At 44.2% G+C, this 144,179-nt stretch overlaps 3 protein-coding genes and 3 long non-coding RNA genes across 10 annotated transcripts in view; 3 read left to right on the forward strand and 3 right to left on the reverse strand.

Moving 5' to 3' along the window:
* Positions 1-900: 900 nt before the first annotated feature.
* CPM (carboxypeptidase M) lies at positions 901-70,585 on the forward strand. 5 transcript variants are annotated; one of them, XM_065570171.1, is made up of 11 exons: positions 1,286-1,338; positions 1,598-1,754; positions 19,697-19,769; positions 39,234-39,331; positions 48,092-48,264; positions 50,875-51,059; positions 51,321-51,491; positions 55,209-55,361; positions 58,942-58,980; positions 66,922-67,070; positions 70,150-70,585. In XM_065570171.1, the coding sequence occupies exons 4-11, from the start codon at positions 39,317-39,319 to the stop codon at positions 70,381-70,383; spliced, it is 1,119 nt and encodes a 372-aa protein (XP_065426243.1). In that variant the 5' UTR covers positions 1,286-1,338; positions 1,598-1,754; positions 19,697-19,769; positions 39,234-39,316; the 3' UTR covers positions 70,384-70,585. The 5 variants fall into 5 exon arrangements, 3 of the variants coding, with proteins under 3 accessions (XP_042716089.1, XP_005280082.1, XP_065426243.1); XM_042860155.2 differs by lacking the exon at positions 19,697-19,769 and having other exon boundaries at positions 901-1,338; XR_010593242.1 differs by lacking the exon at positions 19,697-19,769 and having other exon boundaries at positions 1,203-1,338; positions 55,209-55,365; positions 70,150-70,399.
* Positions 62,859-66,084, reverse strand: LOC135976019 (uncharacterized). The gene is made up of 2 exons (XR_010593271.1): positions 65,798-66,084; positions 62,859-64,199 (listed from the first exon to the last, which is right to left on the reverse strand). It is a non-coding gene; the product is annotated as an uncharacterized LOC135976019 (long non-coding RNA).
* A 26,171-nt stretch (positions 70,586-96,756) lies between the features above and the next one.
* MDM2 (MDM2 proto-oncogene) lies at positions 96,757-116,681 on the reverse strand. The gene is given in 13 exon segments (XM_005280028.5): positions 96,757-98,226; positions 101,278-101,355; positions 102,771-102,929; positions 103,746-103,903; positions 106,568-106,661; positions 106,819-106,886; positions 108,304-108,353; positions 109,330-109,463; positions 109,914-109,988; positions 116,295-116,379; positions 116,515-116,533; positions 116,536-116,581; positions 116,583-116,681. Coding segments are annotated over 13 exon segments (1,620 nt in total). The 5' UTR covers positions 116,667-116,681; the 3' UTR covers positions 96,757-97,656.
* Positions 110,668-111,404, reverse strand: EIF3K (eukaryotic translation initiation factor 3 subunit K). Its single transcript, XM_065570312.1, has one exon. The coding sequence runs from the start codon at positions 111,387-111,389 to the stop codon at positions 110,784-110,786; it is 606 nt and encodes a 201-aa protein (XP_065426384.1). The 5' UTR covers positions 111,390-111,404; the 3' UTR covers positions 110,668-110,783.
* The window catches only part of LOC135976039 (uncharacterized), a 35,554-nt gene continuing 7,853 nt past the window's right edge, over positions 116,479-144,179 (forward strand). Inside the window, exons 1-2 of the long non-coding RNA XR_010593274.1 lie at positions 116,479-116,619; positions 121,191-121,239. This is a non-coding gene — a long non-coding RNA (uncharacterized LOC135976039). The remainder of the gene's footprint in view (positions 116,620-121,190; positions 121,240-144,179) is intronic.
* The window catches only part of LOC122174678 (uncharacterized), a 10,780-nt gene continuing 724 nt past the window's right edge, over positions 134,124-144,179 (forward strand). Inside the window, exons 1-3 of the long non-coding RNA XR_010593282.1 lie at positions 134,124-134,207; positions 137,022-137,207; positions 142,654-144,179. The exon at positions 142,654-144,179 is cut by the window's right edge and continues 724 nt beyond it. This is a non-coding gene — a long non-coding RNA (uncharacterized LOC122174678). The remainder of the gene's footprint in view (positions 134,208-137,021; positions 137,208-142,653) is intronic.

Below are 144,179 nucleotides of genomic sequence, written 5' to 3' on the forward strand. Positions count from 1 at the left end.
AGGTTTTAAACATCAGTTATTTTTACTGTAGCTCTGTTTGTGGATGTATGCTCTGTTTTTGTTTTTTTTAACAATGAGAATGGTGTTTGCTTTTCATACTTACATAACTCAAATCGCTGAAAAGAATTTGCTCAAATTTAAACAAACACCAAAGCACATTTAGGCAGACCTCAAGCATGGACATGGACAAGTTCAACCCCAAAAGGTAAATGTTATGAGCATGCAAGAACAGAGGCTTACATGAAAAATAGCCTGCCATTTTATCTTTAGCAGGCACAAATACACGTTTAATGGGACTACTCGTAGTGTATAAAGTTAAAGGTTTAAGTCTTTGCAGGACTGGGGGCTAATATTGTATTTCAGATACCTGTATGGTGATCATCTGTAAACTATTAAAACTTAAACAAGTAACTTTTTAAAAGGGCTTCTTATGGGGGAGGGAAGCAAAAGGGGAAGAGGAGAACCTGACATCACACAAATGTTGACTCAAAGACATTTTAAAATGCATGCAGTAATATATAAGACATGTCTATCTACAGCAGCTAGCAGGTGTTCGCTTTTATTTTCTCCTCAGAGATATAGCTTGTAATAAAACTTTGTGTACACACACCACACCCCCATACATATTCTATTTTAAAGTTTCATGTTTTCTATTCACCCCCTCAACATTTACATTTTTCCATTAAAAATCCTCTTTATTCTTTTTTGTTGTTTAACTAAATCCTTGCCTATTTTAAAGTATATCAAACACCTGTGTCATAGAGGAAGGTGTATCATCCACCTTCTGCAGCTGGAGAAACTGAGGCAGCAGCCACCCCGGACTGCCCCTCTACCTCATGCGTCTCTCACCAGCCCCCTTCCCGCCCCACCCCATGTGACTGGCGAGTAGCTTTTCCTTTTGAGAAGAGGGATTTGGTGGGGATCACTGGCGTGAAAAGGCTCAGCCATGGGCTTGTCAGAACGTTGCACTCAGCGGGATGTCTCCAGCCCCTGAGCCTCCCATTACCCTGCTCAGCATTTCAGGCTGGTGGCCACGGCAGGGACCCTTTCTGCTGAAGGCTCAGCTGCCCCCTCCAACTAACCTTTCCTAGAGCAGATGAGACCGTCCATACCGCCCGGCTGCCTCCCGCAGAGCCTCAGGAGACAGGGAGACAGACCCGAACCCTTCTCACCCCCGCCCTCCCATGGGCGGGCCTCGGGGACCTGACTGGACGGCTCCTGCGTCAGTCAGCGGGCAGGGCACGGCCCCTGGGGGGGATTACACCGCCTGCGCCCGGACTGCAGCGCTTGTCCCGGGAGGTGCGGGCGCTGCCGTTGCTCCGAGCCGGAGCCATGCGGGTAGGAGCGCGCTCGGGGATGCTGCTGCCGGGAACTGGGGGTGGGGACGCCTCTCTCAGCCCGGGCGGGGCAACACCGGCACTGCACCCCTTCCCCGGCTTTGCCTGGCCCCGGCGGGCTAACGGACACCGGCCGGCTTCAGCCCGGCGTCTAGAGCGAGGGGCGGTGGGACAAGGAGGTGCTGAGCCCCTGGAGCCCGCGGGCCGCGGCGAGCGGGGCTCCGTCCCCCGTGTCACACGGCGTCTCTGTTTGCTTCCAGGAGGCGGGCAGCCTGTGCCTGGCGCTCCTGCTCCCGGTGGTGGCCGGGTTGGAGTTCAGCTATCACCACAGCGAGCAGCTGGAGACCTTCCTGAAGGAGGTGCACCAGCAGCACCCCTCCATCACCGCCCTGCGCAGCATCGGGCGGTCCGTGGCAGGTAGGCTGCTGCCGGGCCAGCTCCAGGGCAGTTTGAGAGCTGGGGGGGAAGGGGGGTCTGTCTGTTATAAAGCATTTGAAGAGCAGCCAAAATAAAAAGTCAGACAGTGTAAAGATGTTTATCCGTATGTTAATTCATTAACCTATGACGAATGGCTAGTGAAACCCACGTCTGATCTAACTGCACCTCCTTGACTTATGACTTCTAGCCAAACACTAAATAATTCTCAACTCAGTATTTTGTGCCCTGGAGCAGATGCTTTGATATTTGACATACTCAGGTAGTTGATTGCAGTACAAGTAAAGAGCTTGGCGACTACTCTATTTTTGTAGTGCCTAGCATCTGTCTACTTAAATCTGCCCCTTCAGCGAATTGTGTGTGTTTAAATTTAAATTGTTACTACAGCTTGAGAGACGCAAAATTCCTCAATGCAGCATTTAGTACAGTGTATATTAAACCACGATGTAACTTCTCCTTTGAAATATTGCTCTGAAGTTAGACAGTTCCTGGGCTACAACTTCAGAAATAGAGCTGATTCCAGTACACCTCTACCCGGATATAACGCTGTTCTCGGGAGCCAAAAAATCTTACCGTGTTATAGGTGAAATATGTCACACTTGCTTTGATCCGCCGGAGTGCGCAGCCCCGCGCCCCCCCCCCCCAGCACTGCTTTACCTGAATTCGTGTTATATTGGGTAGAGGTGTATTTTTAAAATGGGTGTAAGATGTCCAACTTACTAAAAGTCCAAGCCAGTCAGAGCTACAACAATGATATTGTAATGTGTATTTTCTAATTTATGGATAACTTTAAAAGATATATATTCTTCCTGGATTCACTCACTAGTCCAACAAATACAAGACTGACTGTAAAAAATACTTAGGTGCTGAAATCAAGACTATTGTGTCCCTCATTTAACACCGACTCTCAAACTCTTTGGGAAAATATAGCCAGTTACAGCTTGAGGCTTCTGCCTTTATGTAGATAGATTAGCTTGATTTATCTTTTAGATTTCAGCACTGTCTAAGATACACATAGCTGTGCCTGGGTTTTTTTATTTAAAGAAATTTAAAATCTCAGTTTAATAAGGACATTAGTGCGCACCTACATTTATGCATGTCTTGTCAAGTGTTCTGAAAAGAAATTTATGTACAGTACTTATCATTTGATCAAGGAACAATGAAATTATTCTAAGAAATACGGTATAAAGTTAGAGATGAGGAATTACATTCTTGAGAAACATCTGTTCACATAATCCTGATTAATCTGTTTTTGCTTAAGCAAGAGCAATTGTAGCAATGATCAAATCTATGATTGTGTTCTAGATAAAGCTGCATCATTATAGGCAGATTAGCATGAAGAATTATAGTAGCTAGAGTTGCTCTTTCATGTATGGTTAAAAATAAAGGTAAATGTGTGACTTCATATTTTCTGACTGCGACAGTACTTGTCTGGAAGAGAATTTGATTTTTAAAGTCCAGTCTCTTCTGTTTTGGCTAGATATCAATCATCATTGGTATTAACTGTGAAAGCAGCTGCCAGACCACTCACTCACTCTTGATTTAAGGAAATAACTGATCAGCAAGTAATGTTAATGCACTTTTAATATTTGTATCTTGAGGGATCTTAACTGTTAAATATAGAGCCAAATCCTGCCTTCATTGCCATCCCGGGACCGCACAGGCTTCTGTGTGGCAAAACTAAAGTTGAACTTGGACCCTCTCACAAGACTAAACTTTTCTAACTTAAGTGCTTAAAATATGGCCCCTAAATAAATATTTAGGCACCTGAAAAATCAGATCCCTTCATTTAGAAGAACTGAGCACCCACAACTCCCATTGACTTAAAACCCTAAACTGGAAATGCACTTATCCTTTGTCAGTGAGCAAAGATTACCAAGGATTTTGGCATCCCTTTTCCCTGCTCTGCTTAAGCACATGGGAGAGGTGGGAGCCAAAAGTGTTGTCTCAGGAGCGCCCCCCTGCTCTGCCTGCTAAACTTCCATCATGCAAAATGAAAAGAGAAGCACTTTGCTCCCTGCCCTTCCTAAGCACTTTAAGCAGAGCAGTGAAAGGAGTATATAGGCACTGAACAATGTATCAATACCACATAGAGCAGGGTGGGGCAGACAAATGAAGATGATAGGGAACCCGGCAGGAGAAGACAGCAGTATTGCATTTTTCATCCACCACAAGTATTTGGAGGAGTGGGGGGAAGTGGTATCTCAGGCCTTGGCTACACTTGCAAGTTGCAGCGCTGTAAAGCCGCCCCCAGTGCTGTAACTCACTCCCCGTCCACACTGGCAAGGTATTTGCAGCGCTGTATCTCCTTGGTTGCAGCGCTGCGTGTACTCCACCTCTCCGAGAGGAATAGCGAGTGCAGTGCTGCCGCTGCAGCGCCAGTGTGGCCATCCAATGCACTGTGAATGGCCTCCAGAATTATTCAATAGTATCCCACAATGCCTGTTCTAGCCACTCGGGTCATCAGTTCAAACTCTACTGCCCTGGCCTCAGGAAACCAACCATGTGACCGACCCTTTACATTCCCCGGGAATTTTAAAAATCCCCTTCCTGTTTGCTCAGCCCAGCATGGCGTGGAGTGCTATCAGCGAATCTTTCCAGGTGCCCATGCCTCCACGCGCCAAGTGAGCCCCAGCATGGAGCAATGGCGAGTTGCTGGACCTCATCAGTGTTTGGGGGGAGGAAGCTGTCCAGTCCCAGCTGCGCTCCGGCCGTAGGAATTACGATACCTTCGGGAAGGTATCAAAGGACATGATGGAAAGGGGCCAGGACCGGGACGCCCTGCAGTGCAGGATTAAAGTCAAGGAGCTGCGGAGTGCCTACCGCAAAGCCCGCGACGCAAACGGCCGCTCGGGTGCTCCCCCGCGACCCGCAGATTCTACAAGGAGCTAGATGCGATACTTGGGGTTAACCCCACCTCCACTCCGAGCACCACCATGGACATGTCAGAGCCGGTGTGGTGGGGGGGAGGAGGAAGAGGAGGAGGAGGAGGAAAACGGGAGTGATGGTGGTGGGCCGGATGGAGACACCCCAGAATCCCTGGAGCCATGCAGCCAGGAGCTCTTCTCGAGCCAGGAGGATGGTAACCAGTCGCAGCAGCCGGTACTTGGTGGAGGACAAACAGAAGAGCAGGTTCCCGGTAAGCATTTTTTTTTTCCCGGGAAGGAATTTTTTCGGTGCGGGCTCTTTGGGAGAGGAGGGTTAAGCATGCATGCCTAGATGCGGAATAGTGCATTGATGTGGTTTATCACATCGCGGTAATCAGCCTTGGTAATCTCTTCGAATGTCTCATCCAGAACATGTGCAATGCGCTTGCGCAGGTTTATAGGGAGAGCCACCGTGCTCCACCAGCCAGGCTAACGTGTCCACGCCACTGTGCCGCGAGGGGCGGGGGGACCATTGCTGCACACAGGCAAGCTGCATATGGGCCAGGGCGGAAGCTGCATTGCAGTAGAAGACCCTCCCTTGCTTCCCAGGTCACCCTCAGCAGCGAGATATCGTCCAGGACAATCTCCTGTGGAAAATGTTGGGACAGTGTTCAGTGTAGGTGCCCCCTGAAGCTGTTGGCTCTCCCCAAGGCACAGAAACCCAGAGGACAGTGCAGCTCTGAAACAATCAGTCCCCATTACTCACCATTTTGAGGCTCCCGTGGGATATGTGTGCTCTGTTTCGGACGGGAAAATTATGCTATTGTGTAGACCCTGTGTGTTTTCTACTCCTTAAGTGCGGGGGGAATCATTACTCTGTCAGGTATAAACAATGCTGCCTCTGTTAAATGTTACGTTTTGCCTATACAGCTGCATCAACCTTGAGACCTCAGCCGTCCCTCTTATCGCCTGCTCAGAGACTGCAAAGACTCAGGAAGAGACCGTGAAAAAGCAAAGAAGACCTGCTGCAAGAAGTGATGCGGCAATCTATTAAAGAGAACGAGAAGGCACAGGACTGGAGGGAGAGAGAAAGCAGGATCCGCCAGGAAAACGCAGCGCACCGGCAGCAAAGCACCGCGCACCGGCAGCAAAGCACTGATAGGCTCATCAGCATCCTGGAGCGCCAAGCAGATGCTATCCAGGAGCTGGTAGCCATGCAGAAAGAGAAGCAGTACCGAAAACGCAAACGCCACCCCCGCTACAGCCCTTGTCCCAAAAATTTCCGTTGTGCCCCACTGTCACCTCCAACCCACTTTCCCCAACTTCCGTGTTCTTCATGCCACCCGCTGCCTCCAACACCAGTATCTTCAGCACCCAACCCTGAAGACCACGACCCTTACCCTCTGCACTCAACCCCCCTCACCATGCAGTATAGCTGCCCTGAAGTGCAGCACTCACTGCACAGCACACCAGACAGGACATACATGAATCTGTGATTGTACTGTTCCCCACTCCACCCCCTTTTTTCTTTTCAATAAATGGATTCTTTGGCTTTGAAAACATTCTTTATTATTGCATAAAGTAAAAGACTCCTTAGCCTGGGAAATAAACAGGCATTGCAAGTCTGCTTGTCTGCTAAGCAGACACTGATTCCTAAAGATTGGAACTACTGCACTTCACTCCCGTGCAGGGCACCAGATACCACTGCTGGTTTTCAGCCTCAAATTGCTCCGTCAAGGCATCCCTAATCCTTGCAGCCCCGCGCTGGGCCCCTGTAATAGCCCTGCTCTCTGGCTGTGCAAATTCAGCCTCCAGGTGTTGAACCTCAGAGGTCCATGCCTGAGTGAAGCTTTCACCCTTCCCTTCACAAATGGAGGGCACAGCACGCGGATATAACTGCGGGGATGCTGCTTTCGGCCAAGTCCAGCTTCCCGTACAGAGATCGCCAGCGGGCCTTTAAACGGCCAAAGGCACACTCCACAGTCATTCGGCACCGGCTCAGCCTGTAGTTGAACTGTTCCTTGCTGCTGTCAAGGCTCCCTGTGTAGGGTTTCATGAGCCACGGCATTAATGGGTTAGCGGGATCTCCAAGGATCACAATGGGCATTTCAACTTCCCCTACCGTGATCTTCCGCTCGGGGAAAAAAGTCCCAGCCTGCATCTTCCTGAACAGCCAAGTGTTCCAGAAGATGCGTGCGTCATGCACCTTTCCAGGCCAGCCTGTGTTAATGTCAATGAAACACCCACGGTGATCCACAAGCGCCTGGAGAACCATAGAGAAATACCCCTTCTGATTAACGTACTCGGATCCTTGGTGGGGTGGTGCCAGAATAGGAATGTGCGTCCCATCTATCGCTCCTTCACAGTTAGGGAACCCCATTTGTGCAAAGCCATCCACTGTTTCCTGCACGTTACCCAGAGTCACGGTTCTTCTGAGTAGGATGCGATTAACGGCCTTGCAAACTTGCATCAACACGATTCCAACGGTCGACTTTCCCACTCCAAACTGATTTGCGACCGACCAGTAGCTGTCTGGAGTTGCCAGCTTCCAGATTGCAATAGCCACCCGCTTCTCCACTGGCAGGGCAGCTCTCAATCTCGTGTCCTTGCGCCGCAGGGTGGGGGCAAGCTCCTCACACAGTCTCATGAAAGTGGCTTTTCTCATCCAAAAGTTCTGCAGCCACTGCTCGTCATCCCAGACTTCCATGATGATGTGATCCCACCACTCGGTGCTTGTTTCCCGAACCCAAAAGCGGAGTTCCACGGTGCTAAGCATGTCCGTGAATGCCACAAGCAATTTCGTGTCGTACGCGTTATGCGTCTCGATAGCATCGTCTGAATCCTCACTCTCACTGTCACTTTGGATCTTAAGGAATAGTTCGACACCAAACGTGACGTGCTGGCGAGACTCGCCAGCATACGCCTCAGCAGTTCGGACTCCATTTCCCGCAGACAGATCGCGCTGCACAGAAACCGTTGAAAGATGGCGCCAAAGGTGGACGGAAACAAAGGGATTTCTGGGATGCGAAGCGATGCATCATGGGGCATTGGGACAGGACCCAGAATCCTCCGCACCCACGCCCCCTTCCCACGGCGCCAGAATGGGAAAAGGTGCTCTGTGGGATAGCTGCCCATAATGCACCGCTCCCAATAGCGCTGCAATTGCCGCAAATGTGGCCACGATAGCGCGCTGGGCAGCTGTCAGTGTGGACAGACTGCAGCGCTTTCCCTACTCAGCTGCACGAAGTCAGGTTTAACTCACAGCGCTGTACATCTGCAAGTGTAGCCAAGGCCTGAGGTTTGGGTGGAGCAACAAGGTCCTTTAATTCTCAGCAGCCAGCAGAGGATCTCATCCCACTTCCAGTAACAACAGTTAGAGACCTTCCCACATGACCACTAGCAGAGATAACTGGCTTCCAGAATGCGACAGCAGCAGCAGTGTGTTGCATCACAGCAGGGCTGAGGGATGGGGTGCTGGGATTCCTGCTGACCAGGAGTGCGCGGACCGGGAGTGAAGCCAGTGCTACCTGACCAGGCCATGGTGGGGACGCTGGTGTAGCCCGAGGGGCCCGAGCTGCTGGACAGGAAGCGGTGTGGTGAGTGAGTGCTGGACAGCCCCAATTCTGGCCTGCCGCCCAGGCCCAGCCACTGGCTGCCATCCCTGAGCACACTGCGCCCCTCAGGCTGCCTGAGCCGGACACCGTGGGCCAGGTGCTGCTGGTGAGCAGAGCCCTGCGCGATTGTAGCCACATCCAATACACTATCTGCAAAAATGGTCTGCGGATATGAAGTGGATATCCATGGATTTGCAGGACTCTACTAATAGTTCTATCTAATCTTGTAGTTACAATGGCGTATAATAAGACCTTATACCAATCTAGTAAAAAATAGGAAAACAAGTTGAGGTAATGGGAGGAGGAGGAAAAGGGAATATTTTTCATGCTGTTTTTCAGATCCTGGGCTAGATAAATTTAACATCTTTTGAAGGTGCACAGACCGCATCAGTCACTGTTAATTCTACCCTCTTCTGTGCAAAATCTACCCTGGTTTACACTTCCTTCAGTGCAGTTTAAGTAGGTTTGCATGAGGTTTAAGTTAGGGGAGAATTTGGTCTTTATGATATGATTTTTAGATCCACATGTGGCATTTTGCATTATTTTAGACATGATGTTTGAACATGTAACTTTATTTTTATTATTATTATTATTATTATTATTACCCTATTTTATGCTCAACGCTGAGCTTCTGAAAATCAGGCCTTAAGATTTACACAGACATCTTTCTGACTGTAAAGTGACAGCTTCCTAATTTTAATTGCTCTGTGGGCCAAATTCTTTCTGCATTTACAGTACCATTAATAATGGGAACTGGTATAACTCAGGGGAGAATTTAACCCATTATCTTTGGTGTCTGTTTACTTTGAATAAAACAAATTCTTCTGCCACACTTAGCTCACTTTTCCAAAGTTATGTAGTGCTAGGTTCTATTCTGCCTCCTGGATCAACAAATTTTATCAGCTAAATCCTGATTGCAGAATTTTTTTACTGGCGATGAGAAAGAACAGAGTTTGTTATTTTAAATCCCAGGCTGATTTTGCAGTGCTTGCAGTTGGAAAAATTCTGTCTGACAAATTATATGGCACTCATCAATAATAAATGCATAACTTCATCATTTCATTTTTAGGATAATATTTTCTACTAACTGCAACTTATTTATTGAATAGTTAATTTATTTCTAGAAACCCAGCACTTACTGTTGCACTGAATTAATGTTCTTATATGATCCTTAGATAAGAACATAGAACATAAGAAAGGCCATACTGGGTCAGACCAAAGGTCCGTCTAGCCCAGTATCCTGTCTTCTGACAGTGGCCAATGCCAGGTGCCCCAGAGGAAATGAACAGAACAGGTAATCATCAAGTGATCCATCCCCTGTTGCCCATTCCCAGCTTCTGGCAAACAGAGGCTAGGGACACCATCCCTGCCCATCCTGGCTAATAGCCATTGATGGACCTATCCTCCCTGAATTTATCTAGTTCTTTTTTGAACCCTGTTATAGTCTTGGCCTTCACAACATCCTCTGGCAAGGAGTTCCACAGGTTGACTGTGTGTTGTGTGAAAAAATACTTCCTTTTGTTTGTTTTAAACCTGCTGCCTATTAATTTCATTTGGTGGCCCGTAGTTCTTGTGTTATGATAAGGAGTAAATAACACTTCCTTATTTACTGTCTCCACACTAGTCATGATTTTATAGACCTCTATCATATCCCCCCTTAGTTGTCTCTTTTCCAAGCTGAAAAGTCCCAGTCTTATTAATCTCTTCTCATATGGCAGCCATTCCATGCCCCTAATTATTTTTGTTGCCCTTTTCTGAACCTTTTCCAATTCCAATATATCTTTTTTGATATGGGGCGACCACATCTGCACAGAGTATTCAAGTTGTGGGCATACCATCTATCCCTCTTAATAATGCCCAACATTCTGTTTGCTTTTTTGACTGCCGCTGCACATTGAGTGGATGTTTTCAGAGAACTATCCACAATGACTCCAAGATCTCTTTCTTGAGTGGTAACAAAGAATTTAGTGTATAGGTGGGATGACTGAAGAGAGAGAAGCCAAAGTTATAGCTATTATCCTAAGATTATGTACTGCAGCTTTGATTGGGATTATGAAGGATATTTAACTGTAATTGAGGCACCATTCTTAAACAGAATATTGATCAGCCCAAGAAGGCCTCACTGTGTAATGAGTTCCACATGATGGAAGGGTCCATCCTCACTGAGCTCATCGCATGATTGGGGTCATAATGACTAAACAAGCAATGTATCTTTGTAGGGACTGATTAGTAAGGTTACACATTGCAGTTCTTTAAAACAGAGATATGTGTAAAGCAGTAATACTGCATTTCACATGCATAATGTGGCCAAAGTAGATATTGTATCTTAAACTTGCAAAATGTACTTCTAAGCATATGTACAAAAAACCCTCCACACTAAAGAGATAATCAAAAAGTTGTCCCAATATCAAGGACTCTACCAAATTAAAGAAATCAGTGAAATTCCTATTCCCTCCCTGTGCAAGCAGAGCAGACTCATTGCATGTCCTGAAAGTCAACACCAGCTCGTTTGCAGTGTTGTTGTAGCTGTGTGGGTCCCGGGTATGAGAGAGACAAGGTTGGCGAAGTAATATCTTTTATTGGACCAACTTCTGTTGGTTGAAGGTAAAAGCTTTTGAGCTAACAGAACTCTTCTTCAGCTTGTACCTCCCACCAACAGAAGTTGGTCCAATAAAAGATACTTCCTCATTTACCCCATCTCTAACAGCAGCTCTGACAGACCAATGGGAAGAATGAATTCTGGGCTGAGAATGCCCTGTTCCCAGTCCCTAGACATTTAAATCTGAGGGTTGGGCATCTCAGCAGATATGCTGTCAACATGAAACAAGGAGAGGTGGGATCTAAAGAAGATGTACATAGTGGAAACACCAACATTAATTGCATCTGGACATGAACTGGAAGCCAGCAGAGACTATAGTACACAAGTGTCATGCAAGAAACACTTATAAAGGAGCAGGCAGTCATATTCTGTACAGGCTGCAACTTCAGAGTGGTCCTCAGGTGTAGCTCTCCAAGCAGAGTGCATTGCATTAATCCATTCTGAAAGTGACACAGGCATGGATAACTGTGGCAAGACATCAGAGAAGAAAGGTCATAATCTCTTAATCAAGAGCATGTATGTTTGTGGCTGGCCACAGTTTCTTCTTATGAGCCAACAAAGTTACCAGTGATCTAGTAGGAACCCTAGATAGCTCACCTTACTAACAATGCAGACAAACACCCTATGTTGCATAAGCAGATACCCAGAACAGGTGACAAAATGCATGTTTTCCCTGAGTTGGCCATATAGCCCCAATCCCCAGTTAAGCACTTGGAAAGCTAAAATACTTCACCATCTGGATCTAATGTAAAGGAAACAAAGCTGAGTGCTTTTTGCATATTGATGGTCTAAGACCCAAGTAGTCCCATTTTCTCCCCCCAGTGGCTTTACATACATCCAGTAGAGATTTGACAGGACAGAACTTATCATCCCATATGCAGGCTGTGCAGCCAGAAGAGTGGTGGCCCAACACTAGTCTCTGTGTTGTCAAACAGAAAAGTACCACCCCATCTAACCTTGTCAGTATCAGCAAACATGTCAACAAAACACGTCAACCTCTTGATCAATGGTATCAAAGGTAGCCAATAGATTCAAAGAAATTGGCATGGGTACTTGATGCCTATCCATCACCAAAAGGAGAAAATCAACCAATGAGACTTAGGTTGTCTTTATGCCATAGCCAGGTCTAATTCTAGATTTAAAGTGTTGTAGAAGATCTCAGGAATGCAGGTGTTTGTGGAACTGATTTACCTCAGCCTTATCAATGACCTTCTAGAAAAAAACAGGTTAGAATAGGATGGTGACTGGAGAGATGACCCATGTCAAGATTTCACTTCTTATGCAATTGCTTGTTTGAGATACTGGTACCATTCCTTCCCTGAGAGAGTGTTGACTGTCTCCACCAATAATAGACCTACAGTTTCTTTGCTTAATTTTTAAGCCAGCCATGAAGGGGATAAAGTTGACAGACATTGCATGATGGGAAGCTTATTTTCTCCTGAAGTTCATATAAGACAGGAATATTGAGAAACATCTAGTATTTATTGTTTGGCATATGTAGTTTGGCAGGGACTGTGTTTTCCTATTTGTTTGAAAAACACCTAAATACATTGTAGGTTGCAATATAAAGTGGTCAGAAACAAAACACTGTTTCATTGTGGTGCTCCTAATGTGTATTGTATCCACCTGTTGTTTCTTGATTTACATTTAGGCTTTGTCTACACTGGCAAGTGAAAGACAAACTTTTGTTATTCAGAGGTATTTTAAAAACAAAAACACACACACACTCCCGAAAGACAAAAGTTTTGCTGACGACAAGCACCAGTGTGAACAGCGCTTTGTCCTGCCGACAAAGCTAATGCCACTCATTGGGGGTGGAAGTTTTTTGTTGGCATCAGAGCTTTCTCCTGCCAACAAATAACGGCTGCACTGTGTGCCACTGTGTAGTGGCACAGCTGTGTCGCTAAAAGCTGCGTAGTATAGACATAGCCTAAGTCCCTCACCCTAAGAGTTTAGTCTTTTTGTTATGCATTTGTCCACTGTCTAGCACAATGGGCTCCTGTTCCATGACTGGGCTCCTAGGCACAACTGCATTATACATCGCAGTATTATTGGGTAGTGGCGAATCAGAGTCATTGCCGCTTTATTCACCTCCATAAATAAATATAACAAAAAAGATAATTTTTTAATTAAAACCAAATCTGTAGTTGGATCCCATGTTACTTTCTACCTCCTGCAAAGCGGAGTGTGCCTATAGCTCTCCAGTGCCAGGCAGCTCTAATTGCCTCATTGAGTAGAGAGTTTGTAAAGAGAGAAATCACCCACACTTCAAAAACAGAGTGGCCCAGACACTGCCCTTAGTTTATAGACTTGTATAACCACCACTCAGTAGAGCAAAGGCCATGTCAATCTGTTTCAGCTGTGTAACATTTTGACTTTAATAGAGGTACTCTGAATTTATGCCAGAGTAACAAGATTTGGAAGACTTTCAAAGTGTAACTGAGGCCCAATGTTGAGGGGAAAATATTCCAGTTTGTTCAGTAGTTTCTAATAAGTAACACAAACGTATTTCTTTCCTGGTAACATACCATAATGGCATAACCCTATATCTTTCCTTAGTATTGTTACTTTGCCATCACTCTAAAAATGTTGCAGACTTGTGGATCTTACAAGGTCTTGATAATAGGTAAATAATCTTTGTATGAATATAGTTAAGATGAGCAAAATTGCAGTACCCCTGAGAGAAGAAGTTAAGTCAACCGAAGCCCCAGTATAGACACTAATAGGTCAGTGGAAGAATTCTTCCATCAACTTAGCTACTGCTTTTCGGGGGGAGAGATGGAGGGTATCTATGACAACAGAAAAAATCCCTTTGGTCTCTGTAGCAAGTGTCTACACTACAATGCAGTGGCATAGCTGCAGCATTGGATCTGTATCTGTACTGCTGTAGCGGTTGTAGTGTAGTCATACCCCCCTCCCCTTAGTTTTAATAGCTTTTATCTTCTCTTTAACTTTGGTGATCAAACCATATCCATTCATAGTACTTTACATCCATTGATGTTCTCCAAATCTTCATCCAGCTGAATATTTTGAGACAATTTATTCAATTAACAAGACGTTCAGAATGTACTTCTGAACATCCCGTTAATTGAATCCAGTTCAGAAACAATCCAATACAGAAACCTATCGTGAGTCTCTGAACATTTTCTTCAGTAGAGAAAATGGTGGTGTTATCAGAATACCCCACTATTCCTCCTCAGTTGCACTAAGGAAGTATAATTATCTTTTAATAGTGCTTTGCCTTTCTATAGCACCATCCATCTATGAATTTCAAATGCTTTACAAACATTAATTAAACCTTATAACACCACTGAGAGACAGGTTTTATTATCCCTGCACTACAGATGAGGAAGCCAACAAATAGTAAATTTGTTTTCTGTGTGAATTGTTCCAGTTCACACAGAAAAATCTATGGCAGACCTTGTAATAGAACCCAGGGACCGAGTTCAGCCATGGCGTAAGCAAGCGCAAACCCTGCTGGAGTCAATGGGAGTTGTGCCAGAATATGCCAAGAATGAATTTAGCTCTAGATCTCCTGATTCCTTCCAATTCCTCTGCTTTAGCCGCAGTGCTAAATGGCTTTGTTTTAGGCATTTTGGAATCCGCATCTAGGTGGGACAAGCCATTTAGCAAATGAGTTCAAACTTCGAATTTATTTGAATCTAATGAATAACTGTTCAAAAAGGGGGAAAAAAAACAGGACACAAAGTCTAGTTATTTGTATTACAGTACCACCTAGGAGTCCTAATCTGAAAGTACATCTGCACAGCAGCTGGGAGATGTAATTCTCAGCTTGAATGGATGAACGGGCGCTACTTCTGCTCAAGCTAGCACATAAAAATAACTGAATGGCCGCGGTGGCTTAGGCTAGTGGTTTGAGTACAATCCTGCCCAACCTCCTGATTATATATTTGGGTGGCTAGCCCAAGCCACTGCCCATGCCACAGTGGCCACACTGCTATTTTTAGGCACAGGCTAGCATGTGTATGTCTACCCAAGATGTGTATGTCTACCTCGCAGCTGCTGTGTAGATGTACCCATAGAACGAGACCTTAGTGTGCTAGGCACTGTACAAACACAGAACCAAAAAACCATGTTTCTCTATAGCATCCATTATTAAAAGTAGCTAAATGCTGTGTCTGGTGAAAGCTCCTCATCACACAGCCATCTCAACTATCACCCATATGTGTGTGCCCCATAAAAGCAGTTCTTTAACTTTAAGACTGATCAGTTTGTTAGTGAATTTATGGCTGACTGTTAAGGGTTTTTTTGTTTTGTTTTGTTTTTAAGAAAAAAATCCACAGGGAACAATGCCTACTGAGAAAATGATGCGAATATTTTCCCCTTGATACGTGGTGTGAGTCACATTCCTGTATATTAGAAGCTTACCTTCTGTTGTTTCATTTGACTGCTTAATACAGACATGGCTTTTCTCTCCTGTCACTGGTCCTTGATAGCACATTTCCCCAAAAATTTATCTTGAGCTGGTATTTCACAGAACTAGTTAGACATGACACAAGATGCATGGATTACATAGTTATTCAGGTTTTCAGTGTTCGTTCTAAATGGAACATTTTACACATCAATGGGCTCTGAATCAGGCCCTCATAAAAGTGGGGCATTCTAAAAATTGTTATGATGTTTTAGTTGAACTTTTGCCCACTCTCCCCAAGGATAGATGTACTCTCCCCTTTTTCCTGCCTCTTTCCCTCTAGCTTTATCTCCCCTCCCAGCTAGCATTGCTCTGGTCTTTGTCAGTGCCCCTGGCATACAAGTGCATGTTAACAAGATTCCAGATAATGCATAAATGTTAATTTTAAAACCAAATGGGTAGGTGAGTTTGACATATTAACAGCCTTATGAAATCTTGTCATGATGTATTCAGTGTGTGGCGGGAGGGGAAAGGAGTTAAAAACAGAGGAAAAAGACCTTTAAGACTTGCCTAGACTAGACTAAAAGGTGGGTTGTTTTTTGTTTTATTTTAATATATTTATTAGCTCTTTAAAACCATTGGCTCTAGGCTGGAATTCACCTCTACAAGCCATGTTAAAACAAAACTTATCCTGTCTACAGCAGACTTTTAAGACATGTTAGTTAAAACATTTTAGTGAATACATTTTAAAATACACCTTTTAGACCAATATTGAAATGTACTGAGGGATTTCATTAGACTGATTCTTACATTTGAAACCGGTAGTTTTGTAGGGCCTATACATATCTCCTATACCTATTTGTAGGAAGAAAAAATACAGCAATTTACCTCTGGTAATCATTTAAGTGACTGTAATAACTTGACTCAGACACTTGAGGACTGCTAAGGATAACAGATTGTGAGAAATACAGGGTGTTACCTGGCTCTAATTGTTTCATGATGTATTATAGACTGTTTTATTGGCCTTTGTAGCCTATCAGTATGACTGCAATTTTTATGTGCATGATTTATAAAGGTTACATTTTGTTGTTTTGTGTCCCCTGTGATCATGGTGAGTAAAGCTCGTTAGGAAAGTCCTCTCTTCACCCCAAACGTAAAACAGTTTTGTTTTCATTTTGTAATTGGGGGGAGGGGGGAATGTAGAAAGCTTTAACAAAATTGATTTGGGGGGTTTTTGACAAATGGACTTTTTTCCACAAAATGTGGTGGTGTTTTTTTCCCCAAAAAATCCATTTTCAATTTAAAATGTTGATGGAAGATTTTCATACAGTTCCAGTTGTGAATCTAAACTGGATAATGACTTTATCAAGAATATTACAATGGGAAGCATGTCCTCTTAAAATGGTACTTACAAGAGGAGACTGTAATTGTTCCCTTCTAAATATGGAAGTGCAGCTTGCATATCTTTATCTAAACAAAATCAGCCTCTGTGGGCCACCCTTTTGTATTGAAGATGAGGGTGACTACAGGCCATATAGTACTCCCTAATCTGCATTTGTCCCACAGACTGCACTTTGGCCATCTGTTATAGTAACATAGAAAAGCAATATTGTTCACTCAAGCATAAGGGAGAGAAAAAACCTAACATGGCAAAAACAAACCATGCCCTTCTATTTGTGTAGAACAAACATCTATTTTAGAAATATTTAGGTTATCAGTTTTTAAATGACCAAGACTGAACCAGTTCAAGCTCTTTAAAAAAAAAAATCATCCAGATCATGAAAATGGAGTAATTCAAAACTAGCATATGGAAAAATCCCATTATCCCTTTTTGAGATAGAAACAAGCCTGGAGTGGATCTTCTAACTACATCCATGTACAGGCATGTCAGGCTGCCCCTCCTGTCTGCTGGGCTTGGGAGCAGCCAGGGATTTTAAACTTACAAAAGCCTTTTTTCCCCCATAAGCAAGGTCCTTACAGCTTTTTATGTCTTCTTTGCTGATCAGAACAGAATGAGCAGGCAAAGCAAGTGGATAGTACAATTCTCACCTGTGAACCAAAACACAGCTGGTGAAATTAACAACCCCAAAAGTCTTGTGAAACTCAAAAACAATACATTTTATTTTAGCATGCATTTTTATTTGTGCCAATATCCTTAACTGATGCTAGAAAGTAAATATGTAATGTCTGTAAAAGAACTGGGGTTTAACAACATGGAACAAACAAGGCAGGGCAATTTTTTTTCTCTTATAAAGTGCCACTTCCTGGAGTGCTATAGTGGAGTTCCTAGTGACTCAAATAAAAGTCTGTCATGGAACAATATTTCTTCTTCTTACAGCTAGCAAGTACACTGATAATTCAGTGGGGGTAGAATGAGAGAGTCCATTTGTGGGTCACTCCTCACTGGGGGCACATTAGGTCTGTGCTCCATGATCTGCTCTGCCTTTAAACTCATTTCCATGGGAAATTTATGGTGTTGATTTTTCTTATAAAACCCTGCAAAAGTTATGTTCTGGTTATCTCAGACTGGCTCTCTCCCTGTGCAACACCACAGCATGTGAGATCAGCTGAGACACCAAAGATAAAACAAACTCATACACTCTGGTTTAATCATGAAGTAATTTTCAGTGAAGGGTCCTCCACTGTGAAATTAGCTTCAGCCATCACACTGCCAGAGCCTAGATTGGTTGACCTTCAGGTCACACTACAAGGTCCATCTGTTTTTTGTTGTTGTTTTTTCATACCTGGTTGGAGATGGGATGAAAGCAATATGTGGTGACTTTTTTTTAAAGCTGTTTGTATGACAGCGATCTTATTTGTGTATTATGTTTTTATAAAGCATGTACATGCACCCATTTAGACACATAAAGTATGTGAGCAGAAACTAAATTGGAACCTGTACCTACACATTGTTTTGTTTCAGATCCTCCTGTTTGTCTTCATTTCTCTTGCCTTTAAGAGGAGAGCAGTGTTTTTATAGTTACTGATCAGGGCGATGAGGTGCCTGCTCCAAATGGCTAGAACAGCTGCTTTCTCTCACCTGGTCAAGCAATGGGGGGAAGAAAACAACTGCATTTTCTAGACCACTGCCAGAAGCCTCTGTCCATCTCTGGACTGCTCACAACGCCACAAGGGTTTTCTCTCTGTGGAACGCTAAAAGTGAAGCCGTTGCTCCAGGTGGATTCCCTTGTTAATCCCCAGCTCTGTGTTTAGGCCACTGAGGTCTATATTCATGTGTGTCTCTCTTTCAGTGAGATGAATTGAATCTATTTTATTATATTACATCACATACAGTTACAATTTTTACTATTCTCCTGGGAGCTCCAGGGCCAGATCCAGCTTTTTTGCCGCCCCAAGCGGCAAAAAAAAAAAAGATGAGCGGCGGCACTTCGGCGGCAGCTCAATCGCGCCGCTTCTTCGGTGGCAGTTCGACAGCAGGTCCTCCTTCTCTTCCTTTTCGGCTGCAATTTGGCTGCAGCTCAAGGAGGAAGAGAGGAAGTGAGGGACCCACCGCCGAATTCCCGCCAAAGACCCGGACGTGCCACCCTGATACCAGACGGAATGCCACCCCTTTGAATTGGTCGCCCCAAGCACCAGCTTCCTACGCTGGTGCCTGGAGCCGGCCCTGGGGAGCTCACATATTGCCTGTCTCAATACAAATGGTCCTGAGATGGCTATTCTTGGTAACACAAGTCAGAAGTTGACAAGTCACTGGAGAGTAGAGGCCTAGATTTTTTTTGAAAGGCTAGTTTCCTTTTTGTGGATGGAAATAGAGTGATTAGCTGTACAAATGCTGACTGTGATGGATTAGTATGTCTGCATGTACCTATATCTATCTTCAAACTCCATGTTGTTTTGTGAGGGATAATTTGATTGTAAACCTGTTCTGTGCCTTCACCTGGGCTTTGTAGCCACCTGAAACACACAGGTAGTGTCAGGAGAAATATTGGACCTAGCAGAGGGCTAACAGTGGAGAGTGGATGACCCTTGAACAAAAGCCATGATCCACAAAAGTACTTAGGGGCCTAAATGCCAGTTTTAGGCTTCACTGCAATGCTCAAAACTCCCCCCAGCTTACTTGTTGCCTAAGTTTTCAGGGTAAAATTTCTCTCAGCACCTAAGTTTCTGATTCTGGGCTTGCACATTGTTGCTACCTCTAGGCATCTGGATGCCTGTCTCCTACCTAAGCCCCAGAGTGAGCTACCAATTAACAGGAGATAGCCGGTGTTCATCTGCCTATCTCACCTGTGACACCTGATCATTAGGTGTGCTCGGAGGCTGCCTAGTGGATTATAGTCCATTCAAAATCTGGCCAGAGGAAGAGGAGGTGGCTGTGCTGCCAACCTTATAACTTTTTAGTTCAGTGGCTGGAGCACTCACCTGGGATGTGGGAGACCAAGTTAAATTTCCCCCCGGCCAGAAGGGGAGAAGGGATTTGAACATGGATCTCTCATCTCTTTTCTTCTCTTCAGGTAGGGGGGAAATTGAACCTGGGTCTTCCACCTCCCAGTTGAGTGCTCTCGCCACTGGGCTACAAGTTATAAGGTGGGTACCACTTCCTTCTCCCTCAGCTGTTTTGTGTTGAATGAGACAGGGGCCTAACTCATTCCTGCAAGAAACTGCTTAGGTGAGTCAACTGACTCAGGCTTTCACTCGGGGGCTAAAAATAGCAGGGTAGACAAGTGGGACTGGGCTCTGAAATCCAGAGAGTCTGAGCCCAAATATCTGCACTGCTATTTTTAGCCCCATAGTGCAAGCCTGAGTCAGTTGACCTGGGCTCTGAGACTCTCTGCAGCAGGTCTTTGTTTGCAGTGGAGACATACCCTTAGGCACCTCTCTTTGTGAGAGTGCCTATCTCTCCCCATTCGTTGTGTAAGGCGCCTAGGCACCTAACCTCAGGTATTGTGGATCACAGTGATGTTCCTGTTACTTTCTAAGAGTCTAAAAGTTAGGCGTAGTGATGCTCAGTGTTGCAAGACCTAAGTCCCTTTGTGGATCCGGGCAGGGATGCTATTTCAAATTTGGGGGAGGCAACTTTAACCGTGATTCCAGGGGCTACTTAGGCACCTGAAAACTAGTTTTTTTGAAGATGGGGGGTGGGGCACAAACAAAAATTATAATGCAAAGGGGGAGTTCAGCTCAAAAAGTTTGAAAACCACTCAGGGTGCAGGCAGGGGGGTAGCTCAGGCTGCAGGGAGGGACTGTGTCCGGGGAGGGGTGTAGCTCAATGTCCAGGCAGGGGGTAGCTAGGGGCTGTGTGCTGGGACTCAGGAGGGGCGTAGGTCAGGATGCAGGGAGGGGCTGTGTCTGAGGGGGTGCTGCTGCTGAGGGACCAACCATGCGCTCAGTCTCTCGGTGACACAGTGGGGGCAGCTCTGAGGTAGGGTTGCCAACTTTCTGATTGCAGAAAACTGAACACCCTTGCCCCACCCCTGGTCACTCTATCCCCCCTCCCTCACTCACTTGCTCATCTTCACTGGGCTGGGGCAGGGAGTTGGGGTGAGGGCGCTGGGGTGGGGCTGAGGATAAGGGGTTTGGGGTGTAGGAGGGAGTTCAGGATTGAGGGTGTGGGGGGTGAGGACTCCAGTTGGGGATGCAGACTCTGGGATGGGGCCAGGGATGAGGGGGCTCAGGGCTGGGGCTTGAGGGGTTTGGAGTGTGAGAGGGGGTGCAGGTTCTGGGAAGGAGTTTGGGTGCAGAAGGGGGCTCAGTGCTGAGGCAGAGGGTGGGGGTGCAGGCTCTGGCCGGTCAGTGCTTACGAGCTCCCGGAAGTGGCCATCATGTACAGCTCCTAGGCTGAGGGGCCAGAGGGATCTGTGCATTGCCCATGCTTACAGGCACTGCCCCCGGAGCTCCCATTGGCCCAGCTCCCATTGGCACTCAGACCTGCATCTAGGAGCTGGACATGCCAGCTGCTTCCGGGGAGCTGCGCGGAGCCAGGGCAGGCAGGGACCCTGCCTTAGCCCTGCTGCGCCACTGACCAGACTTTTAGCGACCCAGTCACACTGCTGACGGGAGCTGCCAGGGTCCCTTTTTGACTGGGTGTTCCAGCTGAAAACCAGATGCGTGGCAACCCTCTGGGGGCTGGGGCAAGGGGCATGCTCTGCCCACCCAGGGACACAATGGGCGGTGGGAGGGGGACACCCTGACATCAGCCCCTGCCCAACTCTGCACAGGGCTCTCAGTCCCAAGTGGCACTCCATGGTGGGGGTGGGGCAGGGGTTGGGGTTGGGCAGCAGATGCAGATGGGAGCAGAGCATGGCTGCATCTTCCCTCTTGCTGCAAACTTCACCCTATACAGTAGAAAATTTTGGGAGGGGGAGTTCCCCACTTTCCCTGCCACCCCCCAAACCTCCCTAAATGGCACCCTTGATCTGGGCAGAAGATCTGGCCATTGCCAAAGGAAACCAGCTCTTCCAAGTGGGCTGGTAACAAAGCAACAGATCACCTGATGGAGGAACTGAGACTGACCAGGCATATCACTTGGCAGAGGGGATTAGAAACTATAAAAGGACAAGGTCTCTCAATGACTAGAACAAGAAGACAGGATTGAACAGTAGGAATGGGTATGGTAGGGCAGAACCTTGCAGTCTCTGAACAGACACTGACCAAATCCCAAAGGACTGTTGGAGTGGTGAGGAAACTGAGGCAGGGATTTGTGTGCAGGTTTTGTTGTCTTTCCATGTATAGTTCCTTGGCTTTTCTATGAGTAAAGTGTGATTGGTTTAGAATTCTTTTTGCAAAATCTCTGGGTTCTTGCTTCAACTACTCATCCCTGAAGAAGTGTTAAACTATAAAGCAGAATACCCATGGGGGTCAAGCTCTGGAAAGGGTGTTCTTGTTCTTGAGTGACTGGGGTGTCTTTGGAGGCTTAGGGCAGTTGAACTGTGGGGTGCCATCAGGGCCGGCTTTAGCAGGTGCGGGGCCCCACGCTGGGACGCAAATTGTCTTGCGCCCCATCCCGCCCCAACTCCGCCCCGGCCCTGCCCCGACTCCGCCTCCTCCCTGCCCCATTGGATCCCTCCCCAAATCCCTGCCCCCAGCCCCGCCCCCTCATGCCCCATTGGATCCCGCCCCAAATCCCCGCCCTGGCCCCGCGTCTTCCCCAAGCACACCGCATTCCTCCTCCTCACCCCTCCCTCCCAGGCTTGTGCCGATCAGGGGAGAAGCAGGACGCGGCTTAGTCCTGGACGTTGCGGGGCCCTATTCCAGGGAATCGGCCGAATCGGCTTAAAGCCGGCCCTGGATGCCATTCCCTGGAAATAGTATCAGACAGAGCACGTGCTTGAGAGGCCACAGGCTGTGGCTGAAGCCTTCTGAGGTCTAGGGGGATTGTGGAAGCACATAGATCCAGTGTTTGGATACAGCCAGAGCAGCCTGGTGAATATCCATCAGGGAGAGCTCAACCAGGTCTGTGATGGACACTAACATTTGTACCAGAAGTTATTTTTAAGAGAAAATTGCCTTCCTGAAAAGGGAGATCAGGTTGCAGTCCCTCTAGAACAGTGGCTCTCAACCTTTCCAGCCTTTCAGGAGTCTGGTTTGTCTTGCATACCCCAAGTTTCACCTCACTTAAAAACTTTGCGTGCAAATCAGACACAAAAGTACTAGTGTGTCACAACACACTACTACCAAAAAATTGCTTACTTTCTCATTTATACCATATCATTATAAAACAATTGGAATATAAATATTGTACTTACATTTCAGTGTATAGTATATAAAGCCATATAAACAAGTCATTGTCTGTATGAAATTTTAGTTTGTACTGATTTCGCTAGTACTTTTTATGTAGCCTGGAAGACCACTATGTATCCCCAGGGGTATGCATACCCCGGTTGAGAACGACTGCTCTAGAAATCTAGACTATACTGTCATTCACTAATCCTTTCATCAATCCTCCACACTAGCTCACTGGGCCTTGAAGTATTCATTCATGACTGTTAGTTTGTCTATGGGTGTCTAGAGAGATGGATCTACTTGAATAAAGGTAATCCTAGGGTAAGACACCTAGGAACTTCAAGCATGGCTAATGGATTCTTTCACATGTGCTTTCATCTAGTCACAGGGATACTCCTGGTACAAGCTCAGACCACAATGGATTGTATATTCATAAAGAATTGACTGGGTGTGGTAGTATTTTGCCAGTTGTGTTTTCCAATCCTGGCAGCACAAAACTAGGTTAAAGTACAAAGCTCACTTTGATACACACTAACTTCAGACTGATATCTCAAAGCCAAAGGGAAACAAAGGACACTAGAATGTGTCTCTGAGTGTGACAAAGAGCTGTGTTATACCATTTGTTATAGGCAGCCATAGTGCTTAGAATTTAGTTACTGTAGAAATTGTTAAAGACAAGTTGTCTTTGCTAAAAGACTGTCATGAATACTCCTTAAAGGATATGAGATCTTGTTTCCCATTTCAATGACAGAATCTAAGAGCAGCTGTTCAAATTAAAATGTTGTTGTTTCTGGTTCATTTAGTTATTTAGGACTATGTTCGTATGGATCAGACTTTTTAAATTCCAATTTAAAAACATCTCTTGTCATTTTCACAAAATTCTGCTAAATAAGGCTAAACAGTGACTGAATTCCGAACACCAACATACTTGCGATGATATCTTGAACGTAGTGCTTCCTGTTTTAACAAAACAGGTTGTTCTAGATATTGTTGACTGCCAACAGCATGGTTGTGTACAGGAAATAAAGAGTCTTTTTCCCAGAGAGCTTTAACTATTCATTAGGGCACTGAAATTGTCTGACATGGATCTGTGATGGTTGAGGCATCTGTAGTTTCAGTTCATTTAACTCCAAGGATTCCAGGACATGCAGTGCGGTGCAGATGCATGCCTGTGTTACCCATGAAGTAACATTAAACTTCATGTTAATCTATTTGTTAATTTTCATTATGAAGTGCTATGCTCAAACTCATTCTAATCCTGTTGCCCTGGCCAGTGTAGATCACACCAAAAACTCATTTGTTCTTAATGTAATGAGTCTTCGCTTGGCAGCATTTGATCAGTAAATTTCAAACCTGTGTAAATTAAAAAAGTTAATATGGTGGTAACTCTTGCCCTTAGCAATTTTTCTGTACTAATCACAGAGCAATTTCACACTTCTCACAAAAAAGGGCAATAGATTATAACTCCTACTATGTATTGCTAGAAAAATCACATGTACGTTTAAGAGCTCTTCACTTGATTAAAGTAGAGATACAAGGCTTTTTGTTGTACATAACAAGATCCTGTTTAGCCTTAACTTGCCTTTTCTATGTAACTATGGTGTTCTGTTCCCATCACCAACCAGTGCTTAGTGATGGAATTGATTATTACATGATAGTTGTGTTTTAAAACACACCTGAATCAAAAAAATCATATTGCAGAGATTGTACTACATGCAAGCAATTTTTACTGCTGTTATGCATTGAAGGACATACTTGGTACAGGTATAGTAACTGGCATTTGTGCCAGCATTCAAGTTGGCTATGTGGATATTTGAGGGAATACAGTGCTATTCCTTACTCTAAAGGAGCAGGATTACTCTGGGCCTGGGCACTTCATAATTAAACAGAGGATACAATATATAAAACTATTTAGAACTTTGACGTGCACCGTAGCCCTGAAGCACATGACTGCCTCTACTTGGAGTCCTAATGGACAGCCCTAAGATGTTACTCTGGTGGATGTGGAGCTGCTGTGTAATAATTTCATGAATGCTGTATGACTTAAACCCAATATAGGTATACAGTAACTAGTGGAGTTTCCCCGGTGAGTGTATTTGGTTTAATAGGGGGCTGTTGGAAAAACAAGCAGGAAGGCAACACAAGCTAGATAAGCAGGTCTCAACGCATACTTGGTGGAGATTACAAGACAATGGCTGAGCTATGGGGTAAAGATGCTACTTGCAGGTCCAGCCAAAGTTACACACACTGTCTTGCCAAGAGTGGGACTGAGAGAATAAAGGGTTGCTAAATGGTTACAAAGAGACTCTGGAGAGAGTGCGGGGTGAGCTGTTCTTTCAGTGAACCGACTGACAAGAACAGAGATCCCCTGCAGGAGTGTCTGAAGCAGTTGTGGCTGCCAGGGGATGGTAAGCCTTAAGGAAGACATAAGTTTTAATATTTTAAGATCTTTTTCTCTGGAATGCTTTGGTTCTAAATAAATAGTACTGTGTTTTAAAAAGGCTGTCTGGTCAGCAGGGCCATCCTTAGCTATTCTGGGGCCCTACGCAGCCCCCCTGCGGGGGTGGGGGGGTGGGAGCAGGCCTCTGCAGGCGGGGGCTGGCTGACTTGGGGGACAGGAGAGAACCGCCCCCCCCCCAGCACTCACCAGCGGCACCACTGGGGCTGGGTTGCTGCACTTCACACCACTGGTGAGTGCAGGCCTGGCCCCGCTTCAGTCCTCGGGAGTGGGGGTGGGGCTGGGGTGGAGCAGAGGTGGGGGCCGTGGGACAGGGGTGGGAGCTGGAGCAGCACGCAGCTGCGCAGCGCACCAGGTAATTTGATGCCCCACATTTCCTGGTGCCCTACACAGTTGCATACTTTGTGTATGGGTAGGGACGGCCCTGCTGGTCAGTGAAGGTCGCTGATCGTTGTTCTCAAGGAGTAGAACTCCAGGTACCAACCATGACTCAGGCTTGTGACATAATCCTAATTAGCACCAGAGGACTGCAGCCTGAGACCCCATCTGAGAGTGAAGAATCAAATGAGTCCACCTGGAGCGAGATGACTGCTGGAGGCCTGATACCTGAGAAGGGCTGCACTCAAGATCAGGAGGGGTCAGAGGTGCAGTTATCCTGTTAACTGTGGCAGTTATTACAAGCATTTGCAGCATCAGTCACTGAGATGTTTGAGCCCTTTACATCATAAGATCTAAAACAAGTTGTCTGCACCTGGCAACCATAGATAGTGTCTATCTCAAAGCTATAGCACATATCCGTGAACTTCTATGTTTTGTACAAAGCATTTTATGGACTGCAAAGGTGATAGGACTTCCAACTAGTCTCGTTGTCTTTACCTTTCAACAACCTTTTTCTGCTCAGAGCAAGCAATTTTCACTCAAAAGTGTGTTGGTCTATTTTGAAATAACATAACCCTACTGAGATCTGGTTGTATCACCAATTCTGATGCATTAAATTGTTTGAAATTTCCTGTCAGATGAGTTGTTGCCGCACTCTGAATGTTGGCCTTGCTCCTGTGGTGCTACTTGTTTCATATTTAATTAGTACAGCAAAAACAGGAATAGCTTTAATATCTCCTTGCTGAAATGGAAGCCAGTAAGTACACTTCTAAAAACAATTGTGCAAAAGAATAACATACCAGTCAGAGCAAAATGGAGGATTGTTGCATGCCACTACTACAGGGGTCGGCAACCTGCGGCACGCGTGCCAAAGGCGGCACGTGAGCTGATTTTTAGTGGCACTAGGCTGCCAGTCGGGATCCCGGCCGCCGGCCCTGCTCAGCCCGCTGGCTACCTGGATGGACAGAACCCCAGGCCGGAAGTGGGCTGAGTGGGGCCGGCGGCCAGGACCTCGGCTGGCAAGGGCCGGCAGACGGAACCCCAGACTGGCAGTGGGCTGAGCGGCTCAGCCCGCTGCCGGTCTGGGGTTCCATCCGCTGGCCCCTGTAAATGTAAAATGTATTATTGACATGCAAAACCTTACATTACAGTAAATAAATGAAGACTTGGCACACCACTTCTCAAAGGTTGCCGACCCCTGCTCTACTATCTTATAAATCATGGCTTTAACTGTCATTTATCCTCTATTGCCATGCCCTTTCACTGTTGATATCTAGCCCTTGAATGTGACAAATATATTCCCAGATGCTTTGCAAAGTCCAATATGACTGGCAACAGAACATGGTCCTTACGTTCCAATGGTCTGTCAGAAAATGCTGTTTTTAGTCTGTCTTCTCATTTTCTCTGAATACTATAGGCTGTTTAGAACAACAGTGAACAAATACTAAGAGATTTTTCCCTTGAAACGAAACAAAAAATAAAACCCATGTATTTTTTTTCTGATGGCCGATCTAAAAGTCTTATGTTTCTTCATGGGATCTTTCTGGTCACTGTATTCAAGCACATCTCCATTGCATTCTGAATGTCATGTGACATACCTGGTCAATACATGACGGCTCTAGCTGAAGAAGAGTTCACGGAAGTTCATTTTCACAGAAGTTGGTCCAATAAAAGGTATTACCTCACTCATCTTGTATTGGTCTCTCTCTCTCTAATCCTTCTGAAATCTTGGATGACTAATGCAGGCATTTTAGCAATTCTTTCCTAACTCCTCCTCGATAACAACTTTGCTATAATCCCCAAATAATCCTTCATGGCCTACTAAAACTGAAGCATCTGGTGGAGTGACCGCCTCAGACAAATATTGGTGGAAGTGACTGTCGCACCTCAGCTTCTTTTGTGGGAGTTCCTCTGATGTCAGTGTCAAGTGTCTGCATTGTTTCTATACTACACTCCCTTTCCCTCCCTCCACCCACTGTTCTCTGTGCAGGAATGTCTGTTACTGCTATGATTAACTTTACAAGTGGTGAACATCTTTCCATGGGGATATGCATTACTTTTAAAAATCAAACCTTTATAACTGTAACAAGGTTCTTTATAATCTGGAAGGTGCTTTACCCAACTATTTGGTTAGATTAGAGTCAGGTGTCTGTCTGTCTGCAAAGCCATTTCTTTATCAAACATACTGAAGAAACCCTCTGGCTGCATAACAACTAGAGAGTTATTGATAGTGGTTTCTTAGTTCTCTCCAGAACTTAAATCTAGCTGAATGTGCTATTGGGCAATCATTTTGCAGAAAACATTCCCCTAAACCATTTCTGATTCACCAGCTTGAATCGTTGCTGGGGACTCTGGATCAAGATACGGCAGCACAAGTGCATTGCTAAGTGCTTGCTTCAAAAAAGCAAGAATAGTATACCTTCCAAGTACCAAAATTATCAATATTACTGGTACAACAACCCCACTTAAGTATTTTGCTAGAAGACAGTTAGGTTCCTCCAGTATAACAATGGAGAATCTAAACCATTATCTTTACACTGATATACTGATTTTCTTAATTATCAGACATTTTAAGTGTTCAGCTACAGCAATGACCATATCAGAGCTGGTTGGCCTCTAGTGCTACCACAATATGTGCATTTAATAATCTTAAGAAGGGCAATTTAGCTTCTACGTTGGCTACATTTATATCTAGCTTCACTCTCATCTCTTGTTGTTTATATTAGAGTAGCACCCACAGGCCTCAGTCAAGTTTGGGTCACGCTTTGCTAGGCACTGTATAAACCAACAAGACAAGATGATCCCATTCTAATGCAAGACAAAAATATGACAAGTGAGTGTGAACATTGGGAGGATGGATGAGCGTAACAGTAGTTTAGTTTATTAATATAGTGTCTTAGCCATAGGCCATTGCATATAATACAATAACTACAAAATATAAAATACATGGTTCAAAGCTTAAGTTTCTTCCATTCTGACACTTAACCAAGCCAGTCTTGCATTTGTGGCTATCTGAAGAGTAATTAAGGATATGTTTACACTGCAATAAAAGACCCGTGGCACAGTCATGGCTAGCCCAGATCAGCCGACTTTGGCTAGCAGGGTTCAGTCTGTGGGGCTACAAAATTGAAGTGTAGACATCTGGGGATGGGTATCAGAACCCCGGTTCCAGCCTCAGTCTGAATGTCTACATGGCAATTTTATAGCCCCACACCATGAGCCAGCTGACCTAGGTCAGCTGAGTGTCTTTTATTGCAGTGTAGCCAGACCCTAAAGGAGTAGTTGATGTCTGTTTTTGTTTGGCAGCAAGGAAGGTATTCTCTGCATTTGTTCAATGGATTTAAAAGTTAGGAGAAGGTTATGTGGCTTGTTTGTTTTTAAATTTCAGGTGTAAAAACAATAATTTAGATTTTACTGATATAAGAACACTTTGCTTTTTCTGCTGGATTCCTAAATATATCCATAATCCACTGAATATAGAAATAAAAGCCCTATCTGTTTTTCAAGAGTTCATCAAATACAGCAGGCTGAGCAGACCCAGAAAATTAGTCTGAATCTTTAATGGTAAGTTCAGTACGTCTCAGAGCTGTAAATGACAGAAAAAAGTAATGGCTCAGCTGATGAGTGTTTTTCACGTTAGATGGTTCCCCACACAAACTAAACTCTATTTTAGGAGTCTAAACACTGATGCTGAAAAGATGAGTCAAAGAAGATATCGCCATCTATAAGGTACAGGCAGAGTCAGGAGATGGTCCCCTCCGAATTCTTTATGGGGATATGCTAACACCGTGTGGATATATTTCTGCTCATAAATCAATGGAGGATAATCAGTTAGGGTACGTCTTCACTTACCGGAGGGTCCGGCGGTAAGCAATCGATGTTCTGGGATCGATTTATCGCGTCTGGTTAAGACGCGATAAATCGATCCCGGATCGATCCCGGAAATGCTCGCCGTCGACGCCGGTACTCCAGCTCGCCGAGAGGAGTACACGGCATCGACGGGGGAGCCTTCCTGCCGCGTCTGGACCCACGGTAAGTTCGGACTAAGGTACTTTGAATTCAGCTACGTTATTAACGTAGCTGAATTTGCGTACCTTAGTCCGAAGTGGGGGCTCTGTGGGGACCAGGCCTTAGACTCCTGTAAGTGGTAGAACTAGACAGAAAACCACTAAAGTGGTCATTCAGATGGAGGATGAAGATGAATCTGTACTTGATTCGACTCTGGAGTTTGATTTTAACCTTCTGGCAAGAGAGTTTGATCCAAGCCAAAGTTCATTTTGAGGAAACTGAATTGGAAGCGAGACAGATGGGGAAAATTCACAAAATGGGCTCTCCACAGAAGATGGTGTGAATTCTTCTGTTTCTCCGACCACTACGAAGTGCCGGTGGAACCTCGCAGGACTGGTAGAATTAGAATTCGTCCAGTTAAATATAATGATTATGTTCTTGACTTGTCCACTATTCTAAAAACTAGAGATTCACAGTTGAGAGAGGCCTATTGTACATACCTCTCCTTGTTACTTGACTCTGTAGAACAACAAAGGCAAGATATTGTGGATTGTGTCTCAGGTGAACTGCTGGGACTGCAGTGATTTAAGCAGGGGAGAATGTAACCTGTGTGTCTAATAGGGAGATATGTCTTTAAGAGACCCATTTGGGGGAGATAGGAGTGAGTAGTGTCTGGATCATTGTTGCTGGGCAGATTTAGCACTCCACATCGAGAAGCTTCTGGAATTGGGTGTAGTAGTTTTGGGTATGCTCCAATACAGTAACTCCTCACTTAACGTTGTAGTTATGTTCCTGAAAAATGCAACTTTAAGCAAAATGATGTTAAGCGAATCCAATTTCCCCATAAGAATTAATGTAAATAGGGGGGGTTAAGTTCCAGGGAAATTTTTTTCACCAGACAAAAAACTATATATTATATAGATATACATACAGTATACGTTTTAAACAATTTAATACTGTTAACAGCTATGATGATTGTGAAGCTTGGTTGAGGTGATGAAGTTAGATGGTGGAAGAGGGGGAGATATTTCCCAGGGAATGCCTTGCTGTTAAATGATGAACTAGCACTCGGCTGAGCCCTCAAGGGTTAACACATTGTTGTTAATGTAGCCTCTCATCAAGGCAGCACGAACAGGAGGGAGGGGAGACAGCATAGCAGATAGAGACAGACACACACTCTGTGTGTGGGAGAGAGAGAGAGAGATGCACACTGCCCCTTTAAGTAAGCTGACCCACTCTTAAGTGCATTGTCTTTTTAAGTGGATCAGGAAGTTGAGACAGCAGCTGCTGCCTCAAGCTCTCTCTGTCTCTCTCTCTATCCGTGTCCCCTCCCTGCTCTATATGGAGAAGGGGTAAGCGGGGTGCAGGAGCAGCGGGGGAGGGGGACACCCTGACATTAGCTCCCTTCACCTTCCCCCCCATCCCCGCACAGCAAGCAGGAGTCTCTGGGAGCAGCTCCAAGGCAAAGGGCAGGAGCAGCACATGGCAGTGGGGGGAGGGACAGCTGAACTGCTGATTGATAGCCTGCCAGGTGGCTGCGGCACAGGGAACTTAGGGGAGCGGGGAGCTGATAGGGGAAGCTAATGGGGGGTTGCCGGTCCACCCTGGTTGCAAGCCCCCTACCTCTTCCTGCAAGCAGTGGACAAAGCAGGCGGCTGCCAAACGATGTTAGAAGGGAGCATTGCACAACTTTAAATGAGCACGTTCCCTAATTGATCAGCAATGTAACAACAAAACAATGTTAATCGGGACGACTTTAAGTGAGGACTTACTGTATGTACATTGTTGCTGGGGTCAGACTCCATGAGGGCATGCAGTCAGAGCAGCTGCTTTACTAAGGGCCATGTCTCCTGTGAGTTGGGAGAAGCATCTCCCAGGAGCACAAAACAAGCTGTTGTCCCTAACTCTGAAGCATTTTGCAGCAGGGTTTTCTTTACATCTTCACTGAGTGGTTGGTTAATCAGTTAGCTGACTGGCTAGCAGTGATTTCAGCAGAGGAAGAGTCTGCATGGATTCCAACTGAAGATTCCTACAAGCAAGTGGAGGGAAGATGTTGTTTTAGACTCAGCAAACTGTATAGATTTGGTGATCAAAGACTGAGACTTAGGTGAACTAAACATAAGCTTTTGGGAATTCTTAGGGTACGTCTATACTACCTGCCGATCTGGCGGATAGTGTTTGATGTATCAGGGATCGATTTATCGCGTCTCGTCTAGACGTGATAAATCGATCCCCGAATCGACGCCTGTACTCCACCTCGGTGGAGTCGACGGGGGAGCCACAGCGGTTGACTTGCCCCTGCGAGGACGGCTAGGTAAGTCGAACTAAGATACTTCGACTTCAGCTATGCCAATAGCGTAGCTGAAGTTGCTTTTCTTAGTTCAACCCCCCCACACACACACACAGTGTAGCCCAGGCCTTAGTTTGTGTTTCTGTGGGGACTGACCTGTTCAGATTTTAAGTTGTTTTCTTTATTTAATGTCTGTGGGTTATAAAATAGCCATATTATTCTGTAAAAATTAGATTTTTATCATAAAATTTTATAAAGTTATTTAATTAAATTCATTTCTTTTGTTCCTTTTGGGACTTGAATGTGAGGAGGTTGACCCTGTGCAATTCTTGATGAAAATCCTTAGAGACGGAACTCTGGGTCTCCAGCTACTTTTCTATGGGAGTTGGGGGTTTTTTAGGCACTGGAGAAGGGCAATGAAGTGAACTCTAGCCCACCCAAAGGTTACACTTCCACTCAAAAAACCCTATTCCTAAAATCTTCTAGTTATTGGTAAAGATGGATCCTTGGGTTAGACCCACAGAGGGATTTAGGCATTAAAATACATTTTAGAGACCCTGCTGCCTAGTGGGAATCCACAGCCCAGAATTAGATGTCCAGGCTCCCTATGCAATGCATAGGGAGTGTTAGGTGCCGAACAGGGATTTCCCTACACCCACTCCACCCTCCCACCCCAGTTTTGTGAACTACTTACATGCAGTGTTGCCAGTTTAGTGATTGTTTGGAAATTTGAATTGAAATTGAAACATTAATACACACTTTAAAAGCATATACAGTGTATGATAAAACACATCTATCTATAAAAGTATAATAGATTTGAAAAGTATAACCATAGACTAGCTTCCTTATACAGCTGTTTTTTATGACAATGTCAGTGCATTCATTTCGGTGATGCTGGCCAACCTAATAATTTCAAATTATGATTTGTAAGCAAAGTCTAAATGAGCTCTCCCTGGCAGCTAGTGATGAGCGAGGGGGAAAAGGCTTCAGGACCAGACTGTATTTACATTCACACCTAATTTACCTAGGTATCCAGCAAACAGAGCTGCGTTGCCCAAGTAATAGATTTTGCCTGGAGTTGGGTTACAAATCACTTGAATGCAGGGCGGGGGGTAATGTAATGTTGTTCTTATTGTATGAGTAAAGGGCAGTAGATCTGTTCTTAGCCTGTGCTGATTGAGGGCATCAAGAGAGGGTGAGGACAGGTGTTTTGCTTGATGGTCTGCCTGAGTCACAAGTACTATTTGACCAGCCCCTCTCCACTGTTTAAAGACAGAGCTGATTAGGCTCCATAGATAGTCTTTTGTTTTGTTAAATGACCACTACAGCTGAAATCAGGTCTAAGTGCTTAGTTGTGCTGTGGGACAGTGTTTCTGTGGAAGAGACAGCCCAGTCTGCACTAGCAGCGAGGTTCCCCCACTGAGAGCTCAGCTGAAATCACTGAGAGCTGAGTGGAACCTCAAGAGACCACGTAGCAGAGGTCACAGTGGCAGGTGGCAGCAGAAGGTGACTGCGCAGGGCCACTGGCAACATAGCGATGGAGTGAACTGTGGCACAATGAACAACAGTGGCCAGAGTGAATAGTGAGCAGCTGGAGGAATGAGCAAGGTGCCTTCTTGCCCCCCACCTGGGAGGTGAACTCATGTGAAAGCACCTCTGAACTCTGAGTCTTCACTGACCCAGGACAACACTAGTAAGCATTAATGAGGCTGTTAAGAATGCTGGAGAGACACAGTTCATGCGAACAAACATGGCTGTGGCATCATACTTTCTATTTAAACAAGAGAGAGATCACACACACTACAAACTGCAGGCCAATGTTAAGTGCATTGTCACTTGTTCATCCGGAAGTTGAACACTGGTTCCGAACAAGACCAGCAAATGTTCATTATATTTCTGCAAGAAACTCAACTTACTGGTTAGAAGCATGCAGTGCAACAGTGAAAGACTCAACAGTTGAAAAAGTGAAGAACTCTCTCACCACAAAAAATTTGCATACATGGCTGATGAATGCACTGATGCAAATGGGCATCAAGTATTAAGTCACTGTGTACATTATCTTGATATCCATGGTAGGCCAGTAGATGCATTTCTAGATGTTCAAGTTATAGAAGACACATTGGCTGCATCTGTGACAACCCACATCTTAGAAGAGTTAAATGCTTGTCAATTGGACTCCAAATAAATGGCAGCTTGTGAATTTGATGGAGCTGCAAACTTCACTAGAAGACATGGTGGAGTACAAGCTTTGCTCAGAGAAAAGTGTAACTCTAATCTCTCCTATACACACTGCAGAGGCCATCTACTGCAACTAGCGCTAGTACGAGCTGCAGACTCTTCAAAAGACATTTAAAAAAAAAAGCTAAAAATTTAATGTCTTCATTATATTCTTTTTTCAGCAAGAGTCCAAAAAGACTGAATATCTTGGAAAACATAGAAGATACACTGGGACTGAAGTTCAAATTAGTCCAACCTGGGAAAACCCACTGGCTTTCTCATGAGCGATCCTTGGCTGTTGCCTTAAAATTACTCCAGCCATTATTACTGGCTTTGGAAAGTATCTACCAAGATGGGATGTATCTAAGTAGTGAGGCTGGTGGATTACTTTTGCTACTACGTTCAAAGAAGACTATTGCCATTCTCTCTCTTGTAAGTCTACTGTTGAAACCACTTGGGTCATTAAACAATGCCATCCAGGCATCTGCTACAACAGTAGTAGATCTTTTGTCCAGCAATAGAAGCTCCATTTGGATCAGAGAGCTATCCATTGAAAAAGTACTGGAAGAAGCAAAGACTTCAGTCCAGAAGTTGACTAATGAAGGCATTTATATTGAATCCTTAAGTAAAGAGGACAAGAAGTGTTCGTTAAGACAACTGAAAAAGTACACCGACTTGATTCTTAAAAATCTACAACAGTGACTTATACATTCTACTCAACCTCTATGTAGCTTTTATAGGTCCCTGTCCTATAAAACACAGTCAGTTGAGTGGAGTGAGGCACTACCAGCAATGGGGCTGCCATGTGCTCAGGACAGAATAGAGAATTTGAACACAGAGTGGAATATCATATGATGAATGAATGAAGATTTGACTTCAACTTCTTTTTTATCATCACTAGTGGCTTGACCCGATCTTTATGCTATGTTTCCTGGGATGAAAGAAGTAGGAATTCATCTCTTGCTACTCCCAGTCACAACAGCTACAATTGAGTGTTCTTTTACCTCATTGAATTTTGTGTTCTGAAAGAAGTTAACTTCTGCCTGATCATGTGAATGATCTAATGGGCATATCAATTGACGGAATGGAAGTATTGGACACACGAGAAGCCACCAAAGATGAACGCACTGCATTCAAGAAGTTAATTAACAGAGTTGTGCAAAATTATAACAAGAAACCAAGAAGGCTGTAGATGTTGTGCTTCATAGAAGGCTTGAGTAGCCAACTTTAATTTGTGTGATGATTTTAAAACGAGTTAAATCTAATAAAATGATCATTAAACATTTTTTCATTTTTTACTATGGTGCCATAGAGCCCACCTTCACCCTCACAGTCTCACCCCTCATCGGCCCTGACCGCCCCTACTCCCTGTAAATTCAAACACTCCCCCTAATTTCAATTCCACCCACCTCAGGGAGTTAGGCCTCATCTACACCTAAACATTAGATGACCTAGCTACATCCCTTAGAGGTGTGAAAAATTTCATGCCCAGTGTGACAGTTAAGTTGACCTAACCCCCACTGTAGATGCAGCTAGGTTGATAAAAGAATTCTTCCATTAACCTAACTACCACCTCTTGAGGAGATGGATTAACTACAGCAATGGAAAAACCCCTTCTGTTGATGTAGGAAGCATCTAAACTACAACTACAGCAGTGCAGCAGTAGTGCAGACATACCTTTTAGTTTCCTAACTCTTGGCTGTGTGGAGTAAGTGCCTCCCTCTATTTGGGATTCACAACTGAACTTTCTCTCAGAGAAGGTAGACTCATGGATACCCATAAGAGGTCATCTTCTTAGTTTTTATTTAAACTTGATCGCACAACTCTAAGCACTGGGATTTTTTTTTTTAAAAAATCCCAAGAGTTTACCAATGTTTGGATTACAGTAGTTCCTATAGGCCTCTACCAGGTACTAGATGCTGTACAATAATTGTTAGAGAATAGTTCCTCCCTCGATGAGCTTGTTAGTTTAAGCTGTTCCCAGTCAAGAACTCCATAATACCTTGACATTGTGCACTCAAAGTATTATTTGGTCCCATGTGCACATAGCTGAATGCTTAGTCCTGTTATCTGGACTGCGCGCTCCGCACCAGGATTTCACCTTGGAATAAAAGTAGCATCTTTGCAGGAGATGATGTCTCCAGACTTGAGACTTTCTACTACAGCAAGTTTGTCTTCGTGTTTTGAAAGAAGGGATGTGCTTTAAAAGTTTAGTTATTTCATACACCTCTACCCCGATATAACGCTGTCCTCAGGAGTCAAAAAATCTTATCGCGTTATAGGTGAAACCGCGTTGTATCGAACTGGAGTGCACAGCCCTGCCCCCCCAGAGCGCTGCTTTACCGCGTTATATCCAAATTCATGTTATGTTGGGTCGTGTTGTATTGGGGTAGAGGTGTATTTTGGGTTTCTCCCTTCTGTAACCTGCCTGTGAACTTTTAAAACAAACAGTTCAGTTAATAACTTGTGTATGGAACAGAAGTGGATGTGTCAAAGCTGAGTAAAGTGTATTTTAAAAATCCTGTTTTAAAGTTTTGCATCCTATAGCAAATACTGCTTTTCTAGATTTTAGGCTGAGTAGTAACAGGTCAAGCCCCAGCTACATCAAAGACTAAATTTTGATCTATGAACCACCATGAGGGCTATGCTTCCCTGGGACAATGCAGATCACAAAGATGTGAGAGGTGAGGAGAAGGCATTCTCTGGCAAGGGGATCCAGCTGTGAAACAATCTTCCAGAGGTGATCCAGTGAGTTCAGAGTCAGCCCATCTTTAAGAAATGTTGCAAAACCTTCCACTTTGCAAAAGCCTTCCATCGTAAATGGTTTGACAATTTAAACATCACTTTTATTTCCAAACTCCTACTAACTCCCCTTCTTTCTTTTCCCCCAACAAACATCCTATCCCAAGCAGAGTTTGACAAAAAGGGATATGTGCTGGAAACTCCATTAAGTCCACTAGGGACTTCACTATTGCTATAGATTTTACACAGAAGGCACTGAGATACTATGATTTATTGGTGGGCATGTGGCAGACGGCTTCTGAGAACTCGGCCAGAGTGAGAGGCAACTCTAGCCGGTCTCGGTCGCCCACGCTGACCGTCGGGAGTCTGTCCCAGAGCACTCTGCAGGTACTATGATGGTGGGCAGCAGTATAAAACCCTCAGATAGTACAGCTATTATCTATTATCTATCTCTTGTCTTCCTTATCAAGAATCATCAGATTCTGCTACTCTTCCTCACATTTAATTACTTATTCTGAAGGTAGTTCCACTGACATCAGTGGGACTACTTGTATGGTAAGGTATTATTGCTAACTGCGAGTAAGGGTGGCACATACTGGGCTTAAATAGATCTGGCTGAACGATACTAACCAAATGCAAATTTTGGTGAATTCTAGTTTGTTTTTTATTGGGTTGGGGAGGGTTTTTTCGGGGGGGAGGAGGAGGAGAGGCGAGGGAGGGAGATTGTATACTGAAATATTCCCAAAGAAGCCTTGTTGTTTGCAAAGCAGTTTGGTATTGAGTGAATGTCACCCATGGTTGGCTCAGAGTATTTGATATTAGAACTCAAGGACTGATCAGCCAAGTATTTAAAGTATGGAATAAACTTATTTGATTTCTTCAAATGAATCATGCAGACCAGTTTTGAAGATTCACAAATGTAAAGTGGCTCTAATATGGTAAAACAGAAGCTCTACTAGTCACAAAAAGAAGTCAGATTTAGGGCTAAATGTGTATGTGCATCAGAGTGGTCCATTACATGTGGTCTGCTTTTGGTTTAAAAAAATGGATACGTTTAAAAAAAGATTGGAAAAAGCAGGCCCACAGATCCACTAGGTAAGGCAGATGGGTGACCAGATAGCAGGTGTAAAAAATTGGGACAGGGGGTGGGGGGTAATAGGTGCCTATATAAGAAAAAGCCCCCAAAATCGGAACATCTGGTCACCCTATAAGGCAGTGTTTTCTGTTAGTATGTACCTTTATTTTTGCTATAGTGCAATCCTTTGTATAGAATAGCTACAGATTAGTAATGTTTCAATATATTATCCTTTTAAAAAGGATAATATAGGCTTCCTGTTTTTCTTTAACATTTACAATTTTGACATGCTGCTAATTAGAACAGACACCTACCAGGTCCGTTTATTTACATGTACAAGACGAGTCTTGTCTCCATCCATTAGCTTATTTTATACAGAGTAATGGGTGCTTTGGTTGTGGGTAGTTCCAGGGTCCGCTAGGAAGAATATTAATTTCAGCAAATCTATTTTTCCCTTTAACTCTCCCCTTTCAATGAAAGATAAGATGGTAGCTTTGAATAGTGGCAGAGTATCCTACTTCACTTCCTAAATCTGATCACATTGTAGCAGCCAATTTAAATTTGATAATCTAGGGCCTAATCCTGCAGTGAGACTACTCCCATGTGGAAAGGTGGCAAGACGGGTCCCCAACAACAACAAAAGCTATTGCTATGGATAATACATTATAGTTAACTTTATTTTTATGACTCATTTCTTATCCCTGTTTACCTCAGAGAAATTTTGTTATAGTTATTCCAGTGTCTCCAGATGTCTTACCAACAATTCATTACTGTATTTTATTTTGCAAGTTGATGCTCCTACTTTTCTTGGTGTTGGAATATTTTGCCTGTTCTTGAGGAAACTGTTTTCTTTTGTTTCCCTGTCGCTTGGGGTGTGTGTGTGTGTGTGTGTTTGTTTGTTTGTTTTTCCCCAGATGCTCTCTCTCTCTTATTCAATAAACTTGAATTTAAAATAATATCTTAGAAAACTGTCTAGCTTGAAGACTGGAATATTATACAAAAATACTTCACTACATTTTTAACTTGGGCTTTGAAGACAAAATACAGTTCTGAAGTTTATTTTAAAAAAATCTACTATATTATGCTATACGGAGGGTAGGCTGGTCAAAAAGTTTGTATTATTTGACACTTAAAATTTCTTTTCCCCTTCCCCTCTTAAAGGTAGAGACCTGTGGGTTCTTGTTGTGGGAAGGTTTCCAACCCAACATACCATTGGCATACCAGAGTTCAAGTATATTGCTAATATGCATGGGGATGAGGTACGTCTACAATTTCAATTTTTGCAATGTCATTTATAGCAAAACATTTACCAGGGATCTTAAAAGGAATTTTGTTTATGCTCATATTACTAATTATTGGGGTTTACTGTACCCCTCCAGTTTCTCCCAAATTCTAAAAGGTGACCTACAAAGGACTTGAAATGGGCTTATGCCCTTTGTGCCTGTTTGAAAAGGCCTGAAATGTTTAAATTTATTTGTTTTTCTTCAATCTAAGAAATCTCAAGTCTGATCTTTCCTGGGTTTGGTGGAGGATCTCTGGAAGGTCTCAGGTGTTTGTGTGAGCTCTTAAGTTAATTGAAGGAATGTGTATTAATTTTTAAAAAGAAGACTTCCTTTCTCCAAAATTTGTCAACAAAACATTCAAAAAAGCTTTTGAACAGTCAGACTAAAAATCTTTCCCTTTTAATAGCACAACTTTTCCCTTGGGTCTGTGATACTGCCATTTTCATTAGTTCACCAGTCTTTTTCCACCCCAGAAAAGACCTGAATTTCTAATGTAAATAAGCATTTATTTTTTGAGGAAAAACAAATCATTTAGGCTTCCTTCATATATCAAAACGAGAACAAGCTTTCTCTTTTCTCCATTACAGATCACTTGTAAGGTCCACTAGAGAGAAAGCACATTAAACATTCAATGTATGGTATATGGACCTTGTGCAGAATGTCCACAATAGCTAAATGTAAGGTTGCAGAGTTCAGCACTTTACACAGAGCACATTAGACTTGCATCAGTTGATACCTGTTTGAGATGGCAGACATGGAGTAAACTTTACTTGTCCCCTTTCTGGATAATGCCCTGAGACCCTACCATAACTTGGAATGAGTCTCAAATGTAACAACCTTTCTAGGAAAGTACTACAGCTTTATCAGTGATATTAGGTACAACCCAGTGAGTCCAAAAATGAGTGATAATTGCCCTATCTAGTGCCAGCTGGCTTACTTTTGAAGACAGACTCTGCGTTAGTACCCATCACTAAAATGCATCACCTAATGTGGCTGAGATCAGTTTATTAATACAAAACAGAAACTTACAGACATCAGCGCATTGTGGAAATAATGTCTTTATTGAAGATACATTGGCTACTACTGTAATCCCATTGTGCAATATCCACTGTACTGTAAGCACAGATTTCATTTTTTCACTTTTCTGATTTCTCCTTTCTTCAAATATTTTATCTATTTCTTACTCAAGTCCCTTTTAAAACAAAAGCTATAGCTACTTCTAATAGGCATGTACAAGATGCCTTAAATTTTACCTCAAAACCGACTATATCTGACTGATGTAGACTCCCAATATGAGAGGGAGTTCTTGGCAATAATTCTGTAGAATAGCAGCAAAATTCCATACTATACATTCTTGAAATCTAGAAAGAAATATAGATTATATAGCACGAGCTTCCTACTCCTAAAGAATAGCACAAGCTATGCTAGAACAATATTGTGGATGAATTTATTGTGGCACCAGGTGACCTCATCATGGACCAGGCCCCCATTGTGCTAGGTGCCATACAAACAGAACAAAAACAGTCCATACCCCCAAAAGCTTACAGAGGTAATTATGACACTAACTAGGGGAAAATTTGTCATAGGTCAAACTAGTTTCTTGCATTGTTTGTTAGAATACACAGACTTTGTTCTTTGGGCACTGGTTAGCTAAGCTCAATGCATTGCTCAGAATCTCACTATGTGCATTTGACTGAGTGGACAGAGATAAAGGGTGACACTATGACAGGCTTGTTTGTGGGGGAGTAGTCCTTGACCTGCACAGTGCATTAGCTCAGTTGCCCATCAGCTCCTTCTAACAACAAGTTTCAATCAAATCCTCAAGACGCTGGACCAGCACTCTGGTGCATGTGTAAAAAACAATTGGGAAGCTGGGAGAGATCCTGGAAACAGGGCTGTTCCTGCTTTCCAGGGACACATGGTCACCTTTAGGTCCATGTTCTGGGTATGGAATTAACATGTGTAAAGTTGACATTTGGTTTTCCTCTCTGGCCATAAACAGATTTTTATAGTACAGGAAGCTAAGTCCTATACAGCAAAACATCAGGGAGTTTGAATGTTCATTTACATAATCTAAAATTAGCTGATTTACATAATCTAAAATTAGCTGAGCTAGTCCCCTGGTGGGGTATTAAACCTCCCCTTTAATATATTCAACTTCCCCTTTAACATATTAAGCCAATAAGTGTTGTGTTACGTGTACAGCATGCATTGACTTGATTTATTTAGGCTAGCAACTATTACAATGAAGCTGTATATTCAGCATTTGCCTGCTGTATTGCATACCTGGTATGTATTGTATATCCCCCTGAGGAGCCAGCTGTAAACAACAAAGAGTTTTAGAAGGACAGTGTTCAGACAGGTAAAGCTAAAATTGGACCTACTTATTTTGTTTGGAATGTTGTGTATTACAGTGGAGACCCTGCTCATAAGAATGGAGATGATCTGTGATGTGTTTGAGTTGCATGCAGTCCATGCATATCTGCAGCTGGAAGAAAAACACAACATGCTGTGGTTTTGGAAGGTTGCCAACAGAGGAGTTGACATCTTAATGTTGTAGCCCCTGTTTTGGAGAGCAGATAGATTTGTTTGTTTTTCAGAATCAGGACAGTAAAGTCATTTTTAGAATAGGTTAAATTCTTTTAATAGAGACATAACCAAGTCATGTTAATAGTTTGTTTTATACTCTCCACTGTGGTGTGTTTAGAGACCAGGACAAATTTTCATTCTGTTTGGCATAGCCCCATGTCCCTGGGCCTGAATGGAGCTCAAATCAACAATGTTAAAGTTATTGTTTTTTATCACTATCAGCTCAGGTCAGATTAGAACTGATCAGAACATTTTTGATTAAATGAAGTTTTGACAAAATATGCTGTTTCAAAGCCAAAAGGTTGGGTGGAGACTGATCTGTTTCTATGAAGTTTTCATCAGGAAAGTTAAGTAAGAGACTCATTCTCTGGTTGGTGATAGGGTATTGGCCTGGGATTTAGGAGGCCCAGGTTCAAGGCCCTGCTTTGCCTGATCCAGAGTGATCTGGAATGAAAAACTGCATTGAAAAGCAGGGACTAGAACACGAGTCTCTCCCATCCTTGGTCACACCATCATGTGTCTCACACACTCACACCCCCCAAATACACACCCTTCTGAATTAAAAGTTTTCAGGTTTTGATCCAAAGCTAGCCATTTCAATAATTCCATTTTCACAAAAACATTTGAAAAGATTTGTTTTTGTTGCAATGCAGAATGAAAACAAAATTTGAAACCTCAGCCGTTGCTGTGCAGTGAAATTTCTGTTCTCCAGCCAGCTCTAATGACTTAAGCCCCATTTGCACAACTAAACTAGAGATCCCAGTTACACCATGGTATGCAGCTTCCCCCATAGTTTCATTAAAACTTCTAAGTGTTACCTATTTGGACATTTCTATCCCATTCACCAGTTAATCTGAACAGTTGGCTCTCCTAACTTTGTTATAGTTATCAAGTTGCCTGGGCCTCAGGATAAAGCTCCCCCTTCCCCATTATCTTATTACAACTCACAATAGTTTTCCTTTAATTACAGCTATCTTATCTTTTTTCTGTTGCAAGAAACTGGGCCCATGATTAGTGTTGAACTAGCCTAAGTGAAAGAACGTATCTATCATGTTGACTTCTTGTGACATCACAGAACTTTAACCTCCATGCAGGGCCGGTGCAAGTAGGTTTTGCGCCCTAGGCAAAACTTCCACCTTGCGCCCCCTCCCCAGCTCTACGGCAGCTCCCCGCTCCCCCTCCGCCCTGAGGCCCCCCCCCCACGGCAGCTCCCCCCCGGGGAGCCGTGCGGCAGCTCCCCACCCCAGCTCACCTCTGCTCCGCCTCCTCCCCGAGCATGCCGTCGCTGCTCCACTTCTCCCGCCTCCCAGGCTTGCAGCGCCAATCAACTGTCTGGCGCCGCAAGCCTGGGAGGAGAATTAGAGTGGGGGTGGCGTGCTCGGGGAGGAGGCGGAGCAGAGGTGAGCTGGGGTGGGGAGCCCTGAGGCAGCTCCCCCCCCTGCCCTGAGGCACACCCGCGGCAGCTCCCCACCCCCCCGGCCTGGGGAGCCGTGCGGCACCTCTGCACCTAAGCTCCTTTTGCAGCCGAAAGCACTGCTGTTCCCGTCTCCTGCTCCACTGTGAGGCAGGTCAGCTCTTACTCCTGTTTTACTGCTTGCCCTACGATCCTGTCCCATGAAGAGCAGATATCTTCCAGCTCCTGCCGGTATTGCGTGACCTGTGTCTGTAGTTCCAGGATTTCAGCCTGGTTCCGATCAGCAGTAGCAGCTTTCTCTTCTAGTTCACCCCAGTCCCTTATTGTAGAGGTTTGCTCTGTAGATGAGGGGGCTACTGCCATTATTGCAGTCTCTGTTGTGCATGGAATCTTAGTGTTCATGCCACAGGACACCCGGCTTCTTTATTAGACTGCTACCTGCTCCTTTTGGGAGGTCTTTCTGCATGTCTAGCTCATCAGCCAACACTGGTATCCATACAAGCCTCCTGGTACTCTCTTTCTGTGCTCACCATCTTATTATGGGTTTCCAGACATGCCTCTGTGAGTCAGACCTGCACATCTACAGAAGCGGGGATCATTTCTCTGGTCTTAGTCTCTAGCTCAGGGGTGGGCAATAGTTTTCACAGGGGGCCACTCCACTAATTTTGGTAAGTTGTCACAGGCCACACATTTCTTATTAATGAAATTACTTCACCATCTATGATAAAAAGACCCCCATTATGTTCTTTACACAAAGTAATTACACTTAATAACAATTAACTGAATACATGATTATCCAAAACTTATCTTGGAAGGCAATTTATATTGCAAACCGTTTTGTGAACACTTGTAAAATTTGTAATAATAACACTAATGCTAAGCTTTTACTTACAACTTATGTTCATTATTAAAATTAAGTGTAAAAGAAGAAATGAAACTCAGTGTGAAGAAGAAAGTCTCTGATGGGCATTAACAAGGGAGGTGAAGTCAGGTGTCATTTCTGTTGTTGCAACGCGGAGCACTGCTGCAAGGTGGTCATCATTGATCCAAGATCTGTTCTTTGATTTATTGAATTTCATCACAGAAAATGTCTGCTCGCAGACGCAAATTGATCTGAACAGTACAAGCATCTTTTGGGCACGAGCCTTGATCTTTGGAAAGTTCTGTTCATTGAGAGATGCGTAAAACTTCAGAAGTGGCGCTGATTTGAATTGCTCCGCAAGCAATGCATCACACTAAGTCAATAAACTCAAGTTGGAGGTCACTTGGAGCGTTGTCCACAGACCACGTCACATGTGAAAGGGGAGGAGATCAAAGCCATGTCATTTTCTATCATTCTAAAATCCTCAAAGCGGCAAGAAAATTCAGCATGCACAGCGAGCAGTAACGACATATTTCCAGGTGATGGTCAGATATTGTAATCTGTTGCAAAGTGGGGAAGTGTGTGAACTGCTTGTTTCCAATCTGACGGGAAAAGGAGCAACTTTGTCATGAAAGACTTGACAAGGGAATACATGTCATGAACAAAAAGCCCCCTACCTTAAAGTTCAAATTCAGTTCGTTCATGTAACCCATAACAGCAATGGCAAATGCGAAATCAGAGAGCCAGTACACGTCGTTCAATTGAGGGAAATCCACATCTTTTCCTTTCATTTTCAAAAACAAATCAATCTCTGCTCTCAGGTCCCACATGCTTTTCAGAACTTCCCCCAACTTAAGCCATCTAACATTTGTATGGTACTGAACATCCCTGAGCTCTGACTCACTCTTCCAGCAGAGAGACAAATTGCCTGTGGTTTAATGCTCGTGCTCCAATAAAGTTGACCAATTTTGTAACTGTATCTACGACATTGTTTAATGTCAGAACACTTTTGCAGAGGACCTCTTGGTGAATAATACAATGTAGAAAAATTATTTTCTGCTCTGGGTTTGTTTCTGTTGCTTGGTCTTGTATTTTTTTCAACAATCCAACATTTTTGCCTGTCAGATTAGGGCTTCCATCAGTGGTCACACTCACCAATTTCTTCCACTCCAATCCCAATTTTGAGACACTGTTATTTACTGCCTCCAGTAGATCTTTTCCAGTAGTCAGATTTTTCATTGACTGAATGCATTAATGCCAGTTCTTCTGTGAGTTCAAAATTTGTGGTAATACCTTGAATGAAAATCAACAACTGGGCTGTGTCTTTAATGTCACAACTTTTGTTAAGTGCCAGCGCAAAGTATGAAAAATCATTTACCTTGTTTTTCAACTGTTGGTCCAGGTTCTCCGAGATTTCTTCTATACGTATCACCACTGTTCACCTTGACAATGAAATATTTTCGAACTGTTTTTTCTTGTCTGGGCACAATATCGCAGCAGAGTCAACCAAACATTCCTTGATAAATTCTCCCTTGGAGAATGGTTTGCTGTTTTTGGCGATTTTGTGTGCAATCATGGAGCTAGTTCTTATAATTCCGTCTTGTGCTGCGGATAGTTTTGTGAAAAAACTTTGCTCTTTGGCATTTGAGTAACCATCCAATGCGCTTTTCTAACTTTCTCTTCGGCAGACATGTTCTTATATGTGGATGCATGTTTGCTCTCGAAATGCCGGTTTAAGTTGTAGTCTTTGAATAGTGCCACACTTTCCTTGCAACGTAAGCACACAACTTTCCCAGCCATATCAGTAAAAAAGACTTTTGAAGTCCACTCTTTGTTAAATACTCGGCATTCAGCATCTTCTTTCCTCTTCTTTGATAAACTCATTTTTAAATTCTACCCCTCCACTGAAGTGCCATGTAATAAACTAATTTGCGCAAAAACTGAGGGCTACTAAGTATTGTTGATTTTGTGGAATGGGGGGCAGGGGAATGTGACAAAGTGCATTTACCTTCTTCTCTTTTTTTGGCTTTGATCCTGCAATGAGCTCTGTGAGCAGAGGTAAAAGTAAGCCAGTCCGGTCTAGTACAGCATACAAGTAAGAAAGTGGGCACCGATACACAGTCGACTGTACTGGCAGGGCCTCTGATGGTGGGGGAGGGGAGGTCAAAAGGGGCATCTACCCTGGGCCTAGCGATTTAAAAGGGCCTGGGGCTCCCGTCACCGTCCGGAGCCCCTGGCCCTTTAAATTGCTGCCGGAGACCTGGGGCCGCTGCTACCCCAGGGCTTTGGCGGCGATTTAAAGGGCCCGGGGCTCCCAGACGCTGCTACCGTGCCACTGGCCAGAGCCCTGGGCCCTTTAAATCACCACCTGATCCCCGGGCTGGGGAGCACTGAAGGGCTGGCTGGGGGAGTCTGGCCCCAGCCCTGCCCCTTCCGCCTGAGGCCCTGCCCCTTCCAGGGACCCAGAGCCACCCCTCCACCTTGCCCAGGACCCCGGCTGCCCATTAAGTTACTTTCACCCCTGTCTGTGAGAATGGAGGTCTGCACCAAAACAAAGCCCTATTGACTTTTATTTTGGGCGTTCCCCCTAAGGAGTTTGTTGCAGGGTCAGGGTCTTAGTTATTACTAATTTCTGGCTTCATAAAACATCAGAGTTTTTTGTTCATATACCAGACAAGGAAGATAATTACCAACAACTTAAGACAAATCGGCAAACTCATCAGTGACTATTACTGTGGTCCTCTGTATTTTTAAAGAGATTAAGTTTAAAAAAAATAAATTAAAAAAACAACATTTAACATTCATGTTATGTTTTAGAAGAAATCCTCTCGTGGGACTAGTTAAGTTATGTGTTTTGATGCCTAGCAATATGTGAACTGCTGCTTAGATCACATCATATTTCAAGAATCCTGTAATGAGTAGTTCTAAATCCCACGTAAAATGCTGGTTAGGTACTAGCCCAAACCAGAATCCTTTATTCCATAGAAGTTTGTGACTAAGTAAGAACTGTAGCAGTTATTGTAAATTATTATGTTGACAATTTTACAAATGCTAATGTATGACATAAGTCTGTACACCACTACTGGAAGCCACAGTTGTGGTGGTGATTTTACTGTGCCCATAATGATGCGAGTGGCAGTGCTGAAAGCCGACAAGTGATGCGTGGAAGCTGTGTATCCATATGGGTGAGCAGTGTTCTGTGGTAGAATAAACAGGGCCCAGTGAAAAGATCCGTAGGCAGCGCTGCCAACAGAATTGCCAGGCTCCTGGTCAAGGGTATTATGCACCCACCCCAGAAAGGTCCAAAGCATTGTGGGATCAGTGCAGAAATCCACAGGCCCACCAGTGGTTGAACAGTGTGTTGTGTGTAGATATGGTGCACGGTGTGCACCCAGACAAGATGGCTAGTAAGAAGATATTGCCCCATGCAACAGTGCAATTCCCTAACACAGACAACCCAACATCATTGATAGGATGGTTTTAATATTCTAACATGCTAACAATGCATAGTTCTAAGATGGGTCTCAAACAAACAATCCCTATCTGTATACTACTTAAACATCATTGTAGCTAGCACAGTTCAGTTCCCACTACAGAAGAAACCCTAATCAATCTGAATTTAAAATCACTTGTTAGAAGTGGACCTTCCACATTCATTTCTTTCTCTTCTCTTAAATTACATTTAATTTTCTAGAGGCCAAGAACTGTAACAAAATAATGTTGACCACAGTGCATTTGTTTTATGATTATAGTTTTGTGTCATGTCTATATCATGCAATATTATCTTTGTCAGATCAAATAAGCACCATGTTGAGCGTCTTCCTTTCTTCACAGTGGACTTGAAAAATAAAAACTGTGCTTCTCAATACAGACAGTTGGGAGGGAGCTGCTGCTCCATTTGATAGACTTCCTGGTGACCAATGATAAGAGCGATCCAGTCGTTACAAGGCTAATCAATAGCACGCGGATTCACATCATGCCATCAATGAACCCGGATGGATTTGAAGCTACAACCGTGCATGATTGTTATTACTCAGAAGGAAGGTAAGGATGTGTGTTTTTTCAGGGTAGGGTAGGGGGCAGAGGAGACAGTAAATAGGGAGGTGGTTGTTTGTTTTGTTAACATTTAGAGATAACCAAGTGGCTGGGTTATACTTGGTGGATAGAATAGCCTAGGAGCTACACTCGGGACATGTTTTGGTCTTTAGAAGGCATACTAAATGGGGCACAGGGCTTTGCTTTGAAGAAAGCTGTCAAACACTGGGTGTGCGAGAGAGAAAGCGTGCGCTTGCATGTGCCCTTGGAGATCTAGGGATATGGGGAGGAGAGAGAGAACACCAGCTCTGAACTAGAGAGGAAGGATCATCATTTTTAAGTGGTTTAAACTTGGGTTATTCTGGATTCTGACTCAAAGTACATCTTCTCGGGATCCCCAAGATGCCAAAAAATAAAAACAGTCACAAAGACTTAACTTCAACTAAGAATCTCAAATTTTCAGAATCAGGGGCAGGCAGAATGCCCTCTACCCTCAACCCTTCTTTGAGATGAGGTGGAAGATTGAAAACTTAAAATGAATCTGTTTGCTGTTGGGGGGCGGGGAAAGGCATAAACGAATACAATGTTTAACAATACACATGCCAAACTGGGAGAAGCCTCCACTCCTCACCTGCCCCACCAAGAAAGAAAATTTAAGAATTCACATTAAAACCAGACATTTTATGCACTACAAAAGCACAGGTTATTCCACCCCACCCCTACAGCAGAACACTTACGGTGTCTCAGTTGATTTCTACTCTGGGCCAATTTTAGGCAAAGATGGAACAGACCACTATAGAGAGCTCTACATCGGTGGGGAGGTGCTGTGTAGTGCTTCCTTTAAAGCAGTGATGGCTGTATTCTTACAGCACATCTCCACTGAGAATTTTTGTCAATTCTCTGACGGTTGGTCTAGCACCAATGTTGCTAGCATAGACTGCCTGCAGCATTTTTACACCTCTGTGTCCATATTGCTTTTATCCAGTTAAGACAGGGTAAAAATATTAGCAGCCATGTTCACACTAGCTGCAGTGGTACTAGACCATTGGTAGGAGAACTGTCAAGTTCCCAGTGAAGACAAAGCCTTAGGCCCCATCTATGCTAACAAAAGGTAGAATTACAAAGTAGTATTACAAAGCAGTCTCAATAATGTGGATGACGTTGTGCAAATGGAGCTGAGTTCAAGGGATATTGCACTAATGGCAGCTGGCTCTGTGTGTGTAAAGTATTTGATGCCAAAGAAAACGTAAACGTTGTGCCACTTCTGCAAACCTTTATATGCTCTAGTGTTCCTGCTGGTGACCCTGCAGAGACTAAAAAGGGTAGAAAATTTTAAAAAGCCAGAGAAAAAGAGACAGAATGGAAAAGTATAAGGAAGAGAAATGCTAAGTGGCAGAGAACAAATTAACAAAGTTGGGAAGGTAGAGAAGAACAAAGTGCCCAATCCTGCAACTCATATTCATGCAAGTAGTTGTGCTGCTTGTACCAGGACTACTTGTGTAACTAAGAATTGGGTTCTCTTGGGTCTTTTGCCTTGGCTGTCATGTCACTTTGGCAACCTAGGGGATTTGGCGCCTTATTGAACTAGAGCCAGGGGAGGCAACCTATGGCACGCGTGCCGAAGGCGGCACGTGAGCTGATTTTCAGTGGCACTCACACTGTCTGGGTCCTGGCCAGCGGTCCAGGGGGCTCTGCATTTTAATTTAGTTTTAAATGAAGCTTCTTAAACATTTTAAAAACCTTATTTACTTTACATACAACAATAGTTTAGTTATATATTATAGACTTATAGAAAGAGACCTTCTAAAAATGTTAAAATGTATTACTGGCACGTGAAACCTTAAATTAGAGTGAATAAATGAAGACTCGGCACATCATTTCTGAAAGGTTGCCGACCCCTGAACTAGAGTAAGCCCTGCTTTTGGATAAGGTAGATATTTATTCCTGAAACAAGTGGGCTAAGATTCTTTAAATGGAGGGTGGGATTTTTTTCCCATTGGGTGACGCATCCAAAGGATTGATGCTAAGCTAATGAGACTTTTAAAAATTAATACCCAAAGCTAAATATTAATCAGATGGGTAGACTGTCCTAGTGGAGAAAAGAAAGGAAGAAATAAGCACTTGGACACAGGTAGGAATTTCAAACACCGTCAGAGGAAAAAAATGCTTTGAATATCTACAGAGGTTTTTTTATAGCCACATGCTTGGGATGACACTATTACGACTGTCAGTCATGTGAGAGTCATAGTTTCTTTCTAAACAAGTGAAAAACACACCCTTTTATTCCATACACTCCCTTATTTGGCTTATGCAACAATCTTACATTTTACTATGTTTTGTGTGATGTTTCAAGCATCACTCCCAATGTCTCCACTTGGAAATATATTAATTACTCTACAGTAATCAGCCCATTGTGGGCAGAGGCTAGTAGCATCCACAATGCAGAATAAAGTCACTATTTCGTGATTTGTGAAAACACAGTTTGTGATGCTCATTCTTTCCATGTACCGTTCCAGTAACTCTGTTCCCAACAGTCACGAACACAGATCCAAAGCATTGTGAATCTACTCAGATTCAACAGATTAACAAATATAGAACTGTATTTTCTCTCTCTCAAAGGTTCAATAAGAATGGGGAAGATCTGAATAGGAATTTCCCTGATGTCTTCAACAGTAACAATGTCACAATCCAGCCAGAGACTCAAGCAGTGATAAATTGGATACAAAATGAGACATTTGTTCTTTCAGCTAACTTGCATGGTGGAGCACTGGTTGCCAGTTATACATTTGATAATGGTAACCCAGGTAAGCTAATATCTGTGTTTCCTATTTGGGTCCATTTTTTTCTGCCAGCTTCAGTACGAGCAAAATAAAATGCCTGATGTGTTGAAGAGAAGCACCAGACTTACACAAGCTCAGATGTGTTGGGATACCCGGATAGTACAGTTTCACTGGATCACACAACCTGATGTGTAGGTTTGGGAGCTTCATATTTTTTATCTAAGACAATATTGTGTGTGTTTTAACATTAACTTGGCTTGTACCATGACCATCTTTATTATACAGCTACTGGCTTTTTACAAGGCTATAGCAGATCACGAGATGATGATGTTTTCATACACCTTGCAAGAACCTACTCTTCCAACCATGCCAGCATGTACAAAGGGAATGAATGTGGGAATAAACCAGTCTTTCCATATGGCATTACAAATGGGTATGCTTGGTACCAACTGAAAGGTAAAAATTTCAGTGTTTTCCAACTTTCTCTGATCTCCACTGCTTTTATTTGATTTTCCAACATGTACTTGCTAATACACCTCTGAATTCCTTGACAGCGAAAGTTCTGTGACTTGTCCACACTAGAGTTTAACTCAAGTGAGCTGATTGTTAATTAACATGAGCTATCCATCATGTTTGCACATACTAGTCTGGGCACTTCAGGACACAAGCTTTTGTGGAGCATCCAGACGAGCATGTACAAACATGTTAGCTAACACAAGTTAATGGACCAGCTTCCACTGGCTGGGTCTTCAGCTCCTCCCTGCCCTTAAGCCAGGCTCTTTTACTGCTCCATCAGCCAGCATGCCACCTGTCACAGTTCAGGGCAATTGCACCTGTATTCCCCCCTGTGGTCCAGCAAGGGCACCTGCTCTCAGGGTTTCGGCTACCCTGGCTGTCACCTCTCTTGGGTGCATCTCTCTCCCTTCTGACCAGGGTATCTCCAGGCTGAACAGTTCTCTGCCTTAGAATCATAGGGTTGGAAGGGACCTCAGGAGGTCATCTAGTCCAACCCCCTGCTCAAAGCAGGACCAATCCCCAGGTAGATTTTTGCCCCAGATCCCTAAATGGCCCCCGCAGGGATTGAGCTCACAACCCTGGGTTTAGCAGGCCAATACTCAAACTACTGAGCTATCCCTCCCCCCCTGTGTTGTTATCAGTAAAAGACAGGCACTCAGAGCAAGCTTCTCTTGCCCTCTCTTCAGAGACTAACAGAGGGATCAGTAACAATTGTAAGTTAACCACCTAGCACTTCCTATTTTATTATTAAGATAAAAGCACTACAGAGAAAACATCAAAAACAATAAAAGAACCTACACACATACTAATAAATTAACTAGTGTTCACCTCAACCCTACCATGAGCTCTGGCAGGAGCAATCTTTCAGAACCCCACCCAAGGGATTTCCTGGCAGTTTCAAGTTCATCACAGCTTCAGCTCAGAACAAGCACACTCATGACAAGCTTAGTCTACCTCTTATACAGTTCTGGGATCTTTGATCTGGAGTTTCCAGGAACAGGTAATTAGCAGACACTTGGTTTCTCTGTCCAGGGCATAAGTTCAAAGGGATGGAGTCCAATGGGTCATTTGCATTCCCCTTACTCCCAGGTATTTCCTAGGAAATGCACTTTACATGCATTGTTCCAAAAGATCCTTTGAAGTTCTTCATATTGCATTAATTGCAATTAAATGCAGATTGCATTAATCCTGTCTTCTGGCTAACAAAGTTCCATACAATTCCACAATAGTACATAAACGTGCATTTTTAATACAGTGGCCCCAAAGGTATTATACTTAATGCAGTAAAGTTTATCTTAATTTCGTAAAGTTTGTCCAGAACATTGTCAATCTGTCACATCTCTTCAGAGCTCCTCCTTAGCCAGCTGGCACAGCTATCTATCTATTGGCAAGCTGCCCCTTCTGGGTTTCCCCTCCCCTCCCCTTCTGCTGTCAGGCCAGCTTTTCCCCATTCAAATAACACGACAAGCCCATCTCCTTCATTTGCACTTGCTCCATCCCCCCACCCCTACAACACAAATTGAGAGGGAAGGGGTTAATTTTTATGCATTAACATAGATGCACATACATATACGATGAACTCTGTGCCAAATTCTTATCTCTGCTATGCTTGTGTAAATCAAGTGTAACTCCAGTTATCAGTAGAATTCATCTGGTGTAGCTGAGATAAAAAATCTCTCTCCTTTTGTTTAAAAAGGAGAGAATCAATTTCACATTTACGTAACATCTATCTTCATGTCTAATCACTGAAACAAATACACCCCTATTTATATCCATGTGTAAATAACCAGATATACACACCTGAATAATCACATTCTATGTACTATAATCACTACGAAAAGTGACACTACACGTCTTTAGTAAACGATTTTCAACTACTCAACCAGTCTTCTCCCAAGCTTGGCAAAGACTACATTCCTCCCAGAGTTCTCCATAGTGCAAATGCCAAATCCAGGTTTTTAAAACCAAAGAACTACAGCAGGGTCGATAAAAAATCATTATATTAAAATATATATAATGGAATTTTATTTAAATTAAATACCTTTTTATTTTTAAAAATAAACATACAAAATTAAATTTGAAATTATGACAACCTATGTTTAGTCCAAACTTACTATAACCTATTTAAAACATTTAAATAAAAAATATATTCAAACCTGTTTGCTGACAAAGTTTTAAAGAAAGTCAAACCACTGAACTGATGGAAGTCATTGTCTTGGCACCTGGAACCAGAGATTGTTGTAGTGCTAGTCCAGATTTTGACAGCAGTAACCTCTTCTGAAGTTGTAGAGAATATTTTCTTCATTTCAGTTTATTCACATAGTTCGGTTCATTAGCTAGTTAATTCAAAGTTAAGAAATCAATTAGGAGTTGAAAAAACATGGAAGCTTGTTTTCCTCTTCCAATCTATGAATAAAAATTCAGTGTGAGAGAGTGAGATCTACTAGTTCTAGAATCTTGAAGGACATAGTGACTAGAAACAATCAGTTCAATTCACGAACTACAGCTAATACTTCCTTTGTTTAATAAATCAGTTTTAAATGCAGAACATGCTTTTGATAAAAATACATATTTTCCTTCTGTGTCCAGCACGTTTAAAGTAAGTTTTATTTAACTAATAAAAACATTTAAATGCTGTTTTTGTGAATTTCTAATTTTTTCCAGTTTCCATTCAAATAATTTGACACACACAAAGAATAAAAATAAATCTAGTAAATAAGAAATATCATTTGCCATTGTCTAACGTGTGTAAAAACTAAAATACTGAATAAATGTATTTTAAGCTAAATCATTGCTTAGATAAATATGTGTAAGATATAGTGTATCCTCCCTGATTAAATCAATTCACTTTGGTTCTCAGCATGCCAAAAAAACCCACACCTGAACAATTTTCTTATTGTGTAAAAAAAAATCACTTTTTTCGTACATTCATAATTCAAATGACGAAAAGGATTTTGAGGCACAACTGAGCATGACAAACTTATGCCCCCCTTATAGATACAAGTACTTGAAGAGAGGTTTTGAATCAAAGGGTCCCCCTTTCTCAACCATTATTATAGCCTCATTCTAGTAATTCCACCACACTTCGGGATTGGGTTTTTTTTAAAGTAATTAAGCAGGTTTTCCACAGGGGATCATAAATCTAACTGACTATGGGATTAAAAAACAATTGTACTTCCCAATTTGTGGTAATTTGTCTAACTGAATTGCCCTTGCATCATGATCTAAGCAGGGGTCGGCAACCTTTCAGAAGTGGTGTGCCGAGTCTTCATTTATTCACTCTAATTTAAGGTTTCGCGTGCCAGTAATACATTTTAATGTTTTTAGAAGGTCTCTTTTTATAAATCTATAATATATAACTAAACTATTGTTGCATGTAAAGTAAATAAGGTTTTTAAAATGTTTAAGAAGCTTCATTTAAAAATTTAATTAAAATGCAGAGCCCCCCCCCCCCCCCCGGACCGGTGGCCAGTGTGAGTGCCACTGAAAATCAACTCGTGTGCCGCCTTCTGCACGCATGCCATAGGTTGCCTACCGCTAAGGAAATACTTCAAGAAGGCTAGAGTTTAGGAAAAGTTGCAAGTCTCCTAGTCCATTTCTAGCTCTTACTCAGAGGCTCTCACTGTAATAATCAAATAATTTTTTTCTTTTTCTTAGGTGGGATGCAGGATTACAACTACATCTGGGGACAATGTTTTGAAATTACGTTGGAATTGTCATGCTGTAAATATCCACCAGCAAGTCAACTTCAGGCCTTCTGGAATGACAACAAAGCTGCTTTGATTGAATACATTAAACAAGTTCATCTTGGTGGGTAGGCTTTTGTATTTTGAATTTCATCTGCTCAACTTCCAATACAGCTTGTAGGGTCAGCTGCTGTAACAACATGGACATGAACATGTAACAGGCTCTCCAGCAACAGGCTAGAATCAAAAGAACTACTTCTATAAGGGACTTTGGTTTTTCTTGATTCTTGCTGAGTTAAAAGATGGATGTAGCAGAGAGCTGTGTGCACCATCCTCATTTTAGAAACAATGTTGTGAGCATGATGGTGGCTAAGGGAGGATAGTGAGACAGAGAATACTGCCCAGAAGCAACTGGGACATCTGGAATATTAGCATTCTGAATGCATTTGTTCATAGACTGTTCTGAAGAAAAATGCAAACATTTTTTTTAAAAACTGAATGATGTAGGTGAACCCCATTTAACCAGAGATTGGAGTTTGAGAAAAGAGAGGAAATCTCCAAACTAAGTGTATGTGAACAGATCCATTTACAGTAAAAGCTGTGTTATCTGGCACTTTACCAAGCAGAAAGCTCTAGAAACTGGCATTTCTGATATCTCCAAGTTCAAATCTTCAGTAGGGTTGCCAAGCTCCCTGCCTGGCTCTGTATAGCTCCCCAGAAGCAGCGACATGTCCCTGCTACTCCAAGGCAGAGGAACGGCCCTGGGGGATCTGTGTGCTGTCCCTGCCTCACCCCAAGCGCTGGCTCCGCAGCTCCCATTGGCTGGGAACCGTGGCCAATGGGAGCTGTGGAGGCAGCGCCTGGTCGTGCCTCCGCCTAGGAGCAGCAGGGACGTGTCGCCACTTGCAGGGAGCCGTCCGAGGTGAGCGCCGCCTGGATCAGACACCCAAAAACCCTTCCCGTGCCCCAACCCCAAGCCCCACTCACACCCAAACTCCCTCCCAGAGCCCGTGTCCCACACCCCCTCCCGCAGCACAACCCCTCCCGCACCCAAACTCCCTCCCTCCATTGGTAAGTATAACTCAGTTAACCGGAATTTTTGACTAACCAGCACCCGCCGTTCCCCCAACATGTTGGATAACAAAGCTTTTACTGTATCTAGCTTTATTCAAGTTGGATAGATACGGTCACAGTAGTGACACATAGCAGTCAAAGCACGTACATCCAGCTTTCACACCTATTAGTGGCAGTGAGCAGCGACTAGCATTGATTAAAATAGAAAGCTGTGAAAAGATGCAGCCATTCTAAGAGACATTTATGAAAAAGCTTTTTTAAATAAAGACTGACAAAACATATCATTTGTGTCAAATGGGAAAAGGGTGGGGCTTACTTTTTGTGGGTTCGCTTCATTTAGATTCCTGGAGCTATTAAGAGCAGAATTCATCTGTCTTCTTCATTCCTGACAGCCGTCCGGGTTTCAAAGTATCGATTAAAACTTCATAAGCCACTGACCACACAGAGGGCCCATTTTTGCAGCTGTTATCTGCACAGATCTTCCCATTGACCTCTACGGTGCTTCTATATGCAGAGCAGCTACAGAACTGAAGTCACCTAAAATAGAGACTTGTGTTCAACCATCTCTGGGAAGTTGACACCAGTGGGCAGCGTTCAAAACAGGGTTCTCTGAGGAGTCAGTCAAATATCCCAACCTCTGCCTCCATCCTACAGGTTCAGGAGGGAAAAGGAGTTAGAGAGATCCTGGGATCTAAAATCTACAGGGGGTCCATGTCTGGTGCAGACACGTGCTGAGGGGGAGAGGGGCATACAGCCAATACTGGGCATAGGAGATTAGAATCTAGAGTAGCTAGGCACAGGGGGAGAACACAGAGGTGAAGGAGCATGGCTCAACTACTTAGGAAATTAATGGCTTCTCCCACTCCTCTGTGGCTTTATCGAGGTGTCAGAGCTAGGAGCCAGTGGGAAGCAGCTGGCAACTGATATTGCCAGTCTCAGGTGTTCAAAACTCATTAGTAAGGTTAAGATTTTGTCACGGTTGTTTTTAGTAAAAGCCGCAGACAGGTCACAAGCACTAAACAAAAATTCACAGAAGCCCAAGATCAGTCTGTGACTTTTACTAAAAATAATTGGCAGGGGAGAGGCTGATGGGAGATGATGACGCCCAAGCCCTGCTGTGAGGGGGAAAAGGGGTTCAGCAGTCACTGCCAAGCTGGCAGCTCCGTGTCCCCTGCCACTCACAGCGGCTGGGAGCTCCGGGTCCCCCCATTGCCCAAGCCAGCTCAGGGCTCTGGGTCCCCACCGGCTGACAGCTTCGGTCCCTGCACCCCATGGCTGAAGCAGAAAATGTCACAGAGATCTCTGAAAGTCATGGAATCCATGACTTCCGTGACCTCCATAACAATCTTATCCTTATTTGTTAGTCATGCCCCATCTCCCCCCTCCCTCCCCCCCAAAATCCCAAGATATTAGCTTAAGTGCAGTAAGATTTAAAAAATAATAATTTGGGTTCTCTTTATTTGCCTTTTGGTTTCTAAGCAATTAGGATATAGTGAGGTCACGTTTTCAAGCTTTTCTCCATAACCATGTGGGCTGCAATCTTACTTTTCATTTAAAAACAAAACAAAACACGAATTTGGAAGCTGTCTCTAAGAAAGACATCAAGTATTGCAAGATTTGGCAACATTGCAACAGACTTCAGCCTTCTGATATTAGCCCTTGGGGAAACTGTCCACCTATGCTCCTCATATGCTCCCTAGTATGAAGGAGAGAGAGAGGAAAATTTGCCCTGCTTGCCCAGCAAGGACTGAACATAGGGTGACCAGACAGCAAGTGTGAAAAATCCGGACAGGGGGTGAGGAGGTAATAGGCTTCTATATAAGAAAAAGCCTCAAATATCGGGACATCTGGTCACCCTAACTGAGCAGAAGCCTTCATCACTCAAGGAGTACTGCCTCATGTCACCACAATGGAACCCTCCCAGCCCCTCCCTCAGCCAGGAATAGGACAGAAGTCACAGAACTCACCCTCATTAAACTTCTTTCTAAACCTACGAACTGTGGTTTAGTATGAGTTTTCTGCACAGCGTGGTGCACCTAAAAGTGACGGCCACACTTCAAAGGGTGAGGCAATCCTGAGCAATTTACAGTGGGCTGTGTGGGATTAGAGATGGCAGTTTGTATTGGGATGTTCACTAATTAAAGACAGTTGTAGGGTTTCACTTCAGAGAAAAGCAGCATGGGGAAGAAGGAATTAGATTTTTTTAAGTTAAGTGTAGCAACTCTGCCCCCATGTGGGCAAAGGCTGGCAGTGCTAGAGGGCAGCAACTTTTAAATGGAAGAGATTCAGAAGCGAGCAGTGATTTAACAGAGACCAACCCACAGCACACACACACGAGACGTTTCCACATTTCACTGTGCAACAGTTTGTTTCAAGTTTTCATATGGGGGTTAATGCCCCTATAGGTCTTATGGGCATACAGTGCTTAAATAGGGGCCTGCTCATATGGACCCTGATTACATATCCTGGAAGGAAAACGTAGGTGCACATTTCTAGTTAGCATACATATGTATTTTATAGCGTACTATAGAATTAGCGTGTTTGTAACATTTGTTATAAAAAACCCTGAGGGCAGGGAATTGTCAGGATTCACAGGCAGAAATTCACCCTGCTCTTTAAACTTGTCATAGATCCTTGGAGCCCCAGTCATGGACCAAGACCCCATTGTGGTAAGCATTGTATAAACACAAAAAACTTGCAATCTAAGACTATATCTACACTATGAGCTAGGGGTGCGATTCCCTGCTCATGTACACATACACAGATGAAAGCAAGCGTGAGTATGTGTACACAGGCCTGCTGGGAATTACTCCCCTACCTCGTAGTATAGACATAGTCTAAGTCATTGTTTCTCAACGACCGGTCTATGGACCGGCACTGGTCCCTGAGATCGCCCTAATATGGTTTAGGAAGGCAGCAAATCACTCCCTGGTATCAAAAAGGTTGAGAAACAGAGACCTAAATAATCTTCTCTTTCTGAATAGTTTTTTTTTTTTTTTTTAAGTTAGATGCCTACAGTTATTTTGCTTTCAAGGAAAAACATAAGCAGTGTGGTAGATGGCCAGGATGGATTTTCTTCCCTTATGTAATTTATCAGTGGCACATGAGGGGAATCCCGCCAGGTTCTACAGTGTAGTAATATTTTATATGCAAGAATACCTTGCAGCAACTAGCGGTCTCAGCATAAGTGCTTATTTTGGATTTGTTATTCTGCCAAAGTTTATATGCAAAAACATATTCCCAAAAAACTTCTGTGTTGATGTGCCTTTAGATGCTAATAATATAATAATAATAATAATACTTGTAATATCAGTTGGAACTGGAAAAGGTTCAGAAAAGGGCAACAAAAATGATTAGGGGTATGGAAGGGCTTCCATATGAGGAGAGATTAATAAGACTGGGACTTTTCAGCTTGGAAAAGAGATGACTAAGGGGGGGGACATGATAAAGGTCTATAAAATCATGACTGGTGTGGAGAAAGTAACTAAGGAAGTGTTATTTAACACAAGAACTAGGGGCACCAAATGAAATTAATAGGCAGCAGGTTTAAAACAAACAAAAGGAAGTATTTATTCACACAACAACCAGTCAACCTGTGGAACTCTTTGCCAGAGGATGCCAGACTATAACAGGGTTCAAAAAAGAACTAAATAAATTCATGGAGGATAAATCCATCAATGGCTATTGGCAGGGATGGTGTCCCTAGCTTCTGTTTGCCAGAAGCTGGGAATGAGCGACAGGGAATGGATCACTTGATGATTACCTGTTCTGTTCATTCCCTCTGGGGCACCTGGTACTGGTCCCTGTCGGAAGACAGGATACTTGGCTAGATAGACCTTTGGTCTGACCCAGTATGGCCATTCTTATGTTCTATCCACTGGCCATGCTTTTCATATTAAAGATGAAAGAGCCTGAAATTTGCCTAATTGAATGCTGCAGCCATTCTTATTATGGTCCCTCAGCTGAGTAAAAGTTTGGATGGTCCTACTTTATACTGCATCTCTATCTGAAATGGGACTCTACATACGTAATTAGAAATTGGTATATGTGGCGACGACACAGGAAAGGAAATAGAACACCAGGTTTGTGGTAGCCAGAGAGCTTTAAAAGCCTCAAGCAAAAAGCCTCCCAGGAAAACTTTTCCTGGGGTTTTTATTCTTTGTACTTCTCTGTATACAACACTTCTTAGTGGTCAAATTCTTGCGCATCAAAAGGCGTGCAGTATACATCAACATAAGATAACAAACCCATATCTTGTGCACGTGAAAGCTAGCTGCAAGGGAGACAAACAAGTCAGCCAAATAAGTTCCCTAATCACAAATGCTGGGTTGAAGGCCACTCCTGCCTTGTAGCCATGGAAACAGTATGCCGTGACCATGAGCTGACAGTTTGGGAGCCATACATCCCCACATCCCCCCCTATTTTATTTTATATGCGGTGTTTAAACAAAGCACCTTCGCAGGGTAGCATACACAATGCCACTAGATTGGGTAAACACTAAACAAAGCAGCAAAATAAAACCACCAAGAACTAGGACTAGAACCCCATACTATAAAAGGGTTTTTATCCACTCTAAGGGTAGCTATGACTATATATAATCCCACCAAGGAGGAAAAACGTCCTGGCGGATGGCTTAAACATAACATTTCAGCATATCAATTTGCTATTGCATGCAATTACTATTATTAGTAAGCTTAAAACAACACATTTCTTTCACTGTCTCACACCCCAGATGTTGCTGGGTGGTTTGCAGACAGGAACAAGGCAAGTACTTAACAGACCTTGCATGTCCGGGGCAACGGCCAGGCAGAAATCAGATTGATTTAATACTTCTGCCAGGTGGACCCAGATGTTAACTGCAGCCGCTGCTCCATTTGGGGTTCGCCTTGGCAGCCAGGGGCCAACAGGAAACTCCCCAATACACACAAAATAAGGAATAAATTAGCATTAAGGCAAGCTAACAATATCACAAGATAATTTTCTGCGGTAGATTCCAGCTGCTGCTACACCCGCAGCTGCTCGGCCTGCAATGAGAGGGCTTTAACCTGTCCCCTATCCTCCCAGCAAACGTAGTCATAAAGAGTAACAACTGCTCCTGGCTTCAGTTTACGGTAGGGTTACCATATTGTGTGCCTCCAAATGGAGGACACTCCCCGCCCCCAGCCCCGCCCAACCCCACCCCCTCCCCAAAGTCTCCGCCCCCTCCCCTGCTTCCCGCGAATATTTGATTCGCGGGAAGCCTGAAGCAGGTAAGGGGGGTGTGGGGGGAGGAGGCGCGGCCCAGGCTGGCCCCCCGGCGTTTCCAGCCTGGGTCAGCTCGGGCCCTGGGGTGCCGGCCCCGGCCGACCACCCCCGGCCCGCCCAGCACTGCCGGCCCCCGGCCGACCCGGCTCCCCGCGGGCCCGGCTCCCCGCGGGCCCGGCCGACCCGGCTCCCCGCGGGCCCGGCTCCCCGCGGGCCCGGCCGACCCGGCTCCCCGCGGGCCCGGCTGACCCGGCTCCCCGCGGGCACGGCTGACCTCCCGATTTTCCCGGACATGCCCGGCTTTTGGGGATTTCCCCCCAGACGGGGATTTGAGCCCCCAAAAGCCGGACATGTCCGGGAAAATCCGGACGTATGGTAACCCTAGTTTACGGATACACCGAAGCTGTGGGGGTTGTAACGGCCAAAATATCCATTGACTCCCTAACCCCATCCAAATGTCAGATGTAATCTCAGGAGCACTTACTAAAATCAATTGGGCATACCAGGTAATCTAATTTCCCAGATGTCTTGGTGAATTATCCAATCCCACATGCATCCTCCCCATGGACCCGGCAGGATTCGGTATGTGGAAGCCCACACCCCCTCAACCGGTCCATATGCTTGGAAGGAGCACTAAAAACGTCTGCACTTCCACCCAGAAAGTCTCCAAGTATGTCTCCATGGCCACAGATCAGATGGTACTCCTGATGTGTCTGTAAGGGCAGTGGGCCAAGCCTGATGCTCTAGATCATTTCGAATGGCCATTAGCTAGTCATTCAGGAAATCCTGAATCTCTGAACATGCTAGATCCCACTGCAATGCCTTCCCAGCCTCAGTGATATTCAATACCATCTCTGTCAGCAACTTCTGGGTCATTGTCTGTATTTGGATGTGTTACAGGGGTAATAGTGTAATAAAGGAGATGGCAGGGGCAATGGCAACAAGGTGCCTTTGGTACTTATCATTTAAAATCCAATTAGGGAGGGTAATACATGCTGAAGGACTTATCCAAAACACAGGGCGCAGCCTGTAGAATAAACCCCAAAATCCAATCAATACCACGTTCCCAAGCATGGGTCCCACAAATTTCTTCCTGCCAGTGTATAATTCTTTGTTTCTTCACCAGGGTCAGTTTTTAATGTCTCTTGTAGTCAGGAATCCCTGGACTTTGTGGTTTCAATGAAGCAAGTGTTCCTTCTTCTCTTTTCCTGAAACAGTGTGGTTTAGCATCATACAGGGGAGAGGTTACTAGCACATCACCCTGTAATGGTTTTGCTTCTTCTAGAAAAATTCAAAGGCACAGTAGGTCTGTCAGTGGACAAGGGAGAGGTTACTAGCACTTCACCTTGTCTTTTTTTTTTTTTTTCTTTCTTTCTTTTTCCTGCCGTCCAGAAGGCACAGCAGAGCTAGAAGAAGAAACAGGCTAATCATCAGTCAGAGAGTCCTCCCGAGGTGGAGGGGTCTTTTTACAGTGAAAAGCATGGGTCCAGGCAGTCAGTCCTTGGCACTTCACAGCGGTGTTGGTGGCTAACAGGACTTGGAAAGGGCCTTTCCAGCATGGAGCCAAAGCAGTCTTTCGTTGATGGACTTTACATAGACTCAGTCTCCTGGTTTTAATTAATGGCAGGGGTGCTAGGGTCTTTGGGTAGCACTTCTCTACCTGTGAGAGAAACCTAACACATTTCATTAATGCCTGGCAGTGTTTTGCAGATTTTACAGCTGCCTGGGCACATTCAAGCCCCCCCCCCCCCTTTTCTTGGGGGTCAGCCAAGTTTTGGCTGTGACCTTGGATGAGCCTGCTAGCTGTATTTTCCTCTCAGTTAACTCATTCTGTGCTTTTTCCTCTTCTCCCTTTCTCAGCTTCTTTTAACCTACAAAAGAAACTTCCACTCTTCACTCATACACCTTTTCCCAACAATGAACACATACACATTGCCTTTATACAGTACATTAGTCTTATTATTCAATGTATGCCATGTACACTCTTCCAGTAAGATAACTTTATTACAGAGCTTTGGAGCAACAAACCAGGACAAGCACACCCACTTTTGAGGAGTTCACTCGGTACAACCTCAGGTGTCTAATAGCTTTCCTCCCTCCCCAGCCCTCTGGCTAAAAATCTGAGGGAGCCAGAAGGATCCCATGGGCAATATGGGGAGTGGGTTAACCTTCCATGTCCTTGCTTCCAAAGACTGTTGGTATGCAAATTTTAACAACAATTTTGGCCATAAAACACAAAAATAATTCCTATTGTGCCAGTAAATGCATGGTACATTGAATGCTATTCAGCTGGCATCCATTTTCTCTGATGATCTAAAAGACAAAAAAAACAGAGGTCTACCCCTTCTGGGCAGTCAGTCATTGCTTAAAATTTTTCCTTTATATACACATACTCTTGTTGATTTCAGGCAAAACAGAGGAATTACCCCATATCTCCTTATATTTATTTCATAGGCAGCCCAGATTTCAGTGGCTTCTACCTTATTAGTTAGAAAATTGCATTAATACAGATGCTTTCTGGCTTGCTTCCAGATCCAAAGCTATCCACAGCTTAAAGATTCTTACTTAAAAGGGGACACAATTAACTTTCCCAAACTTCTGATTGCCTTTTACTTCTAACTCCTGCTTTCAAACACACAGTGATCTGAAAAAGATAACACAACCTATATTGGTAGGTTTGCATTTCCTTTACCTCTGCTACAATATACACTGCACATGTTCTGGGGAAAATGCACATCCTCTCCACAATTCAATTTCCACAACACTAGCCACATTAATTTCTATACAAGGTGTAACTATTTCTTTTGTGCTTACAAACACGGGGGTATTAAAGGGGCTAGTGGACTCCTCTAAATGCCCTGCCTGCAGCTGGTCACTGACCAAGTGCTGGAGGGCCTCCGGCTTTTCTAAAGGAAGCGGCCACTGCGCAACCCATACGGGCTCGTCAGTGAGCCAACGAAGGGGGAGGGCCGTACGCCTAATCATCGATATGGATGGTGGCAGTGAACTGCGTTAATAAATCACGGCCCCACAGCTTGAGGTGGACGGGGAGAATGATAGGCCGGATACGGGCGCGGCGGGTGCCTTGAGGCGCCCTAACCTCCAACCATCGGGCACTCCATTGTGAGTCCCGTGCCCCGCCCACACCCCAAACCGCCGGAGCCCGCTCTGTGGGCCAATGGGCGGGCCACTGCGCGGCGGCGATGACGGTGACGTCTGCCCCAGAGTCGATAACACTCTCGAACGGCTGATTGTTGAGGCAACAAATGCGTTTGGGTTGGGGTGCGTACGTCCGCACACGCCTGTAGCAACTCCGCCAGGGTCGAAGGACTTAGAGGACTCGCCCGCAGCGGGGACCCTGCGAAACGCGCGACGGACACACTGGCCAATGATGGGAAAAGCTGCCCAGGGCGTGCCCACCGCCTGCTCGGGGATGCCCGAAAACTGCCCCGTGCCATACAACTGCTCAGCGAGATAGGCCCCCCCACCTTGTGCTGCTGCTGCAAGCGCCTCTCGCTGGTACTCGCTATCCCACACAACGTATTGCGCGGGAGACAGCACCATGCGACACATGTCTTTCCAATCTTGGGGGAGCAAGAAGTAACTGTTTGACACACCTTCCATGATCCCCAGGGTGAAAGTGGACCGCACCCCGGTCTCACGAACCGCCTTGCGGAGCTCGCGCAGAACCGAGTAGGGGAGAGCCTCCCAGTCCACTATCTGCCCCCCATTTCCATTATCCCGCCAAGAGACGGGAAACGCCTCGAACCCACACTTGGATTCCTCGTCGGTCAAGAGACCGGCCTCACGCGCTCGCCGCACCGCCGCGGCGACAGCGCCCCCCCGCCTGACTGGTAGGCAGGGGGGTGCCGCCACGGGCGGCGGCGCAGGGAGGGTCAGCTGCGGGTTGAAGGGGGGTGGCCCATCACCTGGGGGCAAAAGGGGGACCGGCTTGGGGCTGTCGGGGCCGACCCCCTCCAGTGACTCCTTACAACGCTGCCAGAGCAGCAGGTGCTGAACTGGGGCACGGGGTTCACTATACAAGGTGATCCCAATCCGTATCCAATCAGAAAGCTGTAATGACCCGCAGTCCGGATACCAGGGGTACTGGCGATCTATTTCCCTTAGAAGGTCCTCAATATGAGCGACCGGGACAGCGACACATGATCACTGTCGTATAATCTCTTGTAACTCTCTTGCGTGCTCCTTCTGGGCACTGGAAAGTCTCCCCCCCATACTCACGAATAAGGGGCGGCAAACAGCCGCGGGCGCGCTCGGCGTATCCAGCCCGTGAGTAGAGGGGTATCACGTCGGGGTCACCAGCTGTGGCGACGACACAGGAAAGGAAATAGAACACCAGGTTTGTGGTAGCCAGAGAGCTTTAAAAGCCTCAAGCAAAAAGGGAAAACTTTTCCTGGGGTTTTTATTCTTTGTACTTCTCTGTATACAACACTTCTTAGTGGTCAAATTCTTGCGCATCAAAAAGCATGCAGTATACATCAACATAAGATAACAAACCCATATCTTGTGCATGTGAAAGCTAGCTGCAAGGGAGACAAACAAGTCAGCCAAATAAGTTCCCTAATCACAAACGCTGGGTTGAAGGCCACTCCTGCCTTGTAGCCATGGAAACAGTATGCCGTGACCATGGGCTGACAGTTTGGGAGCCATACATCCCCACAGATATAACTGTTCTGGGGACCAGAAGGAGGCAAGAGTCAGACCAGTTGAAAGTCTTTGGGTAAAGAAAAAAGGGAAAAAGTGGGTATGACATCATGGTAGGGGGTCTACTATAGAGCAAGTAAAGTGGACCATAGGACCCTCCTCCACTTCTTCTTCCTGATTTGGTGCTCTATAATAAACTGCTCATTCTTGGAAATCTGATATATTTTAGTCTTCCCAAATCTTCTAACACAAGTAAATATACAATACTACTCTGCCTTTTTGAAACACTAGTCAAGAAGCAATGTTTGATCACACCAACAGGGAAAATGAATTTTTGTTTTGTTTTAAGCTAGGTAAATAAATTCAAGGGCATAAAAGAGATTTAAGCAAGTTCTTTTGTAGAGAACACGTGCAGCAACATCAATGTAAACTGCGAAATTGTATCTTTAGAGAATGAGATGGAAAAGCTGATACTGCTGCATTTTAACTTGATGGGAAGGTAAATGATTAAGAACTAAGAATTCTGTGCTGCTGCTATGTATTTTCTTTAGCAATATGTAGGAGACTGGCTCTATTGTCTAGTTTGGGGAGGAAATGAATGAAACAAGCATATGCTGCAATGAATGATGAAAAAACTGGCTTTTCCAGACCAGAAAATGAAACCAACAGTCACATTTACATACTCTCTCCCTGCCTCATAGGTGTCAAAGGTCAAGTTCTTGACAAGCATGGACAGCCTATACCAAATGTAATAGTGGAAGCCAAAGGAAGGGAACATATCTGTCCTTATAGAACCAATCGACATGGAGAATATTACCTTCTCCTCCTGCCTGGAAGCTATGTGCTTAATGTAAGATGACTACTCTGCTAAACCTTTGTTTCTAAATTATGTTCAGAGAGTTCTTGAAATTGCCAGAGACAGGATCCTATGAAATTAGGGGTTGGGGTTTGGATTTTTGTTTTGTTTTAATAAAATAAATGTGCAGTGTCTACACAGGGCAGGGGGTTCCTCTAATTTCTGAAAACAGCCATTCTCCTCTTGGTAACAACATCAAATCAATATTCATCAATTTAGCATTTAGCAATACCCATTACTTATTGAGAAGTGAGCAGGTGAGAAGTACAAAAGGACACAGTATAAGGGGAGGGGGAATGGCAAGGACTGGCATGACAGAACAAAATCTCTTTCATTCCGAGGCCTTTTTAAATAGTAGTTGCATATTTTTAGGGTGAGCAGGATTAGATTTTTTTGAGTAAGTGTCAATAAATGTTGATTTCATCATACACATACAGCCCCAACCAAAACTATTTCCATTAATGATCATCAAAATTAGAGACAAAGTAAGAAAAATGTTGCTTAAGAAATTATTAGAGTTTGATTTAAGGATATTTACTTTCTGTGTTTTGACATGTTGACAATTTGTCAAATCTAAAAAAATGCTTAAAAATAAACATCAGTAGTATCCATCAAAAATATAAAAAATGCAGCCAAGCCTGCCTATTTCCAGTGTTTCCAGTTGAGGCATGGTGCTGCTCTGAAAAATGACTATGTGCAAAATGGCACCTTCTCATTGTGTATGCAGAGCCATAGTTGCCCATTTGAATGAGGAAAAATGAGTACAGAAAATCCTATTTTCTAAAAAGAGTGCAAAGTTGGACAAACTATCAGCATTTTCTAAAGCCTAATATCTAGGTGATAACATGACAGGCCTTCGACTAGTGGCAGCTTTGTCTTAATCAGTCGAATCCCAATACTGCTGATAAGTTAAGATATTGCATTCTAAATGGCAACAATTTTTTTGCAGGGGTCTCAGGATTTCTGTGGCCATAATCAAAAAAGTCATTGTGGTTGATGAGGGAACAAACTTGGAAATTGCTGCTCTGGAAATAGCCTAAATAACTAGAGACTGGATGGTAACTTTACATGTACTGGCAGAGGGCGGCAATATTCAGTAGAATGAGACAGAGGGGTGTGGAAGGGGAAAAGTGGTGGCTCCCTTCTATGCTACCTTTCCTCCAACCTGTGGAAGTCCCTTTGCAGGATTTCTGCTTCCACCTCCAGGGATATTGCACACTGTATAGAAAGATGGAAGAGTCACATCTTAAAGTTCTCTTTCTAATACTTTGTCTTCGCATCAGTTTCATAAATTTGAAATTCTTCAAGGCCAGCCTTACTCTGAAAAGTGACTGTAAAAAATGCTATTTTGGGGTTCTATGCTTATTGCTAAGACTAAGATTGTGTCCTGGGTATTTTTAGTAAAAGTCTCAGACGGGTCACGGGCAAAAGAGAAAAATTCATGGAAGCCTGTGACCTGTCTGTGACTTTTACTAAAAAATATACCTGCCAAAATGGGGATCTGCAGGTCCCCACACAGCCTGAAGCAGGGCAGCTGTGCAGGGGCTAGGAACTGCTTGCAGCAGCTGGGGGTCCCCTGCTGCCCATGGGGGCCAGGAGCTGCGAGGTACTCTGGCAATGGCAGCCAGGAGCTGTGGGGGTTCCCCCGCCACCTGTGCCGGCTGGGAGCTCTGGGGGCCGCAGAGGCACTGGGGGTACCCCGCAGCTGCCTGCCCCCGGAGGAGACGGGGGACCCTGCAGCTCCCAACCACCGCAGGTTGAAGTCATGGAGGTCGCTAGAAGTCAGATTCCATGACATCCGTGACTAAATCATAGCCTTACTTATTGGTTCAGTGGATTTTCGCATCAGATGTCTGTTTACAAGTGAAAAAAAAAATTTCTACCTACCAGCCCTATAAACTTATGTTGGGGATCTGAAAGTGAAGCTGGGGTTTTCCTTCTAATGCATCACCACAACTAACAGGTTTTGCAGGCCAACTTAGGCCTTTGACTGCATCACTCAGCTCTTCAAAAGAGTTTCATAGATGTAACTAATTGTAAATTAACAGAAATGTGTATTAAGTTACAAGATAGCATAAATCCACTGCTCACTCAGTTTTAGCTGTGTTGACTCCACAGAGTTACAAGAGTAAACACATCACTTAAGTTAACAGATATGACTCTGCACCTTGTGAGGGGACTGACTGAGTAAGAAGCTGCCATTTTTATACAGTGTCAAGTATCAGGGGGTAGCCGTGTTAGTCTGTATCTACAAAAACAACAAGGAGTCTGGTGGCACCTTATCTGTTAGTCTTTAAGGTGCCACCAGACTCCTTGTTGTTTTTGCATTTTTATACAGTCACTTTTCAGAAGAATAGAATCTCATTTTAAAAAAGAAATAAATACACTTCCCAACCTACAGCCAGCAAAGTGAATGACAGTTGTTGACTCTAGTTGTTTGGCCTATACAAGGCAGAGACTCCCATCTAAATGTTAATACATGCAACAAGCAGCAAGGAGAAATCCTGACTGATGTCAGAGTTCATGGTAATATATTTATTATTCCCTGTGGATATTTCCAACCAATATGGACAAGCACATTCTGAGTTCTACCCAGCACTTACTCTTGTCCCTAGCATCTTAATCAAACAAAATATTCTTACTTCGGCTCACTCAATGCAGACTTCATTTCTTTCGCTCTGATAATTTGAGTTATCCAATAGTTAATTGTTCATTCATCATTAGCCAATAAACCAGCTAAAGCAAAATTTACTAAATCCCTTTTGTTCTCTATGAAAAAATTGCCAAGAGATACCTAGTATGTTTTCTCCTCTGTTATCTAAAATGTTATTGCAAATAGACTTAAACTTGTGTAAAATATTTCTCACCCTTCTCATTTAATGTTCATTCTATATCTTTATCTTTACTTTCACAATCTACGTAACTAATTTATACAGGAGGAGCGCTACATCTAATCTCTGCATTAGATGCAAAGAAGCACTCATATAATTTACTTTACAAATATCTTAAACTAAAATGACTAGAGCTAGCATGTTAAACAAGCTAGTAAGAACATTTTCCTGTTTGTCCTTAGGCTACAGCACCCGGATCTGGATCAATACTAAAGACACTGCTAGTACCAAACAGTCCTGAAAACTTCAGTGCTTTGAAATATGACTTTGTTTTCCCAGAGGTCTCCAACCTAGCAAGAGATGCTTCATGCCCTACCAAACCTCTTTATCAGGATTTTGAGAACATTTCAGCAGCAGTAAAACCTACTTTGCATTTCTTGGCTCTAATGACTGTTTTGTATACAGTTTTCAAATAAAGCCATGGATGAATTAGGTGAGACTTCAAGACATTATCTCTAGCACATCAATGCACAAATGTGTTTTTTAAGAGCTAAAAGTTGTATTTGCAAAAGAGTGTATATTGTATAATTGAATACTTACGATTTTTTTTAACCAAGTTTACTATATTTTTAAAATGTTGGCTGGGCAATCAATAAATGTTTTGACTGGTTAAATATACCAGAATAATGCTGAAATCCATCCCCCTTTCACATGATCAAGCTTGCAGCAGGTCTGTCTTCACAAGTTGAAGGTAGCTCAGATGTCTGTCTGCACCCCAGATATACCAGACCAAGACCTTTGATCTTTACCTGAAAACAGGGTCATTCCCCACACTGTGTAACTCTTCCTGTTAATTGCCTTCTGAAGTTCCTGTAAGCTCTTCATTTAACATGACTCAGTATGCTTATAGACTTCTGTTGTAAGACCACAATGGTCCACCAGGGATATAAGTGTCTCCTACCTCCATGTCTGGAGAAGTATGTCTCAAGGCATACTATCTTTGAGTGACCTGCCTTTAACTGCAAGGCCTAGTTAGAATAATTTTCAGCATGGATAACCCCTCAGATATTCTCTGTACGGATATCTCACAATCATGATGACCAGTGTAGCCCTATAAAACAAAACAAAAAAAGTCTCACTTAAGAAAGTTAAAAGCTGATCTAACAGTGCTCCAGGAACCCCACCTCATTGAGTCTGAGGCTTTTTTAGTAATTACCCAGCCAAGTCTAGGCAGGTGTTAATTCAGTTCAATAAAAAATTGAACCCATAAATCCTATCAACTGATAAAGACATGGAAGGAAGGCTCTTAATTGTTAACGCTGGCATCTCCCATGTTACATACACTTTTGTTAACTCTAGGCCCCCAACAAAGATGATTCCTCCTTTTTCAATCAATTATTTTGAGATTGACTCCTCCCTAGGAAATCTGATTACATCAAGGGACTTCAACAAAATGTTAGAACTGCTTTTGGACAGATCAAGCAGACTCCACCATTCCTAATCCTCCGTGAGGCAGATCATTATTGCCCAGATGGAGGCGGCAGCACCCTAGAGGTAGAAACAACACCTTTTTCTCACCCCTGCATTCTCTATAATCACAGAGTGAATGCTTTTTGGTATCAGGTGGCTTGGTATTTCATTAACAATGAAGTAACACCTGCTATGATCTTTGATCATGCACCTGTGGTGTTGCTACTCATCTCCTGAAATATAGGGGCTACCGGCCGGAAGATGGAGATTAAACTCCTCTTTACTACTAGACACACAATTAAAAAAACAAACAAACAAAAAAAAAACCTTTGTGGAGGAAGAAACACAATTTTTCTTTGAGACCAATGACAACCATTTGATTTCCCAAGCAATCTCATTGGACAATTTCAAGGCATACTTAAGGGGAAGAATAATATCCTACTTCTCCCATAAAAAGAGCTAAGCAGGGTGAGCTGGTGAATTTAATGTAAAGGCTCAAGGAGGCAGATCTTAGCTATGCTGATTCTCCCTTTTCTGATAAACTCCAAGATGACCAATCTCAGATATGAAATTAATACATTAACCTTGGCTCAGGCTGAATTTGCTTTATTTAGAGTAAAACAGACATACTAGGAATTCAGCAACAAAACTGGGAAACTAATTTACTGAAAGCTAACATCCCCTCAATGCACTCCTCAGAGGCAGATACTCACCAATCAAAAAAGTATTAATGAACAATTCTCTAAATTCTACCAATGCTCATATTTAAACAAAAACTCCCCTGATTATTAATTACTTGAGGAATACACCAAAAAAACCGGTGACTCCCCCAGCTAACAGAAGAACAAAACATTTGGCTTGATTCCCCTTTACAAACTTCTGAGAGCATGGCTGTCCTATGCAACAAGAAATTGGGTAAGGCCCCAGCCTCGAAGGCTTTCCTGATGAATTTTATGCCCAATTCAAAGACACTCTGGCTCCCAGACTGGCCAAAGTATACACTGAGACTTTTTGGTAGAGGCACTCTGCCCTCTTCAATGAATGAAGCCCTAATCTCTGTCAGTTTTAAGCCTGAAAAAGATGCCTATGAACATGCTAGCTATTTACTAATATCCATAATCAACTCTGATATTAAAATATTGTCTAGAATCCTAGCTGGATGATTAGAAAAAGTAATGAGCATAATACACCAGGTGGGTTTTATAAAAGAGAGACACGGGTCAGAAAACACTCATCTTAATGTGCTGTCCTACTATCAAAACCCCTTAAAACTGATGGCTGTTCTATTGGTGGATGAGGAAAAGCTTTCAACAGAGCAAATTGGAAGTATTTTTTCCTCATCCTATAAAAATATGGACTTCGTCCCTTTCATTTCCTAGGTTAGACTTCTGTGCTCCAATCCCAGGTTGCAACCAATAACTATGCTTCCCCCCTTTTCAGTCTCTAGTCCCACAATAATAGACAGGGTCGTCCCCCCGACCCCCATTTGATTTGGCCTTGGAGCTGCATGCAATAGAAATCAGAGCATGCTAGGGGATCCAAGGTATTACACATAGGGTCCTAACAGACATAATATGCTGATATACTTTTATTCATCACCAACCCCCCTCAGGCCACCCCCAATATATTACAAAACCATTGAATTGTTTGGGAAAATCCCAGGGCACAAAATTAATTGGCACAAGTTGGAGGCTGTCAGTATCTCTCAGAAAGTGCATAATGTCACCCTCTTAGACAAAATTTTTCGCTGGCAACAGGAAGAAATCAGCCAGTGGCTTGAGAGTCTGCTTTTCTAGGAATATAAAAGAAAGTCAAAATTAATTTTAATCCTTTTACCACACCAATAGCTTTGGATTTACATAGATGGCAGGCCCTCCCTCTATCCCTTTGGGGTAGAGTTTAATATATTAAAGATGAATGTCCTCCTAATGCTTCTATTTATGCTTAGCTCCTTGCCAGTTTATAATTACCCTTCTGGTATTTTTTTTCTTCAGAATTAACATTTGTAAGATCTTCTTGTGGGGTGTGGGCAACAAGCCCAGAATATCCTTTGAGAAAAATCCCGACTGCCTATCAACTCAGGAGACTTTGGGTCTATCCAACTTTAGGCTTTACTATATTAGCCTCAATCTTGAGACAAGTGGCATAATTATTGGCCCTTCATCGCTCAGGCTCTCCAGCCTGGCTGTATATGGAGGAAGGAAAGGACAGTTACCTGTTCCGTAACTGGCGTTCTTCGAGATGTGTTGCTCCTGTCTATTCCACAATAGGTGTGCGTGCTCACCACGTGCACGAGTGCCGCAAGTTTTTCCCTTAGCAGTACCCATACTGGAGGAGTACCGTGGCGACCCCTGGAGTGGCGCCTGTATATCACACTATAAGGGGAGCTATGGGCTCCCCCCATCCTCGGTTCTTTCTTGCCGGGTAACTCTGACAGAGGGGTGTGGAATAGACAGGAGCAACACATCTCGAAAAACGCCAGTTACGGAACAGGTAACTGTCCTTTCTTCTTCGAGTGATTGCTCCTGTGTATTCCGCAGTAGATGATTCCAAGCAATATCCGTTGGAGGTGGGTAGGAGTTCAGGATGGTTCAGCACGAAGTACCACCCTGCCAAACCCGGTGTCATCCCTAGACTGGGAGACGATCGCGTAATGCGAAGTAAACGAGGCCCACGTGGTCGCCCTACAAATGTCCTGTATGGGAACATGGGTGACGTAGGCAGTTGATGAGGCCTGAGCCCTCGTAGAGTGTGCCCTTACAATCGGTGGTGGGGGAATCCCTGCCAAATCATAACACGTGCGTATGCACGAGGTGATCCAGCGGGAAAGTCGCTGGGTGAAGATGGGTTGCCCCTTAGCCCGCTCGGCCAAGGCAATAAAGAGTTGAGAGGATTTCTGGAATGGCTTAGTCCGATCCAGATAAAAAGCCAACGCCCTATGCACATGGAGCGTGTGGAGGCGGCGTTCCTCACTAGAGGAACGGGGCTTGGGACAGAGCACGGGGGGAGGAAGATGCTCTGCTCCATATGGAAGGCGGAGACCACCTTTGGGAGGAATGTCAGGTGTGGGCGGAGCTGGACTTTATCCCTATGGAAAACCGTATTAGCGGGTTCCGAGGTTAAGGCCCTGAGCTCCGAGACACATTGGGCCGACGTGATCACCACTAGGAAGGCCACCTTCCATGAGAGGTGTGACCAGGAACGCGTGGCCAGGGGCTCACAGGGGGGTCCTGTGAGACGGGACAAGACCAGGTTGGGGTCCCATTGCGGCACAGGGGGCCTAGCATACGGGAACGAACAGTCAAGGCCCTTCAGGAAACAGGAGGTCATCAAGTGGGAGAAGACCGAGTGGCCTTGCACTGGCAGGTGGAAAGCCGATATGGCCACCAGGTGCACGCTGACGGAGGCAGGTGCCAGTCCCTGGGCCCTAAGGGATAAGAGGTAGTCCAGGATATACTGGAGAGGTGCGGCGGAACGGGACACTCCCCGCTCACTCGCCCACCTGGTGAACCTGGACCACTTTGCCACGTACGTCCGACGCGTGGATGGCTTCCTGCTTTCCAGGAGGACTCGCCTTACCTGCTCCGAACACCGATTCTCCTCATTCAGCCACGGAGCAGCCACGCTGTCAGGTGAAGCGCGGCCAGATTGGGATGGAGGAGGCGCCCCCCGTCGTGGGACAGGAGGTCCAGGCGGAGTAGGGGGGCGCCGCTAAGAGGCGTAGGAGGGGCCCGTACCAGTGCTAGCGGGCCCACGCCGGGGCTATGAGAATGACTCTCGCATTGTCCACTTTTACCTTGTGAAGGACCTTGGCTATGAGGGGGGGAACGCATAGAGGAGCTGGCACGACCAGCTCAGGAGGAACACGTCGGAGATCGCGCCTTCCCCTCCCCCTCCCCTGGAGCAGAACCAGGGGGCAATGCCGGTTCTGATGGGTTGCAAACAGGTCCATCTGCGGAGCTCCCCACTCTTGGAAGAGCCGGTGAGCGACCTCCATGTGGAGCGACCACTCGTACTGGGAGGAGAGGACCCTGCTGAGGCAGTCCGCTTGCGTATTGCAGATGCCCGGGAGGTGAGCCGCCCACAGGGAGATATCATGGGCTATACAGAACTCCCATAGGTTCAGGGCTTCTCGGCAGAGGGCTAGGGAATGAATCCCGCCTTGCCTGTTGATATAGTACATGGTGGCAGTGTTGTCCGTGAGGACTCTGACCACCTTGCCGCGGAGGTACGTGAGGAACGTCACGCACGCCAACCAAACCCCCCTGAGCTCCTTGACATTTATGTGAAGGGGCAAGTCCGGGGCCGACCATGTTCCCTGGGTTTGAACGTCCCCAGTGTGGGCTCCCCAGCCCAGGTCTGAAGCATCGGACATCAGGTCTATGGATGGGTTGGCCTCCCTGAAGGGAGCCCCTTACAACACATTGCTCGGGCAGGACCACCATAGGAGGGAAGCGAGTATGGGGGACGGGACCATGAGAACCTTGTCCAGACCGTCCCGAGCTTGGGAGAACTGGGAGGCCAGCCATAATTGGAGGGGCCTCATACGGAGCCTGGCATGGCGGACCACGTAAGTGCACGCCGCCATGTGTCCCAGAATCCGAAGACACGCCCTTGCCGTGGTCACCGGGAAGGCCGTGACAGAGACGAGGAGATCCCTTAGTGTCTCGAACCTGTCCAGGGGAAGGAAAGCTGTGGCCCTGGAGGAGTCCAGCAGGGCCGCAATGAACTCTATGCGCTGAACGGGCACTAATGTCAATTTGGTCTCGTTCATGACCAGGCCTAGATCGGCGCATGTCGAGAGAAGCAGCTCTACGTGGGACTCCACTTCGAAACAGGACTCCCCCTTGAGGAGCCAGTCGTCCAGGTAAGGGAAGATTTGTTCGCCCTCCCACCTGAGGTAGGCCGCCACCACAGACATACATTTCATGAAAACCCTGGGAGCCGTGGATAGACCAAAGGGGAGGACCGTGAATTGGTAGTGGTCCATCCCCACCATGAATCGGAGGAAATGTCTGTTTCCCTTGAAAATATGGACATGAAAGTACATGTCCTGGAGATCCAGGGCCGCATACCAGTCCCCCGGGTCCAGGGAGGGGATAATAGAGGCCAGGGACACCATGCAGAACTTGGAACGGGTTAGAAACCTGTTCAGGTCACGCAGGTCCAGAATATACCTGAGACCCCCTTTCGCCTTCGGGATTAGGAAGTATCGGGAGTAGAACTCTTTGCCCTGGAACTGAACCGGTACCCTTTCCACCGCCCCTAAGTGGAGCAACCGGTCCATCTCCTGACACAGGAGGTGGACGGCGGGTGATTTGGCGGGGGTGAGGTGAACTGCAACACGTAGCCCTTGGAGATGGTACTGAGAACCCATTGGTCCGAAGTGTCGGAGAATAACAGAGTTCTCACTTTTTGTTTGGGTACAGCAAATCAGATACTTTATTTTTTTTTTTATTAATTGCATAGAGGGAGAGAGCTAAACAGGTCTCTCAACAGGTAAACAATTACAGCAAGCATTTATACCTTTTGTTACAGACAATAATGAGCAACAGCTGCATTTTGTTTATACATAGGTCATCCTGATATTTTGTTTTGCTCACTAATGTAGACTCTTAATCTACATTCCATATTATTTACACAAGGTCGCAACAACTTCTCACACAGTTCTTTCCCACTCGCCTCACACATTCCTCGCTTCTACAAATCTCGCATTATTAGGGTTACAGTTAGCCTAACTCTTGCTAACGAACTGTCATGCATTGCATCCCCTTCCTGTCAGTTCTTTTTTTGCTTCCACAACCCCCCCCTTTTGTACTACTAGTAAAACAAATATTTTTAAAATTTTTATTTGCATTAAGTTTTGGAATTTAGATTTTATTTTAGATGCTTTAACCTTAGGGGTTTTGATTGGATGTAATGACAATGCATGATGAGCATGGACATGAAAGGTATTATTATTATTATTACTTTTTTACAATAACTATAACATATTTTTATATTAGCTAACAACAACACAAGCAATAACATTTTTATAGCGATAATATGATGGGGTGTTGTATAATTTTAGTTATATAACACAATATATTATACTTAGTACACAAGGTGGATACTTTATAAGCTGTTTGAAAGGCATACTTTTTAACTTGATATATAATTGGAAGCATGTGAATTTGCCCTTGTACTTTAGAGATTTTTTGAACCTTTGGTAACAGTGAAAGCAAATTTTGAAATTGATTAGGTACTAAACTAGTTTAATTAAAGGGTATTTGGAACCTAAGAACTATTTGCAAAATTTTATTTGCAGGCCAGTAAATAATATGATTGCCTGCAGTGGTAATGAGATTAAAATGTATGTTTTACAATGTGGTGGCTTTAACATACACATAACTATTATTAGCTTGAAAAAAGTAAGTGTTCTGTTAGGGTAGTTTTTTGTTTTTTAAGCAAAATGTAGTTATGAAGAGTAACAACTTTTTTTGGCTTTAGTTTACGGATACATTGAAGCTGTGGGGGTTTTAACGTTCATTGATTTTTTAACCCTATTTAAATGTTAGATGTAATTTTAGGAGCACTGACTAAAAATTGATTGGGCATACCAGGAGGTCTAATTTTTTAGATGTTTTGGTGAATTACCCAATTCCACATGCATTTTTTTTATGGACCCGGCAGGATTCGGTATGTGGGAGCCCACACCCCCCCAACCGGTCCATATGCTTGGAAGGAGCACTGAGAACGTCTGCACTTTTATTTAGAAAGTCTTTAAGTATGTTTTTATGGCCACAGATTAGATGGTACTCCTGATGTGTCTGTAAGGGCAGTGGGCCAAGCCTGATGCTTTAGATTATTTTGAATGGCCATTAGCTGGTCATTTAGGAAATTTTGAATTTTTGAACATGCTAGGTCCCACTGCAATGCTTTTTTAGCTTTAGTGATATTTAATACCATTTTTGTTAGCAACTTTTGGGTCATAGAACTAAGGGCGGAAATAACATGTAACTTACCAACTTTAGCCTGTACCTGGGTTAGTTGTGCTTTAGAAACAAGGCCAATGGTCTTTCTTAATTGCTCCAATTTTTTATTATGTTTTTGGTTTTTAAAAATATTTTAAACTGCTGCTGCACTATTGGCCCCATTTTATAGGGATTCTGTCAAGTTTTTTTTTAGAAGAAATAACCCAAGCCCTTTGTTGTGCTAATTTAATGGCAGCCCCCTGTGAGCAATTTGGGTATGTAGAGGTAATTTGGAAACTGGATAAGGGCAATGAAAATTTAACAGTCCCTAGTGTAGTGTTAATTACAGTTCATTGATATTCTAATACATTTTTTTTTGGTGTAGTACTATACCACATTTCTTGGTTCAATACCTTTATGTATTTTTGGGAGGCATTGATATTAATGGCATAAGAAGGGGTGTATTGCAATAAGGTACAGATCACATTATTAGTTACTGGAATAATTTTTATGCAGGTAAAATTTTCAGTGGCAAAACAAATTTTGGGTATTTGTTTAATTGTTTACTAATTGGGTGACCAAATAACAATAAGGGCCTTTTTTATTTAACACAGTGCAAATTTTAGGAACATTTGCTATAGAATTTATTAATTCCAATTACAGATTTTTGGGGTTTACTGGTAGTGATATTATATACTTTTATTTTTATTGATTTATTTAATTGTTTGCTTATATGGGATATTTTGAACCTTAAAACTATTTTTTTAAACAATATTTAAATAAATTACTAAAGTGTGAAGGCCTTAGTCATTGGTTTTATTAAATATATGACATTGTTTGTATTTGGATGTGTTACAGGGGTAATAGTGTAATGGAGGAGATGGCAGGGGCAATGCCACGACACCCTGCGCATGGTGATCGCGGAAGCTATCAAGTGGGCCGCTGTGTCCGCCGCGTCAGACGCCACTTGCAGGGCCGCTTTTGCCGCCGCCAACCCCTCTTCCACCAAGGCCTTGAAGTCCTTCCTGTCCTCGTCCGGGAGGAGGGGTTCAAATTTTGGCAGGGACTCCCACAGGTTGAAGTCGTACCTGCTCAGTAAGGCCTGGTGGTTGGCTACGCAAAGCTGGAAGCTAGCCGACGAATAAAATTTTCTACTAAAGGAGTCCAGTCTCCTGGCGTCTTTATTTTTTGGGGTGGGCGCGGTCTTGCCCGGACGCTCTCTGTGGTTTACCGATTCCACGACGAGCGAGTTGGGTTTGGTGTGAATATAGGTATTCATGGTCCTTCGCCAGCACAAAGTATTTCCTTTCGGCCTTTTTCGAGATTGGGGCCAAGGAGGCAGGGGTTTGCCACAGAGAGTTTGAAATGTTGGCAATACCCTGGTGCAGAGGTGACGTGAAGCCTGGTGGCATCACGCTGAGGTACCCCGAGGGGGGTCTCCGGCATGGCACCTTGACAAGCGGGAGCTGGAACAGGAGGGGCGACGTCCAGGGCCGGCTTTAGCAAGAGCGGGGCCCGATTCCTGGGGGCGGGGCTTGCAGCAAGCCCCGCCCCCAGGACCCGAGCCGCGCCGCGGGGGCGGCAGCGGGACGGAGGACCCGAGCCGCGCCGCGGGGGGGACGGGGAGACCCAAGCCGCGCCGGGGACGGGGGACCCGAGCCGCGCCGCGGGGAGGCAGGGGACCCAAGCCGCGCCGCGCCGCGGGGGGGGGGACCCGAGCCGCGCCACGGGGGGGGACAGGTGACCCGAGCCGCGGGGGGGGGGGACCCGAGCCGCGCCGCGGGGGCCCCCCGAGCCGCGCCGCGCAAGCCGCGCCGGGGGGGGAATCCCAGCCGCGCTGCGGAAGCCGCGCCGGCGGGGGGGGGGGGGGCGCCCGAGCCGCGGGGACCGGGCCGGGCTGGAGCCAAGCCGGGCCAGAGCCGCTGGGGCCTGCGGGAACGGGCCGCGCCTCTCCGAGCCCTTCTCCCGCCCCCCCCCCAGCTTACCTTGTGCTGCCGGCCCACCCCTGCTTCGTCTCAGACTTCCCGAGATTCGTGGGAAGCAGGGGAGGGGGCAGGGCATTCAGGGGAGGGGAGAAGGGGGAAGTGAGCTGGGGGCGGGGTGGACAGCTGCAGCGCGGGGCCCTCTTGGCGTGGGGCCCAATTCAGCCGAATCGGCTGAATCGGCCTAAAGCCGGCCCTGGCGACGTCTGTCCCGTTGAAAGTGGCTCCAGTACCCACGTCTAGCAGGTGAGCGTTCCTGGTGCCTTCCTCAGTGCCTCCGCTCACTGGCAGGGGGCGTGGAGGGACCCCATGACTCCTGTTCCCACGGTGGCCCTACCGGTCTGGGCGTCAAGGGTGGTTGGAGCTGTCCGAAGAGCGCCCGCTGCGCGCCGAGCAGTGCGGGGATCGATCTTCGGAGTGGGAACTGTGGCTGCTCGGGGAGGTCTGGTGGGCACCCAAAGGGGGCTTGCCCCGCGACCTAGGGCCCGTACCCGATTGCGAGCTCAGGACAGGCAGGGACATAATGTCCTTTGCAGCCTGCACCTCCTCCGGCGTCGAGGGCATCCGTACCAGTGGGGATGCCTGGGTCAACGGTACCGGGCTGCTCCGCTCCACACAAGTAAGAGCCTTAGAGCCTGGGGGGGAAATCGAGGGCTGCCCAGCACGGGACCAGCCTCCCCCTTGTCCTTATCGCAGCGGCGTTGCGGGGCCGAGCCCTTCCTTTGCTTTTTGGAGGGAGAACGGCGCCGACTAGTTGAAGGGGACTCGCTATGTACCGACGACGTGGCGGCCGGTGCCGAGTCCGATCAGCACACCGGCGTCGGAGTCAGTGCCGACTCCATCAGGACAGCTCGAAGTCTCTCTCCTTCTTGGTTCTTGTCTTGAACAACCTACAGATCTTGCAACGGTCGCTTATGTGAGTCTCACCCAGGCAGCGAAGACAGTCAGCGTGAGGGTCGCTCCTGGGCATAGAGCGGTGACAGGAGTCGCACGACTTGAAGCCTGGGGCCCGGGGCATGCCCCAAGCGCACTCTAACAACTGAAGAACAATGCACAACGGTACCACTAAGGTCGAGAAGAAGGGCTGCAACAGAGCTGGAGCACAAAAGTTCCGACTACCTTCACTGGCGGCAAGAAGGAACTGAGAGTGGGGGGAGCCCATAGCTCCCCTTATAGCGCGATATACAGGCGCCACTCCAGGGGTCGTCGCGGTGCTCCTCCAGTACGGGTACTGCTAAGGGAAAAACTTCTGGCACCAGTGCATGTGGCGAGCACGCACACCTACTGTGGAATACACAGGAGCAATCACTCGAAGAAGAACTGTAGCCCCACCACCACTAGAATCAATTCTAAAATCAGACTTCTACCATTTTCCAAAGAAGAAATCTGTCACAATTCTGACATCTTGGAAAGCTTGGTATCTGGTTGTGTCTCAGTTTAAATATCATCCCTTATTACATTCAGAGACTTCAATTTGTAGTCATTCAAAAATTTTAATTGCATATAGACCCACTCTATGGCCTGATTGAATTTAAAAAGGACATTTTGAGCATTAATCACATAATTGAAAATGATTCCTTCATGCTCCTTCCTCATCTTAGGAAGAAATTCCAGCTGGACCCAAAGAAGGAATGGCAATAATTTCATGCTCTGCAACACCAATTTGGTTCAGATGTCTTTGCAGCCCCAGAATCCTTAACTTTGGAGCTTCCTGAAAAAGTTACACTGTCTGCTTAAGTCATTGTCTGATCTGTATTCCAAACTATCAGCACGGACAATGTTAGAAAGAAATGGGAAGATGAGTGATCAGTTTCCCTTACCAACATTCAGTGGAATCAGATTTGTTCCACTATACAACCCCAAACCTAGGAAGTGGTGTTAAGCTGGGTCCAGTAGAAAATTCTTTGGAGAATGCACTAGATTCCACATAGACTTTTCAAGTCCAGAGTACCCAGGTTTGACAAATGCTGGCGCTGCAATACAGCAGGTACTCAACTTACTCCATATGCTTAGGGATTGTCCTGCAAACTGTCTTTTCTGGACAGAGGTAAATATATTGACCAATTTCTTTCTGTCCACCAATATGGAACTGCAGGCTGGCCACACCATCCTAACCAATCCATCTTGGAAACTGAAGGCCTTTGAAACAGTATGGTTGGGTAGAACTTGATCACAGCCAAACATCTAGTTCTACAATGGTGGCAGTCCCAAGTGCACCCACCTAGGGGCTGCAGGGACATGCCAGTCACTTTGGGAAGCCATGCGGAGCCGGGTAGGGAGCCCGCCAGCCCCCTCTTCCCCCTCCCCCAGCACTAGTGGGGTCCTGGGTTGCGCACCGCCACCGCCCCCTCTCAGCACCAATGGGCGTCTCAGGCCGCCCTCCTACCCACCCAGAGCACCTGTGGCACCCCTGGGCCACCTCCTGCCCCAGAGCACCCAAGTGGGTGTGTAGGACAGGTCATGGGCCATGAATTTTACTTAACTGCCTGTGACCTGTCCATGACTTTTACTAAAAATACCCGTGACTAAAACATAGCTTTACTTAGAAATAATAACTATATTAGGCTTTATTTCTTCTTCATTTTTCTACATATAAATGTATCTGTTAGTCAATTGTGAAGAGGTCAGCAACACTTCAGGGATATTCCCTGAGCACAGAAGGTTGACCTTGAGTCTTAACATATGCAATAATTCAGTCTTTTGGCTGAACAAGTTGCCCCTTCAAAGGGTAAATCTTCAACAGTGACCTGTACCTCCATGGGGAACCCTGAAAAGTGAAGCCAGGATTCCTGTTGCCATCAATCTAGAGGCTGCATTGGCCATGTCTACTGCAGCCTGGAGATGATCTGGCCACCAGCCTACCTTCTTCAGTAAGAGCCTGGAAGTGTGTTTTCCCATGGAAGCATGTCTCAAAAATCTGAAAACTTAGAATAGTTGACAAAATTCTACTTTTGCCAGTAATGCTTGATAATTGACTATTTGGAATTTGCAAGTTGGTTGATGTGAATACCTTTCTTCCCAGAAGATCCAGGTGGTTAGCTTCATTATCCAAAGGGGTAAATCAGCTATGCAGTTGTCTCCACTTTTCACCACCCAGTTTGCACCACGAAGGAGTTCGGAACAGGATGAGTGAACAGAAAACTCTGCTCCCTTAGCTAAGAAAATATATATCTTTCTCTGCTTTTAGAAGTAGGTGCACATGGTGCTGGAGTGTGCCACACCATCTTAGCTGGTACTAGAAGAACTTCGTTCACTACACTAGGAGCACCACCCTACTAGGCCTGCACTCTGTAGATTGTCCAGGAGTTGTGTGCTGATTCCTGGACCTTGTCCACAGGGATCTAAAGCACCTTAGCAATGCTCCTGAATAGCTGCTGGAATGGTTTGTGATTATTAGGCACAACCTAGTAATGCTGGGGCAACTGCCTTCTCAGGAGATGATGAGGATAGATCCAATCCTCATTCCTCCTCTTCCTCGGGCTCTGGGAGAGCTCAGCTTGCTCTCTTGAAGAAGAGGGATATAGTGTAATTTTCTACAGGACTGTACAATTCTGGATAATGTGTATAAAGGTCCCATGGTCCTCAATATGGCCAGTGAGAAGGGTCTATTGTAAAGCTTGTTTTGGGGTTTTGCCATTTTGTTTAAGTGGTTGTTTGCTTCCATGTTTGACCGCCTTCTTGTTCATCAGTTGCTGCCCTTTTTCAGTAAGAGCGGGAAAATTGTGTCACGTGACTTGGGAATAGCCTGCCTAGTAACAGAGCACAAAAGCCCGACACACCCTGTGAAGCATGCTGTGTGTCCCACAGGCAGCCCAATGTCTGTATAACAACAAGGAAGATCAACTCACCTGTTCCCAAGTGTGCTCCTGATCCTTGTCCAGTCCACTGTGTTCCTGGTTGCTGTCCTTGTCCGTTCTTGTACCAGCCGTGGTCCCGATCCTGTTGTGACATCCCTGTTCCCCTCCTGGTATCCCTGTGAAATAGTGATGTACAGTTTTGCCTATTTATCTTGTTGACCCACTTATAGTTTTGAGGTCCTGGCTTTATGCCAATTTGTGTGTTAACTAATCGAGTTATTTTAATAAATCTTATTGTTGTTAGTACCCATTACTTGCCTAGTGCTTTTTCCTTCCTTTGGTGGGAAGGTCTGGGGGGGGTGAGGGAAGGGGATTGCTACCAGTGATCAGATACGGATCAAGGGTACATATAGGAAGGAGGGAGGGGAAATTACTTCCTGGCTTCTCTTCCAACCTATTCGGAGTTTAACACCATTGTGGTTTGAGGGGGTCCCAAGAGCATAGGGTACCAATGGTATGCCACCCTATAGGGTTATGGAGGGGCCAGGAGTTTCTGGATTCTGCAGCCAGGCAACTTCCCTTGGTGGGGACCAATGATGGTCCTTCCTCAGTGTCAGATGCTTCAGATGAAAACAGAGTCCAGTTTTAATGGCAACACCCTCAGTGCCATCAATGTCATAGCACCCCTACTGCTGGATAGCAGTGGAGAACAATCACTCTCTTAGTATTCCTGTACCAAATGGTATCAAAATCTCCCAACAAAGAACAGGTTCCAAAAGAATGAGAAGTGCATGGATCAGGGAGGAGAATGATATCCTCACTGGTAGTATACCTCTCCCTGCACAGGGGATGACAATTGTCTCCTGTACTGACGGAGCTAGCATAAGAAGTGTCTTGGAAGTCATAGCTTATATATGTGAGCATGTCAGTACCACTGGTGCAAATGGCTCTTTGTAACATCGTCGTCTTCTTTGGTATGGTGGGTAGTGGAAGCCACAGTGTTTCTCCTTGCTCTTGTACCGATGGTGAAGCAGTAGAAGCTGGTCCTGGAACCAAAATAATCTTAGACTTCCATGCCCGAAACTTGGCATCAGGGCTCTTTTGGGATCTGTGACCAGAGTGCAACAATTCAGCCAACTCAGAGGGAGTTGGGGAGGAAGTCCTCATCTTAGAGGAGGATTCAAAGGGAGACCTCTCTAGATTTTAGTGTGTGCTTTCCCTGTGTTCAGGAGTCTTCAACTGTACTTCTACTCACCCGTTAAGGAAGCCACAGTGCTAGGAGGCATGCTTCTCAACACCTCTGACCGATGTACAGGGAAGTTGCCCAGCCTGGATCAGACTGAGGTCTCACCTGCTCTATAAGATGTTTTCTGATCTTCAACTTCCATGCCTGCTGGGTGTGTCTGGGCAAGGAGCAGTATCTGCATCTGGTGGAGATGTGTGCTTTTCCAAGGCAGTACCAATGCTTCTGAAGGTTGTCGCTGACCGGGAAGGCATGAGGGCAGGAAACAGTTTTTGAATCCTGTATCCTTGGGTATAATTCAATGTCCACAACAGGACACGGGCAAGGAGTCCCCAAAGGGGATATATGACTCCTCAGTGCCTAACTGTACTAAATAAAACTATCTAATAAGAACTGTATGTACACTATCTAGTTAAAGTAGAAGGAAGAACTTGGAGGACACTGGATTGCTGCATCTCAGACCATGCAGTGACAAGAAGGAACAGCAAAGGCAATTGGTACACACCACTCCTTACACATTTAGTTCAAAGCACGAGGAGGGGAAGAGCACAGGCACAGACCAATGGACACTCCCAGCGAGACTCTCCTGGTCTCAGGCGCATGGAGCCCATGCATACCTACAACGGAACACACAAGGGCCAGCACGTGAAGAACCCAGTAGTAGAATGGCAAGCGATAACAAGAATGTATGCAGAGAAACTGGGAGGCAGTGACAAATTCTTAACTCCCATTTTCAGAAAGCTGCTGAAATAATCCACGCTCACTGAGAAGACAGAAGGCAATAATCCGATTGTCTGAAAACGGGATTCCTCTAGGAATTGATTTCTTATTCCTCTGTTCTGTAGAAATGGAATAATTTTGCAGCATTGTAAAGTTGATTTAGTCCACTGAATATTTAATGTTTTGCTAATTTTCTATATAGTATTACTATTGCGTATCAAACTTTTCCAAGGTGAGTAATGATTTGGAGTTACCTTTCCAATAGATCCTTTGATTTTGAGCATATTTTATGTCCTTACTATTCATAATAAATCTTATAATACAGCTGTTTATTTCACAACATATCTTACAGTACAGAAACTCTATTGGTTATATATATATATATATATATATGTGGCATAATCGAGTGCCACACAAATCCTTCTATAAGGTTCAGAAACACTATCAACTACACTATTCCTTAGCAATGTTATTGTATTTGGGATTGCATACATAATGGATATCTGTGCTCAGCACACAAAATGGCAATCATCAGGTTATTTCTATGTCCACTTTTAGGACATTCTGTTTACCGTAACTCTATTTTGGGCTGAATAAATTCTGATGCCAAAGGCTGAGGGGGGTTAATTAGCACACAACTTTTTTTTTTTTTTTAATTTTTTTTTTTTTAAAACACACACAAGTTGTGGGAAGCACAACATAGCGTTAGCTATTATTAAAATTTTCAATCAAACATGTTTTTAGCTGGGGGAAATGTGAAGCTGGACAACCATGTTTGTTATTTACACTGGAGGTGAACTGAAAGCAAAGCATTAACAAATCAGAATGCAGAAATTTCAATACAGTATGGTTAAAGATAACTACTGTAAAGTTATAACTGTACAGTTCTCATGTCGATGGCAGAAATAGTCCCATGTCAGTAATACTCTCTAAAATAATTGCTCTCTTAAATAGCTACGACTTCTCTCCTTTCTTCCAGTTCTGTTAGACATTCCCTTTCTACAGCAAAATCAGTTAGTCTTTGAGTAATGATTTCTCGCTTATGGATTTTAAGTCACATCTCCCTCAAATCCTACAGAGGTGTCTTCTCCCCCGCCTCCCAGCCTTTTGAATGATCAAATCACAAGAACTTGTTTTTTTTATATGGATATATGCTAATATTATATATATAAATGCACATATTATAGTTCAGTTTATTCATTTTGTTTAATGCGATGTGTTTTGTAGGTTTGGGTTTATTATAGGTACAGATATATATAATTTGTTATAAAAATAATGCAGTTCCATTAATGGAAAAAATCAAGTGCAATATTAATAAAAGAACAGCCTTAGTGCAAACTACCATTGCATTATCAAACACTTTAGCCACTATGGTATACAACTTCTTTCAATCTATAGAAAACTACACGTGTTAAATGAGCTACAAGAAACCTCCCTCATTCTTTAGTGACTTAGAAACACATCGAGTTTACAAGGTGAATTGGAAAAAAAAAAATTTAATGTCAAGGACAACAGAGATTCACAACAATATCTCTGCAGATGCAAACTACAATTCACTGAATTTTGCTTCTTTGTAAGTTAATCATAAGAATTTTCCTCTATTTGTTAGCTTCTCTAGAGGAGGTACTTACTAATTTTTTTCTATGTTATAGTAGGGACTGAGGTAGTGTAAGAACACAAAGATGAGTTACATACCAGTAAACACAGAGCAAGATCATGGACTGTATGAATCCACAAACCTGTAATGCAGCAGGAGCTCAGAACCTTTTGGTTAGCAGTATTCATAGACATTAAGTTCAGATTGTTTTCACCTTAGTTAGTACATGTCCAAAGGCCTGATCTAAAGCCCACTGAAGTCAATGAGAAGCCTTAAGAGCTTCCCTCTGACTTCAAATGACTTTGGATCAAGGCTGCATATACATGGATTTACAAAAAGTTAATTAAAATATATATATATATATATATATGCTGGTAATGAGGAAATACAGATCTCATTCTCTAACAAAGAAAATACTGACCTTGAATCCCTCAAATCATTTTGATTATTATATAATACATTCAAGAAGAAAAAAATTAAAAGACAACAAATGTCAGGAGGGATTTCAAACGATTCTTTATTACATGTGCTCTATTTTATAAACAGAAAATAAAACCTTAAGTTCCTTGAGAGTTGTGATTTCGTACAAAGGACACTAAAATAATTCAAATATATCCGGCATATTTTTTCCAGCACTGAAAGATTTGTTTCTTTTAAAGATATGTGCACTTTTTTTAATGCTATTTAATTTTAATGGACACTGGCAGATAGCAAATATCAATACTATTACAAATCCTCTCAAAATATTTTGATTAATATTTTGAGCCACTAAAATATTGATGCACCTATGAGTGGTGTCAATATTGCACAGCTGTTTGAAATCACTACAAAACACTGTGGTCTTATTTTGAATGAGCAAGGTCCCAATCCTGTAATCCATATACATTCTCAAAGACCAAAGGAATTCTGCAAGCAGAAAAACTGCCGGATTGAGCAAATATTTTCAGGATTTATTTATTCCACCAGATATAATTCAGTTTGCAAACAAAGTCTGTCCTTTAACAAAACAAAAAACAAACAAACAAAAACATAAGGGCAATATTTACAAAGACCAAGGGGAAATGTACCAGATGTCTAAAGTATTGCTAATAAATATTAACATTTACAATATACTACAAAGATTGAATCACTTGGAATTTTTATAGTGTCAGTGCTATTAGAGTAAAACAGTATAGGTCACTTAGAAGTAGTAACTAAGTAGCAGGCTGCCCTCCTCCTCTTCCAATTTTTCTATATAACTATATATTTGTCACTCAATTGTGAAGAGATCAGCAACATCTCTGGGATTTTCATTTAAAAAAAATATAATATCCTTTCTTTGCCACAATTTTTAAACTGTCAGAACTCTTAACATCCAAGAGTTTAGCTTCAGGGGTGGTGTGGACTGGGAGCTTTATTTCTGGTGAGCTGTGTTAAGTCAATCCTTCTAAGCACAAATAGACGACTGCCAACGAGGACAGTGTCTCTCTCTCTCCAAACCAGGGAATGAACCAGGTTTGGAATCATTGCATAAAGACATGCAGTATTTTCTATTTACATAAAATACACAAATATCCCTGCAGTTATTATAATTCGCCATGTGATCATCCAAATATACACACCTTCTATCATTGTGCACCAGATGAAGGATCACAAAACAGTGTACTAAATATCACACATGCAGTTATAAACCTTTACTGTCATGAGTACACAGTCATTTATTCAAACACACATATATATATTTTTTAAAAAGATCCTTCTGATAACAACATGCAGGTCGGTGTAAGCAGTAGCAAGAATACTCCTCACCTTGTCTCATGAGTCTGTGTATTAAACAAAACATTTGGCCTGGTGGGATAGTTTGAGTGTGCCTACATGGTTGTGAAAACGTATAGCAGTGTGACAGACTCTACCCCCATGTTCTTCCTTTTTACAAGACTATGATACATTTGGTAAAAAGGTAAAATATGTGTGGTAACATTGTCTGTAAAGTTATAAGATTCTACACTGCATAACATTGCTATGACATGCTCCAAAGTTAAAAAAGCAGGCCCTAACCGGTTTTTCGGAGACAAAAAACACATTGACACCCCAGGCAGTTATCAGCATAATCAAATGTTTGAGCATTGGCCTGCTAAACCCAGGGTTGTGAGTTCAATCCTTGAGGGGGCCATTTAGGGAACTAGGGTAAAAATCTGTCTCGGGATTGGTCCTGCTTTGAGCAGGGGGTTGGACTAGATGACCTCCTGAGGTCCCTTCCAACCCTGATATTCGGTGGGAGGGGGGGAAATGAACATCTGGTTAAGCAGCTGTTATTTGGCAGGGGAAAGGGTGTGGATGAGAACTTTACATATCGGTAATGGAACAGCTGGGGGTCTTCCATGTAAACAGACTGACTGTTGCCTGAACCCCAGCTGAAGGTAAGAAGGGTATAAGAATGAGAAACAGAGGCTGCTAAACCACCTCTCTCCACTCATCTCTACTCACAACATCAAGAACATTTGTCTTTCAAAGGCAGCATCATTGAACTGGAGGTGGTTCTGGCTCAAGCAATCCAGCCAGACTTCTGTAAGCTTATGCTGAGACTATTTTGCTTTTAAGTACACTTAGCTTGTTAAATTAGGTATTAGTTTGCCTTTTATTTTCTTTGTACCCAAGTCTGACTTTTATGCCTCATTACTTGCAATCACTTAAAATCTATATTTCTGTAGTTAATAAACTTGTTTTATCTAAACCAGTGTGTGTTTGGATCAAGTGTTTGAGAACCTCCACTTGAGATAACAGGGTTTTGCATGCTAGAGGCTGTGAATTAACTGGCCAGGAGTGGTTGTTCTCACAGCAAAGCAGTGTAAAAGGCACCCCAGATTGGGGAATTGAGGGGACACAGCTGTTCAGCAATCCACACATGGTTCAAGCTAATTAGTTGTTAAACAGTTTTTAAAACTGGTTTAAAAGCCACTGTCACATAAAAAAAATTACTTTAAAGTAACCTCATGGGCGACGCGACTCTCGCATTTGGGGAGGCTGGGCCTGAGCGCTGGAAGCTCCCTAGAAGGGGCACTAATGCCAAATTCGGCCTTCTGCCCCCACTTGGTCCCCTGCCCACTGCCTGTGCTTCTCTGCCCCCTCCCTGAGGGCTCCCCTTGCTCGTGCCTCTCAGGGGGCAAAGAGGTGTGAGTGGGACGGACCGCAGGGGACGAGGTTAGGAGGCATGAGAGGCCGGGGGCCTCCAGGGAAGAGGCAGCGTGGGCAGGGCCACAGGGTAAGAGTGAGACACAGGAGCAGAGCCTCTGGGTGAAGTGCGGGACAGACCATGGCCCAGGCACCCTGTCAGCAGTGGGGCAGCCTGTTTGGGGAAACTTAGCCTCCCTTGGCCTATTATACCCACTGTCCATGAGTAACCTTCTTACCCAACAGCCTCTTAGATTACTAGAATGGAAACAACAGATTTACTTTTAATTATTTTTGCAGCTTTCATTTGTTCATCTCTCATCTTGGACAAGTCACTTTTGCTTCTAATCATTTTACTTTCCGGTTCGGATACAATCATACTATGCTGGCATATAGCAATTGAAAACAATACAAGGGTTTTTATTTGTTTAAAAACTGTTTCCACTGCTTGCTACCCTCTAACGCCAGCTCTGGCTTTTACACATAAAAATGATTATTTAAAAAAAAAAATCCCCCACAAAGTGATCATGTTATATCTGAGGTTATCAGTCCTCATCCGCAAAGGAAATCTGAACAATTTTCAAAAGATGAGCCTGGGAGCTCAAATTCATAACTCTGGTAGACACTAAAATTCATGGTCTGAACAGACACTGGATTTATGGTTCATTACAACAATCTGCAATCCACTAACCTCCTCTTTTTGTCTTATGACTGCAGAGCTGTTAACAGGCCACTCTACCTTGAAGGGTCCCTTAGATTAGAATATGTGCTAACTACTTGTACTAAACAATCTGTTCCACCTTTCATTTAGTTCTGACACTAGGAGTACCTGTCTCAGACCTGAAGAAAAACTGTGTGGCTCGAAAGCTTGTCTCTCACCCCAACAGAAGTTGGTCCAATAAAAGATATTACTTCACCCACCTTGTCTCTCCAGGTATCCACCCTCTCCCACTCAATAAATTAAAACTGGCAAACATTGCTAAGTTTCCAAAAATACAAGAATATTTACAAGTGATAATAAATTAAGAGTTAAAACTAACCTGACATTAAATAAGTAGAATTTCAGAGAGCTCACCATACAAGTAATATGTCTGTGAACTTTGTTTTGCATTGATTATTGAACAAACTAAAGTAATAAAGGTGCATTTGCCAATAATTTATGTATATTATAAATAAGACAGAGATGTACTGAAGGTTGGTCACCATTAACCCTGCTTCGGTTTAATTTGCCTAGTTTTAGAAAAACTGGAGTATAATTCATGATGAACTCTAGGTCCTCAACATATGGGTCCGATACTTGTAAAAAACTGAGATTTCAACTTGGGACCTCAATATAAAAAAATTGGCATTTGATAGGATTACTGAGGTGCTCCAATTTATTTTTAAGACAGGTTTATGAATGCCATTCTCAGACTCTGAGGCTTATTAGCAAAGTACTGGAAAATTTTCATTTGCGTACACGGTATCTTCTCTACTTTCTTTTTAATCTCTGAATCCTGAAAGAAAGCCTCACAAGACTAGAATGTGAGAGGATACGATAGCAAACTGATAACTTGGTTTCTTAGGACAGCTGCCATGTCTTAGGAGCGTCTTTGTTTTAATGTAAATAGTATATATTTTGGGGCAAATTTTGGATTTAACACCTTATGAGGAAAGTTTATAATTTTTTTGGTGATAAAGACTACTTCATATGCAGCACTCAAGAATGCACACAGTACTCCTGAAAGACTTAATTCAAACAGAAATATATCTATTTTCCATGATACAGAAGTCTGCCCAAGGACATGGAAGCCCTGAAATATCCAGCTCCACAGTGCTGTGAGGAGGGGAAATGATTTTACTGGCCCATTTTCACGATTTGTACAAAAAAATTCTCTTTTAACTGTCAGATTTCCTAGTCATACTATTACAAAATCAATTTGGCTATGGGCAGGTTCATAGCATTCCAAGCGTTACACAGAATAGCCTATACTAAGATTCCAACTTTGTGGACTGCTTATTTGTTTTATTCCTTTGCTAAAGTTGACAACTAAGCAAAGGGTACCCTACTCTCAGGGGGGAGGAAATATTCTTTATAAAAGGAATTTATATAAATTGACATTCTCCAAAGCAGGGAATGATGAAAAATAGGTACCCACTGTGCTAGCTAGAGGTGCAATTCTTTAGCAAGAGGCAGCAGTATTTTGATGCAAATTGTATGAGAGAGAGTAGAAGAGGAGAGTTAAAACCCTTAGTAGCAACAGTATTTACTGCCTCTTTCTGAACATATGACTTTACATTGACGTTTCCTTCTTCTCAATAGCCACCAGATCACTTTGCTGTTTGGTTCTATCTTCTGCATCCAACACAGGAGCTGTCTTCAAGTTTTAGCATAGTTATATTTATGAAGTAACACACCATAATAATAAGCAGAAGCTGTGCAAGGAGTTCTTTATAAAAAAAAGTTTTGTGGGTTTAAAAGTAACCCTCAACTACAAAGAAGCATCTGCCTGAAGACTGAAAGGTGTTTTTCTATTGTGACAGAGCACCACAGCACCACAGAAATCCTGCAACCATCACTATAGCCTATTCCAAAATTCTATAGGTTACTCCATCCCTATTTAAATGCCTGGGCCCTTCTTTCCAATATGCATTGATTATAAAAGGCTGTACATGAGAGAAGCAACCAAATCCTTCTGGAGGAAGGAAGCCAGGTTGCTCTCTTGTAAGAGCATTCATGGTGTTGTTCCCCAAGTGACTAACAGAAGGGACAAAACTGAAGGGACTGTATGTCCACAGTTTTATCAGAGACTAGCTTTATCCTTCCAGCTAGCAAACTGCTGAAATTTAAGAATTTAAGTGATCAAAATTTAAAAAGGAAAACACCAGAAAATGGTTTTGTTCACTTATTTGCCAACTATAGTACAATATGAATTATAATCCATAATTCAAAAAGTATTAGAAAACGTAAAAATAAGTAAGTCTTAGTAAAATGAAACCTCACTGCAGTCCTTGGCAATTCAATCTTTTTTCAGAAGTGAGGCTAGAATACTTATTGTGCACAAATTGCACACAAATTATTGTGTGGTTTAGTGAGATCTGACTGTATCATTTCTGGTTCTGTTAATTGCTCTGTAATATGCTTTTCAATATCCCTGTCTTTAGAGTTACCAAAACAGTTATAGCAGTACAGCCCCGACTGCAGACACAGTTATAAATTATTCCCTCATGGGAATGGATATTATAAACATTTTTTTGTTAATATTATACTGGTATAGCTGTGTCCAACTTAGAGGAGATGTACCCCTTAACCACTGATTAGCATTCATGTCGCATACCCCATCAGTAACCAGTCCAAGCTGGGGAAGCTAGGGCAGACCAAATTCGGTGATGAATCCTGGTCACTTGCCACATGAGGCACTTTGCGCATATGTTAAAATGATGACTGATATACTTAAAATGGTTCAACTTTTGTGTTTAGTCCAGGCCTCAGTATTTGACGTCACTAAATGAACGGTGCTCCCGTTTTCACCATTCTTTACTAGTAAAGGCCTTGGCTACACTTGCGAGTTGCAGCGCTGTAAAGCTGCCCATAGCGCTGTAACTCACTCCGTCCACACTGGCAAGGCATTTGCAGCGCTGTATCTCTGTGGTTGCAGCGCTGCATGTACTTACCCTCTGCACTCAACCCCCATCACCATGCAGTATGGGTATCCTGAAGTGCAGCACTCAATGCACAGCACACCAGACAGGACATACGCGAATCTATGATTGTACCGTTCCCCACTCCACTCCATTGTTTCTTTTCAATAAATGGATTTTTTGGCTTTGAAAACATTCTTTATTATTGCATAAAGTAAAAGACTCCTTAGCCCAGTAAATAAACAGGCACTGCAAGTCTGCTTGTCTGCGTAGCAAACACTGATTCCTAAAGATTGGAACTACTGCACTTCACTCCCGTGCAGGGCACCAGATATCACTGCTGGTTTTCAGCCTCAAATTGCTCCTTCAAGGCATCCCTAATCCTTGCAGCCCTGGGCTGGGCCCCTGTAACAGCCCTGCTCTCTGGCTGTGCAAATTCAGCCTCCACGTGTTCAACCTCGGAGATCCATGCCTGAGTGAAGCTTTCACCCTTCCCTTCACAATTATGATGGAGGGCACAGCACACGGATGTAACCGCGGGGATGCTGTTTTCGGCCAAGTCCAGCTTCCCATACAGAGATCGCCAGCGGCCCTTTAAACAGCCAAAGGCACACTCCACAGTCATTCGGCACCGGCTCAGCCTGTAGTTGAACTGTTCCTTGCTGCTGTCAAGGCTCCCTGTGTAGGGTTTCATGAGCCACAGCATTAACGGGTAAGCGGGAACTCCAAGAATCACAATGGGCATTTCAACTTCCTCTACCGTGATCTTCCGCTCGGGGAAAAAAGTCCCGGCCTGCATCTTCCTGAACAGCCAAGTGTTCCGAAAGATGCGTGCGTCATGCACCTTTCCGGGCCAGCCTGTGTTAATGTCAATGAAACGCCCACGGTGATCCACAAGCGCCTGGAGAACCATAGAGAAATACCCCTTCTGATTAACGTACTCGGATCCTAGGTGGGGTGGTGCCAGAATAGGAATGTGCGTCCCATCTATCGCCCCTCCACAGTTAGGGAACCCCATTTGTGCAAAGCCATCCACTATTTCCTGCACGTTACCCAGAGTCAAGGTTCTTCTGAGTAGGATGCGATTAATGGCCTTGCAAACTTGCATCTACATGATTCCAACGGTCGACTTTCCCACTCCAAACTGGTTTGCGACCGACCGGTAGCTGTCTGGAGTTGCCAGCTTCCAGATTGCAATAGCCACCCGCTTCTCCACTGGCAGGGCAGCTCTCAATCTCGTGTCCTTGCGCTGCAGGGTAGGGGCGAGCTCCTCACACAGTCCCATGAAAATGGCTTTTCTCATCCAAAAGTTCTGCAGCCACTGCTCGTCATCCCAGACTTCCATGACGATGTGATCCCACCACTCGGTGCTTGTTTCCCGAGCCCAAAAGCAGCGTTCCACGGTGCTGAGCATGTCCGTGAATGCCACAAGCAATTTCATGTCGTACGCGTTACGCGGCTCGATAGCATCGTCGGACTCCTCACTCTCACTTTGGATCTTAAAGAATAGTTCGACAGCCAAACGTGACGTGCTGGCGAGATAAGTCAGCATACGCCTCAGCAGTTCGGGCTCCATTTCCCGCAGACAACAGATCGCACTGCACAGAAACCGTTGAAAGATGGCGCCAAAGGTGGACGGAAACAAAGGGATTTCTGGGATGCGAAGCAATGCATCACGGGGCGTTGGGACAGGACCCAGAATGCCCCACACCCACGCCCCCTTCCCACAGCACCAGAATGGGAAGAGGTGCTCTGTGGGATAGCTGCCAATGCGCAGCAAATGCTGCAAATGTGGCCACGACAGTGCGCTGGGCAGCTGTCAGTGTGGACAGACTGCAGCGCTTTCCCTACTCAGCTGTACGAAGTCAAGTTTAACTCACAGCGCTGTACATCTGCAAGTGTAGCCAAGGCCTAAACTACTTTGGAATGCTGCCCTTGAAATCAGAAAGCCCCAAAATCTGCACCTCTCTTCTCAATATTACACACTGCAAGAGGACCTCATTAGGCAAGAGAAGAAAGCCACATTTTTGCACAATATTCTCGTCAAAATTATCCAGAACCTTACATTTTTATCCTCAAAGTACCAGTACAACTGAGTAACCTAACAGCATTTTTTAAGAAAATTCTATGTAAATGCACACTTTCACTGCATTCTTGGAATTCACCACACAAAAAATATTCAGCAACATGCAAAGTACAGAGAAATTTCACAGGACAGTAAATTTGGGGGGGGAGAGGGGGGGGAGGAACGGGCAAGTATTGAGATGATTTTTTTAAAATTCATTACTGAAAAGAGTTACCAAGGAACTAGACACACTAGTTTGAAGGATATTTAATTTTACAGATTTTTCTTTTTTTTTTTTTTTTTCAAAAAATTTTGATCAACATTTTATATTAAATGTCTGATTTCAATATATAACTGGCCAATCTACCACCTCACAACTCTTCAATATTCAGAAAAACCTTACAAAACAAAGAATCACTGATTCAATTAAAAAAATCCTACTGAACTTAAAAAAAGACCCTTATGCAAAATATCACTGTGCTGCTTTCACATCTTCTGGTGATCTGAAGTAGTCTCAGAAATATTTCCCCCAATTTACCTGCTTTGATAGATAAATTCAATTCTCAGCAATGACCAAGTCAAAATTTTATTTTTCAAAATAGGAATTTTCCTAGGGATTTCTTAAGAAGTTCTGATTTTCCCCAATGACTTGACTAAGAAACAGATACTGGAATTTGTAGAAAGATGGGAAGGTTGAAATTATAAATTCAGTTTTCTTTTGCTCAGTAAGAATTAATAGATTTTCACAATAATGAAACTTGAGATCACTCATTTCTCAAAAGCATTAAATTCACTATTTTAAAATGAATATTCTATACAGTTGTACAAGTGTCATTACTGATCTGCTTGTGATGTGCAAGTCTTGTTGTGACAGATCCCCTAACATGGAAATAAATTTCAGGAATTTGGGTATTTTAAAATCCCCCCAAATGCCTAATGAAGAAAACTATCAATTTCAGTGCAATTTTTTTTAAGATCAACTTTTCATTAAATTCCAAAGAAAGCAAAATCACGCAAAATATTATGTCTTTAGTTAAACATACAAAAATAGTTTCTTACTCTCTTAATTGTTCAAGTCTATGGAAGTTTGTAAGAAAGCCTGTATAGAAGGTCTGTTGAAGCTATGTTGCACAGTTATGCTGAAGTTCCTTCTAACTAAAATAAGTTAGCACAATCATCTGAATTGGCTGTCTACAGACTGGACAGGGTTTATTCCGCTTTTTCAGTTTCCTCGCACAAGTAAAACACGACATAAGATGTCCTGTCTTGCCATGAACTATACAGCCATTTTTAGGTCGGCTCTGACATATGACACAGGGCTCTATGCTGGAAAGGGGTAGACTGCATTCCATATTTTCCTCTTTGTCTTCTGTCTCTTTTTTCTCAGGTTCTTGGCAATCCTCTTGGCTGCTACAAAAGATACTGCTAGATGTAGATGGCTGAGAGTATTCCTTACTTTCCTGGGATTCAGAAGTTTCTGCTGTTGTATCCTCACTTTCTTCAACACTTAGTTCTTTATCTTCATTCATTTTCACTTTCTTACAGTCGGGAACATCAAAACCCTCTTCATGCTCTAGCTGTGTGGAACTTTCCAATTTTCGCTTTTCAGATTTGTCATTCTTTTCATCAGGAAGCCAGTCCTCACGAAGAGCCCAGCATCTGGGACAATGCCGCGGAAGGGGAGGGTTCATTTCATTGCATTTAGTGCACTTCCAATAATCCTTTAGTGAATTAAAAGTTAAACAGTTAAGCTATTTGGCATTCCTACTATTATAGAAAAAAATTAAAGGTGATTATAGTTTCTTTATGTTACTCAAGTATTTACTCTATATTTGTAAACAAAATTGGTCAATCATCACATTTTAAGATGGAAAGAACTTTAGGAAGAGGAAAGTTAAAATCAATTACACCACAATTTCTCAATCTTGTAGTGATGCACATGATTTTTTTTTCTCCTCGCAATTAAAAATTTGGGTGTAAAAATCTCTCTCAAAACTGAACAAGTAAATAACAATGCCAAGGACAATGTGTTACACAGGCAGCGTACCAAAAATTTATACATTCAGCACTATCATTAGAGCTAGACTCAAATCTATTCCATGATGTGTTTTAGCAACTGGTCTTCTACCTCTCTAATGTAAGTTTACACATTGTACAGACTATCTGCATATGTATTTTCAGAAAAATAAAACTATGTTAAAGTGAAATTATGGTTGCAAGTACTTATCAGTAATTTAGGAAAAATATATTTCAGGGATGCTGTAATTATCCTAAAACCAAGCATTATAAACCCAGGATATTCTGAGTTGAGGTTAAACATAAAAGAAATCCAAAACATGTTAAGGTATAGAAATGCACATTTAGGGCACTCAAATAGCTTTAGATCTGCCTTGTAATAACACCATATACTAAACTCATTTACAGATCAAGATTCCATTTCAGATTGTACACAATAATACATCATACTGGAACCTCTCTTATGCTGCCTTCATAATCCCAGAACCTATGTTTCTTTAAATAAAAGTCTCTATCTGTTAGGTTACTGAGCCTTGAAAGTGTGAACAGAGTGTAACTGATGCAATGATGTTGGTCTCCATTTGCAGAACTTGAAACAACTCCAAGAGGTATGTGACCCGATTCATTTATCTTAGTGGGTGCCCACTATCACCCAATTATAATACTTTAAACGTCAACACTGTTAACTCATTATTCAAAGCATATACAAAAGGAGAAGCAAAATCATACTGTGAAGATCTGTAATCTACTGAGAGTGACAGCTTATTCTGGTACCACCAGTCAGTGGCCCTGGGACAGTATCCCATTGTTTTCTGTCTCCAGTCAAGGAAAAGCCTAGCAGACCCCAGCGGAGCATCTGGGTTCCTCCAAAAAGCCAGTGGAGCATATGTGCCTCACTGAATGGAGCCTGAGATCCAGGAGGATGTGTGAACCTATTCTGAGTATCTGCACAATCTACTGAAAGTGCCATATCATGTGGCGGAGTTTATTCGGTGTACAGAACTTGAGAACTATCGCTGCCATTTCCCCCTCACTCCCTCTCCCCCATCTAACCTGTATGTGATTAAGCCATTTTTGTGTTTGTTGTCCCAGGTCAGATTAACTTGATTTTCCTACCAACTCCCAATGGTATTAGGAAATGTTTAGGATTAATGATCATTTTCTGCCATTATTTGTCTTAACTGAAAGTTTACACCTGCAAGTAGAGGCTGGTGCATACAAAGAAACTCAAAGAATTGCCCTGTTTCAAAATGGCTGACACTACCCATTGTTCTTAATGTAAATGAAATCATAGGACAATATCATCTTTACAGATGGCTCTAGCCTCCCACTGTTCCCAAGGAAATGCCAAGCTGCCTTTAGCAGGTAGCCCTATGAGGTCACAAGGCAGAGAATAATATTTGGTTGTACTGAGAACAATTAGCTCTTCTCAAAATCACCAACTGAGGGAAGCCTGTGGCTTCAGTACTACTGAAAACAACTGAAGGTGGCAGCTATTTTAGAAGAGCACTTTTTTCTGAAATCCTCTGAAGTCTAACATTATTCTCCAGTGTCTGCTGAAGGAAAAACTTCCAACTATGAATACTGTGAAAAAATCATTAATCCTAAAAAAGTTTTCACGTGTATTCTACGCTCAAGATTTCAATGAGTTTAAACTATATGAAAGGTCTGAAATGCGTGCATTATTCAAGATCCTTCCCCAAAAACCTCAGTCTGACTAACACTGAATGCTCAATTCCTTCAAAGATATATTTTAAAAGTCATTTTCATGCCTAAAGGTATTTAACACATTTATATAAATTCCTATCTCAGAGTGTTGTAATTCTGGGGAGTGCAAAACTTAACCCTAACTATGGAGCTGCAACTGGCAACACCATAATTAAAATGCTTGTTTTGGAAGCCTTTGCTCTACTCAGACATGAACTGTGAATGAAGAGCAATTTAAATCTAGACAAAGTAACTTTAAAAATATTCTGTTTGACATTTAAAAAAACCCACAAACACAAAACTCCTTATATTCCCAGAGGTATCATTACAGCTGGCTCCACAGTACAAGCATGATTAAGGCAGCTCAGCCAATGACATGTTCTGGATGACTAATTCTCCTATGCACCTTTGTGTTCAGAATGGCAATTTAAAGAAATTGTTCCATGTTTTAGTATTTAGTTTTCAAGACATGCCAAATTTTGAATTCAGACATTCTGACAAGCCAATGTGCTGAAATTTAAAAAACTTTACACAAAAAAATAGAGAAACTGATCTTTTCAATCTTCTAGACAATTTAAAAACAGTCCCTTTATCCTTAGTGAATTTTCAATACACAATTTTTTGCTATTTTCTTTATTTCACTCAGATTGGACACTGAAATTAAAGTGGCCAGTTTTATTTTGTTTTTGTTTTTTTTGTAGCCAAAAACACTGCTACCTTTTGGTTTCCAAAAATATTTAAAAGCTTTTTTCAAAATCCTTCCTTTGTGTTTTAAACAAAAAGTTAGGTCTAGGCTCTAAACTGTGTGCCCCTTTCTCTGAGCAAGCAAGTAAAATTTGAAATTCCTGTGTCAACAACTTTAAAACGGCACAGAGAAAGAGTGAGGTCTTTCAGTTACCGACATATAAATCAAACTATCATTTTCCTTTTAATGCAAGAAAAAGTGAGATTTTACTTTTACAATTGCCCTCTGAATTCATATATGTTCCCAGTCCTGGTCTTTCATTTCACAAGACTTGTGATTTTTTATGAACCAAGTATTTACTCACAGCTAGTGAAATTTCAGGATCTTCATCGAATGAATCAGCATCACTCTCTTCAGTCTGATATATCGTCACTTGGTATACCTAATGGAAGAAAATATATTTTAAACTTCCTTTTACTTGGTTTTTAATTTTAAATGTTTTACTAAAAAACAACCCTGAACAAGTAGTAAAGCACACTTGACAGAATACTTTTTAAAATACTTTTTAAAAAACTTTTTACCAGATAGAAAATAGTACTAACTAAAGTTCTAGATGATGTGGCTATACACTACACGCATTTTCTTGGAATACGGAATTAAGAGGGAGCACTACTACTTACGGGTACAGACATCACTGTAATTACCAGCTCTAGAAACTTTTGTTCTCATTTGGGAACAGCCTCTTGGAAGATTTACAATATAGACAGACAACAGTGGGCCTCCCTCAAATGGATAATGTCAATTGTGAACAAAAGCTTTAGCAATACAAATATTTCACTAGTCAACACAGTAAATGAAAGACACTAATTCCAATACTCTGCACCATAGAGCTCAGTATTTATAATTTTTAAGGCTACCCATGCTGTCTCCTAATGATATAAGACAGCAGTAGCCAAACTGTGGCTCACGAGATGCATGCAGCTCTGTTACTGTTAAAGCGTGGCTCCCGGAGCCACCCACACTCTACCTACCAAACTTGAGTAGCGGAGCTTGGGACCTCTGCCTTGCAGCAGGGTGGTGAGGTAGTGGCTTCTGCCCAGCACAGGCGAGGTGGAGCTTTTGGGTTTCAGCGCTCCTGGGCATGCCTGCCAGGGCTCAGGGTTCAGTGGGAGCGGGGCTGAAACCCAAAGCCCCGGCAGGCACCTTCCACAGGACTGAAGCTCCAAGCCCCAGCAGGTGTGCCTTGGCACTGAAGATTGTCGTATACGACTCTGAGGGTCAGTAAGTTTGGCAACCCGATACAAGATCTTAAATAGTTTTTAAAAATGTATTCTAAAAATACTTATATTCATTTTTCACTTTATGCAGATAAATATCCTATTTAATACGTTTTGCCTTTCAAATATTATGAGGTTTTCTTCCAGTAAAGTTACAAGTTCATATACATATTCCAAGCTAAGGCCTTTATCCTGCAAAAAAAACATGCATAAGTGGACTCCTGACCCTGCACTGAACCCCAGTGACTTCAACAGCTAGCCAGTGAATTTTACTGGATGAAATTCTATGGCCTATGTTATGGAGGAAGTCAGATTAAATTATTGTAATGGTCCCTTCAGGCCCTATAAATGACCCCAATGGAGCTCTGCCTACAGGGAGCTTCTTGCAGAACATGACTAAATTTGTACAAAGAAAACTCAGTATAAAGAATGGCAGTACATATTTGCCATACAGCACATACAGTCATGAAAGAAGACTATGGAAATGTTTCATATTGGATTCCAACAAAATGCTTCTGCTATAACATTTCAGATTGGGGGGGGGAGGGGGGAAGAGAGAAAGGATGGGGAATATACATGCCTCATCATCTTCATCTGTGAGCTCTTGTCCTTCTTCATTATGGCTATAATCTTCTGAATAAATGGACTCAACTTCAAACTCAACACTGAACTGGTCTGAAACAGAACTCTGGTCAAACCAATCATCAGAGTTTTCGCTTAATGAACTGGCATGAAGATCCTGAATATAAAGGGGAGGGGGGAATATATTTAACTTCATTAATACATTCTTATGACTCATATTGCTACATGTGTATTTAAACATAACAGTAAAGAGAAACTGTTTAATTGGCTGCCAGCCAGAGATAAGTCATGTCTCAGCCAAATACCTCATACCACTCAAGATGTTGGGATTTCTGCTGCAGCTGCACAATTTAGAAATATATTATTGGATTTATAAAACCTTTAAAAATTATTTGTAAATGAATGAAAAGAACATTGGAACTGTCTCCAAAACTAGTATGTTGAAATACAACACAAGTGAAGTTTGAATTTACATTTGCTAACATTTAAAATATACAGAAAAGCAGATGATATATTGTGTGAATTTAATAATATAAAATTTCAGTACACAAGTGAAATACTTAAGACTTACAGCATCTTTTATCAAATCTCAAAATGCTTTAACAAAGGTGTGTAACTATTAACTCACATTTTACAGATGGGAAACTGAGAAGTGTAAATAACTTACTCTAATCATGAAACACACTCTCGCTGGGAATACAGATATTCATACACAATTCAGAGGCACCACTTTTCTTTTTTACTGTACCAAGGGCTAAGAATTCATTTGTTTTGCTTCCTTTTCTGAATATTCATAATGAAGATTTAAGAAAATTCCATTCTTAAGTTTTATGATCCAAGCCACATAAAATACAACACTCGGGTTCTCTGACATCACTAGAAGCATTATTTGTTTCAAATATTAATATGATCACCAAGATGCATGTTTGGGAAATTTGAGAACTCAACATAATTAAAAATACATCTTGCTTACAGGACTTGCAGAGTCTATTGAGTCGCTGCTGTTGCTTCCTTCGCAGCATAGCCCACTTACAACACACCAAGAAAGGCTTTCATCAAATGTGAGCGAAATGCTGTCTGACTTATGCCGTTTTCTTCTTTCACTAGGTTGTTCATCTGAAGAACTTTCTTCTGTGTCAGAGAAAAAGCTTATTAATCCAAAGGAATCTATGAAGTGCACAATGTTACATGCATTTTAGTAGATGTTTAAACTGGATTTTACTTATTCAGAACTTCAATATTAAAATTATTCAGTGTTTTTCAATGGAAAATTAAATAAAGGCACCTGACCTATTTTAAAAAGACAATGAAACACATTCTTCTCATATTCCTAAAAGAAAATGGTGTAAAATGGGCAAAAAAACTGACATTTCTAAGGCTGTTTTTCACTGACCGCCCCATCATTAAGATGTATAAATGGTAATTTCCCCAGGCAATAGATACTATGACTAAGGAATCATAAGAACAAACTCCTGGCCACCTCTGGAAATCGAGGATTTCATTTTAGCTTTACATGCAACAGTATATTTATTGGTATCAGGATTTCTATTATAACCCCAATTTGCAGGTGTATAAAAGTCCACACTAAAAATTCCTTCAAAACTAAAACGTGATGTTCAAGATGTCAACTGTGGAAACACTGTTTTAAGCTGAAGAACTCAAAAACACTACTTTTTGGATGTTTATGACGTTTTGGACTCTTGTAGCATGAAGGAGGGCGGGAGTAGGGAGACAGTATTTTGGGTATAAATGTATCAAAATTCAACTCCACTGACCTTAAGAAAAGGCATTATAAAAAAAAATTTGACAAAGACTTAAGCAGCTGCCAAGTCAGTGTGTAATAAATGCAGTGGAGTGAAATTCCCTACCAGGATTGGCAAATTGGTTCAATGACCATTCAACAGAGCCTGCTGCCGCCTACAGGTGCCTTTCACAAACTCGCTCTATTGCCCAATCCTTTCTTTGCACTGTAAAAACGTTTGAAAAATCCACCCCAGGGCCTCTAAGCCTGGCATCTTTAGTTTTAAAAGAAAAAAAAAGAACAAAACACTTGTACATACTTTGTGACTCCTCTTACTTTCCCTTGATGCTTCTTGGCTCAGTCCCTCTCTCTTTTCTTTTTTCGCCCTGAGAGCCCCAACCTTCAAACTTAGATGCCCCCAGGCCCAACCGTTGCTCCTGTCCATCGTTGTCCTCATTAAGTTGTCATCTCTCCATAAGGTACCGATAACATGCCAACACACGGTTTCTAAACATTTACAGTGAAATAGTAGCGGCTCCTTTGGAGCCGCTACCATCCCAATGTAACGAGCATAATGGTTTAAGGGGAAGATTTCCTACAAATTAAAAAAACAGTGTACATAAAAACACTATATTAGAAGAATTTTAAGGCTGTAATAAACTGACAAATGGATGCAAAACAGAGTTAATGATTTAAGCTTGCAATAAGCAGGCACAACAGAACACCTGATTACTCTGGGTTGTGTGTAAGTATTACAAGTTATAATCCTTAACTGTGAATTTTCATCCTTTCACCAGTTTGAGTTACAACATTAAAGAGTTATTTTAATATAGTGTGAATGGCTTATAAATGCAGTAAAGTTTTACGATAGGGTAGGATGACTGCTGCCTAAATACTACAAAGATAAGCTTATCAGAAATACCTTACATAGATCAAGCAACTGAACAAAATAAATATTGCATGCTATAATTTTATGTGAAAGGTTATTGTTACTCATCACAACTCTCAAGAATCACCAGATAAGTAGTGATAAAATGCAGGTTGATGTGGAAATTACCAGTGCATATTACATATAATTGAAAGTTATGAAGTGTTACCACCAAGAGGTTGAAAGTTACACAACTCAAACAAAAAAAACAAAACAAAGCACTCAAACACCCACTAAATATCAGAATCAACACCTCAGATTTTAAGAATGCATTAACCAATAAATATTAAGTTGCCATGTAGAGGGGTGAGGTAGAGAAAAGAATCAGAGGGCCAAATTTTCGCAGGTATTTAGGTGACTAAATACTTTTGAAGATCTGGACCAAGATAACTGGATAAAATAAAGCCTTTCAGCCCATGTCAGTAACTTAAATCCAATACAAGTAGGTTACAAACAGCAACCAAAAGTTAAAATCTGGTGGCTGTCTGAAGAGTTACCTGACATCAGTTTTAACGTCTCAGTGCAGTGTGTGAAAAGATGTCCACATCACAAAGAAAACACCACTGATACCCTTGTTGGTGACATCAGTATAAAGGCAGAGAATTGAACAGGCATGGAGACTGAGTTACCCTATCACCCTGCTGGTAGTCCTTGCAGATCAGGACTGTACCATGCTGGTGAGGTTATTACATATATAATCATAGCACCTAGAAGCCTTAGTCATGGAGCAGAGCCCCACTGTGCTAGGACAGTGGTTTTCAATCTGTGGACCATGGACCCCTAGGGGTATGCAGACTATGTCAAATATTCCCCAAGGGATCTGTACCTGCAGTCGAAATTCTTAAGGGGTCCACAAATGAAAAGAAGATTGAAAACTGGTGTGCTAGGAGACGTACACACAAGTGGGGAAGTCTGTATTGCCATTACCCATACTGTATCTATTCTATGGATAAGCAGAGAAGCTCATTCTCCAGGGCTGTCAATCTGGTACCTTTCACAATGGCTAAAAACATGAAAATGTGGACTCCCCAACAAAAGATGACATGAGCCAGTGATATACAAGTTTGGTCTAGGTGTACATGCTCTTGAAAATATTGAAAATCCTTCATTATAAATGTGCACCTACCAGATTCACTGAGCATCCTCCTAGAAGAGGTAGTTGGTCTAGAAGTCAAATTTGGGGATGTCTGTTTTTCGTCAACTAACTCTTGCATGGATTCCTGTTTAACAAAAATACTAAGTAAGCATAGTATTAATGTGGATAGCATGAAATTAATTTTAATCTTTCAACTGCATCCAAATCTCAATGGTAAAGCAAATGAAGTCGTGAAACTTGAAAGAATGTATATGTTAGAATGTATCAAGTAGTTAGATCACCTTTAGAACGTTGCCTTTTTCAAGTTGACACCTGGACTCATTCTCAGATGTGTTTGCTTCCATAGACTCTGAAAAAGAAAAATACATAATGCAATGCATCAGAAAGGAAATATCTGCAGACTCAAGGGACTGCAGTGAAAGTTGTAAAAATATACTGCAAATATTTTGTACATATCATTTTAAATCTTAATTCAGAGTATACTTTATATTTACAAAATCACTTCATACTCTTAAGAAATGTTCAAGGTTTTCTTTATAACATTATATACACAATTGTAAGAAAAAAATGCAACTGTTTTGGAATTTTTCACAGATAAAAAAGAATATTGGGAGAAAATATTCTTATAAATAAAACAATTTTTAACTAGATATCAACATGATGATATTAAACTATTTACAAGAAGACACATACAAGATCTACTGGTTTACAAAAGACGACATCAAGCTCTGCAAGAGATGTTTACAGTCATTAATATCCTGCTAAGACACAGAAATAATTGTTCTAACTACATTGTCAGAATGGACCCTGAACTACACAATGCAACTAGTTATTTTCACGACAAAAGGTATCCATTGAGAACAAAGTTAAGTATAGTAAACACATACCCTTTTTATTTGACCAGATTTTATCTTTGAGATCTTCTCTACTTCTATCCTTCTACTCTGCTGTTCTGGCCAAGATTTTCAAAAATAGGAGCCTAACGTTAAGCCCCAAAGTCCATATTTAGGGACTTGCCTGATATTCAAGTATTGAGCACCCAACTGCACCCACTGAAGCCAATGGTGCTCCATACTTTGGAAAATCAAGCAGATTACATGTATAAATGTAGATTTAAGAGCCTTTTTAAAAAAAATTCACCCCCATATTTAACTTTCATTTCACTCATTTCTTAAATTTAAGTTACATCAACAGCTGCATTATCAATCCTTCTCTTGCAGATGTGAATAAATTGAAATAGACCATAGTCTATTTTATGAAATTATATATGGATTTATTAAACTCATAAAGTATATGGATTTTTTTTCCTGCTACTTTTATTGTTTATCGTGTCAACTATTACAAGAAAAATGTTAACTCAAATTAGACAGGGTAGTTAAGGATGAACCAATTTTGAAATATTTTGTTTTTAAAATATATTTCTTAGCGTGAGTTGAGTATGTAAAGAAAGCAGAATCAAAGTCTGCACATAATGCCTTATCCTGTTTCCATTGAAGCCAACGAAAATTTTGCCAGTGACTTCACTATGAGCAAGTTCAAGCCCATTTTCTGTGCTAGATCCATAACCTTAAACAGTTTATTTGTAAAAGATGCAATTCACCTCCAACAGTGCTACAAAAAAGTGACAATAATTACATCATCTATCAATGACTGAAGTTAACTGAATATCGCCTACAACGTAAGTTAATACAGCTTTCAGGACTTTTGCATTAATAAAGACCCCCCCCCCCCCCCCCAAAAAAAGAGGCCTTTCAACACTAACTTACCTTGTTGACTGACTGCTATCAAGTTACTGGAAATCATGGAGTATACCTTCCTTGAAGGGAGACAAAATAGACATTTCATAGATTTAAAAATTATAAATTAGAAGTTCCTATTTACTGTGGTAAATTTAGCCAAACTAGAAGAGAGAAAGACCAAGCTGAAAACATTGATTATTTTGTAGTGTCATGATTAGAGCTGGCTGAAAAAGAGGTACCAAAACAAACGGAAGAAACTTTAAATGCTTTTTTCTAAAAAGTTGGAAAAAATTCCATTTTGAATTTTTTTCAAAAAATGAAAAACTTCAACAAGATCAGGAATTTTCTTCTGAAAGTTTCAATTTTGTCAAAAAGCCATTTCTCACTTAACCAGTAGTTGGACCACCTCTAGTCATGATTCACAGCATTTTTAATGGAACTTGTACAGCATTATTTCAGGGTTTAATCCAGAGAAAAAGATCTTCAACTTTTAGGGCAGTGGCAAGACCCAGGTCATGCATACTGGCTTTGCAGCAATATAACCTATTTCAGAAGAAAGTCTAGACAGCTGCAGAGGGAAATCTTCAACCGCCGTCACTCTGCACTGATGAGTTGTGTAGCTGCCTGGAGAAAAACAAAAGAGCGTATGCCTCTTCTCTGCAACCCCCTTTACTGGACTTGGTCTCCCATGCATAAGGAGTTAATAATGGGAAGAGGACAGTCTGAAGTGCTTGTGTAATGTCTAAATTATGTTGCTGTTACCTCAAGGGGTAGAGGGGAGAATCTCTCTTCAAAGTAGACAGAAGCTCTAAGGTTACTGAACCTCAGAAGTTTGTGTTCCTTCTGAGGTCTGGAAGTTATAGATATAAATGCAGGCTGAATCATGCCTCCCTCTAAAAAAAAAAATGGACATCTGGGGGCATACAATTATGACAATTCTATCTGTCAAGACTTATGCAAATAAAATATGCAACAAATTGCAAACCAACACATAAGTTCAGTGTGTTACATACATTTCATACTGATCTTTCTCACAAAGAATATGAAATGTACCTGTGTTCTTTTACCGAAAAGCTTGGTACCCCAAATAGATCTCCAAGAAGATCATCTGCACAGTGGACAATATGCTGCTGTTTTTCATCATATAATCGTTTAGACATAATATATTGGCCAAGATAGAATATTACCTACAATGCAAGTCAAATATAGCTATATTAAATATATTTATAACTTTAAAGTATAAAAACAATATAAAATAACCTATTTCAACCCCCTAAAGAGTCTATTATCTTTTCAATTATCAGCTGCAACTCCATATTAATATTAAAAGAGTTATAAATAAATACTACTTTACATAGCAGTTTTTGTCTGTAGTTCTCAAAGCTATATACAGTACTCCATTTTACAGACAGAGAAACTATGGTACAGATGTTAAGTGACTTGTTCGAGGTCACAAAGCAAGACTGTGACAGAGCCAGGAACAGAACCATCTCCCAACTTCCACACCGATGCCCTATCCAGTAAGCCACATTATTTTTTCATATTATGGGGTAATTAATAAGTATGGTAAACTTGTAAGAGTAAAACTTATATTTATTGCTATCCATCATTGTTAATGAGAAGTTCTGATAATTTACCTCTTTCATTGTAAAAGTGTCTTTCTGGGCACCAGCAAATTTTAACAACTTCAACAATAGTGGCTTCGGCTTAAACTGAAAGAAAAAAAAAAGAAGCAAATTAAAAATGAAATATGTTTAGTGCATGTCCTCCCCAAGAACCATATAGATTACTTGTGTATTACACCCACAAACACTATGTTAAAAGAGTGTTATTTATGTTGAAACGTCAAGCTTCTCAAAGTTAGGACATGGCAGATTTTTGGTTCCCTGTGCAATCTTAATTTTGTCATTCCCCACGGTGCATTTACCGTTCACATCAAATGAAACGGGGGTCCTGTGAAAATCTGTGTGTCATCACATAATTAAAGACTGTGACAAAATACATATGCACATGGAGGCTAAAGTAAGGTTCCAGAGGCAACGACAGCCTTTGCAACCTAAATAAGATTTGTTTACATGCTTACATAATTTCCTAGGTTTTTCTTTTTAAGAAAAAAGATAAACAAATCCTATTACACGCAACTATAACAATCCTCCCTCCCCCAAATCATACATCATCATGGTGTGAACCCTGAACCCTGAGCAATGTAGCCCAGACTGCTCCCCCTTGAACTACAAGGCTTACTACATTAGCTGGTAAGTAGAAGGCTGTTATCCCAAGGGGGGGACCCAGCCTAGCTCTCTCGCACCACCAGGAGGTGTGGCAGCTCCTACCATGGTGCCCTCAAAGTTAACTAGATGGCTCATTAGCTATTTCCTACCCCCCCCCCCCCAAGGTCAACGACGCGCTTTTATTGGCCAAGGTTGCACTGGCATTAAAAAGGGAACTGAACAACAGAACCCCCAAGCGAGTTCACATGGAGCAGCAAGGAGGGCGGTGTGGCCCCATCACTGGGAGGAAGCCATGATGCTGGAGACACTAGCTAAGTCGATCTTCTCCACTATGTTCTTGGGTTTGATACTCTCCTCCTGGTTGCAGATGAAGATCTTGCCCGACTCCGTTTCTGTCCAGCCATATTTGCTCATCCAGACCTTCAGCTGGTTATCCGAGAGGTCACCCAGCACCTCAGCAAGCAGCCACCGGTCGATATGCCGGTACGTGATCCCGACCACATGGCAGATGAACTTCCTAACGGAGTCTTCAAACCCCGTGATCCCATCCAGAAGCTCCATGTTCTCATCCAGGGCTTGCCAGAAGGCCTGGAAGTGGCAGGTCTCCAGTAGCTCTCCGAGATAGAGGATCTGCCTGATCGGCCTCTCTTCTTGATGAGCCTGGTCGATCATACACCTGCAGAGGGTGAAGTCCGTGTGCGGCAGGTTGGTCAGGGCTTTGAGCAGGATCTGAGCCGTGACGGTGGTTTGGAAGAAAGCAGGATTGAACTGGTACAGCTTGAGCACGGCCAGGTTGGCCTCCAGGTCGTAAGCGTTCTCCTTGGCCTGCGTCTCCACGTAGCGCTCATTAGAGCTATTTGCTGGGTTTGGGCATAAGCCCATGTCTCTCTCCCCACATCTTCTTGTACTACAGCAGCTCTAAAAGTTCTTAAGTGTTCCCAATATAGAATGTGATGCTGTTGTTGCTGGTTCAGCAGCAGCATGAACCTGGTCCTAACATGTTCATGTTTAGTTATTTCAGCAATAAGACAAAATATTTCTGAAGAACGGGTGAGAGAAGGGAAATGGCTTTTTTCAAAAACGTATCTCTCAGCAAAACCTGAGCTGAATGTCCTGGGACAAAACGGACAGCTCTTCGGTCCAAGGACTTTCCTTCTGCCATATTTCAAAGGTTTGATGCAGTTAGAGCTTCTAAAAATGAAAGGGCCACAAGAATTTTTTTATATGGAAAGTGTTAAGCAACCTAAATACTTGCTCAACCCAACAATACAAACATACCACTGAAATGCAACAGATGGATATACAATAGAAAGGAACAAACTACATCAAATCAAGTGTAAAAGTATAATTAGGGAGGCCAAAAAAGAATTTGAAGAGCAACTCGTAAAAGACAAACTAACAGCAAATTTTTTTAAAGCACATCAGAAGCAGGAAGTCTGCCAAAGAATCAGTGGGGCCACTAGAGATCGAGGTGCTAAAGGCACACTCAATGAAGTCAAGGCCACTGCATGGGTCTTCACTGCAGAGGATATGGGGGAGATTCCCATACCTTAGCCACTCTTTTTAGGTAACAAATCTGAGGAACCATCCCAGATTGAGGTGTCAGTAAAGGTGGTTTTGGAACAAATTGATGACTTACTATGCTTACATTTATCAGGACCAGATTGGTATTCACCCAAGAGTTCTAAAGGAATTCAAACATAAACGGCTGAGTAACAACTGTGGTATATAACCTATTGTTTAAACTAGATGTCTGGCAAGTAACTAACATAATACCGATTTAAAAAAGCCTCGAGACAATGCTGGAAATTACAGGCTGGTAAGCCTAACATCAGTACCAGGCAAACTGGCTGAAACTGTGTGTCTCATAATTGTGTTCTTTACTATAGATCAAGGCTAGTCAATTTTTTTTTTGGTCCAGATCCAAATATCTTGGTCAAGGTATAGGCAAAGTCCAGACTCCAGAGAAAATAATAAAATAAAGTACAGTAACATTAATTATAAGTAAATAAGATTTTGGGGTCCATTCAAAAGCGTCTGGCAGGCCAGATTTGACCCATGGTCCGCCTATTGACTACCCCTGCTATATATGAACACGATATGTTGGGGAATAGTCAACATGGCTTTTGTAAGGGGAAATCATGCAGAATCCAATCTAGTAAAATTATTTGAAGGCATCAAGAAATATGTGGACAAAGGTGATCCAATAGATATACCTGGACTTTCAGAAGGCCTCTCACCAAAAGGCTCTTAAGCAAACTAAGCAGTCATGGGATAAGAGGGAAGGTCCTCTCATAGATCAGTATTAAAGTATAGAAAACAAAGGGTAGAAATAAGTGGACAGTTTTCAAAATGGAAAAAGGTAAATAGTAGGATCCCTGAAGGATCTGTACTGGGACCAGTGCTGTTCAATATATTCATAAATGATCTAGGAAAAGGGGTAAGCAGTGAGTAGCAAAGTTTGTAGACAATATAAAAATACTCAAGATTGTAAAGTCCAAAGCTGACTGTGAAGAGTTATACACGGATCTCACAAAACTGGGTGACTGGGCAACAGAATGGCAGATAAAATCCAATCATAGAATTGTAGGACTCGAAGGAACCTTGAGAGGTCTTCTAGTCTAGTCCCCTGCACTCATGGCAGGACTAATTATTATCTAAACCATTTCTGACAGGTGTTTGTCTAACCTGCTCTTAAAAAACCCCAATGATGGAGATTGCACAACCTCCTTACACATTTTATTCCAGTGCTTAACTACCGTGACAGGAAGTTTTTCCTAATGTCCAACCTAAACCACCCTCGCCGCAATTTAAGCCCATTGCTTCTTGTTCTATCCTCAGAGGGTAAGGAGAATAATTTTTCTCACTCCTTCCTGTAACTGTTATGTCCTCTTCTCCAGACTAAACAAACCCATGTATTTCAATCTTCCCTCATAGGTCATGTTTTTTAGACCTTTAATCATTTTTGCTGCTCTTCTCTGGACTTTCTCCAGTTTGTCTACATCTCTCCTGAAATGTGGCATCCAGAACTGGACACAATACTCCAGCTGAGGCTTATCAGCACGGAGTAGATGAGAAGAATTAATTCTTGTGTCTTGCTTACAACACTCCTGGCTAATACATCCAAGAATATTTGCTTTTTTTTTTTTTTGCAATAGTGTTACACTATTGACTCATATTTAGCTTCTGATAAATGCAATGTTGATAAATGCACACTGGAAAAAGTAATTCCAACCATACATACAAAATGATGGAGTCTAAATTAGTTGTTACCACTCAAGAAAGATAATGGAGTCATTTGCAGATAGTTCTCTGAAAATATCCACTCAATGTGCAGCAGCAGTCAAAAAAGCTAACAGTATGCTAGGAACCATTAGGAAAGGGGTAAATAATAATACACTAAATATCATAACGCCTCTAGATAAATCCATGGTAAGCCCACACCTTGAATACTGCATGCAATTCTGGTTGTCCCCTTTCAAAAAAAGGATATCTTAGAATTAAAATAAATACAGAGAGGGGCAACAAAAATGATTAGGGGATATAAAACAGCTTCCACATGAGGAGAGATTAAATAGACTGAGACTGTTCATCTTAGAAAAGAGATGACTTCAAGGGAACATGACAAAGGACTATAAAATCATGAATGGTGTGGAGAAAATGAATAAGGAAGTATTATTTACCTCTTCACGTAACATAGAACAAGGATATACTTCACACAATGCACAGTCAACCTGTGGAACTCGGTGCCAGAGGATGTTGTGAAGGCCCAATGTATAAGTGGGTTAAAAAAAGTATTAGATAAGTTCATTAATGGCTAGTAGCCAAGATGATCATGCAACCTCATGCTGTGGGTGTCCCTACACTTTGACTGCTGGAAGCTGGGACTGGACAACAGGGGATGGATGAATCGCTCAATAAATTGCCCTGTATCATTCATTCCCTCTGAAGCATCTGGCACCAGCCATTGTCAGAAGACAGGATTCTGGGCTAGGTGGACCATTGGTCTGACCCAGTATGGCCATTCGTATGTTTTTACAATGGATTCATAAAGGGAATTAACATCTCATTGAAACAGAGAAACAGAGAGAATGTATCATAAGTAGACAGAACTTAGGGCTAGTCTACATGGGCAACACTAAACATTTTAACGTGGCTTGTGTAGTCAGGGCAGAGCGCTCGGAGAGAGAGCTCTCCCATCGCTCTAAAAAAAAAAAAAAAAAAAAAAACCACTCACCTCCAGGAGGGGCATGGCTCCCAGCAGTGGTGCACTGTCCATACTGGAGCTTTACAAGGCTGAAACTTGCTGCACTCAGAGGGGTGTTTTTTCACACCCCTGAGCGAGAAAGTTGCAGTGCTGTAAATTGCCAGTGTAGACAAGCTCTGATCCTGCAACTGGATAGGTGTGGGAGGAAGCCTGTGCCCACAAGGAGCCCTGCTGACTTCAATGGGACTCTATACTAACACAAGGGTCCACCCAGGCATTGTAGATCTGATTGCAGATCAAGGCCTTACAACCACTGTCTTGATTTCCATGACAAAACCTCTGACTTAAGGTATTTTTGATTTTAAATAAATCACTGTATTTTTCCATCCTAAGCTGCATGGTATTCTTTCATGAACATCTGGCTTTTTTCATGTTTTCCTACCTTTCTAGCCTTTTTTTAGTAACTACTTAACTTTTCTAACAAAGTAAATTCACTTGCAATAGCATGCCATAACTTTTTAAATAACTTAAGTCACATCTGATGTGACAGAAACCATAGGATAGTGACTAACACAATTGCTGCAGTACTGGTACAGTACTCAGATGGAAGAGTGACACACTTAAAGAATCACCACACCCCTGGGCTTTTCATCATAAGGTCTATGTCTCTTACCCTTGCTTTTAAGTTCTAATGCAGCACAAGATGGTATTGACACATACTGAAAACCTATAAAAACAACAAGGAGTCTGGTGGCACCTTAAAGACTAACAGATTTATTTTATGCTATGCATCTGAAGAAGTGAGGTTTTTACCCACGAAAGCTTATGCCCAAATAAATCTGTTAGTCTTTAAGGTGCCACCAGACTCCTTGTTGTTTTTATAGATACAGACTAACACGGCTACCCCCTGATACCTGAAAACCTATAGTTAAATGAAAACAATGAGGAGTCCTTGTGGCACCTTAGAGACTAACAAATTTATTTGGCCAAAATAAATTGGTGCCACAAGGACTCCTCATTGTTTTTGCTGATACAGACTAACACGGCTACCACTCTGAAACCTGTCACCATACAGTTAAATAGAATTAGTTAAATTCACACTCCCTCTGAAACAATACAAACACCATGTAATACTAGAACATACACCTTTCCCGATGCTCTAATATGATTGTCAAGATTTCCATTTTAAATGCTATTTTTATAGGTTTTATATTCTGAATGGATCTAGTAATCTGATCAAGGCTCAAACGGCATTAAAATCAAACACCTGTTAAAACATTTCTTTAAGAACACATTTAAAACCAACAAAATCCCACAAACACGAAGTTTAGGTAGCTGTGCCATCCTTCACTCCCAACCGTGAAAGCTGATTTACTCCACAACTGTGCGATTAAAGAGAATCCACTTCACTTCCCTGGCTTTAATCCAATACGAACATCTAAGTTTCCTAGCATTGATGTAGGAGCAGTCAGCATCCACATTCTCGACACCTGTCTGTCTACCAGCAGGTCCACTGGAAGCAAGCCCCGCAGCCAGCAGGAAAACCTCGGTGTCTGAGAGCCGGGGCCAGGGCTACTCACCAGTGCCTCTTGATCGGCGGGGGGAATGGCAGAGGCGCCGGGGCAGTCGTCCGACCCAGCTGACATCTTGGTGTTGCACATTTGCCTGAAACGAAGACGGGCGGTGTTAGCCGCTTGCCCGGCAGCGGGCGAAGCGGGGAGTCCGCACGGAGGAGCAGGGCCGGGGTCGGGGTAACGCGAAGCACGCAGTGCCCTGCGGGACCGGGGGTCCCGGCCTCACCTGGGCGCTCCCGGCGGGCGCACGCGCGGCTGAGCTGCTGCACCGGCATGAAGCGGCGGGGCCGGGCCGGGCCGGGCCGCCTTTAAATAGCGTCGCCAGACGAAGGCAAGTCGGGGCTTAGCTCCTCCGCTGGCCGCGGCATGTCTGAGCATGACCCGGGGGTGACGCTGCTGCGTCACAGGGGGAGGCCGCGCGCGCGCCGCTGCTGACTCACCCAACGGCTGGGGCAGCCGCCTCGGTCCGGCCCCTCGCCCCAGCCCCGCGGCCGCCTGTTCTTCTTTCCCGGGCGGGCCCCGCGCGGCCTCCCTCCGCACCTCCGCGGAGCCTGCCCACCAGGAGTGGGGGAAGCGCCCGCCTACCCCGCCCGCGCCCCTCCCTCAGCCCGCCAGGCCCAGCGCCCCGTCCCCACGCACCGCCAGCCGCTGGGGAGAGGGAGGTGCCGCTACCTCCCGCGAACGGCTGCGGCCAAGCCCGCTCCGAGCGCCGCCATTTCCCCGACGCTGCGCGGCACAACGCCCACGGGCCGGTGGTTTCCTCGCTGCGCACCCGGCAGGCGGGCGCCCCCTCGCGGCCACGAGAGCCTGCCCGGCCCGAGCTGCATCCGGGTCTCTGGCCTGGGCCTCGCTGCGCGTAGCGCGCAGGCTCCCAAGGGGGAGGGGCCGCTGCTTAGCCCGGGCTTGTCCCCAGCCCCGCCAAGGCCCTGCCTCCGCCCGTCCAGACTGAGGGGACCCGCCACCACCTCCCGCAGCTGCAGGACTGAGCCCCGGCCTGACCCAGCCCTTTTCACACACTCCGGGAGCTGCATTTCTCCCGTGGCCAAAGCGACCCCTCTGCATTGCCCCCATTGCCTTATTCCCTGGCCACGCAGGGGGGCAGTTGTCTCCCCCCAAGGCAGGTATCCACACCGGCCAGCAAACCAGGAGCAGTATCCCGAACTGCGCGGCTGTTTGCTCCACTCCAGTGGTGCCGAGCCTGGAGCGCTGAACAGCACGTGAACCCACTTGTTGAACTGGTTTGTAACTGGGGCCTGGCCCAGCCATCTGTGACGGGTTGGATAACAGAAACCTCATTGGGAGCTGCCAACCAATGTACCAAGATTACTCCAGCACCCCGTTTTGCTGAGCCAGACACTCCGGTCTGCTCCAACACAGATCCAGGGTCTGAATTACTTGCCCCAAAACTGGTTTACCTGAAAGCAGCTAACAGCAGGTTTCAGAGTAGCAGCCCTGTTAGTCTGTATCTGCAAAAAGAAGAACAGGAATACTTGTGGCACCTTAGAGACTAACAAATTTATTAGAGCATAAGCTTTCGTGGACTACAGCCCACTTCTTCGGATGCATATAGAATGGAACATATATTGAGGAGATATATATACACACATACAGAGAGCATAAACAGGTGGGAGTTGTCGTGCCAACTCTGAGAGGCCAATTAATTAAGAGAAAAAAAACTTTTGAAATGATAATCAAGCTAGCCCAGTACAGACAGTCAGGGCCGGCTTTAGCAAGAGCGGGGCCCAATTCCTGGGGGCGGGGCTTGCTGCAAGCCCCGCCCCCAGGACCCGCGCCGCGGGGGGGGGGGGAGACCCGAGCCACGCCGCGGGGGGGGGACGGGGGGACCCGAGCCGCGTGGGGGGGACGGGGGGGGGAGCCGAGCTGCGCCGCGGGGACGGGGGAGCCGCGCCGCGGGGGGGACCCGAGCCGCGCCGTGGGGGCTGCGCCGGGGGGGGAGGGAAGCCGCGCCGCGGAAGCCGCGCCGGGGGGGGGGAATCCGCGCCGCGGAAGCCGCGCCGGGGGGGGGACCCGAGCCCCGGGGGCCGGGCTGGAGCCAAGCCGGGCCAGAGCCGCTGGGGCCTGCGGGAACGGGCCGCGCCTCCCCGGAGCCCTTCTCCCGCCCCCACCCCAGCTTACCTCGTGCTGCTGGCCCGCCCCTGCTTCGTCTCAGACTTTCGCGGGAAGCAGGGGAGGGGGCGGGGTGTGCAGGGGAGGGGAGGAGCGGGAAGTGAGCTGGGGGCAGGGCGGACAGCTGCAGCGCGGGGTCCTCTTGGCGCGGGGCCCAATTCAGCCGAATCGGCTGAATCGGCCTAAAGCCGGCCCTGCAGACAGTTTGATAAGAAGTGTGAGAATACTTACAAGGGGAGATAGATTCAATGTCTGTAATGGCTCAGCATTCCCAGTCCTTAAGGACTAGCTTGATTATCACTTCAAAAGTTTTTTTTCTCTTAATTAATTGGCCTCTCAGAGTTGGTAAGACAACTCCCACCTGTTTATGCTCTCTGTATGTGTGTATATATATCTCCTCAATATATGTTCCATTCTATATGCATCCGAAGAAGTGGGCTGTAGTCCACGAAAGCTTATGCTCTAATAAATTTGTTAGTCTCTAAGGTGCCACAAGTACTCCTGTTCTTCTTTCTGCTAACAGCAGTGTGCTTGTCTTTAACATCCAGATGCCCAACTCCCAATGGGATCTAAACCCAAATAAATCAGTTTTACCCTGTATAAAGCTTATACAGGGTAAACTCATAAATTGTTTGCCCTCTATAACACTGATAAAGAGATATGCACACCTGTTTGCCTCTCCCCCCCAGGTATTAATACATACTCTGGGTCAATTAATAAGTAGAAAGTGATTTTATTAAATACAGAAAGTAGGATTTAAGTAGTTCCAAGTAGTAACAGACAACAAAGTATGTCACCAAGCAAAATAAAATAAAATGCGCAAATCTATTCTAATCAAACTGAATACAGATAATCTCACCTTCAGAGATGCTTCAGTAAGTTTTTTCCTCAGACTGGACACCTTCCAGGCCTGGGCACAATTCTTTCCCCTGGTACAGCTCTTGTTCCAGCTCAGGTGGTAGCTAGGGGATTCTTCATGATGGCTCCTCTCTCCCCCTTTGTTCTGTTCCACAGCTTTATATATCTTTTGCATAAGGCGGGAACCCTTTGTCCCTCTGGGTTTCCACCCCCCCCCCCCCCACTGGAAAAGGACCAGGTTAAAGATGGATTCCAGTTCATGTGACATGATCGCATGTCACTGTAAGACCCCAAGCCTTCATTCCTCCCAGCCTGACTCACAGGAAGGCTTGCCTGCAAACAGAGCCATGCAGTCAATTATCCTGTTGATGGGAGCCATTAAGATTCCAAACCCCATTAATGGCCCACACTTTGCATAATTACAATAGGTCCTCAGGGTTTTATTTCATATTTCTAGTTTCAGATACAAAAGTGATACCTTTATACAAACAGGATGACCACACTCAGTAGACAATAAGCTTACAAGAGACCTTTTGCATGAAGCTTATTCCAGTTACATTATATTCACTCTATCAGATTTTTATAAAATCATATAGACTGCAACATCACACCATCATCCTCAGTTACTGTTCTATAGATTAGGTTTTAACCATGCATATATATAACATACGCCTGGATTTCTGCGGACAGCAGGACTACACACCCATAAGGAACATATCACAGGATCGAGGCCGTGGTCATCTGACAAAAAATCCCAGCCTAGCCTGAGGTCAGGAAAAACACACTTACTTGAATAACTGTTTGAATCAAGTTTAGCAGTTTCAACTGTAAAGAGAAAAACAGTGGCACAGGAAAGGGAAAAGTTGGATGTAGTGATAGATATTTCTAGTCATTTTCTTTCCAGCTCATGTTCTCCCTCTTGTCTCACAAAGTCCACATTTTTTAGTAAAACCCTCTATAAAAAATACTAGTATTTCATTAAAAACTTAGGGCCCATCAATAATAGCAAGTCTACTATGTAATCCTGTTTTTTCCCTGCAAATCTTTATTTCCCCTTTTTATTTATTAAGAACATAAATTCTCTATACTATATTAGGCCATCCAGTGTTTCCTGTATAGCTGTTTGCTTCCGCCATGCACGCTGCCAGTTGTGCAATGCCATAGAGGTGGGCTGGGGGAAAGAGAATTTTTCTGACTTGTGTGTCAATTATCTTAAATGCTGAAGTATAAGGTTTGATTACATTTATTTTAGTAGAAATTACTACTATTGATGTTAAAGTTTTATAATTCTTTAATAAATCCAGCTACAACATATTATAGAACAGTTGTCTGTGACCTATGGCATTTCATCCAGATGAATAAAAGCAGAAAGCCTTTCATATCATTCACATAACTAATTCAATGCCAGATTAAAGTAAATTTTATTCGGTTTGGTACTAGATGAAGACACTCTTGCTTGCTAGTTTGATTTCCAAACTCCCCATAATAGGCATTTGTATTACTAATTTTTACTAATGTATGCAAATCAGTGGTTAAAGTAGATTGAAACAGGAGGGGAATGTGTGGAAAGGAGCTGTTTACTCAGTCCAAGGAGAGGTGGGGAAGCCACCCTCTCCTTTTTTTTCCTCTCCTTTAATCCTGATTCAGATATTCTAATAAGTATAGGGTCTTCAAATTAAAAAGATAAAATGTAAATTAATTTTAATAATAGAATTATTTGTTTCTAGCAATAGTATTTACTAATTATACTGTTAATTGTATAAGTCAGTAGAGCTGGTCAAAATTTTTCATTCAAAATCTTTTTTTTTTTTTAAACACAAAATTAGACCTTTTTTTGAAACCATAGCATTTGGTTTTTAACATTTTCCATTTTTCTGCTGAAACCTACAACTGCCAATTTTTTAAATTGAAATCTAGGAATGGAAAGAACAGACCTGAATCATTTGAGAGTGGAAGGAGAATAAAGGTAAGAACTGCACATGTTTAATTCTAATCTTATGTAATCATTTTAATAGACAGTGTAATATAGTACAGCCTTGCTTATCAGAACATCATGGAGAACAAAAAGGAAATTTGGATAATTATGTTTTTGGATAGTGAGAGAATTTTCATTGTAGGACATGATCCTGTTTCAGATAGTGTTTAGAGATGTACTACTGTTAGGAATGAGTGATACTTACCAAAGCTCAACAAAGCTACTTGCCCATGACAACTAACATAGGCCTGGTCTATACCTAAAAATTAGATTGAGCTAGGTAAATTGCTCAGGAAAAAAAAAAGTTTGCTCCCTGTTTGATATAATTAGGTCGACCTAATCCCCACTGTAGACACAGCTAAGTCGATGGAAGAATTCTTCCATCAACCTAGCTACCAGCCACCTCTCATAGAGGTGAATTAATTACAGAGACAGAAAAACCTCTTCCATCGATGTAGGAAGCATCTATGCTATGACACTACAGTGGCACAGCTGTAGCCGTTATAATGTAGCTACACCCTTGTCTGCACAAGAGATAGACAAATGTCTAGAGCCCTGCGCGGATACACATTTATATCCGCGGATGCAAATCGATATCCGCGGAACCACAGTGGCGAAAGGAGCAGAACATGGAGCTGCCGCTCCCAGGAGCCAGCACCCCACGCTAGCAGCTCCTCCGGCATGGCTGTACCGCCCACAGCCCTGCCTCAGTCCCTTTCACATAGCTGTCTGCCTCTCCTGTCTGGGGGCGTGCGTGCCCCTTTAACACAAGAGCACAACCAGGGACAGCTGCTGGTGAGCCTGGTGCCCGCCCCAGTGGGCAGGGTTGGGGGTGGTACAGCTGCACTCGAGGAGCTGCTGGCGCGGGACACTGGCTTTTGGGATTGGCAGCCCCACCCCACGTTCTGTTTCCTTTGCAGCTGCGGTTCCCAGGAGAGCCCTGCGGTTCCGCAGATAACTATTTATATCCGTGGGTATACATTTGTATCCACGCAGGACTCTACAAATGTCTGGGCTTGTCCATTGGACAAATAGTTTTTCAACAGGACCTTGTAAAAATTCCAGTGATCATTAAATCTAGGTATTTGTGTGTGAGTACTTAGATTTTCAAGACAGACTTGTTATCCTTCTAAAACACAAAGCTCAAGGTCCAAGAAGTTACACGAGTGGCATTTAAACAATTGCCAGAATTTTTGAGATGTGTTTACATTCCATTATCTCCGGAATTTCAAAGTGCAGAAAGATTGTTTTCATGAGGACGGAATGTCCTAGCCTACAGCTGACAAAGCAAGAATCCTCTCACACTTACCCCTCCCTAACCAAATGTAGCCAGAACCTAACCTGATCATTACAAGAGCGATACTCATAGAAAAAGTATTAAAGTGTGTAGAGCTGAATCGCTAGAAGTTTTACTGTTGGACTTAACATAAAACAACAGTGACAGTTTTTACTCTATAGTAGGAAATGATTGAATTAACACTTTTATTCCTGTACAGAATGCAACTAGTGAACTGAGGCAAAACAATTAAAAGCACAGACAGAGAACACCTTTTACATCAACAACATAACAGCTATTACATTCAAAACAGAAAGATAGCATTTGCTTAGTCTCTACAAATCTATGTCAAAGTATCAGGCCTTGTAGCTGTATTTGTGGTATGGTTTTGCTCAGGCTGTATATAAGTGACATGCCTGTTTAAATCATCAGTAAGTTTTACTGTGATTAATATAGCCCACGCTCTTAAAAAACAGGTAGTTATGTCTATCTTTTTCCACTCCTCAGCCAGCGAGTGTCTTGCTATGACCAATGAGTGTGAGAGTGTTCTTCAGCTGATAGCTACCGTTCCCAGAAGACCTATCAACAGGGGAAAAGTTTCTGACCATGATTTTTATTAGCTTTTGGGCACAAATCTTCTTTTCTCAGGCAGAATTTATAGTAAGTCAGTGGGAGATTGGTCTAGTTTAAAAATCTGCTGTTCTGTTTTCAAATCTGCAGCGGTGCAACTGTAGCAACACTAAGCCTCTGGTATCGATAGTTTTTTATGACATGATGATAAAGCAAATGAGTGTGCTTCTCTCTCTCCCCCTTCTTACCGAGCTTACACAGTTGCACCATTGTTGGCAGTTGCTGTAATACAAGACTGTTTTATTGTAAGACTATTTTTGCTAGCATAGACAAAACCAGACTGTGATATTTTTAGGTTGTGCCCTTAAGACAGCAAATATTCTCACTGTTCCGATACCCCAGAAACAAAAGGAGGCCACCATCACTTTGGAGCCCTACCCAGTGACATGATTAGAGCCATAGCTAACATGTCTGTGGTTGCTCATTAAGGACCAGGATAATTCAAGCCATTCTAATACAAATTTACACTCTGCCTAAAGACATGATTCATAATTGCTTCATTTGCAAGCTAGAAATAGGTTTTCCCCATAGCTCTTTAGAATATGGGTCTGTACTACAACAGACACTTCCCCTATGCAAAAGCCAGGTTGCTATACCATATGATTGAACTCTGTAAGGCTGCAGCTACACTATAAAAAGGACTCAAAGGAGCTATTTTTGACAAAGGATGCCACCCTCAAGGAGTATAGAAACTTGTCCAGCTGTTGTAGTTAAGGTCAGCTCCTGCTGCATAAAACATTCTACAAAGTTTAGGCACCATTTTAGTGCCACTAAGGCCTGGCCTGCACTTAAAAGTTTTGCTGACGTAGTTATATCAGTTCAGAGTACCGGGAAAAAATGCACCCCTAATTAGGGTGACCAGACATCCTGTTTTTAAGCCCTGCTGCAGGTGACCTGGCTTTTTCTTTAAAATGGGCAAATTGTCCTGTATTTTCTGCCTCCTCCCTCCGTCAGTACTGGCTGGTCCTGCTGCTGGCCGGATCCCCGCTCGCTAGCTGCACACCCACCAGCCGTGAGTGGGGTGGTCCAAAGGCCGAAGATGGGGGTTGGTGTGCAAAGCTGGTGGCTGGGCAAAGCTGCAGCGTGCGGGGCCAAGCCTCTCCCACTCACAGCCGGCTTTAGGCCGATTCGGCCGATTCCCCTGAATGGGGCCCCACGCCTAGAGGGCCCCGCGCAGCTGTCCACCCCACCCCCGACCCACTTCCCCCTCCTCCCCTGAATGCTCCGCCCCCCCTTCTCCTCCCCCTCCCCTGCTTCCCGCGAATCAGATGTTCGCGGGAAGCCTGAAACAAGCAGCAGGCAGGAGGTAAGCTGGGGTGGGGGACATGAGGAGGGTTCCAGGGAGGCGTGGCGCAGCCCAGTCCGGCCCTGGCCGAGCGCGCGGCTCCCTCCGGCCTGGCCCTGGCCAAACGCTCCCAGGCCCGACCCGGTCCCGGCCGAGTGGCTCTGGCCCAGACCCGGACCTGGACCTGGACCCTGACCCAGCCTGGACCGAGCGGCTCCGGCCTGGACCCGGCCCTGGCCGAGCGGCTCTGGCCTGGACCCGGCCCTGGCTGAGCAGCTCTGGCCTGGACCCGGCCCTGGCCGTGCGGCTCCGGCCTGGACCCGGCCCTGGCCGTGCGGCTCCAGGCAGCGCGGTAAGGGGGCAGGGAGCAGGGAGGGGGTGTTGGAAGAGGGCAGGGGAGTTTGGGAGGTCGTGGGGGGGTAGATAGGGGTCAGGGCGGTCAGAGGGCAGGGAACAGGGGGATTGAATGGGGGCAAGGGTCCCAGGGGGGCAGTCAGGAAGGAGCAGGGGTTGGATTGGGCAGTCGGGGACAGAGAGAAGGGGTGGTTGGATGGAGCAGGGATCCCAGGGGGGCATCAGGAATGAGAGGAGGGGTTGGATGGGGCGGCAGGGGGCAGTCAGGGGACAGGGAAGGGGGTGGATGGGGCAGGGGTCCCAGGGGGGGAGGGGGGGAGGCGTCAAGAACTTTAGGTAGGGTTAGCATGCATCCGCATACATTACGCAATGTATGTAATATATAATTTTGTTATTATTTATATAGTTATGGAAAGTAAATAATACAGGGAAGAAATGAAAGGTGTTTTTTAAATTTTTTTTTTAAGTCATCCGTCAGGGCCCCGCTGAAAATGTTTGAATTGGGCCCCACACTTCCTAAAGCCGGCCCTGCTCCCACCGCCGGTCCGTCAGTGCAGCCCCCGCTGAGTGCTGGCTCTGGAGTGTGGTGGGGAATGATTTCCAGCCTGTTTACTCCCCTCTCCCCCCGTCCCCGAACCTGCCGGCTCCATGGCAGCCACCCGGGCAGGGGATTGGCACCCTCTTCACCTGCCCGTCCCCAGGCATCCTCCCCTGCCGAGCCACCTCTCTGGCTGGGTTCACTGAAGCCCTGGTGCACAATGCATCCTTAGGGCTTAACCCTTTCCTGCCCGCACTGTAGCCGAGGGGGCGTGAGAACAGGAGGCAGCTGGGTTATGTCGGTGACCAGCAGCAGCCTGGAGGTGTTAACTGCCTTTTGACAGTGTGTGGGCAGGAAGGCACAAGCTGCTTCCAGCCACGGTAGGGGTCGTGGGAGAAGAGAGGAGTTCTGCAAAGACATGGGCCAGGTCATTCCTTCCTCCCTCCCTCCTCCCCTGTGGCTGGAAGTAGCTCCTGTCCCTTCCCTCCCGCACAGTGCCGATAGGCTGCTGCTGGCCACATTCTGGTGTGAACCCTGGCAGAAATCTGTGGAGGGGGGCATGTGACCCTGTGTGCCCCCTCTACGTGTTGCCTCAGGAAGACACGGCACCAGGTACTGGGAGAGGGGGAGTCCATCCTGGAGACCCAGCCAGGCATGGAAGGTGGAGAGCGCCGGGCAGGGAGCATTGGTCGGTCACCCCCCCATGAGAGAGAGAGGGGCACGTGTCACCTCTCCCCGTCTGTGTGTGGGGGGGAAGAGGTGTGGGTATCACCCCTCCCCCGTGAACCTTAAAGATAAAGAAGGTAAATAAAAAGAATCCAACTACACAGTATTTCTTTTTACCGGGGGCTCAGTCAACTTAATGTTAATTTGAATGTTTGTACTACATAGTTCTGATTGATTGCTGTTTAACTCGCTTGAATACAAGTAATTTTACCTAGTGTCCCGTATTCAGCATAGGGAAATATGGTCACCCTACCCTAACTCACATAGGTATGTTAGCAGATCCCTAGTGTAGACACATTTATACTAGCAAAAAAAGTCAGTTTGTCAGTAGACCTTATTTTGTTTGGGAAACCAGTGAGCTATACCGGCAAAAGCACTCTTGGTAGTATAACCTGTGTCTCTACAAGGAAACCCTTTCTAATGTTGACAAGGCGTACATCCTATTGTGTGTAAATGGAAAGTAGGCAGATTCTGTCACTTCATCCCTCAAAGGTGGCTATTTCTGACCAGACAACATTCATAGCAGCAATCTTGAGATGCCAGAAACCTATCTATGAGGGAGTCGGATGGCACGGTTTCTGCCAGTTAGCATTTTTTTTGCTGCCTCAAGAAGGTGGTGTCTTCCATCCTATGTGCAACTGTAAAAGGTCTCCAGAGGTGATCCTGGCAATTACAGGCCAGTAAGTTTGACTTCAGTCCCAGGCAAACTGACAATTTTCTTCTTTGTTATAGTTTCAACCAAACACACAGATTAACATAACTTGTTGAGGAAGAGTCAACATGGTTTTTGTAAAGGGAAATCATGCCTCACTGATCTACTGGAATTCTTTGAGGGGGTCAACAAGCATGTGAACAAGGGGGATCCAGTGGATATACTGTACTTAGATTTTCAGAAAGCCTTTGACAAAGTCCCTCACCAAAGGCTCTTAAGCAAAGTAAGCTGTCACGGGATAAGAGGGAAGGTCTTCTCATGGACTGGTAACTGATTGAAAGATAGGAAACAAAGGGTAGGAATAAATGGTCAGTTTGCAGAATGGAGAGAGGTAAATAGTGGTGTCCCCCAGGGATCTGTACTGGGACCAGTCCTATTCAACATATTCATAAATGATCTGGAAAAAGAGGTAAAGAATCAGGTGACAACATTTGCAGATGATACAAAAAACTACTCAAGATAGTTAAATCCCAGGCAGACTGCGAAGAACTAGAAAAGGATCTCTCAAAACTGGGTGACTGGGCAACAAAATGGCAGATGAAATTCAGTGTTAATAAATGCAAAGTAATGCACATTGGAAAGCATAATCCCAACTATACATATAAAATGATGGGGTATAAATTAGCTGTTACCATTCAAGAAAGAGATCTTGGAGTCATTGTGGATAGTTCTCTGAAAACATCCACTCAATGTGCAGGGGCAAAAAAGCGAACACAATGTTGGGCATCATTAAGAAAGGGATAGATAAGAAGACAGAAAATATCATATTGCCTCTATATAAATCCATGGTATGCCCACACCTTGAATACTGCGTGCAGATGTGGTCGCCCCATCTCAAAAAAAGATATATTAGAATTGGAAAAGGTTCAGAAAAGAGCAACAAAAATTATTAGGGGTATGGAACAGCTGCCATTTGAGGAGAGATTAATAAAACTGGGACTTTTCAGCTTTGAAAAAAGATGAATAAGGGGGGATATGATAAAGGTCTATAAAATCATGACTTAATGTGGAGAAAGTAAACAAGGAAGTGTTATTTACTCCTCATAACACACGAACTAGGGGTCACCAAATGAAATGAATAGGCAGCAGGTTTAAAACAAAAGGAAATATTTCTTCACACAATGCAGTCAACCTGTGGAACTTTTTGCCAGAGGATGTTGTGAAGGCCAAGACTAAAACAGGGTTCAAAAAAGAACTAGATAAATTCATGAAGGATAGGTCCATCAATGGCTATTAGCCAGGATGGACAGGGAGGGTATCCGTAGCCTCCGTTTGCCAGGGACTGGAAATGGGCACTTGATGATTACCTGTTCTCTTAATTCCCTCTGGGGCACCTGGCATTGGCCGCTGTTGGAAGAAAGGATACTGGGCTAGATGGACCTTTGGTCTGTCCCCGTATGGCCATTCTTATGTTCTTATTAGGTCTCATAAAAGTCATGGCAGTGCTCTGAACCAAGAGCTCTCCTCTCCCTAGTCCAGAAAGCACAAATGGTAACAGTTACAGAAGAACTGGAATACTGGACTTATCTTGCCTGCCATGTTCTCAGCTTTGTTACCATTAGCTGGGGCTCTGACAGCAGGTCTGGGATGACAAACTGACAATTCTGGCTCCCAAACTAGTACTTGGCTGCTATGCAAGTCCACAGGAAGCTTGGAGGATACTTTGGGCCTGAGAATCCCATCGAGCTCATTTCAGAAGGGGCAGAAATGCCTTTGAACTGCAGAGATCCAGTTAGGCCTGGTTTACACCTAAAATAAAAGTTGACCTAAGTCTGATCTACCCTACAAAGTTAGGACGATGTACATCACCTTGCGTTGCCTATTTGTCCGTATGTCTATACTTACATTTGTTTCCAGCTTATGTAACCATCCTGTTACAGCAGGGGAGGGCAAACTACGGCCCGTGGGCCGGATCTGGCCCGTCAGGGCTTTCAATCCGGCCCATGGGATTGCCAGCCTTGTGGCGCAGCGGGGATAAGGCAGACTCCCTGCCTGCTCTGGCCCCGTGCCGCTCCCGGAAGCGGCCGGCACCATGTCCCTGTGGCCCCTGGGGGAGGAGCAGAGGGCTCCGTGCACTGCCCTCGCCTGCAGGCACCGTCCCCTGCAGCTCCCATCAGCTGGGAACGGGAACCGCGGCCAATGCGAGCTTCGGGGGTGGTACCCACAGGCGAGGGCAGCACGCAGCGGAGCCGCCTGCCCCATCCCCAGGAGCCACTGCTGGACATGCTGGCCACTTCCAGGAGCGGTGCAGGGCCAGGGCAGGCAGGGAGCCTGCCTTAGCCCCGCTGTGCACCGCTGTCACCCCAGAGCCGCTTGAGGTAAGCGGTGCCAGGCCAGAGCCCAAACCCCTCCTGCACCTCAAACCCCTGCCCTGAGCCCCATGCCACACCCTGCACCTCTCCTGCTCTCCAAACCCCTGCCCTGAGCCCCCTGCCGTACCCCTACCCCTTGTCATGAGCCCCCTCCCGCATTGCGCACCCCCTGCCCTGAGCCCCCAAACTCCTGCCCTGAGCCCCTTGTCACATCCCACACCTCTTCTGCTCCCCAACCCCTTGCCCTGAGCCCCTTCCTGCATACCGCACCCACTCCCACACTCCTTCCTGCACCCCAACACCCTGCCCCAGCCCTACATTCATGGCCCTGTATACAATTTCCCCACCCAGATGTGGCCCTCGGGCCAAAAAGTTTGCTCACCCCTGAGTTACAGCAACTCAGTAAAATCACTTCCCCAAACAGTTGACTTATTGAGGTCAGTGCAGTACAAGTATAGATGACATATGATGTGTGTTGACCTTAACGTTCCTCCAGTAGCTGTTCCACAATGCCCTATTCCCTGTGACATGACTGTTCTGCTCACAATTGTAAACTCCACTGTCCAAGGGGTCCTAGAGACCAGAAGCCACCTCACCCTTTAAAACCTCCTGTGCATTTTGAAATGCTTTTTCTTGATTTCCCACCTGGTGAGCACACCTAGCAGCTCTCCACACTTGGCATTGACATGAATATGCACATCACCAACACAAGCAGCCAAGTATGCATGCACCCAAGGGATATAAACAAACTTTTGCATCAACCAAAATTTGTAATACAGACAGACATAGCCCTAGCAATGTCACTTGGGCTCACTGAGAGACATAGCTAAGCCAACCTAAGCCTTGGTGTAGAAACTGCTAGGCTGACCAAATAATTCTTCCATTGACCTAGCTACTGCCTCTGTAGAGGTGAAGTAACTGCAGCGACAGAAAACCCCCTTCCATTGTTGTAGCAAGCATTCTACGCTACAGTGGCATAGCTGCAGTCACAGGCGCCGACTTTTCATTGTGTCGGGGGGTGCTCAAACCCCAATTCTGCCCCAGGCCCCGGCCCCACTCCACCTCTTCCCTCAGTGCCACACCCCGCCCTGCCCCCACCCTGCCTCTTCCCGCCCCCCCCCCCCCCGAGTGCACCATGTCCTCACTCCTCCCTGCGTGCTGTAAAACAGCTGATTGCAGTGGGCAAGAAGGGAGGGGGAGGCACTGATCAGAGGGGCCCGCCAGTGGGAAGGAGGCGCGGGGGGGGGGTAGAAGGGAGCTCATGGGTGGGCTGTCAGTGGGTGACATTTTTTACCAGCTGTGCTGTTGTAGCGCTTGTAGTTTATACATACCCTCACTCTCTGAAACCTCATGCTGCTCCTTCAGGCCCTTAATTTTGTCACAACACTGTCTGGCATTCTATTCAATGCCAAACTGAGCCAGAAGCTGGCCCATCTTTGGCATACATGAAGTGTTCCACATAATGGAATTAATCAGTTCTATCTGGATCCCATTAGGAATGAGGGTCTTTGGGTCTGGCTCAGGCTAGCTGGCAGCACAATCACATGATGGCCTTCCATAAGGCATTGTGGGAAGCACAGTAGGGCAATTGTTTGCACAGGAATTCAGCCATCTTGCAGAAAGGCATGCTGTGATTTCTAATTAGTACAGTCTCGGTTCAGGTAATTTGGATATTTTTTAGGGGATAGGGCCTTAGAGGGAAGAGTGCTGCTTACTGAATCAACACACACAGCTTCTTATGTTTTCCTCATCTGTAGAAGTCATGACCAGATCCAACCCTGTTTAATATTTAAGATCTGACGAAACCACAACCTGAGGTACCACGGCTTCGTAAACACAAGGCTAGCATAGTCCTAAAAAAAAGTTTTTCTAACAAACACTAGTTATGTGTTCTGGATGCTTAAAAGGCACTCAGTTCAACTGGGGCCTTACTGGTTAGAGCATTATTATATAATTAAGCACGAGCTGTCTCAAAAACGCTCTTGACGTTGGAACAATCCTGGCTCAGTACACAAACTTCCTGTGCTTGTTTTTTAATTGATTTCCCATCATACATTTGGGAGCAGTTTTTAATTCAGTCCCTGCCTGCCCAATTCTGATTCTGCTGGCTCTTGGTAACAGCTGAATCAACCACAAGCCCAGAGTTAACAAACTAATTTTGTGAAGGCTCCAACTGGCAAAGAAAGATTAAATAAATAAAACGAATCCCTCAAATTTGTGTTGAGATCACTAGCATCTAGCAGAGATGATGCAATTTAAGCCCCATCTACCAGATTCCCCCATGTTAGGAAATTATTTTTAAACTGAGAAGTTGAATATAAACGCCTTCTGCAAACAAAATTATTCCATCGGATGTGGAGTGGCCAGGGCACATATTTATTAAAATGGCTGTCTCAAGACAGGGCCAAGAAGTGTTTTTATGATGCTGCAGCAGAAAATTCCAGGAAAAGATTTTTCTGATGAGATTCATTATAGCTTTGGCTAAGACATCACTGAGTGGGGAAATAGAAAGTATTTCTTCCTCACAAACTCTCCCCCCCCCCCCCAATTTTTTTGTTGCTAACAGAGAGGGGTAAAGTCTGCAACTGTAGCAACAAGTTCTACTAATCAGCAACTGTGAAAATATTTTTTTCCAGTGATCTCGCCTGCAGTGGAGAGTCGACCGCTTCATATCTGCTCATATATATCCTGTCTCAAACTTATGATGGGTGATGTGTCTGATTTAAACAAAGTAGGATGATACTATTTGCTACCAGGACTGTTTTATTCAGTGCTTAGTTGTTCTCACTCTAATGCACCACTTAAACTAGCACAAAGCATCTTTCTATGGCAGGGTGTGGCCTAGAGGGGAATAGTATCAACAAGCTAATAGGCTTAATGTAAGTGGCAACAACACATTGTATGAGATTTGGGACAGTGAGCAATCTGAAAAGAGCCTAACATCCCCCCCCCCAAATCCAGCCTGCAATGAGACATCTATTTAAAAACCAGTGGGAAATGCTTTGAATGTATGCAAGGCGCAATATAGCCCTTAGAATGACTGTGAACAGCCATCCATAACATTTGGATTCCCTATATGGAGATCCTGTTGATGGTGGGGTTAGGCACAGGTTCACTGGTATATTCAGTCTGCAATTTGGAATGGAGGCGGGGGGCAGAAGACAGATAAGAGGTAGCCGTTAATTGACTATCTGGAGTCTGCTTACATTTCCATTTGGTTTCAGCAGTATTTTCCATCCAGTAAGGTCCTTCTCCTTGTAGTGCCATCCTACTTATCTGTTCTTGTTGCCCCGTGGTGCTCGCCTGTTTGTCCAAATCTCCTAGAAGTGCTTTTATGCTTCCTTCCATGCTTCCCCTTATGCAGCCAACTAGTTCATAAAGCCACTACCCTATCCTCCCTTCCAGGTTCCCATCAAGTCTACTACGGTGCCAACTGATAATGACTAGGCAGGCCATTTAGAGACATTACTGATGTCATCATGTAGTGTTTGTTGATATCCCATAAAAAACCTGACTCAGACCCAACTACTTGTAGACATGGCCTTAGTCTGTGTAACCATGTGGTCCTATCACGACCTTTGTTTGCCTTCCCTATCCCTTCTGATTATTTGTTACACACATTTCATTGTTATTGTAGACAGTGCAGGTTGGAACTAGGACACTATCTGGTGGAATGAGCTCTCTCTCTTGCTCATCTTTGTATTTCTTCTGTTTTTCCTCCATTGTCTGTCTGTCTTTCTCTCTTCTTCCTTTCCTCCATTGCCTCTCCTTCTTCCAGCACCTCCTCACCCCTCTCTCCCCCCATAGGCCTAGTTTACACTGAGGGGCGGGGAGAGGATTGATCTAAGTTACGCAACTTCAGCTACATGAATAACGTAGTTGAAGTCGACGTACTTAGACCTACTCACTGCGATGTCTTCACTGCGGTAAGTCAACTGCTGCCGCTCCCCTGTCGACTGCCTGCACCTCTCGTGGCGCTGGAGTACAGGAGTTGATGGGAGAGTGCTTAGGGGTTGATTTATCACATCTAGACTAGACGCGATAAATCGACCCCTGCTGGATCGATCGCTGCCCGCCAGTCCAGCGGGTAGCGTAGACATACCTTTATTGTTACTGTCTTTCAGGATAGCAAAAGCACCCAGAAGCATTCTAGAATCTTTAAAGACATGTAGGAAAATAGACTGCAAGCTCCTTGTATGGGACCTAAGACCCCAGTTGTGCAAACACATGTGCTTAGTTTATATGCAAGAATGTGCAAAACTGTTTGCAGGATTGGGGTCTAAGTAGACAATATACTGTTGACAGGCAAAGCAGAGGCGGGAGGGAGATAACAGGAGGGGGATTTATTTTAACACGTACATATTTACTTGTGTTTGATCAGTTTAATCTGTTTCTATTTCATTCCTTTGCTTCCTTCCCTTTCCTGTTGTGACCCAACATAATTGTAACTAAAGCATGGTCGCCTTCCATCCAGCTTCCCCCTGAAAGTCAACTAATAGAAGATGAAGCAGTCCTGCAAGATTCTAACTCAACATTGCACATCCTCCTTCCTCAAGATAGTGCTGAATATCACCAGACTACTTCAGTGAGAGAAGCATATATGCTCGTCGGGGTTTGGAGCATGGCTGCCCAAAATAAATATCAGGCTCCCACAAGAATGAGAAACTGCTAACCTTCTATATAAGTTCAGATCAGTGCAACACATGGTCCTGTTGTAGTCAGTGGAGTGGTTTGCAGCAGGGCTTTGGAGCGGAGCCCGGAGCTGGATAGCAGAGCAGTAGGTTTTTGCCCGGAGCTGGAGCCGGAGAGAGCAATTCAAAAATTTGATTGCTCCAAATCCCTGGTTTGCTGGGCCACACTGAACAGAAACTTGATCAAGCTGAGTAGTTCCTGCAGGTGACTTGTTTTTGTTCTAAGAATAAATTCTTTCCACTTACTCTGAAATAGAGAAATCACAAGGGGATTCCCCCACTCGTAGCCCATGAGGCCCAAATCTTGCTCTAAGCAGGTTTCATCAGATTGGAAGTATTGTTGCAAGACTTATGAAATAGAGGTGGCCAGGGAGCAACTGAAGAAAAGGCAAGAAATAAAACTTCTGAGGGAAAGGACAGTACTAAAGGAAAGAGGTGAGGAGAAGGGGAGAAAGAGGTTACAAATTGTGAGACTTCATAGTTACTAGAGAAGAGCATTGTGCTGCTGTTGCCAAGTGACTCCTTTAGGGGAAAATATGTTTTAAAAAACATTCAGGAGGTCTTTGTTGTAGAACCAGAGTTAGTCTGCTACAGAGCATGGAGCTTATCAGCAGAGAAATTTGTTAGCCGGCAACAGTGCCATCTCGTGGCAAACAAAAAAGCTTTAAAAACCATGCAAAATAGGATCATAGAAGTTAAAAATATGTCTTTTGGATCATCTAGTCCAGAGGTTCTCAACCTTTTTCTTGCTGAGGCACCCCCTCAACATGCTATAAAAACGCCAGGGCCTGGTAGGGGTGGGGGCTCCGGGCTGGGCGGGGGACTCTTGGGCATAGGCATAATTTTACTTCTATTTTGGGGGGGGGCAAGGGCTGGGGGGGGTAGAGCCACCTCTGCACAGCAGGGTCCAGGGAGGGAGAGGCACCTCCACCCCCTGACTTACTTAGCAGGCTACCCAGCCTGTCTGAGCTGTGGGGGGACGCAACCAAAAAATATAATTTAAGGGGGTGGGGGGAGGGAGACTCAGTTCAAAGAGTTTGAAAACTGCTCAGGGTGCAAGGAGGGGGTAGCTAGGGGCTGTGTAAAGTGAGGGGAGTAGCTCAGGGTGCAGGCAGGAGGTAGCTAAGGGCTATGTATTGGTGGGTGGGGGGGCTCCCAGAGTTGCAGTGCAGTTCCCAGCTTCAGCAGAGGGTGGGGGCGCTGGGGCTCCCTGCTTCAGCCCCCTGCAGCTCCTGGCTTGTGGGGAGGAGGTTTGCCGGCTTCAGCCCCGCGCCGCTCCCGGCTTTAACATTGAGGCTCGGGGCACTGGGTTTCAGCCGCGGGGCTCCACGGCCCCCCTGAAGGGGCTCACAGACCCTCAGGCGGCTACAGACCCCCAGTTGAGAACCGCTGATCTAGTCCATTCCTCTGCTAAAGCAGGGCATAATCAGAATATTAAATCAATTCCACTCTTGATCTTAGCTGAAAGGGCATGCACATCTTAGATATATTTTGTCCTATACTCTGTTCGGTTCCATTCAAGTTTGTCACATAATGCAACTTGTTTTCCCCACCACACCCTACCCCCAGAATTTCTTATTCTTGGTTTTCTAATCTTTCCATTGCCTATTAATATTTTATAGGAGGGCAGGGATACTGCAGGCATTTGGTAAGAGATGCAGAGCCTTCCACCTCCAGATCACTGGTTTAAATCTCTACAGATCAGTAAAAAGGCAGTTTGGTTTGCTGGGCCACACTGCCTACAGAGTTGATAGTGGGGTTTTACATTTGAAAACTATCAGTGCTGGCCATTCTTTATGGTAGTTTCAGAAGAGAGGCTAAGTACTGAACTGGGCATGAAGATTTAACCCTCTAATCCTCAGAATATTAGCTGTGAAGGCTCCATGCCAGGATTGAGATTCATTGGGGGTCACGTACACTTTGTCCTTGTCTGTGAGCTGAACTGGCGTTACTAACAGTGAGAAATTCTTTGCAAATTTCCCTAGAGTACCTATTGTGGTTGCCCCGGGAGCCCCAGCCCTACCATTAGCTAAAGTCCTTCCCCTCAACAAAGGGGGAGGTGCCACAGAACCCAGGCCACAAAGTAAATCCTGGGGACACCAAATGAAAAACCAGGGATAAGGTCATAGGGTGAAATTCAGGTAACCAGAAGGGGACACTGAACAGAGAACCCCCCGACTACACTTACTGCTTCTGAAAGAGGACTAAGGAGTCAGTGGACACCACCCAGAGGCAGGGGCACTGGAACAGAGGGGATAAGGGCCCGTCCACTTTTTGCCACGGGACCCCACCCATCCTCACTGCTGCCCGTGTGGCTCTTACCATGGCCGCACTGTGGCTCCAGGCTCCATCCCTTGGGCTGAGCTGGGTCGGGGTAAGAGCCACGCCGGCAGCTGTGGGGAGCCTGGGCCTCCCGGGGGTCAGGGACACGAGAAGAGGGCTGGGGGAGGGTGGGGCTGGACTCCCTGGCCCCACTTTGGCTTCTGGCTTGGGCAGGGGTGAGGCCTTGGGGGAAAAGGAGGGGCCTCGGGGGCAGGGGGCCCTGGCCCCCCCACTTTTGGGAACGCTCCACTGCCCCTGCCCAGAGGAACTCAGCTCAGACATGTGACTTAACAAGGAATCGGAAGTAGGCCCCACGGTTGCAGAGCACCCCCTATCCAGTGTCCTCCTCCTGATGTGATGGATGACCATCTTGGCCGGTACCAGGAGGAATTTGATAAGGAGGCCTCACATCTTGGTGGGGCAACAGACGGGATCTGCGTAAATCAGGAGGTATGGGCAGAAATATAGCCACAACCTCAATAAGAGGTTCTGGCATAGCCAGAAGAGAGGCTGCAACCTGATGCACTGCGAAAGGTCTTTGAATGAGGGAGAACAATCATGGACTAGGTTGCTCTCCTGCATTGACCCCACTTCTCCTTTGTTAACAACTTCACTGAGGGGGGAAAAAGTTCTTCCATTGCTGGGCAGTGCTGGCAATCCCTTTTCCTGATTCAAGAGGATCAGGTCCCATTGTGAGACCTCACTACTGCCCTAATCATGACGATTCCACCTACATGGAAGCAAGGAGGCAAAAACAAATTGAAAGCACCCAAGTCATATATGGCCCTTTCCGTCTACAATAATATTTCCCAAGCAGCAGAACTCCACTGAAAGCAAGGAAAGTAAGAAGAGGAGAAATTCCACAAATTGCCAGTAAGCAACTCCACATGCAGTAGACTATGCTTCTTTTCTCCTCCTTAACCCTAGATGGATGTACTGGAATAGTGTCAGAACTGAAATTCTTCAGCCAAAGGAACCTCCATTGAACAGAAAAGGGTCAAGCTTAAAGCATGGGATGAAGGAACCAGAGCTAACCCTGAAGATAGTTATCTTCTCTAAGGCTAATCTCAACCACACAGATGCAGGAAAAAATGGATAAAGCAAATGCTGCAGGTAGGGATGGCCTAGATTTTGTGGGCCTGTACAAAATAAGATACGAGGGGCCTAAGACATATTTGCATACCCCTTCTAAAGGTGGGAAGGTTTGGCAGTTTATAAAACTTCTTCCATCCCCTTACTGACATTATATGGGAGGAAGACCTGGCACTTTTTATTGGGCTGGGGGCCGGAAGTGTTTAGCCAGGTAAACAACACACCACTTTATTTCTACTATCCCTTCCATCAGGGACTCCAAGAGCTTTGTGAACATTGTTTTGCAATATTTCTTATTATTCTCATTTTATAGAGGGAGGGGGCCATATAGATTGAGAGTTTTGTTGTCAAGCCACTGTTTTATCGTCAAACCAGTGCAGCATCATTGCAACAAACACATACCCAGGAGTCCCAGAATATTGCAGCCTTGGAAAATGTTGCTATAGTTAGTACCTAGGAAGATCTCTCTTAACAAATGGTCCCCAAACTGTGGGGGTTCCCAGAGGAAAGTTTGGGGGGGGTGCATGGGAGGGCCCGGGCCGCCCCCCATGGGGATGGAATGCCACCCAGCCCCACTCTGCCCCTGCTCCTGGCTGCAGCTATGGTCCTGCCCCTGGCCTGGCTTCCGCCCCTTGCTCCCAGCTGCGACTTCGCTCCTGGCCATGGCTCCGCTCCTGGCTCCCCTCCCACTCCTGGTCCCAGCTCTGCCCCCTGCTCCGCCCCCCAGGCCAGCTCTGCCCTCATCTCCTCTCCGCCCTCATCCCCAGCATTGCCTTCATCCCAAGCTTCTCTGCTGAGCTGATTGTGCAGTAATGGAGCAGGAGCGCAGACAGATTCCATTACTGGTAAGTGGGGGTGTGACCGGAGGTGCCTAGGGTAGACCACACTGAAAATGCCATGGACAGGGCAGGCTGCAAAAAGGAGAGCAGATTCTCCCAAAACTAGCGGTTAACCCTGTAGTTAGATTCACCAACCAGTCACAAACTGTGCTCCTGATCCCCCACACTGGTTATCATGAAGCCAAGAAAAAGAAATCACACAGCCCCCTTTATTGCATTCCAGTCTCAGGCTCCCAATCAGCAAATAGGTCCAGTAAAGTGAGAAGTTATTAAAATCTTTAGTCACTATACAAAATGTTCTTCTGATCCCCAAAGGGCCAGCCACATTACCAGATCAATACTAGTTTGGATCTTACCCAAAATACCATGCTGCCAGTCAATCCTTTAGTATCTAAAACTAAAGGTTAGAAAAGAACAAGTGTTGTTAAATGGAAAAGCACTCAGATACATTACATACATATGACTTCAGAGTCCATATTTCAGGTTCTTAGCAGAATTGGTGAGTTTGCTGGGTTGTAAAGTCCCTCTGGAACACATCCAAAGCTTGGATGGTTCTAGCAGTCCTTTGTTCAAAGCTTCAGTTTATAGAGAAGTTACTCCAGAGGTGAAAAGGATGTTTGAAGACAAAATGGAGAAGATGCAGCTGCCTTTTTATATCCTTGCCATGTGGTTTGTATGTCCTTTGTCCCAAACACAAACTCACAGCGCATGGGCATGGAAAAGCTCTTGGAGTCCCCTGTCTACAGGCCTGTCCCTACATGTCCTGCTGACTCATAGGCATAGCCCCTGGCTTCTCTCAATGGGTTAATTGTACAGCTGATTGCCCTAATCCGTCTGGGGGGGGGGTGTAACCCAGAAACACAGCACAAGTTTGAGGTACATATATATCACACATGTATAACTCACACTACAAAGATGATACATACATATAAACAAGATTATCATACTTAGCAAATCATAACTTTCCCACGGATAACTTATATGGCATATCTTGTAAGTTTCATTGCAATTTTGTAATATTGGTATCAATAGTATTATAAATGGTCATCTATATTCCATACAGTGTCACAGGAGGCACAATAGGAAAAGTTTGGGCACCACTGCGCTAAACTGATGAGTCCCACTTCCCACCCCAAAAGACCCATACTCTTTGGAACAATTTCATGAGGAAACAAATCTATAGTCAATATTCCTACTGGTATGTTGTGAGTGGAAGTGTCTATAAAACTGACCACCAGGCTCCCTCACCAAAGAAGCAGCATGTTCCAAGCCACTAGGTCCACAGAGGTGGCAAAATGCCATCCACTGCCTAAATTCCCAACCCCATGCTGCAGCTGAAGAATGATGCTAACACGGACCCTATGCATTTGGACTTATCCAAAAAGTAGGGTGGTGAGAGGAAAACTTCAAACCACCATCGCCTGGAGAGTGTTCAGTGCTCAGACTAGAAAGATTCCAAATGGCCTCTCTGAATTATCCGGTCTTAAAGTTTCCAAGGAACCTGATCCCTGTATCAGACAAAATACATGTATAGATGCTAGGTGTGCTCATACTACTCTGGCAGCTGGTCTCTCTGAGACGAGGAACTTAGGACACAACATGCACAATAACTATGTCTGGAAGCCCTCTTTCTTGTCTGTTGGCTTTGCTTGAGTGGGTATTTCTGGGCAGTTTCTTCTGCCTTTCCTGCATCGTTATACCCTACTTGTACAATCATCTGAGCTAGGCTTCTGCCTCACCTGAACTATCTTTAAACACAGACCAGCTAACATGGTTTTATCCTTGTCATGGAGCAGCTGCCCTTTACAGGGGTTAGGGCCCAGTCTGCTTTATGAAGGCCCCACCTATCGTAGTTGACTGCCCCAGGTGGCTGAGTAGTAAAGAACCGGGCCTAACAAAGGTTATCCAAGCTCAGTTAGAGGAAAACTTCAACAGGAGACAGGAAGCTCCTGTGGAAGAGGAGCTCCCAGGAGACGCCTGAGTGAGTCAGAGTGTTCTATAGGGTGAGCTCTCTGGGGAACCCATCAGAATGGGGCGCCTGTAAGAGGTGCTCCAAGGGAGGAGAGCCTCCTAGACAGAGAGCCACTGTCAGAAGGCACCCAAAAAGGCCGGGTCTGGCAAGGATCACCTGTTGTCCCTGGAGAAGAGTCACAATGGGCAGACCTTCCTGAACACCTGACTCCAGAGAAGGATCTTATTCCAATAGGAGCAGGAGGCCTACCACCAGGGGCAGAGACCAGAACCGAGAGAACCCCTAGGGAAGAGCTTAGGTAGAGGTGAATGCTGGACTTAGGTGGGGACAGATGGACTAAGAATCATCCAGTCACCAATCTGAGATGTTGGGGTGAACGTTATATGTTCTGCAATGCCTTTTGTTAATAAATGAGACCCTCCACAAGTAGGTGCTCTTTAGCATGTGATGGTCTGTCAGAAGGTGTTGATACCTAGGGTGAGTGGAAAATCAAGGAGCATGCCGGATCAGCCTGGAATGATGACAGTCCTCGTTATGGATAGAGGTGAGGCGTGCTAAGCCAAAGCCTACAGTGGGAGACAACAGTGGTACAGGCTTCTGAGAGAAACACACAAGTGTAGTATGACATGAAGTGGAAACAGTGCCAAAACCGGCACTATGAACTTGTAGTATAGTCTCTGGGTTATGATAGTTTATTGTGCACTGGCAGCATGTTCAGAGCTTAGACTCAGACAGACAATCAGCTCCCAATACAAACAAAGCAAGTCAAACCCAAATGGACCCAGAGATCCAAAGGATGTGTATCTCAGAAAAAAGGTTCTCTCATTTTGTTTTAATTGAGTGGGTGTGGGACAGTGCTGTCTGTTTTAATGGTGTAGATTAGCATTCACAGAACTATGAATTAAGTTTTTTGTTTTTTTTTGTTTAACCTAGCTTGACTCCAGGAGGCTTAACTTTCACTATGTAAGCATTAAAAATTCCAGATTTTCAGGAAGCCTAGGCAGCAGACCTACCTCCTATCATTCTGGTTTTGCTTAGCCTGCCTGTTTTGTGTTGTGTTTTATATGCTTCAATACAATATCACTAGAGACTGAGGCTAGGTCTACACTACCCGCCTGAATCGGCGGGTAGAAATCGACCTCTCGGGGATCGATTTATCACGTCCCATCGGGATGCGACAATCGATCCCCGAATCGACACTCTTATTCCACCAGCGGAGGTGGGAGTAAGCGCCGTCGACAGGAAGCCGCAGAGGTCGATTTTGCCACCGTCCTCACAGCGGGGTAAGTCGGCTGCGATACGTCGAATTCAGCTACGCTATTCACGTAGCTGAATTTGCGTATCTTAAATCGACTCCCCCCTGTAGTGTAGATGTAGCCTTAGGTGTTATAGCTAATTGGATCTAGCTCCCAAAAGTTTTCCTCAGGTGATAGTTAGTCAAAAGCTGTCTAGAAGAGTACATATTACCACTGACATTTGCTTCAGTTTTCCCTATCCAGCTTTTCTTGCATTGCAAGGTGGTTAAAAGTTATTTTCTCTACATCAGTCAGGCCAAGATACCGATAGTGGCCACCTTCAGGGCAGCCTCTGTTCCCTGTCCCCTAGTTCCTTTACCTTGTATTTCAAGCGTAACCTGTTCTCTCCTATGGCAACTTTTTTGGCCAAAGGTTTTCTTGACAGCTATAGAGGTTAAGGAATGGGAGCTGCTCTGCTGTTAAAAGCAGAAGAGAGGGAACTGCAGTCCCCCTTAGTGGAGATCCTGGTGTAGATGGGACATTAACCACCAGCCTAAAGCCTTGGTTGGGTCCCAGGCAGCATGGCTGATTTGGCAGTAGGGTTTGGGAGCAATAGAATACATTTTCTAAAGTGATGTGTGTTACTGTGGCATATGAGTTTTTTTCAAATAAGCTAGACCAAAGCAAATGGTAGGATTTCTGTGGTTGGAGCTGGAAATAGAACAATAGCTCCCTTCTTCTCTTCACAAGAAATTTAGAAGCTTTGACACAGATCTCCAGGAAACTGGGTCTGATGGAGATTTTATGTCGTCTGCAGTCAAGTATTTACTTTTCATGCAGGATTTACATTTCCAAACATTACCAAAAGCTGTTATAACCAAAGTTCTTCATCAAGCTACTGCAAATGTGGATCCCACTTATGGTGTCCATGTCCATCTGTTCCAGCACAGGAGTTTGGAACATTTTCACTAGCCATGTCCAACAGGGGTCATGCATGAGCCCTGCATGCTCTCACAATTTGCCCTCTCTCCTCCAAGGGCATAAAGGGCACCGTAACCCTAACTGCGACTCAGTTCCTTCTAACCATATTAGGCAATGAGTTGGAACAACATAATGTCCTGCTGTAGTAATCTTGTTACTGAGGGCTTGTCCCCACTGTAGCACTTGTACAATGATGGAAGGGGTTTTTCTGTTGCTGTAGTTAATCCATGTTACAAACACAGGACGAACTATCGTCTGGTATTTGCAGAGCTGCAAGAAGAACCGAAACAAAAGGGGGCATGATGATTTCTTTGGATTGCTGAGGTGTAGCTTAAATGAATTAATGGTTGTTGGTGGCATTCACAGAGCAGCTGCAGATAGTGGAGCGGTGCTTCTGGGCTTGAGAGATGAGCACTGACTTGTGGCATTGCACAATGCAGGTTTGGGATGACGAGTGGTGGCTGCAGAACTTTTGACTGTGAAAGGCCACGTTCCTGGATCTGTGTGCCAAGCTTGCCGCAACACACCAGCGTTATGTATACCAGAATGAGAGCTGCACTGACAGTTGAGAAGCGAGGGATGGTCGTACTGTGGAAATTTGCAATGGTGGATTCCTACCGGTCAGTGGGAAATCATTATGGAGTTGGAAAATCAATGGGGGGGCGTTGTCACGCAAGCGTGCAGGGCAATTAATCATCTCCTGCTATTCAGGACCATGACCCTCAGCAATGTGCAGGAAATAGTGGATGGACTTGCAGGAATGGGGTGTGACGGGATCCCCGGGGTGCAGCCTGGGACTATGGGACCTCTGCGCCCCCTTAACTCTCCAGCCTGGGCTGTCTCTCACAACGCTTTGCTAGTGACAAACAGCAAACCCCTTCGGGCACTGTTATCACTCAGCACAACTGCATTTGGAGCCCCACACCCAGCCAGATTGCATGAATGCTCCCAGAGCCACTCATGAATCACACAGAGAAAGGCACCAGTCAGATCCCCTCAGCATCCAGTCTTGTACCTCAGGAATATACCGTCTTGCACTGCTCAAGATGAGCAGTGCAAGTTTATTAATTGGTTCACCACTTCATCAATGGAATGTGGATATACACCAGTCTTGGTAAATCTGCTCAGCTTTACAAAACACTTCAGGCAAACTCACTGGTAAAGATAAACAGTGAAACAAGTTTATTGACTACAGAAGACAGATTTTAAGTAATTGTAAGTGATAGACAAAAAGTCAGAGTGGTTACCAAAATAAAATAAACTCTCAACCCTATTAGACTGGGCAACATCTAGGTTAAGCAGTTTTTCCTCACCCCACTGGATATTGCAGTTCATAATACATAGGTTTCACCCTTGAAACCTGGGCCCGCCTCCTCTGTTGGAGTTTTCAGTCTTCTGAGTGTCCTTGTTGCTTGCCGTCACCTTCAGACCTCAACTAAAACCTCTCCAGGATCTACAACCTATCCTGAAGGACGATCCATCACTCTCACAGATCTGTGGAGACAGGCCAGTCCTTGCTTACAGACAGCCCCCAAACCTGAAGCAAATACTCACCAGGAACCACACACCACACAACAAAAACACTAACCCAGGAACCTATCCTTGCAACAAAGCCCGTTGCCAACTCTGTCCACATATCTATTCAGGGGACACCATAATAAGACCTAATCACATCAGCCACACTATCAGAGGCTCGTTCACCTGCACATCTACCAATTTGATATGTGCCATCATGTGTCAGCAATGCCCCTCTGCCATGTACATTGGCCAAACCGGACAGTCTCTACGTAAAAGAATAAATGGACACAAATCAGACATCAAGAATTATAACATTCAAAAACCAGTTGGAGAACATTTCAGCCTCCCTGGTCACTCGATTACAGACCTAAAAGTCGCAATATTACAACAAAAAAGCTTCAAAAACAGACTCCAATGAGAGACTGCTGAATTGGAATTAATTTGCAAA

Source organism: Chrysemys picta, chromosome 1 (genome assembly GCF_011386835.1).
Source record: "Chrysemys picta bellii isolate R12L10 chromosome 1, ASM1138683v2, whole genome shotgun sequence".
NCBI lineage: Eukaryota > Metazoa > Chordata > Testudines > Emydidae > Chrysemys > Chrysemys picta.

What these genes read in the sequence shown, in the direction of transcription:
- CPM (XM_042860155.2), top strand. An exon ending in CTAATATGCATGGGGATGAG is followed by an intron (nt 39,332 to 48,091) that starts GTACGTCTACAA and finishes TTCTCAATACAG; the next exon opens with ACAGTTGGGAGGGAGCTGCT. An exon ending in ATTTGATAATGGTAACCCAG is followed by an intron (nt 51,060 to 51,320) that starts GTAAGCTAATAT and finishes TTTATTATACAG; the next exon opens with CTACTGGCTTTTTACAAGGC.
- EIF3K (XM_065570312.1), bottom strand. Translation starts at nt 111,389, where the DNA reads ATGGGCTTATGCCCAAACCCAGCAAATAGCTCTAATGAGCGCTACGTG.